This window comes from Cricetulus griseus (assembly GCF_003668045.3).
Source record: "Cricetulus griseus strain 17A/GY chromosome 1 unlocalized genomic scaffold, alternate assembly CriGri-PICRH-1.0 chr1_0, whole genome shotgun sequence".
In the NCBI taxonomy this organism is placed as follows: domain Eukaryota; kingdom Metazoa; phylum Chordata; class Mammalia; order Rodentia; family Cricetidae; genus Cricetulus; species Cricetulus griseus.
In genome coordinates, this window is record NW_023276806.1 from 16,233,380 (window position 1) to 16,377,558 (window position 144,179).

At 38.1% G+C, this 144,179-nt stretch overlaps 2 protein-coding genes across 3 annotated transcripts in view; one reads left to right on the top strand and one right to left on the bottom strand.

Annotated features, from left to right (window-relative positions):
- The first annotated feature begins 10,828 nt into the window (after positions 1–10,828).
- On the top strand, positions 10,829–120,827 carry Pkn2 (protein kinase N2). 2 transcript variants are annotated; one of them, XM_027395881.2, is made up of 22 exons: positions 10,829–11,117; positions 49,040–49,340; positions 64,443–64,597; positions 75,201–75,318; positions 76,707–76,852; positions 76,943–77,156; positions 84,895–85,080; positions 86,221–86,330; positions 95,234–95,377; positions 95,693–95,768; positions 96,435–96,609; positions 96,830–96,956; positions 97,420–97,544; positions 97,623–97,698; positions 97,775–97,866; positions 106,038–106,214; positions 112,934–112,996; positions 114,436–114,512; positions 115,387–115,529; positions 117,892–117,999; positions 118,250–118,330; positions 118,417–120,827. In XM_027395881.2, the coding sequence occupies exons 1-22, from the start codon at positions 11,070–11,072 to the stop codon at positions 118,618–118,620; spliced, it is 2,946 nt and encodes a 981-aa protein (XP_027251682.1). In that variant the 5' UTR covers positions 10,829–11,069; the 3' UTR covers positions 118,621–120,827. The 2 variants fall into 2 exon arrangements, with proteins under 2 accessions (XP_027251682.1, XP_027251683.1); XM_027395882.2 differs by lacking the exon at positions 95,234–95,377.
- A 4,421-nt stretch (positions 120,828–125,248) lies between these two features.
- Gtf2b (general transcription factor IIB) overlaps positions 125,249–144,179 on the bottom strand; it is a 21,298-nt gene continuing 2,367 nt past the window's right edge. Inside the window, exons 2-7 of the mRNA XM_027395883.2 lie at positions 140,336–140,442; positions 133,526–133,659; positions 130,313–130,459; positions 130,051–130,180; positions 126,372–126,653; positions 125,249–125,639 (exon numbers count right to left, since the gene is read on the bottom strand). Coding sequence (XP_027251684.1) covers positions 125,506–125,639; positions 126,372–126,653; positions 130,051–130,180; positions 130,313–130,459; positions 133,526–133,659; positions 140,336–140,442 — 934 coding nt within the window. The 3' untranslated portion in view covers positions 125,249–125,505. The remainder of the gene's footprint in view (positions 125,640–126,371; positions 126,654–130,050; positions 130,181–130,312; positions 130,460–133,525; positions 133,660–140,335; positions 140,443–144,179) is intronic.

Here is a 144,179-nt window from a genome sequence, read left to right on the forward strand (position 1 = left end):
TCTTGCCCTTGTTCTCTGACATGTTCATTCCTTCACTGGTGTAAGAGCTGACTTCTTCAGGATTCAGTGTTCACTGAAGGCTGGCTGAGACATATGACCTCCAGAATATATGATTACTGGACTCTTGGACTTTCTGTTGGTAGACAGCCTCATTGTTGAACTAGCTGGGCCACAGCCTGTATATATATATATATATATATATATATATATATATATATATATATGTGTGTGTGTGTGTGTGTGTGTGTGTGTGTGTGTGTGTGTGTGTGTGTAGATAGCCTCATTGTTGAACTAGCTGGGCCACAGCCTGTTAGATATGTGTGTGTGTGCGCGCGTGTGCGCGCGTGCGTACTTATGTATATAATTACATGTGAAATATATCATAATCTATTAAATATGTATATTCTAACACACACACACACAGTTCTATTCCTCTAGAGAACCCTGACTAATATACATGTGGTCTAGAAGCAGAAAGCAGTGAGTGGGTCAGAAAACGGTGAGTGGGGCTAGGCTTGCTTCTTTTAAAGAACCACCACAGGGTTGCATGAGAACTGTCTTTGTTATCAGGTTTCTCCTGCCAGTAGGCTGATCCTTGAAAGGTTTCACAGCATCTCACAGTACTGCCACTTTAGGGAGTAGGCTCCAAAGGCAGGAAGCTTTGAGGGGGCACGAGGCACACCCAAACTACAACAGGAGGAGAGGAAAGCATCCCAGTGTTCTTTGAGCCATAGTGCTTTGAAGTCTGTTACAAAAAGCCATCTACCATATACATCACTGTAGTAGCCTGATGCTGAGGAACTGACTGGGGGAGGTTAGCTTCCTGTGGCTCTCCTCTTCCTCAAACCCTCTCAGGCATTTTGCATGGTCAGTGGTTTTTGCACTTATTCCTCTGTACTGCCATTTTACAGATGCAGTTTTGCTCTAAAGCAAGCTCTAGTAAATGGCCATGTTTTTACATAAGCTGTCTCACACTCATGTTTCCTTTTTATTTTGACAAAGACAACTCAAATTTCTCATGTATTAACAGCTTTTCACAGGAAAAGCCCGTTGTTCTTGCTATGGTTGCATATGGTATGGTCCCACTTAACACTCATGTTGAAATTTGGTTCTTGCTATTTAACAGTGTTGAGAAGTGTAGTGATATCTTGCCTTGCCAGTGAACTTGTAGTAGTAGCCACACCCTTTGGGCGTGGTTTCAGGTGTGGGGACATGACCCCTTTAAGGGAGAAGCTCTGTGGGCTAGCTCTCTCTTGGGTTGCAGAGAACATCAGAAGGGCAGAAACTACATCTTCTGGAGCAAAAGGCTGCGGTGGTTATTTACTCTTATCTGTGTAAGTTGTTTCCCAATAAAACACCTATTTATCATCTAGCCTGGGTCTGGTGAACTCATTTTAACCCCGCCTTCAGAGAAGTGGTGGGTCTTTTACAAGGTGATTTGGATATTAAGAGGAGGACTGCTGGATGAGTGACACACCTATAACCCCGGCTCCACTTGGAGGTTGAAACAGGAGGCTTGAGTGTGACCCCATCACATAAATAGTGAGTATGAAGGGACTAGTGTCTCTCTCGTGGGAATGGGTTAATTCTCATGGAACTGGATTAGATAGTTCCAAAGCAGGTTGTCATTAGTGAGGGTGTGCTGGAGAGTTTATGCCAATTGAGGAGGGAACCTCAATTAAGAAAATTCCTCCAAAAATTGGGCTGTAGGCAAGCCTGTAGGGCACTCTCTTACTTAGTGATTGATGGGGAAGGGCCCGGCACATGATGGGTGGTGCCATGCCTGGACTGGTGGTCCTACGTTCTATAAGAAAGCAGTCTGAGGAAGCCAGTAAGCAGCACCCCTCCATGGCTTCTGCATCAGCTTCTGCTTCCAAGTTCTTACCTTGTTTGAGTTCTTGTCCTGACTTCCTTCAAGGATGGACTACAACGTGGACATGTAAGCAAAGAAACACCGCCCCCCCCCCCCCCGCAACTTGCTTTTTGTCATGGTCTTTAATCACAGTCATAGAAACCCTAACTAAGACAGAGGGTGTCACGTGTATGTTTTGCCTCTTCTATAAAAGAATGTTTGCAGCCAGGCATTGGTGGCGCATGCCTTAAATCCCAGCACTCGGGAGGCAGAAGCAGGTGGATCTCTGTGAGTTCGAGACCAGCCTGGTCTACAAGAGCTAGTTCCAGGACAGCCTCCAAAGCCACAGAGAAACCCTGTCTCGAAAAACCAAAAACAAAAAAAAAATGTTTGCTCTTCTGCTTTCTTCTTTGCATGAAATTCTTTATCAGGTCTAGCACGTGGACGTGGACTCCCCAGCCTCCAGAACTGTAAGACACAATCTCTATACCTCACACCGTCTCGGGCATTTCTTTATCGCAACAGAAAATGAAGTAAGCCTACTGTGGTAAGTCAGAAGGTCTGCAGGGACAGAGATCCCGTTTTCATTTTTCACACAGAGCATTGCTAATCCAGTCATCAGATGCAGTCCTACAGTTTAGCCACTCTGCTACTGTGGGGACTTGGAAAGATAGGCAAGGTCAAATCTGTTTCCATAGTAGTATTAGGTGGCCAATTATCTTTTTCACTCTGATGGCATTTTTCAGGGGTTTGTGAGAGAGGATAAGGCCATTACTTTAAAGATTAATGAGATGTAAGCCTGTATAGTCTTGGGTTTTAAAACTTCTTGCTAAAACAAAACATAGAATGAATGGCTTACAAAAATAGAAATTTCTTTCTCATAGTTCTGATGGCAAGAAGTCTGAGATCAGTGTGCTTCAGTGAGGGCGATTTTCAAGTTGCAGACTGCTGGATTCTTCTTGTGCCCTCACATTGTGTGCTGGAACACAAGGTTCTCTTGAACCTCTTCTACAAGGACACACATCTCATCCACGATAAAGGGTCTGTTATTGTGTGGATATGAAAAGTCCTTTACAGGCTGACATGTTTGCACTGTTTTGGGAAGTGGAAGCTTATGGAAATGGGTAGCCATGGGGCTGCAGGGGTCTGGCTAGTAGTTGTAGTTACCCCATTTCCAAGGAAACCTTACTTCATGCTAGGAATTTCCACCACCATGGATAATGCCACAGCTACTGAAAAACTATGAGGCCAAATAAATCCTTCCTTTCTTGTTTCTTGTCAGTTATTTGGTCACAATGTTGACAACAGTAATCTAGGCTCTATTCATATGACCTAAGTACTGTTCTAAGGTCCTACCTCCTAACATCACAACTGTTAGGATTCCAGCATAATGGGGGGGGGGGTCATTCAGTTTTTGAGACTGAGGGTTATACTAAAAACTGTTCTTTGCATATGAATTATGGGTTCTAGTTGTGAGCTTTTATGGGATTAATGAGTGTGTGAAGGAGTGCATCTCTGCATCTTAGCCTTTCCTTGGGCTCCTTTCCTTTTTTTTTTGGTCCTATTCTGATGTGTTAATCTTGTCTTATCTCACTGTTTTCATTTTATCATTCTGTAGAAGCCTGTTTATTTTTTCTGATGAGAGACAGAAAGGGGTGGATCTGGATGGGAGGGGAGACCATAACCAGGACATAGTATATGGTTAAAAAAATCCATTTTCAATAAAAGAAAAAATGTAAGAGCAAAATAAAACTTTAATTCTCTAATCGTAGTTTAAAACACATTTCCAGGACTTCAGACATCAGTGACTACATATCAAAAAGAAAGTAGCATTTTCTGATATGTCTTTCAGGAGAACTTTTATGTACTTGGAAGAAATTCCCAAATAATTTTATTTGGAATAACAATTGAAATATCAGGATCTGAGAATGATCAAACTATAGGAGGAAAAGGAGTAAGATTTACTTGTTTGTGGAAGGTAAAAAGAGGGTGGACTCAGCACTGCAGTGAAAGGCATCACCGCCTACAATGTGACCTTTTGTACGAAGGTAGTGAAGTCTTGAAATGCTGGAGATAGTGGCTTAAGGGGGGCCGGTCATGGATTGAGTCTCTGGCCCACAGCAATGCAGGTGCTCAGGAAATACAAGCAGTGTGGGTGCTGTGGAACTCTATGTGGGGAAGAAAGTGGCCAGCATTTGAAAAGAGCCCGGCAGAGCGTCCCGGAAACTGGAATGGGAGAGAGGCTCTTAACTTCAGAGGCTATACTCTGAGCATCCAACGCAACACTGTTTCATTCTCCTGTTAGTGAGTCCCTAAGATTGCTATACATTCTGAAATGTAGAAAAAAACCATAGTTTTTATTACTTGTGAAATACTATATTAAGCTATATAAACCATGTGTGCATTTCTAGTGCTTAAAGCCCAATAGAAGAGCTATATTATATATATATTGATTCTATAGAGAAGGAATTTAAATGCCTATAAAATGTGAAAACAAAGTACTGTGGCAAGACTCCATGGGGCCTAAGATGTAATTATTATTTATAATCTGCCCATCTGTTGATGCCAGGATCCTATGAGAACAAGTGTACCAGCTAGAGGAGGAGTCTTTAGAAGCAAAGGCTACCCCAGCTAAACTGTTGCTGTGCTTACCTGCTTGTATCCTAGAGCAGAATTGTGGTCACACTTTCACTTAAGGTTTTATCACCTTGACTAAATGGTTAGGGTAGTATGGGGATATGAATGCACACACATACATACACACAAAAATACATATGCACATACACATACACACAAAGATACATATGCACACATATGCATACACACAAAATGCATACATACTTATTAAAGAGATACAAAAAGCCCAAGAACAAACATAAAACATAGCAATGGGACTTCCTGGGAGACTGACAGTCACAAGAACCAAGCTGCCTGCTTCTTCTACGCTCCTGTCAACACAGACTGTCTCCTCTCTGCTTCTGCTTGCATTTCACTTTATTCTCCCATCTATTTTTTGTTGTTGTGGCTTGTTTGAAACAAGGTCTCACTATGCAGTCCTGGCTGGCCCTGAACCTGAACTCAAGAGGCCCACCTGCCTCTGCTTCTAGAGTCCCGGGATTAAAGGCATGTGCCATCATGGTAGGCCCTTCTGTCTATCAGTAAAATGGGCATTTTTTTGCACTATCATGACTCTATAAAGTACAACTTTGGCAGGGGAGGGGGGACGATGACTGAACTGACCTAATTTTCTTTCTCAAACTTATTTTGCTGCTTCCAAACTGTGGTTTTCCTCACTGTGTTCCAGCATGATTTAATCAAACGGGAAATGTAGCCAGTGTTTCCCCACTATCATTAGGACAAAGGTCCAAATCTTAAATGTGGCGTGAAACAGATAGGACCCACCTGCATTGGGTCTCCTTCATTGTGGTGTTCCTCTGTGTCTGAGGAAAACCATGCCCTGCCCCTTTGTCCCTTGCTGCTGAGCATGACAAAGGTTTGGCTGCTCTGCTAGTCTGAGTCCAGACTAAAGATGACAAGGAACAGGGCATGCAGCAGGAGACAAACTTTATAGACCCCTGAGAATCTTTCAGAATATTTTGTTCTGCAGCATAATGTAGCCTGTCCTGATACTCCCTCATCTCTTTGCTGCAGCTGGACTGGCCTTTCAGTAATAGCAAACTTGGTTCTATTGCCTATCCTTGGAGTTTATTTCTTCTTTTGCCCACATTTACCCACAAGGGAGATCCTACAGGAAGTGCTAATGATAAAGAAAAGGATCACTTGACCTTTGTGTAAAGTAAGCAGAGACACAAACTCTGGCATAGGACTGTAATCCTAGACCTCAGGGCTGAGGCAAAAGGACTGAAAATTCAAGGCTATTCAAGCTTGGCAATTTGGCAAGACTGTCTCCAGTTAAAAGTTACAAGTGGGCTGGTGCTGTATCTCAGTGGTTCAGCAATTGTCCAGTATGGGCAAAGATGTGGGGCACCACAAAAAATAATTAATTCATGAGCCTGAATTTAACTTGTCATCTTCTCTGGTTCAGAAAACATCAAGTTCTGTGAAGACAGAGACCAGATATGCTTTAGAGTCAAGAGGCAGTCCTGATACTTTCCCCTATTCTAGCATCTTCAAACTTGTGTACAGATTCCAAATGTGTATGGACCTGCATATGATCTACCAGAGGTCTGGCCAGTTTAGTGGAGGATCTAAATTCAGCTCAGACATCATGGCTTCAGAGATGTCTCCTCAGTGGGGAAGAAGATTTTCAGTGCAGGGGATGAGGCTGAACTGATGATATTCTCAAACCTGTCTGCCATAGTCACTACAGTTGACTTAACTCTTATGTGTTCTTGGCTTCAGTCTTGTCTTCAGTTACCCTCATATGGTACACAAGGGCATGGTCTCTAAAAGGAGATCCTTAAGGAAGGAAAAATGATGAGAAGATAAGTTTTTTTGTTTGCTTGTTTTTGGCTTTTCGAGACAGGGTTTCTCTGTATTACTTTGGAGCCTATCCTAGAACTCGTTCTGTAGACCAGGCTGGCCTAGAACTCAGAGAGATCCACTTGCCTCTGCCTCCCGAGTGCTAGGATTAAAGGTGTGCGCCACCACACCTGGTAACAAGATAGTTTTTTTTATTTCTTTTGTGTATTTGTGTGTACACTCAAATGTGCAGCTGCACACACAGTTGTGGGGAGCTCAGAAACTCTCCCCTCAGCTGCCATCCACCTTGGTTTTTGAAATAGGGCTTCTGACTCACCTGAATTTCAGCTGATTAGACTAGGCATGGTTGGCCAATGAGCCCCAGAGACCTGCCCGTCTTCCCCATGCTTCCCTGACCTCACCCCACCATTCCCACTAGAAGTGCATATCACTATACCTGGTTTTTTTCACCTGGGATCTTGGGGATGCAGGTTCTCATACCTATAGAGCAAACCCCCTATGGACAGAGCTTTCTCCCTGCTGGTTGGGTGCTCTCATTTTATCTTCCTGAGTTTAGGATCCTACTGTTATTAGCATTTACTCTCTGGACACTGGATGTGCAGTTCATCTGAATAGCTGTCTGCTTCAACAGGACTGAAAAAGCACAAAGTTAATTCTACCACAATTTTCCCTAAATAGTTCTCTATGGAAAGGAAAGGATATCCTAAAAGAGGAAGACAGAGATAACATGTTTTATATAGTCAATTGAAATTTTATATATTTCTGGTCATCTCTACTTCAAGATCTTTAAAATATATGTGGAAAAATTTAAGAGGTGCTATATAACGTGATTCAAACTAGGTATTTTAATGATTTTAACAGAAATTTAAACTTCTTTCCTCCTTTTTCTTTTTAAATATAAATCATACTATAATGAAGTGAACTGTACTTGGGATTCTCTAAAAACATTTCTAAGCAGGGGCTGGCACACATCTGAACATAACGCTTCTGAGTCAAAGTGATAAGCATTTCCATTAAAACTTTTCAAACTTGTATCAGTCTGTAAAGAATGATTCACTTTCTAGTAGCCCCCACCCCCCAAAAATCTGGGTGGTAGCTGTTAATTTGCTTTAAAAACTATGATTGTGCTGGGCGGTGGTGGCACTTGGGAGGCAGAGGCAGGTGGATCTCTGTGAGTTTGAGACTAGCCTGGTCTATAAGAGCTAGTTCCAGGACAGCCTCCAAAGCCACAGAGAAACCCTGTCTCAAACCCCTCCTCCCCCCAAATAAATAAAAAATTAAAAACTATGATTGTGCTGTTTTGTTGACTGCCTCCTCTTTGGGCTGTACTACTTTCCCTGAGCACAATTGATCTCAGAAATAATCTCTACAACTTTAAAAACATTGCAGGTGATCTGTAAGGTTAAGACTATTATACTTATTTGAACACTGGAAGCATGAAAGAATTGAAGTCTCTTCCTGTGATTAATATTCTGAGGGTAGTGCTCTTTGAGTTTACATGAGGACTCTATTTGAAAGCTTGGTGTAGAGTACAACCAGCCCAGGTGGCAAATGGAACACAGGTTCTAAGACTTAGCTCCTTTTCTGTGGCACTCAGTAGTAACACCATCTTTCTCCGAATTAGCAAGACTAGGATTTATAATTTTCAACTTATTGTAAGATCTGCGCTACATATGTGTCTCCTAGATCTAAAATTCCATGCTGCTGAAATATGAACATTTTCTCTTTGGATCTAAATTTATTTTTCTAAAGAATGCTCGTTGTATGTGTTTCTATTTTTCTAAGATCTTGCATGAGTTTGTTTGTTTGTTTGTTTGTTTATTTATTTATTTGAGACAGGGTCTCACTATGCAGCCTTTGCTGACCTGGATCTCATTATGAAGACCAGGCGGGCAACAAACTCAAGAATTCTGTCTACTTCTGCCTCCCACCTGCTGGGATTAAAGGGATGCACCACCACACCTGTATCTTAGTTTGGGTGAAAAGACACCATGACCAAGGCAACTCTTATGAGGAAAACATTTAATTGGGGCAGCTGGCTTACAGTTCCAGAGGTTCAGTCCAATATCATCATGGCCGGGGCATGGTGGCGTGCAGACAGATGTGGTACCGGAGCTGAGAGTGCTCCATCTTCACTCAGAGGCAACAAGAAGTCAACGGTGTATCACACTGAGGGACGCTTGAGCAAAAGAGATTTCAAAGCCTGTCCCCACACTGACACACTTTCTCCAACAAGGTCACACCTCTTAACAGTGTCACTCCCTTTAGGGGCCATTTTCTTCAAACCACCACACCTAAATTACATGAGTAAACCCAGGAGTAAGAATTCCATGAGTGATTCTTAATTTGACAGGTAACTGCCTACTGTGTGTATATTGGATATCTCCCATTTTTTCCTGAAGTAAGTACACACACACACACACACACACACACACCAGTAGGAATCCAGTGTCCCCAAATTGGACACTTTAAATGACAAGTTTTGTTATGCATATTCTATAATAACAATCATACTAATCATACACTCATTCCCCTTAACACTTTGTGCCTACCATTTAAAGTCACATTATAGTTATTTTGGACACAACGCTGCTGCTTCCCCAAGGCCCCCCAGCTCACTTGTTATGGACTCCTTCTCAATTTTACTTAAAACTCCAGGGTCTAACTCTCCCTGGCTCTTAGTTACTAGGGAAGGTAATCATACATCCTGGCTTCTCCAAGTGTTGTTAGTTCCTTGTTTCTTCTTGGATTAATAAGCCGCCATATTATTAGCAAGTGTTAAAAATGTTACAGAAACACTACAGTAAGTAAGAAGACAAAGCAATGTTTTTCAGATTCACAGATTTGCTTTTCTAGAAGCAAAGGTTATTAAAAGCTGATTCTAGCCCTAGCAAACTATTTCAAATTCTGCAGTATGATTAAGAAAGAAACTGGATGCATGGTAGTCTTGGCACACACCTTTAATCCCAGAACTTGGGAGGAAAGGCAAGTGGATCTATGGGTTCGAGGCCAGCTTGCCAGGGCTACACAAAGAAACCCTGTCTTGAAAAACCAAAAAAAAAAAAAAAAAAAGAAAAAAGAAAAAAACTGGATTTATGATTACAAATTAATATTTCATTGACGTTATAATCAATGTCTAGAGTGAAACAGTATTCCCAAGACGATATGGTAAAGTAACAGTGTTTAGCCACTAAACACATTCTAAAATTATGTAACTTAATATTTAAGAACCTGTTGCTTTTAGCATTTTCAACCCAGGCAATTCATTAAACATATACACAGTAAAACTTTTGAAGTAGACACCAGAAAGACTTTGTCAATATACTGTGAGTTGGAGTTCCCAAAGTGTGGATCTCCAATGTTGAACTGAAGAGTGAGACTTTCAGAGACAAACTAGCACAAGTTCAACACCAACCCAACAGCACAGTACTTCTCAGACTTGGAGCTTCCTACCTGAAGGCTGCAATTTAACCCCTACGTAATCTTTACGTAAATTGCCACTACCACTTTCTCCACCGCTTGTTACCAGCAATACAGACTTTTAAGCTTCAGAATCCCGAGTGAAGCACCGGCAGAGCACGTCGGTTCACTGATTTAGACAAAACAAACAAACAAAAAACTACAACCCAGGACTCGGTTGATACTTTCGATACAAAGTGTCACTTTTAGAGGTCTCGGCTTCGGCTAAGCGGACGATTTGGTTCTCATGTACACCTCCCCAAGCCCGGTGGCCTTTTGTCCCCTCCCGACCTTGATCCCGCCTGTCTCTTTTCAGAAAGAAAAGCTTTGTGAAAGCTTAGAGACGGCGAAAAGCAACAAGTGAGCTGATTCAACTTTGAGCTCAGTACTTTCCCAGCCCAACGCCCGCTTGCGGGGAGCGCTCGCTCGAGGGGAGGGCAGCTCGTGTGGGTCGCACCGGGAGGCTGTGCGGGCGCGAAGCTCGCCCCCTTCTCCGGGACGGGGCCTCTTCCAGGCCAGTTTGGCTCGCGGGGCACCGTACTGATGGCCAAGTGGCGCGGGGATGACAGGTGTGGGAGGGGGGCGAGGGGCGGCCCGGGGGGGACAGCTCGGGGCCTGGCCCGGGCTCGGGAGAAGGGCCCGGGGAAGGTAGGCCCGACCCGCGGCCGCAGACCAGAGCTAGCGTTCGCGCAGGGCCGTTAAACGCGGCCGGAGGTGGGTGTGGCCTGCTCGCTCTTCCCGCCTCCCGGCGACGCGAGCCCGGGCCTTTCGCCCCGCCCCTCCCGGCCCGCCCCTCCCGGCCCCGCCCGCGCCGGCTCGCCCCGGGGTCCCCGCCAACCCCGTCTTCCCTTCCCCCGCCCAGCCAGCCGGGGGCGGTGTCCACGGGCGTCACGTGCGCCGGCGGCCGCCAAGCGCGGCGGCTTTTGCGACGCGGTGACAGCCAAATGGTGCGACAGGAGGAGCTGCCGCCGCGGCCGCTGCGCCCCGCACCGAGAGCTGTGAGGCGGCTCCCGGCGTCGGCCTGAGGGAGCGGCGGACGGGACAGAGTCCGGCGGGCGGCGGGCGGCGGCGCGGCGGCGGCGGCGGGCGGGCGGCCAGGGGAGCGCGCCGAGGGCCCTCGCTCCCCGCGCTCTCCATGAGCCGGGCCGCCTCCTGAGCCGCCTGAGCCGCGCCTCCATGACTCCCTAGCTGCCGCTCCTCGCTCGCTCCCGCTCCCGCTCTCGCTCTCTCTGCGCTCCGCACCCCCCGCCCGGCTCCCGTCCCGCCTTCTCCCGCGGCCGCCCGGATTCAGGGGCCGAGGCCCGAGCGGAGCGCCATGGCGTCCCACCCCGACCGCGGGGACATCCTCCTCACCGAGCTGCAGGTAAGGGCGGGCCGGGGGACACCGCGGAGGGCGGCCGCGGGGTGGGCTCGGGGACGCCGCGCCCCGCGCCCCTGGCCCGCTGAGTGCGGAAACTCGCGAGGTGTCAGCCCGGAGCGGCTCCCCTCCCCCCCCCCACGCCCCGGGCCGCCTCCGCGCGCGATCGGAGGCCACCGGGCGGAGGGACCCCCCAGACCCGGCGGCGAGCGGGCGAGCGCCGCGAGCGGGCGGGGTCGAGTGCTCGCTCGGGTCCCTCCGGTGTCGCCGCCCCGCCCGCGCCCCCCCCCCAACCCGCTCCCTAACTCCTTTGAATGACTCCCAGGCTGTGGGCGGTTCCCTCCCCTTCCCCTCCGACAGCACAAAGAGCGAGCGCCCCCAGAACCGGAGCCCCTGAAGTGGTGGCCTGGCTCCGCCGGCCCTCTCGAGGTGACCGAGAGCCTTTAGCTCAGGGTGCGGGCCGCGGCGTCCTTCTCCTTACTTTCCCTCGGTGACTCAGTGGGAGAGAGAGCGAGCGAGAGAGAGAGAGATAGGTGGTCCCTCGGATGGATGGATGGATGGTTCCCCCCTGCTCAGATCCGGAAGTTCAGATGCTGATGCTCCCCCCAACCCCCACCCCCACCCCAGGACTTTCATTTTCCCTCCGGTTTGGACACCAGAGAAAGGGCTCCAGAAGTTGTTTACAAACCAGAGACCGGTTTGATTAAGTGAAAACGTTAGGCAGCACATGTCCGCAGAAGATAACAAAGTAGATCCCGTAGTGTAGTGCGGGTCGGAGCAACAGTGTTCCTTCCTGTTTCTAGCTTAAATATTTGATGATGTAGGCACGATTTATGTTTTCAGACCTCTGTGGTGTAGGAGACTGGCGTTTATACACTTTTTTATTACTCTGGAGTACGCAAGAGACGTTTACATCTGAATGAAAGTTTTGTCTCCCCTTATTTAAACTGATTTTTGGTTTTTTGAATTATACTCATATTTACGCTGCTCAAAGATTAGGGGTGAAGACTGATACAGTTGCATTTCTTCTGGAAAAGTTGGACAGTTCTTTTATGTTTTTAACAACTGAATCTACAGGGTTGATTATGATGATAAAATTACTCATTGCTCCTCCCTGTAAATTTCTTGTTGAAATGCATTTTTCTTAGATCCGAGTATAAGCCTAGTCTGTTGGCAAATCCGATGTAAGCTTAAACGCTTTGCTCTGATAGCTGGTATGTCTTAAAACAAAGTTAAGAGACCTGAGCAGGGTCCAACACTAAACTGCTGCACGTGTGCAATCCTTTGGAAATGCAAAGTGGAATTTCCTGTCATTTGAAAATGCTATTATATAACGTTTTAATTACAATTAGCTTTTAGTAATCAGCTCTTCACGGCACGCATTTGCTAAATGAATAGATTCTGTTTTTAATTTGCATGCTTCTAAAAGATGTCCTGAAGTTTTTGGAAATAGCATATATTGCCTAACTTTGAAGCATGAAAAGCACACATTCATTCTTATAGCAGAAAATGCCATTAAAACATTTTTCTATCAGTGGTGTTAGAGTTATAAAATTTATGGCATCCTTGAATTTTGGGGGGTTGACATAAATGGCACTTATTTTGCCACTATAACAGAAAACATTTTTATGTTTATTAAATTATATTTTGGATCTTTTTGTTAGTAATGTCAGTTTTGGCAGTAACAAGCAAGTTAAAGAGTGAGAAACAACTTTAAATATGACAGTTTAAGTAATGAAAACAATATAAGGAACACCTGATGCAGTTATGCTTTATAATGATAAAGTATAACTCCCCCTGAAAAAATAATAGTTCTTATCAAGTGTTACTTTAATAATAACCTTTACATTGTCAATATATGTCTGGAGCATTTTTCTTGGTTTATTGTACTTTCAGTTCTAATAAAAGTTATTGCATTTAAAGGTTATCATGTTTATTAAAATACTTAACTACATGAATCACTTAAGATACATGACCATAAAATATACTTCATTTATTCAAATACTTCATTTGGTCATGAAACAAATGTAATTGACCCAATATTTGTCAAAAGTTTACTTAGTCTTTTTCTTAAAGCTTCTGAATTGTTTGAATTTATTTAGACTGAAAACTACTTTAATATGAATTTCTTAATGTTTATCTGCCAAACACACTTCTAAGTATTTAAATATTAAGTTATATAACCAGTTTTAAAATGTGTCTTGTCTTAGCTTAGGAATACTGTTTCAGACTAGACATTGATTATAACTTCAATGAAATAGTTACTTGTAATATCATCCAGTTTCTTTTTTAATCATACTGTAGAATTTGAAATAGTTTGCTAGAGTTGGAATTGGCTTATTAATAATCTTTGCTTCTAGACAGGCAAAACTATAAATTTAAAACACATTACTACTTTGTCTTCATACTTACTGTAGTGTTTCTGTGAGTAACGTTTTTAACTCTTGCTAGTAACCATGGAGGCTTATTACACGAGGACACATTAATAGAGTGCACTAACTAACTTTGATGGCCTGAGCTTTGAAGGTGCAAGGAAGAATGTTTGTTACAGAAACAACAAAAACAGGCTGGTAAAAAATCATAATGAATATTTATTTCATTTGAAGCATAGCAGGAAACTTATATTTGTGAGGCCAAAAACCCTACATTTTATTTCTAAGGAAACTGAGATTACTACAAAGTATAAAGAATCTCCAAATGAGGCCTGGCGTTGGTGGCACACACCTTTAATCCCAGCACCGGGGATGCAGAGGCAGGAGGATCTCTGAGAGTTCGAGGCCAGCCTGGTCTCCAGAGCGAGTGCCAGGATAGGCTCCAAAGCTACCCAGAGAAACCCTGTCTCGAAAACAAACAAACAAACAAACAAACAAATCTCCAAATGGCTATTGCAGTAATTTTAGAGAATCCAGAACCAAGTATTTAGTAGAACCAAATATTCAAAATAATCTTATTGATGTTGGTGATTTATCTCCTCATCAAAGTTCCTAGTGAAGTGTTTGTTTGGGTAAAGGAAATTTGCTCAAATGAAAAGTTATGGTAGTTAGCTTTAAATTACAAATGTAAATGTCAATTGAATATCTATCAAAACTATTGAAGGATCTAAATATGACAAGCTGATTTTTACTTTCTAGAATAGCATAAATAGCATTTGTACTAGTAGAGAGTTTTATGAAAGTACAAATAGGATTTATTTTTTGCTGCTTATCAGACACTGTTCTTAGGTATCTTGTGTGCTTTCTTTGATATTCACAAAACTCTAGTAGTGTAAGATTTGTTACTTCCATTTCAGGAATTAGGAAACTATCCTCAAGAGTATTAAGTTGTCTGGCATGGTTGGTATAAAAGGATGTGAGGGGGTCCTTGGAGAATCTCATGGCTGCTGAGGGACAAACATGCCATATAGACAAAACTTATGTGGGAAGTTTTATTGGGGGAAGGGGAAGGAAGAGAGGGGTGGAGGGAGAGAGAGAGAGAGACAGAGAGAGGCAAAGACTTCCCTGCCTCTTCAGAACAGCTAGAGAGAGTGGGAGGAGGCGGAGCTTGTGTCTTAAAGGGACCTTTTGTATCTGCATGCAGAGCCAGGGTACTGGGTGCCCTGCACCCCCCAAGGGGCGGGGCCAAAGTGTGCCTGGATGCTGTCACTGGTGGCACATGTCGTTAATTTCAACACTCAGAAGGCAGAAGCCAGAGGATTGCTGTGAGTTTGAGGCCAGTCTATGCACTGAGTTCTGGCTAGCCAGGGCTAAGTAGTAAGACCCAGCCTCAAAAACAAAACCGGCAACTAACCAACAAACAAGAATGTTAAGTAAATTTCCCATGGTTATGTTGTTAACTCTAAATTTGAACTCTGATCTGTGTGTTTTTAATTACAGCACTAAATTGTCTCTGTTCTGTGGATTCATGAATGTTTTGTATTCCAGTGTTGTATGAAAATTTCTAAAACTAGGTCAGAGTTAGCTTTGTTGTAAACTTTAAGATGCCGATAGAATCAGGAAAAAGTGGTGTTCATATTTTATTTGGTAGTGTGTAATTTAACTGTGCTTTATTAATTTCAAATAGGGTGCACTATTCCACAAAGAGTAACAGTATAGACAACCTTTTCCAGGTTTTCTTCACTTAACAGTTTCTTGACTTCTCTCAACTGTTTCTGATGAGAGGCATCAAAAGCTTGTGGAAAAATCTCCCTAAGACTGTTCTGGCTAGCCAGGTGACTGTTGATAGGTTACATTTTAAGTTTGTGCGTAAGCTAGTTCTGTGCTGGCACTTTGAAGGTGCTTGGTATACTGATAAGAATGCTCCATTTGTTACCTACAGTAAGGACCATCCTGATCATTTTAAGGGATGTTCATTATAATTAGTGTCCTGTGCAATTACAGTTAACCCTTTTATCCTTGGGTTCTTCATCCATGGATTCAACCAAATGCCTCTGTCCCCCAAGTGCTTTGATCTCTGAGTTTGAGGTCAACCTGATCTACATAAAGTTCCAGGAAAGCCAAAGTTACACAGAGAGACTCAATCTCAAAAAAAAAGAAAAAAGAAAAAAAAAGTGTGAGGAGGATAGAGAGATGGCTCAGGGGTTAGGAGCACCATCTGCTCTTCCAAAGGACCCAGGTTCATTCCTCACACCTACACAGCAGCTCACAGCTGTCTGTAACTCCAGCTCCAGGGTATCCAGCATCCTTAGACACACATGTGGACAAAACATAAAGTAAAATAAATAAATTGTTCAAAAAAACTCAACTACATCTGTATTGTGCATGTACAAATATTTTTGTGTCATTCCCCCAAACAATATACCATTTGCATTGTATTGGAGAATGTGTGTAGATGATATTACAAATACAATGATTCCTTGAAATAAATAGGGGATTCATTCCATGTTACCTGGATCTCAGAATTCTTGGATGCTTAAGTCTTGTATGTGAAATGGCATGGTATCTGCATATAGCCTACACAATCTTCCCTTTTGCCTTCAATCACCTGGAGATTATTTATAATACCCAGTTCATACATGCTAAAGTGCTGCATTATAAAGATGGACTAATGCACAAGAATTATATAGTATCGATAGTAGAGTATATCCATTTAAAAGATTTGCAATGACTACTTTGCCTAATTAGTTAATGGTTTATTGCCTGGGCACATAGGCATTTTAATTTATTGGAAAGTAATTATGACAGACTTTGGAATTTATATTTGGTTATAGATTTGCCACCTAGTATGCTAATGTGTGCTAAGTAGCATATATTTTATACCTTAGTCTTTTTGTTTTCCCTTCCCTATAGTTACAAAGAGAGATGGTTATTGTGCATGTTTCAGAGCTTTCTTTGAATGAATTACATAGTTTTTTTTTTCTTTTATTAAACCCCAGACATACTGTTCTGAGTCATTGTCATAATAAGTACTAATGGACCACCACTTTCCCTCTTCCAAATATCAAGGCTTTGTTTCCCTCTGTCTCTTCATCCCGTAGTTTGCCTGCTTATCAACCCATATAGTCATCACTATGAATAATGTGGTTATTTTTTTCCTCGTGTAATTTTATAGAATGTACAATCCTAACAGATGTGTCTTCTACCTTAGTTTTTATATAATTGTGTTGAATATAATCTTTTTAACTTTGTTTTCCACCTCTTTTAGATAAATTTATCATATTATTGCATGCTGCTGTAATGTAAAGCATTGATTATAATTTCATTAAGTAGATATTTCCTATTGTTTGATATTTGAATATTTAACTGTTGTTGGTAATTTATTTGCTACTCATAGTTGTGAGTAAAGATACCATGGACAGTCTGTGTTTGTTTCCTGTGTATGTGTATGAAAGAGCTGCTTTGCAGAATTGGTTAATACCTTTAGCATTAAGTGGTGATACTGAACTTCCTATGGGATTATATGAATTTATAATGCTGCCAACAAATATGTAAGAGAATAAAGGTTTCTTTTTGTTTATAATGCTGCCAACAAATATGTAAGAGAATAAAGGTTTCTTTTTGTTATCTGTCCTTTTCAACACTATAGTGTGTTTTTAACTTTTACAAATCAAAAGGCCATAATACATTGTCTCTTGATCCTGATGTTTCCTGATTATCATGGTATAGAATATTTCTTTTTGAACATTTATCTTTATTATTTTGAATTATATATAGGTGTGTTGTTTGATATGGATATTTGCATTTGAGTGTAGGTGCCCACAGAGGTCAGAGAGAAGTGTTTGGATTCCCTGGAGCTCGAGTTAGACATGGTTGTGAGCCTCCTGACCTGGATGCTGGGAACCAAAGTTATGTCCTCCTCTGTAAGAGCAGCAACTGCTCTTTAACTACTGAGCCATCTCTCCAGCTACCCTGGAAACATCCTTTTTGTTTTTTGACCTTTTGCTTTTTCTTTAGTTGAATTCGTTTTCTTTTCTCTTGTCCATTTTTCCTTTTTTATTTTTTGTTTGCTTTGATTTGTAAGAGTTCTGTATATTCTTTATTCTAAATCTCTGTATATTGTGAATTTCTTCTTTCAGTTGCTAAATTGTTATTCAGTTTAGAGGGTTGTTTAGGAAGAACAGTTTTAAATGTTTTACCATTTTGGGAAATATTCAGAATCATGATCTACAACCTTGCAGTTATTATTTGTTACAGATTTGGCATAAAAATAATAAAAGTATAATTTATATCTATGGATTTGTAAACTTTCCAAATGAAAAGCCCCATGTAGTTGTATAAAATGTTGTATATCTCACACATGCAAAACACCTAAATGTTAATTTAGAGTAAATGTGGAAGTAAATACGAAAATTATTTTTTTAACACTTCTTTATTGATTCTGGGAGTTTCATATCATGCACCCCAATCCTGTTCACCTCCAGGTCCCTCCCTCCTCCCTTCATCCCTGCCATGCCCCCCACATAAGGCAACAAATCAAAGTGAGCAAGCAAGCAAGCAAACAAAAGCAAATATAAAAACCCCCAAACAAAACCATAGCAGGAAAATCTCTGCGTCTTCTTTCCTGCTTCTAACACCACTGTATTCGTCCTGGTGGCAAAGGAGAGTAGCATGCCATATGTATAGTGTACCTCTTCGTCCCATCAGTTTTACTGGCAAATGTCTATTGCAATGAGTCACTGAGACATCAGGTTCAAGGCCTCTGGTTTCTGGTCCATCATATCATCATTATTGGGTCCTCACCAGAACTCCTGGGATATCTTGTGGCTGCCTCGGGTCTTAGAGATCTTTCGGGTATTGTCCCACAGGACTGGTCCCTTCACCAACTTAAGTATGTCCTAGATAGGGTAGATGCTAAGCTGGGTCAATCCAAGGCCTGCCTGTGGGCCTGGATAGTAGCCAAGCTGGTTAGTCCTGGTGAGTGGGTGGAGTCAGCTCCCCTACATTCATACCCTCAGGGTCAGTTTACTCTGGCCTGTGGTGAAGAGTAGGGGCCATCTCTTCAGTGTGCAGGGGCCAACTCTCTTGCTGTAGTGTCTAGCGATAAGCAAGGCCAGCTTTCCCATGGCCAGCTTAGGGCAGGGCCAGCTCAGCATTGCCCTCTGAATTCAGTTCACATGGTTCCTAGGGTCTCCTGAGGTATCACAGGTCACAGACATCCACAGAGACCCACACAGACATGGCCCTAGTCAGCAGCTTGGGCCCAGTGGATATTCTGGCTCTTGGAGGGTAGAGGGACAGGCCACTCAGGTGGGAATGGTTGTGGCCCTAACCTTTTGCCTCTATGTGACCTTTGGTGGCAATGCAGGACCTGGACTTCAGCGCAGACCCCAGCCATGGTAGAACCATGGTCCTCAACAGTGCCTGGGTCTGGATATTACCACTGCCCCAGGTAGATGGCCCTGAGACACCAACATGGCCCTCGATCTCTGGTGTCTACCTGGCCTTCGATGGTAACTGGTGCATCGGACATCAGCACAGACCCTGGCTGCAGTAGGGCCACAGACCGTTGACATGGTCCTAGACTGCAGCTCTGGCCTGGATGTCACCATGACATTGATTAGATCTGGATGCATCCTGGCTTTCAAACACCAACCTGGACTCAGGTGGCTGATCTGACCCTGGGCATCCTCATGGCACTTGGTGGCAACACAAGCCTCATTTGTCAATCCAGACCCTTGATGCTGTAGACCATGGACCCAGACATGGCCCTCGGTGGCAGTCTGGGCCCAGATGACAACATGACCCCTGGTGGCAGCACAGTCCACCTGTATCTGTATGGCCCCTGCTGTGGCATGGCCTTCAGACTTCAACCAAGTTGCAGTCTCTGGCCTAGGTCCTGTGCCTCTGTATTTGCCTAGTGGCAACCTAGTCCACAGATTTCAACATAGACCCTGGCAGCAGCTTGGCCTGCTTGACATCCTAGCTCCGAGTGGTAATCCGGCAACTTGGATCAGGATGGCTTTGGTAGCGGTATGGCCCCTGGATACCAATGAAGCCACAGGTTGCCGCCCAGTCCCCAGGCTTCATGGGACATGGGCATCAACATATACTTTGACTGTGGTAGGACCACGGATCCAGGTCCTTGGCTGGTTGTCACCATAGTCCTAGGTGGCAGCAAAGCCCGTGCGGATTGGTATGTCCCCAGCATCATAATGGATCGTGGACCCAAACCACAGGCTAAGGAGGCGGTCCAGGCCACTGGAATCCGCACAACACTCAAGGAAAAGAGGCAGCATGGGCATCAGCATTGATCATAGCTGCTATAGAGACAGGAACCCCGATATGGCCCTTGGCAGCAGCCTGGCCTGGACAGTATCACAGCCCTAGGTGGCAAGTCTACTCCTCACCACCATCACCATGAATCCAGGTGGCAAGCAGGTCTCCAACATCTGCCAACTCCTCAGCATATTCATTTTTTCCTTTCTGCATCTTTCCATAGCACATGAACCATTCCATTTCTCTATTACTTCCAGTTCTCCACCACATATTTCCTTACTGTAATAAGGCACACATGCCCAGTGCCACAAGGTACCTGGAGGACCCCTCACTGTCTTCCTGCCAACCAGGGTCTGGAGGACTCCAGGTGTCTATTGGCTTTTTAGCCCCAGGGAACTAGCCTCCATCTGAGTGGTTGAGCATCAGGTTGAAAATTATTTATGTGAATAGTTGGTAAAACTGCTCATTTTCTCATTCCATTTCTCTTAAATTACTTAATACTGTTTGTCATCGTTAATATTTAATTCTTATCTTTACTAGACAGTATGTGTATAATTTTGAGTCAGTTATTCCCATATTTGTGTAGCTTGTCAATTTCGGAAGTTGGTCCGATTTAATATTGAGTGTGAAACAAAAATGTTATTCATTTTCACAGTTTACTAATATTTGCAAACCTAGAATCCTAAGAGCAGTTTTTCTGACTTCTGTGGTATCTTTTGGTGATGAAAAATTTTAAATTTTTAATGTATTTGTCCATGTTTTCTTGTATTATAATTGCCTTACATCCTTTTAAAGAATTTTAAAAGAAATTGCTTCTTAAACCCAATTCCTGAGTTAAAAGACATGTACCCATGTTTTCTCGTAAGACATTATTGTTTTTGAGGCAGTCTTCCCTAGGTAACCTAGAGTGGCCTTAAATTTACACTACTTTTATCTTAACTACCAAGTGCTGAGGTCACAGATTTGTGCCATCACTTCTGGCTTCTACTAAAATATATGATGCTTTACTTTATTATTTTTTATGTTTAAGTCATTTGATATCCTTTTTAAAAGAGCAGCTTTATGTTCGAAGCAGAACTGAGGAAGGCACATATTTCCTAACTACCATAACCACATGTAGCTTCCCCTGTTTCCATGCTCATCAGAATATGTTTATTGACATTGATTAACATGCATTAATGCAGCATTTTCATCCAAAGCCCAGTCTACATTAGGTTCACTATATTTGATGGATTTTCTTAACATATTTGGCTTTTTAGCCAACATGATAACATATTTACCTTTGTCTTAGGGTTTCTATTGATGTGATGAAATACCATGACCAAAAGCAACTTCAGGAAGAAAAGGTTTATTTTGCTTTTACTTCCATATCACAGTTCATATTTAAAGGAGGTTCACATCAAAAGAAGTCAGGGTAGGAATTCAAATAGGGTAGGAACCTGGAAGCAGGAGCTTACACAGAGGCCATGGAGGAATGCTTCCTCCATGCTTGCATTTTTGTGGCTTGCTCAGTATGCTTTCTTATAGCATCCAAGATCATCTGCTCAGGAGTGGCACCACCTACAATGGGCTGGGCCCTCTCTCATGGAACACTGATTAAGAAAATGCCCGAAGGCTTGCCTACTGTTAATCTATGGAGGCATTTTCTCAGCTGAGGTTCCTCCCTCATAAAATTAGCCAGCACAACCATTATTCTGTCATTCAGAGTCGTGGACTAAGAATCCTCTCTGCCTCTCTTCATTTCTCCCTCTGCTCTGTTCCCTGAGAGCAGCTGATGTTTTCAGTTTTTGTAGCTTTTCTTTTCCAGAATGGCATGTAGTTGAAGTCACGCTTTATTATGTAGCATTCACACTTTCACTTCTTTTACACAGTATTATGCACTTCTGTTTCCTCTGTATCCGTTCATGATTTGGTAAGTATTTTTTTCTGAGGGAGGGTCTCATGTATCACAGACTGGCTTTAGACTTGCTATGTAGCCTAAAATGACCTTGAACTTCTGGATCCTTTTGCCTCCATTTACCAAGCACTAGGATTGTAGGTGTGTGCTACTCCACCACAGATTATGTGGTGCTGGGGATCAAACTCGTGGGTACTAGGCATGTAGTCTACCAATGGAACTACATCTCTAGCCCAATATTGTCTTGCCTCTTTCTTGACTTGTATTCTGCTGTTTGGATGTACTGTTTTTGGTTCATTTACTTACTAAAGAACATCTTGGTTGCTTCCAAGTTATAAAATAATGAATAAACTACTAAGAATATCCTGTACAACTTTCTGTGTGGGTACAAGTTTTTAATTTCCTGGGATAAATACCAAGTAATGTAACTGTTAGATTGTGTGATAAGAGCCTATCTAGTTCTGTCACTCCCAATCCATACTCCAAATTGATTGCAGTATACACTCACCCACAAGGAATAATAGTTTCTCTGTCTTCACATACTTTGCAGCATGGAATAATGTCCTCAATTTTAGCTACTCTAAGAGGTATTGTGCCTCATTTTAATAGTTGATTTTTGATTATTGAGTAAATATCTGGGTTATCCTCTTAACATTTAAAACTTTATAATGTATATAAAACACCCTTATTATAAATTTTAGAATACCTTTTCATCAGCTGGGATCATGACTAAATTAGCTTTATTTGACTCAGTTTTTCTGGTTACAATTGAGGCTGTATCATACTATGTATATTAGAATTATGCCTGAAGTTATCCTTACTTAATTTGTAGCTGGCTTCTTCCTTGTAATATTAGTTTGTGTTTTGTCACTTTATTCCCTAAAATCTGTGTCAGTAAAGGTCATTCTTTAACTTCTCTGTTGACTCCCATAATATTCACCATTTATAGCTTAAGCTTTACATTTTCTCCAAGTCCAACCCATTCCTGCTCCTTTGTAACCAAGAAACCACTTACCTTGTCATCGTATGCCACAATGCAAACCTACTTAACCTTCTCTTTAAACTTCAGATTTTAATCCTTCTCTCCCTTCAGTCCCCATCCCTACCACATTTTAATGGGACATTGTTTTGCTTTACTGGGTTGTCTCAAGCCCTTACCAGGTTTTGACCTGGGAGGAATGACAAAGTCATTGAGTTGGTTTTGAGTATATAAGTTTTACTTCACATTTATGTCAAAGTAACACACAAGCATAAGCAAACAATCCTAAGAACCACAGACAATAGGCTCACAGCAGGGGGTTACCTCTCCTGTGGCGGCCTGAAGGTTCAGGCTAGGGGACTTCTGTTCCTCTGGATTCAAGCTGTTGAGTCTCCTGAGGGCCTGGTGTCATGGTATTGGGTTCAGAACAGGCAGCACTCAGCTTGATGGACTGGTTGTTTTAGGTTATCGGAGGAGAGCTCCAGGACATAGAGTGAGTCGTGGTACACTCTAAAGTTACCAGTTCTGAGCTGGTCCTTAAATAGGTTGCTAAATCTTGCTAATCACACTTTGCCACACTCCACACATTCTCGCTCTTATCTACAATGGCCTCATAGTGGGCCTATGCTCCCTTTCTTTTAATCTTTCTTCAGCCAGGCCTTTGCCTGCTTGGTTACAAGGCTCCTTATGTGTCTATACTTTCCTGTTCTTTTCCATTCTCTATAGTACCTATGTTTTATTCTTTGCAGTCTGAGCCCCCCCCCCCGTTTATTACCTGAAAATATGTTCATGTCTCATGTTTTTTAAGACTTTTTAATACCATGATCTTTCATGCTTCTTTATAATCACAGTTATTTAAAGAAATCCCTTAGCTACCTTTATCTTTACTTTCTACTTCTTTAAATATGACTTCTGTATCAATTATTCCATTAAAATTATTCTTTTAAAGACATCAGTGGTCTTCTGTTTCTAATCCTTAGGGACAATTGATATTATTTAAACTTCTTGAAACTTTCATGTTTATGATTTGAAGACCCCTCACAAGCACACTCGAGAGTTCATGGCTAAGTGACATGTGTGCACTACAGGAAGATATCATTTAATTCAAGGATAAGATGGAGCACCAAGTTCCCAGAGTGCTAAACAGAAAGAAAACTGAATGTCTTCCCTTCCTGCCTCCTTTTCTTCTCTTTCTTTGATTCTGTGTACTCTATGCCACAGTTTCAACTGCTTGGCTGAGAAAATCTTGTTGGCCTTATTCACCTTGATCCATTCAGCTATGTAACCTGGGGAATGGCATTATATTCAGATGACAACTATTTTCTGAGAAGTGGGTATAGGATAGGAAAAAGCACACGTGTCTAAACTCTTTCAATAACTTTGATTGTAGCATGTAATAGACCTTCCATTTTTTGGCCCTGATTTTCTAGTCCTTTCTCTCTGTCTTAAATTAGGGCATATTGAACTATTTGAAGATGTATGAGCCACATTTCATTTTTGTACTTTTGTGGTTTTTGCTTTGTTTTGTTTTGGTGGGGGAGGCCTGTTTGAGACAGGGTTTCTCTGTGGCTATTTTGGAGGCTGTCCTAGAACTAGCTCTTGTAGACCAGGCTGGTCTCGAAACTCAGAGATCCGCCTGCCTCTGCCTCCCGAGTGCTGGGACTAAAGGTGTGCGCCGCCACCACCCGGCTGTACTTTTGTGTTTTTTTATGATGCTTCTAGTTTTGAGAATACTAATGTTGTCTGTCCTCATGAATAGTATTTGGCAAATTGAACAATTCTCTAACTCTATGAAGAACGTTATATTCATGTAGAATCAAAGTTTAAATCCCCTCCCCCATTTATCTTTCTTTGACATGGTCTCATTATGTAGTCCAGGTTGTTTCAAGGTCACACTCCTACCTCAACTTCCCAAGTACTGACACTACAGTTGTGCACCACCATATTATGATGGTGTTTTATAAATAAGTAAATTCAGTTAATTAGTCATTCAGCATTTGTGGGCCATTTGCAAAATAAGACTATCTCTCAATTTTATAACTGGTATCATTGAATGTATCACTTAGTGCAGTGGTTAAATTATGTGTCACTGCCATTTTACTCAGTTTATGTCCCTCGTACCTGGCATACTACTTATGCTCAATAAATGCCCAAGTTGATAAGAAATGTAAAATTGCTTTTAATCTTCTGACCAGTCTGCCATTTCTAAATTTCTAAGATCTCTTCTGCTTATTTAAAATAACAGTAAGTTGAGCTTGTGTGCTTGCATAATTGAAATCTTACACTATGTGATGAATTTCTAGGACTGAGCATTCATCAAAGAATTTAAGGTGCTTAATTTATTTGTGCATTGCAAATACTGAGCTGTAGCACTGCTTGCAGACTCCGTGGGTCTTCTTAAATAGATTCATATCCTGCCATTGTCATTTTCCCAGAGACTTTGACATAGTTATCACTTTTAACTAAGATTGTATATAGCTACAAAGTACAAACGGTCCTGCACATTTTGTACTGAATAAAAAGATTTGTGGCAGTTATCTAAATATTGCTAAACAACATGAACTCTGAAATTGAATATACTTGAGCTTTGATGTGCAAATTATACTAAATGCCCAGTTTGCTTCTTATTTAGCATAATTGAATTTCCATTTTGTTTCTGCATAAACTCTATCTTTGTACTTTAACATCAAGAGAATGTTCATTTACCTATAGTTTTTATTCTAGTTTGAGTTTCCACTGTGTTAAAACCTCATAGAAACTTTGTATAAAATTCTGTACTTAGTGTTTGTCTTAGGTTTTCTTTCTTTTTTTTTTTTTTTTTTTTTTTTCGAGACAGGGTTTCTCTGTGTAGCTTTGGAGCCTATCCTGGCACTCGCTCTGGAGACCAGGCTGGTCTCGAACTCACAGAGATCCGCCTGCCTCTGCCTCCTGAGTGCTGGGATTAAAGGCGTGCGCCACCAACACCCAGCCACAGCAACTCCTATAAAGAAAAAAACTTTTAATTGGGGTGGCTTACATTTTTAGAGGTTTAGTCTGTTTACCATCATGGTGTGACATGGTGGCATGAAGGCAGATGTGCTGGAGCTGAAGTCCTCTATCTTGACAGGTAAGCAACAGGAAGTCATTTAAGACACTGGGCAGTATCTTGAGCATAGACCTCAAAGCCTGCCTCCACAGTGACACACTTCCTCCAACAAGGCCACACCTCCTAATAGTGCCACTCCCTTTCGGGGGCATTTTCTTTCATACTACCACAGTGTTGGTTTTCGGATTTAAGAATTGTCTTATCAGGGCTGGAGAGATGACTCAGCAATTGAGAGCACTTGCTACTGGTGCCCACATGGTGTCTCACAACCATCTGTACCTCCACTTCCATGGTATCTAGCACATTCTTGTCATCTTCGTGGTCACCAGATACACAAGTGGTGCGTATACATACTTACATTCAAGCAAAATACTATACATATAAAATAAATAAATCTAGAGGGTAAACTAAAAAATTGCCTCATAGCCAGTGGCGAAATTTAAGTATTATATATGAGGTATGCATCTTGCTTTATAAATTCATTAAAAGATGAACTCATTAAGGCTGGCAAAGTGGTAAGTATTGTTTTATTATGTTAATTATAGTACAGTGGTTATAGATAGGAACTGGTATTGGTTATAAAGGTACCCTGTAGAAAATAAAGAGAATCATGTGGGGAAACATTAATAGTAATATTCAGCATGTATAATGACATATTTATAGAATGTTTGTTAATGATTGTAGGGGATGCTGTAGCCACGCCTGCTTAGGGGCTGGCTACAGATGTGCCTGCCTGACCACTAAAAGGGGGAATTGTAGGCGATGCTGTAGCCAGCCCTTAAGCAGGTGTGGCTACAGCATTCCCTACAAATGGTCATTGTAATTTTTTTTTTTTTTTTTTTGGACAGGTCTTTCTTTTTGTGTGGCTTATGATGTTCTAGAACTCACTGTAGCCCAGGCAGGCAGGTCTTGGCTTTGTATCAGTCCTTTTGCCTCAGTCTTCTAAGTGTTTAGGTTACACAATGAACAACTACTCCCGGCTGCACTCTTAAAATGCCTCTTTGTTAGGGTTGAAGAGGTAATTAGACCCAATCTGCAGGTTTATATTTATTTAGTCAAAGTCACCTTTAAACCTGAACCTCCATCTTCTGCCCCCCTTTTATTATTAATATTATTGTCACCTTGTAGGGTTTTTGTTTTTTGTTTTTAGTCTGCCTGTAAAACCCAACATTTTTCAACGGTATATTCTAGTATTGTTAATTTTTAGAGCTTTTAAAAATAACCCAAAATTTTTAAATTTTCAAATACATTTAAAATGAGTGTGGAAAAATATCTTTTTCAGGAGAGTGAACATGACTATGAATTGGCATCTATGGTTTGGTACCTAGTCGTGATAGTATTAAATAGTAACATTAAAATTACCTATCCTTGTGCACAGTTTATATAAAACTTAAAAATCATTTGAGGAAGCTATTACAAATGAAGTTAGAAGATGTTTTCTGTATGTGAATTAAATTATGTTAAAAGAAGCCATACATGTTACACACTGTACAGACTTGCAAAGCAACTTATTTTGGCTCGTAATTCTGTTAGGTGTTGGGTTCATACAGAACAATGCCATATCCTAACAAGTGATTTCCTCGGGCTACATCACAGCTGAATTGTGGTGCTGGGGAAGCAGAAAGGGAACTTGGTAGCCTGCAGGAGGGCCAAATATTTGGAGTGGACTAGTGATTTTTTGTTGTTGTTGGTTTTTGAGACAGGGTTTCTCTGTGTAGCTTTGGAGCCTATCCTGGCACTTGCTCTGGAGACCAGGCTGGCCTCGAACTCACAGAGATCTGCCTGCCTCTGCCTCCCGAGTGATGGGATTAAAGGCATGGGCCACCACCACCCGGCTGGAGGGACTAGTTTTATAACAACCAGCTCTCATTAGTCACAGAACACAGACCTACTCTTCATGACCTTGTTTACCAACTCTTCTAGGCTGCCTTAATACTTCCCACCAGGCCTAAGTTTCCAGCACAGGAACCTTTGGGAGACAATTCAAACAATAGCAGGGACTAAAGGTCTTTCAAGTGATTTAAATAACAAGGTATTTTAAAGGCCAAGAGTCATTTTGTTTTCACTTGGTATCTAACAAGCTTTCCTAACTCATTTTTAAAATGATGCTTATTCTTGAGAATTTTATATAAGCATGCACTGAAATATCTTATCCACCCTCCATTCCCCCTCTGTCTCCCCAGGTCTCTCCCAGCATGCCAGTTCCCAACTTATAAACCATTGTTTTTCCTTTTTAGTGACATCTTAACACTCAGTGATCCTAGCATTGCAGAATTAAATACAGAATAATAAGGAAAAGGATGCTCTACTTTATTTTCATTGTTTACATTAATTTTATCCTGGCAGATGCAATGTTTTTCTGAATGGTACTATTCCTATGGCTTATCTTCAGTTTTCCCTTCTATGCGCTTTAAAACCTGATAGCCATCCTTTTATTATGCCTTTCCACTAAACTTGTCTTTGTAAGGAAGAACAGTTAACTGTATGTAATTCAATTTTTGTTTTGTTTTGTTGTTCCTGTTGCTCAATATGTGACTTGCTAAAAGCCAGCTCTAATACCAGCAACCTAAACAACAGCAGTGGCAGCAACAACCACAAAAGAAGCAGCAGTAGGAACACCTGAAATTCAGCTTTGATTGTATTTCATCTAGCCTTGGACCTTGTGATAAAAACCCACCATTGTGTCCAGCTAAAGCCTAGCACGAGGTGTGTAGCCATGTAACATATATAGCCTGATGCATCATTAGACTTCTGTAACTGTTTTCCTTTGAATACATGTGACATTTCTAGCCAGGAAAAACACTACATTTCCTTTGGTGACTTTAGATTTTTGCTACATACTCTGTCAGAAGTACTTGGTCAGATTAGAAGCCCTGGTGAGCCACTGAGTTGGTGCTGACTGTGAAGGCTTAAGACATTACTGTGCACTGCTGAAGGTTTTATAGGCACTGAATTTAAACATCATTAAATTGGTGAAATATTTCCCTTTCTTCAATAATTGGCTTATTGGAACTTGATACTTTATAAACGTGAAGTTTTTAAACTTGTGTTCTATAATAGCACTTGACTTAAAAAAAAAAAAATACTGGCCAGCTGTGGTGTGCTTTTAATCCCGGTATCATGGAGGCAGAGACAGGCAGATCTTGGTAGGTTTGAGGTCAGCTTGGTCCACATAGGGAGTTCCAGGCCAACCAGGATGTACTTCGAGACTCTTTTCTCAGAAAACAAAACAACTGGAAACCCACTGTATATATTTGTACAAAAACACACATGTACTTATTCTGTAAGTTTCTGTTTCAAACATAATTTACTTTTTATCGTTTTACTTCAGTAATACTTTTGTTAACTGGGAACCAACATAGCCTGGAGCTACTCAGGTCAAGGTCATTAATATCACTGTTTTTTTAACCTCCACATCTTAATCTTGTCTTCAAGGGAAATAACATGGAGAGCCCTAATGTCCTGACATGGCTCTTTTGCAGTTAACGTTTTATTGGTAGGAGTATACTCTAAAATAATGAATATTACATAGAAAGTGACTATTGTGCAATCATTTATTATACGTAGTAATGCTCATTTGATGTCTGCCAGCTAATGTGTGGCCATTAAAATTTAAATTAGTGAAATTTAATAAAATACTCAATAGCCACATTTGGCCAGTGGCTGTTATATTGGATAATGTCAACTTCTGATTATCATACAACTTTATCATATAAAATTCTATAGAACTGTTTTAGAAAATAATTGATCTATTTCAGTATTGTCAATGTAGATGAGACCAAAAGTCCCTTGTAAATTATATTTCTGTTTATACTTGAATGATGTAATGTATTAGTATGGCTTGACAATAAATCATTCCATTTAAAGACGATTTCCTAAACCTGGTGGTGGTGGCACACACCTTTAATTCCAGCACTCAGTAGGCAGAGGCTGGTATATCTCTGAGTTCGAGGCCAGTATGGTCTGTGCTCCAGGATAGCCTGGGTTTACACAGGGTTTCTCTACACAGAAGGAAAAAAAAAATGCTTTCCTAGACTGAATCCTTGTGGTTTTGCTTAGATTCTGACTGAGAAATGTCAGTGTTATAGTTGGTTGAGTATTATGTAAGTTCTTTTTTGTTGTTGCTCTGTAGACAAGGCTGGCTCCAAACTCAGAGATCCACCTGCCTCTGCCTGCAGGCGCTGAGATTAAAGGCTGAATATTATAAACATTTTTATGTAATACTTTCAAATGAGAAGTAAAAATTAGGTATATTTGAGATTTCGTTTATTAAGATAAAAACTCTTTGATATTTTTGAAATTCATAGAAAAGAAAGTATGAGTATGAAGTCATATTTTGTAGCCATTTTCTTGATTAAGGGAATAGGAACTACATTCTTTGAGGATTCATCTCAGGTGTAGAAAACATCAGCTAATTAGCAACAATTTGTCTAGTGCTTTTTCCACTTGTCTAAAACAAGTTTTCTTAGAAGTTTTGTATTTTGAATGTTTTCTTTGTCACGGAGATCAAAGAGAAGCATTTTTGGCCACAGCCTCATGTCATCATGACAGAACTAGAATGGGGCATATTTGTATCATGGACTCTGAAATCATGGGTTTCTTCATTGCTTTTTACTAGTACCAGTTTGTTGAATTGTATTGTAAAATTACTTTTAAAAGATGCTGTTAAATCTTTAAGTGTTTTTTTAAAAGTCTTATTTCTTGAATATATTGTTGAAACACATAAACCAAAAGAATGAAATCCTTATTTCTTAGGGACTTTTATTTCTAAGTGATTTAGTGTGTGTACGTAATAAATATTTTGTTTTACTTTTTAATAGTAAATATGAAGAAATTGATCCATTCTCAATTTTTGTCTCTGAGTTTTCCCATATTATAACATAGGAGATTGACTTCGGGTCCATATGTGGAGCATGTGAAGACCTTGAGTGGTTTTATTGTTTGTTTTTAAATAGTGTTAGAGATTGAACCCTGAGTCTTGCACACACTGGAAAACAGTCTACCAGTGAGCTACTTCACCATCTCTACTGAAAAGAGTCTTAATAAGCAAAAGCCATTCTTTTAGGATTATTCTGTCCTCAGTATCCCACATTGAAAAACTGCATCATATGATATATTATTATCACTTTAGGAAAAAACTAAAAGGGGGGCAAAAATAGGAATAGAAAATTAACCTGTTGTTTTTCTTGTATCCTTACTTTGGGGGATGGGGTCTGTCCATCTTTTCTCTCTGTCTGGCTGTCTGATGACAGCCTCTTGATGACAATGACAATAAGCCTCTCTACAGGGATTCTCTTTGGGTTCATTGCAGTAGATGAGCTAAGCAAGAATACCAGTTCACAGTCCAGTACTTTGTATCACCAGCTTTGGTTGCTTGCTTTCTTACTAGCTCTTCTTGTACAATAAAAATTAATGAGTCAATACTATGTGGAGCAGAGGAAACAGCTGATTTTTTTAATACAGTATATATAGATGTCGAGAAAAATCCCTTCAGTAATCAAGAAAAGATATATTTTAAATGGAATTTGTCCTTGCTCTGTAGATTTTTCTACTGCGGAAATACCAGAGACAGCAAATGTAGAATTCATTAAAATGTTTCTAAACCAGAATTTCATAGTTGACTATTTGAATATTAGCATTTTATCTGATTATGTTTATAGCAGCTTTTTTCCTTTCATATATAAGCAAGAGTACAATTCACTTACTTAGTAATTTAGAATACATGCTGTCTACCTTTGCACTCAGATATGAGCAAATGAAATGAAGTGTCATGAAATTAAAGTAGACCCATTATCATTTCAGTTGTCCCTAGAGAAACTTTTGCTATTAATTTCCAAAGTTATATTGTTAGAACTTGTGCATTTTCATCACTCCCTTCTTACCCAGGCATTGCTAACTAAACACCAAATGAAAAATTCTTATTCTGAACTTTTATTTATGTAGAAAGAGCAATTAGGGTATATGTTGTTATAGCAAACTACATATTTAAGTGGAGCCATAAAGCACACTACTTACGGCTCAGAAAACTGATCTAAATCAACCCTATTATTTAAATAACAAATGTGTAAATGCCCACATAGTGTAGAGCAAAAGTCGGAACTTACAGGCAATTAATCAGCTAAAGGTAAATTTGGTGCATGCCTAATGGAAATGACAAGGACTGGGGAACTGGCAAGTGCATAGAAAATCAGTGAGTTGCAGCTACTATTGAGCTGTGGGCATTTGTGTTCATGTGACTCTTTTTCAAGACTGATAAGCAAACAAAATGTGTTGGTAGAACTGCATTTACCATTATAGTGATTAGTCTTTATCAAATGACATATTTGCTAGCCACAGAGACTCAGCATCTGTAATTCCTACATTTGGGAGACTGAGGTGGAAGGATTGCTTTGAGCTTCAGGCCAAGGCAGTGTCTCAAAGGAAATAGACAAAACCAAATACTTCATAGTACTTACCATTGCCAAGTATGCTATGTTAAAAACTATGATGTATTGAAAGAAACACTGAACCTGGCCATTGACCATTAGAACTGCATTGTTTAGCAATAAAGCTTGTGATTGATAACATTCAGTATGGCAGTCACTAGGAACACATGGTTAACCACACCTGAATGAAGGGTTGGTACGTCTAAGGGACTGACTTTTTAATTTAAATTTACATAGACATGTGATTAATACTACTAACACAGACAATAACACTTCTAAGTTCATTTGCTGAGACAGTCATGAAAAGCTACCAGTTAAGATTTAAACAGCAGGTTGGAGAGATGTTTTTTGGTAAAGATTGCTTGCAGTCTTGTAGAGGATGTGAATGTGGTTCCTACCATCTCCATGAGGTGGCTCACAACTGCTTGCAGTGTAGTTCTGAGGGCCTATTGTCCCTTTTCTTGCCTCCATGGATACCTGCATACTCACACACATACACATAAGTAGAAATAAATGTAAGACATTTAAGTTATATATCTGAAGAGCAGTAGTAAGTTCAAGGGAGGGGTTAGGATAATGAGAGGCAAATATATGAAAGCTGGAAATTGTTCTACTTTTCATTCAGAAGGCTGCCCAGAGTCATGTTCTTGTAATTTTTTTTCTTTATCTGGCAGACATTAGTTAATAACTGTGGATGCCTTAATGTCTTTGTTGTTTCTAAACTTGGCCAACAGTATGAAAAGGGAGGTATTGTATTGTTTTCTTTCTTTGAGGCAAAAAAGCAACAACAAAGATGTAATGGAATATACATTTTTAAAGAAGAGCTGTGCTTTATCTCTTGCTTCTTCTTTTTGCTTGGTAGACCACTGAGTCTTACCACCTCACCTGAAGGGCTTCAGCCACTTTGATGCTCCTTTCTTGGATGGTAGCTTAAGTTGAACAGCTATGGAGGAAGGCAGTTGAAAATTCAGCACCATGACCACCTCAACTCTTACAAAGAAAACATTTAGTTGAGGGGGTGGCTTACAGTTTCAGAGATTCGGTCCATTGTCATGACAGGGAGCATGACAGCATGCAGGCTGATACGGTGCTAGTTACATCTTGACTAGAAGGCAGCAGTAAGTCCACTGGACTGTCAACAGTGAAGCTTAAGAAAAGAGACCTCAGCCGGGCTTTGGTGGCGCAAGCCTTTAATCCCAGCACTCGGGAGGCAGAGGCAGGCAGATCTCTGTGAGTTCGAGGCCAACCTGGTCTCCAGAGCGAGTGCCAGGATAGGCTCCAAAGCTACACAGAGAAACCCTGTCTGAAAAACCAAAAAAAGAAAGAAAGAAAGAAAGAAAGAAAGAAAGAAAGAAAGAAAGAAAGAAAGGAGACCTCAAAACCTGCTCCCATAGTGACATACCTCCTCCACTGAGACCACACCCTCTCCAACAAGATCACACCTGGTGGTGCCACTCCCTTTGGGGAGCCATTTTCTTTCAAACCACCACAAGTGTGTGGGGGCGGGATCTGTTAAGTAATTGCTGGCTTTGTTCTTTGAATTACATTTAATTCTGTAGCATTGTTTTTGCCATTTGAAACATTTTGTCCTTTTCTTTGGTATAAAAGCTACACTCTTTTTAAGGACCTCTATATTTTCTTTAGAAATCTTGAATAAGGCTGGGCATGGTGATACATGCCTTTATCCCAACACTCAGGAGACAGAGGCAGGCAGATCTCTGAGTTCAAGGTTAACCTGGCTTACAAAACAAGTTGCAGGAATAAGGAAGTCTGGCTAATGATCCAGTGCTACTCTGTGTAAAAATAATTTATTAAAGATAAATATATTATTCAAATGTCTATGGGAGAGCATTTATGTGATCATCTTATATAAAAATAAAACAACAGTTGCTTTCATGTATTACTATAAAAACTGAGACATGCAAAAACTTCACTACTTTCTTATTAATAGTTATTTTAGTTACCATTTACTCAACACCTTTTATGTATCATATGTCGATTTTAATTTACAATAAAAGTAAAAGGTATTTGTTATTTTCTGTTACTAAGTTTTATATGGGTTGGAGAGATGCCTCAACTGTTAAAGAACAAAAATAATTACATAAAACTCCTATCCCTACTTTGCCTTGTTATTGGTCTACTGTGCAGATTAAATAAAATGTAATTGTTCTTAATGAACACTGTAAGTATTGTTGCTGTCTTAGTTTCTTTTTATTGCTACCTTAAGACACCATTACCTTCTGGGTGGTGGTGGTGCATGCCTTTAATCCCAGCACTCTGGAGGCAGAGGCAGTCGGATCTCTGTGGTTTTAAGTTCCAAGACAGCAAGGGCTATTACACAGAGTAACCCTGTCTCAAAAAGAAACAAAAAATTAAAAAAGAGACCAAAGCAACTGATGGTTCTGAGTTTATGGGGCTTATGGTTTCAGAGGCCATCAAGGGAGCATGGCTGCCGGCAGGCATAGAGAGCTTACCTGACTCACAAGCACAAGGCAGAGAGCTAACTGGCAATTGCATGGACTTTTGAAACCACAGAGCCCACCCCCAAGTGACATACCTCCTTCAACAAGGACATACCTCCTAATCCTTCCCAAATAGTTCCACTAACTATGGGCCAAGCATTCAAATATATGAGCCTATGGGGCTATTCTCATTCAAACCACCACACTTGCCTAACCTTCCTCATCCATACAGAACAGCTGAATAATTCATTGTAAAGTCAGTAGTTAAGTTTTAATTGATGTTATACAGTTACTTTCATGTAATACTATAAAATCTAAGGCTATAAAAGTTTCATGATTTAAACCACTGCTTTCTTATTAATAGTTACTTTAATTGTGACCTTTATCATGCATATGTTGATTTGGATTGATAATGAAGGTAAGAGATATTTGTTAATTTGTTAATGATTTTTATAATGAGACAGGTGAACTAATATGTCCATACTACATAGTAAGGTATCCCAAGTACAATTTAGAAATAGTTCCATGTAAGTCTAAGGCAATGTTCTTTATTCTGTTATTTTAGATTTTAAATAATAATGTAAGTTTGTGTATTTTCTAGTAAATATTTCCCTCCTGCACAGTGTGGTTTGATTTATAACATGAAATTTACCATGTTATTCCTTGAGAGAGTTATAGAAAGCATGGGGTATTAGCATATAGGTCCATGAAATTTCACAAAAGTGTTAATTTAGCTTACAGTCGTTTTATAGGCAGCAACATGAGACTTTGAGAGATTCAGTGATTTGTCCACTGGGGTTTTTTTTTCCGTTTTTTTACATAACAATTTTTTGTTTTATATAACAATTACTTAACATAATTTAAAAGAGGTGAATATTTGACATAATTTAAAAGATGAGAATTATTTATTTGGCTAACTATATTGAAGGTTCTAGTCTAAGATCTGCAACCTCCATTACTTTGGGCCTCTTGTGAGCATGCTAGATGACAATTACAGTGAGCCTATAACAATAAACTACTAGCCTCATGTCTAGGAAACAACAGAGGAAGAGGAAGGAAAATAGGCTCTCCAGACCCCTGGAAGATATGCTCTCAGTGGCTTGAAGACCTGCTGGGCATACCTCCTGTTAGTAGCATTACCTGAGTGACAAGGCCTTTGACACTTTTGACATTCCCTTAGCCCAAACACAGCACCACTGTCAAGAACACTAGCTCTAGAATGTATGTGCTTTCAACATCTTGATTTTATGCTTTTAAAATTATTTTTTATGTGTGTTGGTCCTTTGCTCGAATATATGACTGTATGACAGTGTCAGATTCCCTGAAACTGGAGTTACATACAGCTGTGAGCTGCCTTGTAGTTTCTAGAAATTGAATCCAGGTCCTTTGGAAGAGAAGCCATTTCTCCAGCCCCAACCCCTTGATTTTATTAATACAGAGAAAATACAAGTTTACAGTAGGTGTTTGAAGAATTGAAAAAGGCTTTATTTTGTAAGTGGTTTATTGATAAATATTGTTGGTAGGCAGCAAATTGCATATGTTTGTAATGAGATATTTTGACATACTTTCATGCCTGTGAAATTATCATCAACATAACAAAAATATCCATTACCCTAAAAGATTTTTGTGTGAACAGTTGTAATCCTATGTTCGTGCCATTATTTTCTTTCCCTCAGCTTTTGGCAACTTCTTTTTGCTTCTTGTCTCTATGTGTTCTTTGTATTTTCTGAAGTTTTTCTGTGAAAAGAGTCAATATAATCTGTACTTTGCTAGGGGCCCAGGCTTCACTCAGATATTAATTTTTAAGAATATACCATGCTCTTGCATGTGTTAATAATTCAACTTCGTTGAGTAAAATTATATTGTTTGGATTGTGCCAGAATTTGTTTATTTCACCGATGATAGACATTATAATCATTGATAGATTTGGGATATTAATGCAGCTTCCTTATGTGTAAGTTTTTTGATTTATTATGATAAAATCAAAGTATCATGGCTTTCAGTATTTATCTAAAAGGATGTATGTTTATGTAATGCACTTAGTAATATAGCTCTTATTTCATAATAAATCTTCATTTTGTGTAATGATTATATAAAGTGGTTGTGGTATTTTTTCTGTCACAATTGTGACATGATGATCATTTCTTTTGTGTGTTATATATTGTCTCTCATTACACTCAGACACACACACAGACATACACGTACACAACACTGAGCTTGGCCTTGATGTCTGTACTGCTGAGCCAGCTTCCTAATATTTTCATTCTCAGTTTATTACACATCTAGATGGACTTGCAGGTTCAATGAAGATAAATACTGTCAAATTAACTTCATAATTACTGCCAAACTGCTCTGTATACTATAGCTTCTTTTTTACAGGTTTATACTTTAAAATTTTCCAATCAATTTGGTAAGGATATGCTGTTAATTTTGTCTTGTAATTATTACAGAGAATTGGTTTTTCATTCACTTATTGCCTATTCTGAATTACTTTTTATATGAGTTTCCTGGTTATATTTTCCTAACCAAAATATTATGGGAAGGCATTTTTAATCTCACTTCAATTTTCTTTATGTCACAACACTAGAAAACGACAAATGTGATTTGTATAAAAATGGTAAATGTTCTGAGCTCTGTCACTGTTGCTTTTCATTTGATGTATTTCTATTTTCTGTTGGAAGGAAACCCATTTACTAAAATTTAGTAGCATATTGGATACAATATTTATTCTGCACCTATCTGTGTGTGTGTGTGTGTGTGTGTGTGTGTGTGTGTCTGTCTGTCTGTCTGTCTGTCTGTCTGTCTGTCTGTGCTTTTGTGTGTGCTGGAGATTGAACCCAGGGTTGTGTTCCTGCTAGGTAAACAGTCTACCACTGATTTACATCCTTTGCCCTGTTTTTTGTTCCCACCCACATGTAATGTCTCCTGATATTCTGTGCAAGCACAATGGTAGCCTACATGTTATCCTCTAATTTGCTTTGTGTGGTTGAACCCGCCAAACCTGTAATTCTTGTATTATCTGAATAAGAGTAAGGAAACTAGTTGTGGGTATTAGCAGGTTCTCTATAGGTTTTTGTTGTTTAGCTCCACCTACAATGGAATGGGTCACATTAGAAACTATATTCTGTTTAATGATAAAGTATTCTATAGCTCATGTTACTTTCTTTTGAGTACTGCTTGTGGAAAAGTTGACGAGCTAGTGTGATTCTTTTTCTGTTTCTTGTTACTTCTAAGTATGCTAAAATTAGACATAGTGGGACTTGAAGGGAACCACGAGTCACCTGCTGAACTTAGACTAGTGAAGGGTAGGCAGAAAGGAAACATACAATCCAAATTGCCATGAAAGAAAAAAACATTGATTTCTGGTCTCAAAGGCTGTAATATAAGCTTTGTAACAAAATGAGAACTGATATTGGGAAAATAGATACCATTCTAAAAATGTCACTGAGAGTAAAAATGATATAGACTTATGAAAACACTTAAGTATAAATGTATGTTGAGACTTAAATTTATGATTTATTAGATGATGTATTTTTTTCTTAAATGGACATAAAAAAATTTAACCTTGGTCTTAAATTGAATAGTTATAAATTTTATAAAACATTTTCTTAGTACATTATACTTTTGTCTATCATAATGTATCAAGAATTCTTACAGAGTAAATGAAAAGTGGTTAATATAGTACTGGCCCATTGATTGACTATGAAGAGTGAAGGAGCTGTTTTTTTGTTTGTTTGTTTGTTTGTTTTTCTCGAAACAGGGTTTCTCTGTGTCATAGCCCTGTCTGTCATGGAACTTGCTTTGTAGACCAGGCTGGCCTGGAACTTACAAAGATCCACCTGCCTCTGGCTCCTAAGCGCTGGGATTAAAGGTGTGCACCAGCACCGCCCAGCATGAAGAGTGAAGGAAAGAAAATATGGAAGTATAACAACTGATTATAAAGGATTGAAATGGGTGACTGAGGATTTTGGCATCATAGAAATAGGGAGATTTGGAAAGAAGATTGAGGTGTTTATTTTGAGGCAGGCACACTGAGTTAAAATCCATAAAACAGCTTATGTGGTGAGGTGTGTGTGTGTAGGCAGCTAGAAATGAGAAACTGATTGTAGGAATTAGGGTGGTAGAATGGACTCCTGGAAGTCATTGGGGGTAGTATTGAGTCATACTATTAGTGATGTTAACCTGAGTGTATAAATATCAAATAATTGGGAACAATTTGCCTTAAGATGAGTTCATGAAAGGAGGGTTCCTAAAAGTGGGCTGAGATTCTTAAATGTTAGGGGAAAAAACGTTTTCTAGGGCCTTTGTCTTCTACACTTTGTTGCCATTTTTTGTTTTTGAAACAAGGTCTCTCTATGTAGCCTTGATCCAGCCTGGAAGTCACTATGTGACTAGGCTGACCTTCAACTCTCAGACATCCATCGGTCTCTACCTCCCAACCTGTGGGATTAAAGGCATGTGGCACCAGGCCCAGCCTTGTGCCATATTTTATCCTAACCATATTAAGGAAGAAGTTTTATGTTATTATCTAGAATTCTGTGGCATTTATACTTTTCACATTATCTTGTTCAAATTCCTAATAATTTGAAATTGATATAGCTGAATTTAGCACTGACCATGTCAGAACTATGACTAGAATTTAGGTTTTCTTATTCAGAATTCACCTTGTCTGTTCTGTGGCTGTGAAGAGACAATGACCAGGGCAGCTCTTAAGGAAAACATTAACTGGGGGCTGGCTTACAGTTTCAGAGACTTAGTCTATTATCATCATGGAGAGGGCAGGGAGACATTCATGCCACTTGAGCAGTAGCTGGGAGTTACATCCTAATCTGCAGAGAGACTAAGCCTGGCATGGGCTTTTGAAACCTCAGAGACCACCCCCAGTGACACAACAAGGTCACACCTCCTAGTCCTTCTAATCCTACCCAAGATTTCTACTCCCTGGTGACTAAACAGTCTATATATGATTCTGTGGGGGGTATTCTTACTCAAACCACCACACTCCTCCATTAAACAAGAAAACCAGATTTTCTGTATATGAGTGTTTTTTTGTGCATGTATGTATGCGGTATGTATGTGCCTGGTGCTGCAGAGAATGACAGGCATTGGATCTTGAAACTGTCGTTAGAGATGGTTATGAGCCACTTTGTGGGTGCTGGGAACCAAATCCTGAGTCCTCTGCAAAAGCAACAAGTTTTGTTAACAACTGTCTTGGCCAGCTTTCTAGCCCCCTCTGACTCTCTTCATCTACCTTTAGGAAGAATGTATTTTCAATTATGATTATGTAACTACTAACTGTTATCAAAAATCATGTTCTAAGTTATTCAGAATGTAAATATTTATAATTTTAAATGATTATTGAATCATGGTGTCTTAATAGTAGCAATGAATTTATTATAGAATAGAAAGTAATTTAAGTTAAGCATTATAAGTCAAAATCTACTTAAGACTGACTAGTTTCTGTTGACTATTTCTGGCATATTTACTATTTTTAAAGCTCATTTTTGTCTCTTTTTTATTAAATTTTTAAAATTGGTGTAAAAATTAGTGGATTAGTTGCATCAAAAACTTTACATCCTTGTGGGTTATCTCTTCTCTTTTGCATTTCTCTGACCAAAGAGCAGGGGCTTTCTTGTTTTGTTTTTTTTTTGTTTGTTTTTGTTTTTTTTCCATTTGTCTCTTTTATTTGTCTGTATCCATTTATTTTTTTCTTGTAAAAATTAAAGACTTAAATTGGTAGATGAACCCTGTGTATTTTATTATATCCAAGTCAGTATTTATGATGTTGAAGAAAAGGAACTGTCATAAACTATTTGTGTGAAGGGTTTTAAATGAATATAGTTGCTATGCTAGTCAATATGAATATTGAAAACAGAATAACGAAACTGTGTGGTGGTAGCTCATGCCTTTAATCCCAGCACTTAAGAGGCAGAGGCAGGCGGATCTTAGAAAGGGAGGGAGGGAGGGAAGGAGGGAGGGAGGGAGGGAAGGAGGGAAGGAAGAAGGAAAGAAAGAAGAAAACAGAATAACCGTATGATCCAGGTGTTCCTCTGAATACACATAACTGAAGGTCTCCATATTGACAGCAGCAGAGAACTTGGGCATTATATTTTATTGGCACTCTTCACAATTTATAGAATCAACTTAGATGTTTGTCAGTAGGTTAAAGAATAAAGAAAATGTAGAATATGTACACTGTGGAGTTTTATTCAAGCTGAAAAGAATGAAATTATATCATTTGCAAGAGAATGGATAGAAATGGAGAGTACCATGGTAAATGAAATAAGGCACACCAAGAAAGACGAATACTGTGCTTTCTCTCATATATAGAGTCCACATGAAGGAAGCACACATATATTAAATACCTAAGGCAAGAAAATAGAAGAGGGACTGTTTGCAAGGGGAAGGGAACCTGCAGGAATAGGGAAGGGTGTCAGAGTTTATAGGGGGTAAATATGAGCAGAGTATATGATAAATGTATGAAAAAATCAAAACAGAACTCATTGTGTGCAATGATTATGTGCTGCTAATAATTGTTTTGGAGTCCGAGGGTAGGCAGTGTAGGAGTTGTGTGCCAGACAAATAAGGATATCTAGGACACAGACTTTGTGCTCTGTCATTCATGATGAATTACCTTTTTCCTGTTTGTACTTCATTGTCACAGATGCAGTACATTGTCAGACCTTGGGTCTGGGTTCCAGGTGAAAGAAAAGAAGCTATGAACACCACCCCCAAGAAGGGGTTATTTCTCTTTAACAGGAATTGTCTTTGTGGCTATTTGTAGGCACAAGAAATGCTAATGAAGTGAGAATTTTATCTGTACACTGAATGCATCTGTCCAAAAGTATTGTCTTAGTAAGGATAATGTAATGGTGGGTATTATGTTGGAACCCAGTGCCCAACAGTGTGCTTCAGGGCTGTGTGCCACTGTTGCTGTGAAAACAAATTTCTTATATTTTGGTTGTGAGCCTAACCTTTAACAGCTGAGCCGTCTCCAGCCCAGAACAATTTTTAGTTCTGGGCATAACCAGTGTTAGACTTGAGACATAGTATATTAAGGTAGTGTTTATAATAATAATGAGGAAATTGAGGCTTTAGCCTAATTGGATATTAGACTTTATATTTGACCATTCTTATTTGGAACACATTACTCTTCATGTTACATCCTAACTTGGCCTTCCATTAAATAACCATGTAGCCTGCATTTGTGTGAAGGTTTTGAAGCTGGTTTTCATGTGTTCCTTCTTAAATAAATTGAACGCTTAAAAATGTCACTTTTATTTTTATGTTTTCACTACTGTGTATTGTTTCTAATAAGTTAAAAACTAAAAAATAGGAGAACCAAGATCCTATTTTGTCTGTGAGGAAACCGGAAAGAGGGAAGGCGGTGGTGTACCATTCTTGGTTGGAGAGCTCCTAAGAGGGCTATGTTTGAACTGAAGTTGGATTCCTAGTTTTGCTCCAGCTTCTGAAGTATAAAAGCATGGGTTAGAGATGAAGACCTGTGTTTGCCAGTGTCCTTGACTTAAGGAAGTTGTAATGCAAGTCATTTAGGTCAAGGGTTAGTTTAAATGTAGTAAATGAGAGCTCTGAAGGGCCTTCTTAAAGAAGGTACAGTAGGAGTCAGAAAGCCACTGTGCTGAACCCGCCAGGTTACTACTGACTCTGTGATCTTCGATGTTTTGCTTGGCTGCTGTGAACCTGATCACCTCAAACTGCAGTCAAGAGGTTAGACTAAATGATTTTTAAAATCCCTGTAGTCAAGATAGTACATGAATCATGACACCCAGTGTTTTCATGGGTGTTCTAACATTTCTTGGCAACTACCAAGTCAGACTGTTTCATGTTTTTGAAATACAGAAGTAACAGCCCTTTCACGTCTCTGGGAACTTTGCCAGTGAGGCATAAACATCCTTTCTTGTGTCCTCTTAAGTGATGTATTTGGTCACAAGCAGCAGTCTTAGTCTTCATCTTGTTCAAATCTGGTCCTCTTCTTATTTCAATATTTTCTTAGCTATATTGTAAATTTATTGAAGTATAGTAGATTGAAAAATTGTCAATGTATGCTTTAGGCTAAAATCAGGATTTTATTGTTTCATAAAGTATGTATTTGGTAAATATAGCTTTAAAAACAACACATTTTTTTTTCATTTTTGAAATACGTGGCTGGAGACTGGCAGTGGTGGTGCACACCTTTAATCCTAGCACTCAAGAGGCAGAGGCAGTCGGGTCTCTGAGTTCGAGGCCAGCTTGGTCTACAGAGTGAGTGCCAGGACAGACTCCAAAGCAATACAGAGAAATCCTGTTCCAAACAAAACAAACAAGAAATACCTGGCTGGCAATAATATGTCTACTTAGAGAAGAATGTAGATTTCCACCTCTTACAGTAGAAATGCCTTGAATCAAAAGCTTAAATAGCAAATTCATGGTATAAGATACCGTTATACTTTTTTAAATTTGACAGAATTGAAATAAAGTGAATGCTGCTTTTGGTTTCTTCTAAAAAATGTCCTTGTTAGGCAGAGTAAAAGAATAGAGAAAATTTGTTTCCAAAGGCTAGAGAGAATATGTAAAATTTTTAAAGAACAGAGTAAAAAAAATCCCTGTTAATATTTGGACTCAGAGATAATCATGATTATTTTGATATCTTTTAGTTTTATGTTAAACATAACATTTGAAATAAAAAAACATTGTATATGCTTAGTATGCTGAGATAGATGTAACTGTTGTGTTGGTTAGTTAAGTCATCAATAAGAGAAATTTGTTTTTATTCTGTAAATTTTTTTGTTATGACATTTAAGTAGCATCCTGATTATTTTTGTTTTTTGCTGATAAGGATAAATTCTTTTATAGTTGGCTGGTTATTATTTTTTTAAGATTTTATTTATTATGTATACAACATTCTGCTTCCATGTATATCTGCACACCTGAAGAGGGCACCAGATCTCATTCAAGGTGGTTGTGAGCCACCATGTGGTTGCTGGGATTTGAACTCAGGACCTCTGGAAGAGCAGTCGGTGCTCTTAACCTCTGAGCCATCTCTCCAGCCCTAGTTGTGCTGTTTTTAGCTAGCAGTAATTACTGTTTAGTTTTTGTATTTTTCTACGATTAGATTTGCTAAATAATAATAATAATAATAATAACAATAATAATAACAATAATAATAATAAAAGAAATCATTTTAACTTTGTTAATAACTTTCCATTAATGCTATTAGTCTTAGAGCTGTGTATCGTCAGCCGTATGACTTTTAAAATCTTTGTCAAGTGGACAAAAGTGATGTAGTCTTTTTGTCAAAGCAGCAATTTTCTTTAATGAAAATAATTCAGATGAATTTTTTTACTTCTGTGTTGGAAGTCTCTTAACCTATTGACTTTTTTTTTTTTTTTTTTTTTTTTTTTTTTTTTTTTTTTTGAGACAAGGTTTCTCTGTGTAGCTTTGGAGCCTATCCTGGCACTCACTCTGGAGACCAGGCTGGCCTCGAACTCACAGAGATCCGCCTGCCTCTGCCTCCCGAGTGCTGGGATTAAAGGCGTGCACCACCGATGCCCAGCCTCACTTAAATTTTTAAACTTACTTGAAAATCCTTTTATTTATTTATTTTTTTATCATTCTGCCAATTGAAACCTTTTTGTAATCATTCCGTTGTAAAGATGATCCTTAGGGCATTGATTTCACAAATGAGTTCACGTTTAAAATTTGAATGTTGCTTTACAGATAAAAGATGACAGGAAATTTAATATATGTTAAGTATTAATATATGGGGTTGATAATGAAAACCTTGTTTAAACAGATTTGGTCAATCATTTGGTAATGTTGGACTTAGTTTTAAAAAACATTTGAGCTTTTGAAAAACAATAAAACTAGAATGTGTGTAAACAGCAGATTTTAGGTTACTTGGATTAGAATGGAGTGGTTAAGCATGCAGCTTCAGTGATAAAGGTAGGGAAGATGTGTGTTTGTGTTTACTCAGTGATGGTAGATAGTCTGCAGAGTGGATAGTTTAGCTTTATGGCTACAGTTAGCTCATGGACTTGGTTTCCTCTCATTCTTATACTTTCAAAGCATATTTGTGAATTCAAAAGGGACGTTGTAATTAGAAGTTGGATCCAGCTTTGTTTTTGTTGTTTTACGGTATGGTGGAAGGGATCAGATTGAGGTCCTGGACTTCTTAGACAACTCCCTGCCGGTTTGTTTTTTCAGATAAGGACTCACTGTGCAGCTCAAGCAGGCCTTGAACTGCTTGCTAGTAGGCCAGTTAGTCTTAGTTTTCCTGTTTGCCTGCCAAGTGCTGGGATAATAGGCATATGGCACTGCACTGTGCTTCCTATAGAAAGATGTTCTCAACTAGGGGATAAAAGCATGAAGCTAGCAATTAAGGTAGGTAGTCAGTTCCCCCTCAGCAGAAAACACTTAAGGCAGAAGTTGCCACTAAGGATTTCCTACTGGTCATGAACTATTTTCCTATAGTTAATTTAGTTTATTCAGATTAAGAGTATTGTTTTATTGACTGGTAATAGTTCTGGCATTATAATTGATTTTGTTTTGGAGGGCAGCATCACAATTTAGGGAACTAAATACCTTATTTCACTTACTGTAAATGTAAGGAAATTATGGTTTTTTAAAATAAATTTTCAGCTTTTTCTAACTAAAACTCAACAATTTCAATTCTAACTAAAGTGTTTTAAAAGGGTGGTGGAGGCATGTGCTGGAGGCAGAAGTAGAGGGTCTCTATGAGGCTAGGCTGGCCACAAGAGGTCCAGGCTAGCCAGGGCTACTTAGTGAGACTGCTCTAAGAAAGGCTGCAGTGGGGCTGCAAGGTATGTTAACTTTTGGGGGGTCTGGAGTCTGGTATCTGAAATATTTGTTTATAGCCTAAGTTATTGGTTATATTGTGTACATCTCTTGTTCCTGTACTAAAGGTAATGGATTCATATTACAGAAAATGATGAGAGTAAAAATATGATTACTAAAAAGTCATATTTGTGGAAAAGAAGAGGGAGCCAACCTGTTGTCAGTCAAAGTTTATACCTGACTTTCTGATGGTGGAATCCTAGTTTGCTTCTGCACTTCCAGGAGTATTCTTTTTATCAGAAAAGAGGGAAGCATGAGTTTTTTAATGTGTGTGTGTTGTGTGTGTGTGTGTGTGTGTGTGTGTGTGTGTGTGTGTGTGTGTCTGTGTATGTATGTGTAACTGATTATTTTAAATGGCAAATCTCTGTCTTTTTAAAAATATTTATCTGCCAATTATACCCCTGCCCTCAAACTGCTCTTAGTCTTTGGAGCAATCAAATTAACAAAAGGGATAATTACTTAAACAAGATCCATGGTACCAGCACACAGGAGAGTCATAAACTCCCAAGGGAGAACATTGGCAGGAAATTCTTTCCCAGGAAGGTTACCATGAACTTTGAAACAAAAAGTTACCCAGGCCAAGAAGGAACTTGGAAGAAATAGTTGGAGACAGAGAGGTAGTATATCCCAAAGGTATAACGTGCATGGTGATGGAGCCAAGAAAAATGGTCTCTCAGAGTCATTTCCCACAGCTTGATATTGTTGGAGTTTGAAGAACAATCTGGAAAAAAAAGTTGAAGTAAGTAAGGGCCATCAAAGAATTCACACCAAATATGTTTGTATCTGTTTATTCTAACGGCCTTTGAAGCTGTTATATAAATGTTATATTTTTGGTTCAACTTGTATTGTCACTGTATACCATGACAAATATTAAGGTAGTTGGACCTCACTATTTACTGAACAGAACTATTGGGTATTTTTTTGGCCTGCAGAGATTCAGGAAAAAAGTACTGAAGGATATCATGAACCAAGAAGTGTTAAGGACTTGTGGCTGATTGCATAACATTAATCCAAGAACTTGTTAAAGTGATTTCTGTGACAGTTTCTGGTTAACTTATAAGAATTGAAATATTAATACCTAGTCGGATTAATTTAGAGTCCTTTTTGCTTCAGTCTTCTTTACACATAAGTCTGTACATAGCAATATCTTATTTTTTGGCAGTCATATGGCTGATGTTTCCAATCCCTAACCTGAGGTGAATTGGAAACTAAAATGATGAGACTCAGGTCGGAGTATAAATGTTGAAGGAACTGGAGGTGTAGCTCAGTGGTAGGGTGCTCGACTACCATGTGAAGCTTGAGTTTTATCACCAGCACTCTGTGAATGAATTCGTGTGTGAATGCACACTGAAAAATTTCAACAGTATTTTAGCCCAGGAAGAATAGCATCTTAGATACACTTAGATAAAATTGAATTTAAAGCCAATAGGCACATTTCAGGAGTTAGCTTAGGTGAGGTGCGTGGAGTACAGTATAGAAATTATATAGATATGCATGTGAGTTGTTGTTTTTGATAATGTGTTTTGTTTTGTCATACTGTCAAGGAGATCTTAGCCTTAGAATGTTAGAAACCAATGAATAGAAGTCAGCTTCTTCGTCTTTTATATAAGATGCTACCATTAACTCACCTTTCCCCCTACTTTGCTGACACATTTTTATTAAAGATTAAGAATTAGATGTAAAAGGTCATATACCAAAAATTTAAATAATATATATATATACATATATACAGTGTGTGTGTGTGATGAGTTTGCAGGGATATGGAAGACAGTCTTTTATTTCATTAGTTCTGTTTTTGTAGAGGTAGGTAAACATGCTGTACAGTGAACTATCTTCCTCTTTCCATCTCATCAACCAATCAGCTCTTCTCAAAGAGAACCAATATATGATTGCCTCTCAGAATTTAAGTGTTCAAAGCAACCCTATTAGACTAATACCCATTATTATTAGTCTAATTACACAAGTAAAAGTAGTTAAAACATGACTTTGGCTGTTTTAAATGTAGATTGGATTTGCCTAACTGATGTTTCATTTTAAGAAAAATAATTATACAGGCACCATCTTAGTTGTTTAAGACACAATTTAAAGATAATTTCTGCTAATGCTTTTCTGTTTTTGTATTGCAGACTAAATTTAGCAGATGAGATAGTAATGAAAAATATATATAGAATTCTGAATACTGTCTTCATAAGCCTAATATGTATTGTATATGATAAAATGTGGTCAGGAAGGTGTTCCTTTGTTTTGCTTGGAATGTCTTGAATTACCAAATAGCTCTGAAAGGTCACTAATACTACTATTCAGATTTCATAAATAAATTGAGTTCTTTTTTTTTTTTTTTTTTTTTTTTTTTTTTGCGCCTGGGGAGAGCTGTTCGAGACAGGATTTCTCTGTGCAGCTTTGGAGCCTATCCTGGCATTTGCCCTGTAGACCAAGCTGACCTCGAACTCACAGAGATCGGCCTTCCTCTGCCTCCCGAGTACTGGGATTAAAGTTTGTGTGCCACCAACGCTCAGCATAAATTGAGTTCTTAAAGATTAAATAACCTGTCCAGAGTTTATAATGTGGGAGTGACAATTTAACCATCTTTACACAACCCTGGGACGCCTTTGTATTGTACATGCGTCAGGTTTTATGTACTTAACTAGATTATTTAAGATTTAAAATTGCTGCATAGCTCAGACTGGCCCTTAGCCTTGCAATCCTTCTGCCTTAGCTTCCCTTTGGTATTAAAGGTATGAACCATCATGCCTAGCTCATTTTAATGTAAGTCTATTTGTCAAATGATATTACTTAGTAAGTAGCTAGAGTATTTAAACATTTATTCCATTGTGGTTTTATTTATTTATTTATTTATTTATTTATTTATTTATTTATTTATTTATGGTTTTTCGAGACGGTTTCTCTGTGTAGCTTGGAGTCTGTCCTGGAACTACCTCTTGTAGACCAGGCTAGTCTTGAACTCACAGAGATCTGCCAGCTTCTGCCTCCCAAGTGCTGGGATTAAAGGCATGTGCCACCACCGCCTGGCCCATGTTTTTTTGTTTTTTAATAAGTAAGCCCCAAAATTATACTATATAATATATAATATATAATAATATATATATATATATATATATATATATATATATATATGTTTGATACAGGGTTTCACTGTGGCTTTGGAGGCTGTCCTGGAACTAGCTCTTGTAGACCAGGCTTGCTTTTTATTTTTATTGAAGATTTATTTACTTATTATATATACAGTGTTCTGCCTTCTTGTATGCTTACAACCAGAAGAGGGCACCAGATCTCATTATGGATGGTTGTGAGCCACCACGTGGTTGCTGGGAATTGAACTCAGAACCTCTGGAAGAGCCAGTACTCTTAACCTATGAGCCATCTCTCCAGCCTGGCCCATGTGGTTTGAATACAGGGAAATAAGTAAACTGCTGCCTAATTAGGGGGAAATTTAAATGTAATTCAGTTAATAAATAATCTCTTTATAGTGCAGACACTTATCCTTAATGCTATACATGTACTTTTCTAGATTCCAGTGTTGTTTATTTGTTTGTTTGTTTGTTTGTTTGTTATAGGGAGATTCCCGGAGTATTCCATTTTCTGAGAACGTGAGTGCTGTTCAAAAATTAGACTTTTCAGATACAATGGTGCAACAGAAATTGGATGACATCAAGGATCGAATAAAGAGAGAAATAAGGAAAGAACTGAAAATCAAAGAAGGAGCTGAAAATCTGAGGAAAGTCACAACAGATAAAAAAAATTTGGCTTATGTAGACAACATTTTGAAAAAGTCAAATAAAAAATTAGAAGAATTACATCACAAGCTACAAGAATTAAATGCACACATCGTTGTTTCGGATCCAGAGGATGCTGCAGGTACTGTACTTCTGATGATTATGTGGTATATTAGCAGGGTAATGTCCTTCCAGAGAAGTGTAAGTTCTATGACAGTAGTTTTTAGCTGTTCTAAAAGTAAGAAGACTGTTTTCTCTGTGGTTAAACCTCGTTTATATACTGTGAAGGTGAGTGAGTTGATAGCTATCAACACTGAAGCTTTTACTTAGAGATAAGCAGCTGTTGCATTTGCTTATCCCCAGTCAGCAGGACAGGGCGAACAGCTATTTTCTAGTATTGTTTTGTACTGAGTCAACCACATGCTTTTAACCTTATGATCAATAACAGAAGTGTGTCAGGTTACTTTTAAAAGTGAAAAAGTCATCCCATGAGGCTGACAAGACAGCTTCCCACCAAGGGTACTTGCTCCTGAGCCTGACTGCTGGAGCCTGAAGACTTGAGGCCTTTTAGTACCCAGTACCCATAGGGTGGAAAGACACATTTTGTCATGACTTCCATTTGTCCCCTCCCAAATAAATAAACGTGAAAGAAATATACATTCTGTGGAAATAGATACATTAGAGTTCATAGCCATTAATCAAATTTATCACCTTGATGCCTTGTGTAAAGGAGAACCTGAATTAAATACCTGCACTGTCAGGCACATGGTTTAGTAATAAAAAAAAGTAGAAACAACAAAAACCCAAACTTATCTTTTACTTCTCTTTATGTATAGAAAATAGGGAATTGTATTGAATAGTTCCAACCTAAAACCATTATTTTTAAGGAATCAACAGATATTAGTTAGAAATTTTCTCAGTAGTACAAAAGTGAAGGTAGGAAAATTGCCTCTGTCCTTCAGGCCACTTCCCTAAGGCAGCATTGCTTTTTTATTGTATAGCTTTTCAAGAAAAATGTCTTATGTTCACACCATTATCCACTTACCAGTATGTATATTCTATCTGAAGCTTTATACAAAACATTTAAGACACTTGTGTAATAGTTTTGTTATTGCAAAGCTGATATTTTGAGTGAAGTAAATTAAGCAGTATAACCTTTTCTTTGCAGTAAATAAAGGAAAAGTCATTTATAAAGAGTAAACCCTAGTACATGAGATTTTAGATGAGCATGTGATTAGCTATTATGAGTTAATGGGTATAAAATTAACAGTCTTAAAAAAAATCAGAAAATACAGTATTTAGTATTCTTCATTTACTTACTACCTTCTACATCTGGGATTTAGGACTTTCATTTGTAGGGGGCTCTGCATATAGACTTCAACCATGTACAAGAACTTAATCTTTAAAATGACGTAAATAATAGGAAACCAGTATTTCCGTTTTAGAACTGAAAAAATCCCAAAGGTATGAATTAATTTCCTTAGAGAATAGTCAAGCTAGTTATATACTTTCTACTCCTCGGCTAGTAGTCTCTTACTCAAAAATTTCGTAATTATATTATAAATGGAAACATGTATTGTGAAAATTCCGTTTTTAGTAGTAGTATTTTATAAACTAAGTCTGTTTTGTTTGGCTTGCTGCCAATTACATGTCTTTCCTATTGCGTCTTTAGAAGTCTAAAATAAGAAACTGCTAGAGCTTTAAACTCTATTTAGGGAAAGCATTTTTTTCTTCATAGAATACTGAGAACTGCCTTGTGATTCAGTAAAATATGAGCATTTTGGTAACACAAAATGTAGCCCATTTGGTTTCTCTAGTCCCCTTCTAAAAATTAAATTTAATGGAATAAAAATTGCATTGTTTACATATATGTTTCAGTGTATAATTTGATGGTTTTCACTTAATGTGTCTAGGGACATGTTGGTAGATGTACTTAGACTGCTCCATCACTTTAGTGATTCCCTCTTTACCTTTCCAGGCAGTTTCCATTCCCAGTCCTCATTCCTGGAAGCCACTAATATATTGCCCATCACTTAACATTTAATATTTTAGAATATTAATAGTCTCTTTCAAGATTTATTTATTTATCTATTTATTTATGTATTTGTTTGTTTGACCTCCTTTAAGCCCTACTGTCAGATTCCTGGGTTCCCTCAAAAGCTAAGCTGGATAGCATTGTGAGACCTGGATGATTCATCCCTATCTTCTCTGTGCTGCTTTGCTCACTTTTTATGATATTGTACTGCATTTCCATCCACACTTACTCCTCACTAAATTGTGTGCCTCTTGTTGTTCTCTAGGCTTATTATAGACTCTGAGCCATAAATATTACTGATGTCTCAAACTCAGCAAATCAAAATTGTATATTCACTTTTGTAATTATTATCAAAGCATATTTTAAACATTAAATAAGGTAGAGAACAAGCCTAAAAATAAATTTTAGGATAAAACCAAAAGTGTTTTCTACTGATTATGTTGAATATTTGCTTTGCAGATAACTGGAAGCCAAATGTATAAAATGTCACTTTGTGCTTTGATTCCTTTAATACATCAGTATGTTGGAATAAAACTTAGTGCTTTTGTTAAATTTTGCATTTATTAACAAATGTATACATACACATGCTAGGGCACATATATGGAGGCCACAGGAGACAGCTTTGTGTGCCAGTCCTTGCTTTTTACCTTGCTCTGTGTAAAATCTCATATTGTTTACCCCTGTGTACAGTAAATGATTTTACCTATTTGTAAAATAAAAATTCTTATCAGGTAAATTTCTTAGCTATAAAACTCTGAAATACTGTTTATTATAAAGGCCTGAACAACTCTTGTGATAAAAACTCAACAAATTAGATGTAATTAAAATGTTCCTCAGCACACACACCATATACCCATGTATGAGAGATAGTCTCACAGTTCACATCATGCGTATTAATGGGTAGTAGTGAAAGCTTTTTCTCCAAGGTCAGGATAGCCACTCTTACCAGTTCTATTCAGTAAAGCACTAGAAATCCTAACCAAAGCAATTAAGGAAGAAAAGAAATAAAATGCATCTAGACAATAACAAAGAAAAGAATTATCTGTTTGCTCACAGGATTATTTCATATATAGAGACTTCTATTTAACTCTCCAAAACTCCCCTCAAAAACTGTTAGAACTGAAAATGAAATTTAGTAAAGTTGTATAATACAAAACAGTATTTCTATATATCAATAGTAAAATATATTAAAAAGAAGTTAAGAAAATAGTTCTTCTTAGAATAAAATTTCATATTTAGAACTTAATTTAATCAAGGAGATGAGCAAGCTGTTCAATACGGATTGTAAAACATTGCCTGTAAATCAGTGGGAAAATGTCCTATGTTCATAAGTAGAATAATTAGTATTATAGGCAAATCTGGTAGTGAAGGCCTGTAAACCCTTCTAATTCAGAAGGCTGAGGCAGGAAGATTGTAAGTTCAAGGTCTCTCTGGGCAGCAAAGTGAATTTTATGGCCAGTCCGGATAGGTTAGTTAGGCTAAGTCTTGAAATACAAAGTAAATACAAATAAACACAATGTCTTAAAATACAAAGAGAAAGGATTGAGGATATATAGCACAATGGTAAAGGCTTTGCCTAACATGTGAGTATTTAGGAGGTGTAAAATAATAGTAATATTAAAATATCCATGTGACTGAAACTAATCTATAGATTTAATCCAGTCTCTTGACAAAATCTCAATATTCTTTTATTAGCATTGTGTTGGGTCTGCATGATCATGTTCATGTGTATGTGTTTATGAGCCACATGTGTGAAGGTCAGAAGACAGGTTTCAGGAATTGGTTCTCTGCATTCGTCACAGACTGTGGGCCTCAGAGTCAGCACTTTCACCTTTTGTGTCATTTTGCCAGCCTCCAAGTCATTCTTCACAGAGGTATTAATGGGAAAAGATACCCATAAAACTTGTATAGAATTACAAAGGACTGAATGACCAGAGCCATTTAGAAAAAAAAAAAAAGAATAAAGATAAAGAAAATGTAAATATCAAATTACTGGTTTTCAAAGTATATTTTAAAGCTATCCTAATTAAAACAGCATGATATTGGCATTAAAAAAAGACATATCAGGTAATGAAATAAGCTGGCTCAGAAATAAGCTTACACATTTATGGTCAATTTTGGCAGTGCTAGGAATGAACAATAGAGAAGGCCTCGTTAATGAATAGTGTTTAGGAAGCTGAGTATCCACATGTAGAACAATAAAACTGACCCTTAACTCACCCTTCCACCAGAATAAATTAGAGATGGATTAAATGCTTCAGTGTAAGAGCTGAAATTATAAGCTGCTAGAGGCAAACTAGGAGAGAATAATAGATTGGAGAGACAAAATACAGGTTGCAGAAAATATATACAAATCATATGTTAAGGTATTTTTCAGGGAACTCAGACTACCAATAAAGAAAACATTAACTTAGTTTAAAAAAAAAAAAAGATCAAAAACTTGAATAGAGTTGTAGGTATGGTTTATGATACTGTAAGATTCTGAGGTTCTATCCAGCACCACAAGTATTGGGGGGGGGGGGTAGAAAACAACAAAACCGAAACCCCAAAGATGCCACTTCTCAGAAGACATACAAATGGAAGTGTTCAAGTGTTCAATACCTAATCATTGGAGAAATGTAATTGAAATACACAGAGAGCCATTTCTTTCCTCCTCTTAGGTAGGTTATTTATTTATTTAGAAGTTGGTGCTATTGCAAGTTAGTGGAACTGTGAAAGATAGAAAAAGTTAAGTCAGTGGTAAGAGAGTGTGCATAGCCCCCATTCGGTCTCTAGCAGTACAAACACAAAAGATTCAGTCGTCTGTCTGTCTTCTGGGTATTTGATCAAAAGAGTTAAAATCATCAAACCAAAGAGATGCTGGCCATGCCTCCATGTTCCTTGCAGTATTTTCCACACTAGCTAAGCTGTAGGAAAGATGGATTAAGAGTAGAGTCAAGTCTGGGAATGTCATTCATTTGGCAGAACTCAGAACAAGCAGCAGGCTCTTTGTTCAAGCCTCAGCTCCACCGCACCCTCATGTGTTTCTACATACATGGGGATACCATTATGCCCTTAGTTAGCTGGAAACTGTCATTGGAAACGTTGGGGAACTTAGGAGGAATTATCATAAGGACAGTAAGCTATGGATAGAGACAAGTCCTGTATATCAGATCATTTGCATGAGTAACCTAAAAACATTCAACTCAGAAATAGAGCACAAAGAGCTGGTTAGTTAGCTTAATTTGGGCATTTCTGGTGTAGAAATTAAATATCACACTGTACACAATGGTTATTCACCAATTAAAAGTAAAATACTTTAAAAAGAATAATCTCATGGAATGTTATTTCTAGCACACATAGAAATTATGAATGTATGGTTAGTTGAGACTAAATGTACCATACATGAACGATTGTTGATCTCTTTATGATGGAGCTGTATATATGTATCATAGGTTATCCATTCACCAAGGATATTGGAGTTACTGTTCTGTTTTAGGCAATCATCAGCCAAGCTTCTATAAATACTCATGAATGGAATTTTGTATGAGCAAGACTTCACTTCATTTTGATCAACGCCTAGGACTGAGATTGCAAAGATATGTGTGTCTTAAGGTTTCTATAGCTGTGAAGAGGTGGAATAACCATGGCAACTCTTATAAAGGAAAACATTTAACAGGGTGGCTCACTTACAGTTTCAGAGGTTCAGTCCATTTTCATCATGGCAGGAAGCATGCAGGTGGACATGGCACTAGAGAAGAAGCTGTGAATTCTTACATCTTGACTCAGAGGCAACGGGAAGTGGTCTGAGATACTGGGCATGGTTTGAGTATATGTGATACCTCAAAGCCTGCCTCCACAGTGACACTTGCTCCAACTAGACCACACCTACTCCAAGAAAGAATAGTGCCACTTCCTTTGGGGGCCATTTTCTTTCAAACCATCACAATGTGCTATAGTGTCTTTATACTTAAAAGAAACTGCCAAAATATTTTTCAGAGACACTGTTATGTTTCCTTCTTGCCAGCAATGCATGGGGACTCTGTAATACCACACACTCCCCAGCCCTTAGCATTTCAGGTCTAGAAACCTAGCTAGAGTTGATGTGAGTTCATTAAATAGCAAAATTGCTTTAGTTGATAGCTTCTGATAGTGTTTAGCATGAATACACAAATTATGAAGGCTCCATTATATTTTGAGTAGGTTACAGGTGATTGTAAGAGGTAAGTCTACCTGTTTAAAGTAGAAAATTTGGACTTTGGAGAAAGTATAAGCAGGTAACTAACATATGACAAGATTCTGAAGCACTTTTGTTTTTAAGTCAGTTTATGAGTACCAAATGAAAACCAAAATGTTGGTTAGTAAGCAGTACTCAGCATCTTGTAGACTTGTAGACAGATAGAAGCTTAAGGAAATGGTTAAGTGGATGAGTATTGCTTCCATGTAATATTAGTTTTACTAATTTTGATTTGGCCCAGTCTGCTCCGTCTGTCTTTCTTACTTACTGTTTTAAATGAAGTAAATAGCTTTGTCCCATAAGCAGACACTCTGGCTGTACAAGTATGCCTTGATAAATTTTGAGCATAGAGTCAGCTATAAATAAAGACCAAAGGTTATACATGATTCAGTTGACATCCAGCTAGATCATTACATAGCTTTATGGTTGCTCACCACTTGGACGACCTTCAGACCTTGTTTTTATTATTTATTAAAAAGAAAAAGAAGATAGGTAGTGTGTTCCTCTCTGTGGTATCTTATGAACAATGTGTCTTTTTTTAATAGAGTATGTGTCAAGTATAAGGCACCTAAGTTCAACTGATCAGAATGTGAAACCTCGCTGGATAAACGTAAAACTTTAAGTTTCCTAGCACAAGGAAGAAAAGACTCAGTGTCAACCACATTCCTAATCTCAAAGAGGATCAAAGTGGGCTAGAGAGATGCCTCAGAACACTTGATGTTCTTGTGGAGGGCCTGAGTTCAGTTCTCAGTGCCCACATGGCGGTTTACAGCCATTATTCCCCAGTTCTACAGAAGCCAATGTCCACTTCTGACCTACACAGGCACTGCATGCCTATGATGGATTTACATACATGCAGACAAAACACCACATATACACATGAAATAAGAATACATATTTTTAAAAGAACACTTAGGGAAACCATTGATCTAAAGATACTTTTTCCATGTTCTAAACCTCTAATTTATCTTTGAAGCGCTTATTCAGTTGTGGTTCTATCAAAAAATATTAAAAATGCCAGAATCCAGTCAGCATGATGGCTTAGAGGAGGAAAGGCTTCCCGCCTCGCCTGATGACCTGAATTCTATCCCCAGGACCCCCATAGTGGAAGCAGAGACTCTACAAGTGGTCCTCTGATACCTATACCACATTATGATACTTTTGCGTGTGTGCAACTGCGTGCGCTTTACAAATGTTACTTAAAAAGAAAAAGCACCAAAAGCAGCAGCATCCGGTGTACTGCAAGTTTGTGATGAGGATGGGTGATAACAAGTCAGTGTATGTTCTGGCCTTCCAGAGTTTCATCCCTAGAGATGTTAAACATGCTCTACTTTCTAGTAACTCAAAAGCTGTACTGATAGTTGGTAAACAGGAGACTGTCCTCTTGCCTTTTCCTTGTCATGTCTAAGGTTAGACTCTTCACTGCAGAAGTATTTCTAAATCTGTGCCTGTGTTTTCCATGTTAATGGCCTCACTCCAGTGGCCATAATTAAAACTTGGTATTTATGATGAACATCATCATCATCCTCTGTCCACCTTCACTTTCCCACTCAGATTACCAAGGCATGAGTCTGTCTTTAACAGATCTGTAATTGTCTCTTTCCTTCCTTACAATTTTTCATCATTCCAATTGGTTTATTTTTTAATTTACTTTTATTTGCATTGGTGGTTTTCGGGCATGTATGTCTGTGTGAGGGTGTCAGACTTGTAGTTACAGACAGTTGTGAGCTGCCATGTGGGGACTGGGAATTGAACACGGGTCCTCTGGAAGAGCAGTCAGTGCTCTTAACCGCTGAGCCATCTCACCAGCCCTCATCATTCCAATTTAAACATTGCTAACAAGCATTATTTTTAATCTAGTATTGAGTGGGGAGTTGGGTTTTTGTTGATTGAGTTGGCTTGGTTTGTTTGCTTGCTTCCCTGTGCTTTTGTTTTTCAAGGCTGCATCTTGTAGCCCAGGTTAGCTTCAGACTTGGTAGGAGTCAACAGTGACCTTGGACTCCTGAATGCTGCGTTTGTAAGTGCAACAGGAACTCAAGCCTCCTAATAATGTTTTGATCCTGTTGTTTCCTTATTTATTTATGTTTTCAGTGGTCTCCATTCTCTATAAAATATAGCACAAATTTGTAACACGTTAGTGATTCCCTTTATGATCTTACATCTGCATATTACTTCGGTTTCTGCCATGAATCACAACTCCCAATTTTTCCCCTTATAATTATGTTTGCTTTGTCTCTTTTGCCTCCCTATTCCTGCACACACATATTTGTGTGTAGGGGTTTGTATATCAGTGAGACTCCCTTGGGGAAAGTAGAAAGTAATTTTCTTTTGTAAGCAGTTAATTAAAGATAGATGTCTTGGTTGGGGGTGGGAGCTCATGTCTGCTTCCCCATCTCAGTGCTGGGATCCGCTCTGCTTTGGATCTGTGCTGGCCTTATGCATTTTCAATTTTATGTATTAACTATACTTATTTCATATCACACATACCATGGTAATTTTTTTAAAGAAGTATTCTTTGAGGACTCCATGTGTAAACAATATAGTATCAATGTCCACTTCCTGTTTTCCTCCCTTCTCCACTGCCTCCTCCTCCTCGTCCTCCTCCTTTCTCTTCTTCATTCTTTCTTCTCCTTCTTCAACCCAGGGACTGATTATTTCTACCTAGTGTATGTGCAAGCTGTGAAGCCTTCCCCTGGAGCATGGGCAGCTTACCTGTGGCCACACCAAAGAAGGACAAGTATCGCTACCTGAGCACCCATCAACAGTAATTGCTCAGTAAGGGGTGCTCTGTGAGTTCCTCCACTATCTGTTAGAATTTTGTGCAGGTAACTACAACCTGACAAGTGCTGTAGCCATGTCATAACCTGAAAACAGCGTTTTCACAGCACAGCTTTCTAGCCTGTTCTAATGTTCTTCTCCCTCTTTTCTGTGATGTTCCTTGAGTCTTGGGAGGGGAGATAGTTGATAAAGATGTTCCATTTCAGAGCTGCAGAGATGATGGCTCATTTAAGCGTAGTTGTACTGCTTTCCCAAAGGACCTGAGTTCGATTTCCCATGTCAGGTGAGCACCCATGTCAGGTGGCTCACAGCTGCCTGTAACTCTAGTTCCAGGGCATCTGGCATCCTCTTCTGAATTCTGTATTCACAGTCACATAATCATACACAGACAAACATATATAATTCCAAATAAGTCCTTCAAAGACGTCCCACCTACAGCTGAGCACGTATCTCAGGGAATTTTTTTTACCAGTCTAATTGTGCAGAGTCTTTTCTCATGTGTGCCTTTTTTTCCACCTGAGCTTTGTGAGTTTTTAACTATGTACTAGAACTTTATGTTAATACTTGTTCAAATTCAGATTTAATGTCAGTTTTGGTTTTGTTTTTGCTTTATTTGTATGGCCATATTGAGTAGATACATATTTAAAATTGATGTATATTGAATTGAAATGAAATAACTATCTTAGCTGTATTCTGTTTGTTAATTTAGGGGGGAGAGTTTATAATTGTAGGAGAATATCTCATTTCCATTCCTTTAACTGATTTTTTTTTTAACATTATGCTTCAGATAAATTATGCTTTCTTTCTCTTTTTTGTTTGTTTTGAGACAGGGTTTTTCTGTTTGGCCCTGGCTGTCCTGGAACTCACTATGTAGGCCAGGCTGACCTTGAACACAGAGATCTGTCTGCCTCTGCCTCTTGAGCGCTGGGATTAAAGGCATGTGTCATCACCTCCTGGCTGCTTTAGGTCTCTTGTAAGCAGCATATAGTAAGATTTGAGTGTGTGTATGTGTGTATCTATGTATGTATACATGCTTATGGTTGTCAGGAGACAGCCTCTGATATCATTGCTTTTGAGACCCAATCTCACATTGGTTTGGAACTCAACAGGTTGTTCTCCTGGTGAGTTGTCTCCTGGTTAGTTAGAAAGCCCAGAGATCTCTGCTTCCTCTGTTTTGGGATTACCGCATGAGTTACTATACCTGCCCTTTAATGAGGGTACTAGGGATCAAATTCATGTCCTTGAGCCTGTAAAGCAAGTACTTCACTGGCAGAGAGAGCTATCTCCTCAGTCCAAATTTGATTTTACTTAACTTCTTCAGTCTAATCTTTGCTGCTTGCCTGCAAAATTATTTAAATAATTGTGTTTGTAATAGAATATCCTTATACTTTTAACATTTGTTTTTCTCACCATTTGTGCCAGTTTAAAAGATAGCTGGTATAACACTATACTGAACAAAATCTATATTGATAATTAATGTTACCTGTCACCATCCCTCCCCATATGTATCTACTTAGAGCTGGTTGACTATCTTGAATCTATGTATTGCAATCTCTCATTAGTCCTGAAAACTTTTGTCTCCATATTTTCAATGCTAGGCTATTTTTTATGAGTCTGATATGCTGTTAATCCCATCTGTCATAGTAGGTAAGACCAAGTAGTAGTACCCAAGATGCCAGGAGTCTCTAAGGGAAAACTAACTAAAAGCAGATCACTGTTAGTATGTAAAATTTTAGTCAAGGGGAAAATGTGTGGGTCCAGTTAGACTGAAGGATGTTGGGGAATGTTTCCTAGAGAAAGTAATGCTTATGCCAACAGTACGGAGGGAAATGTTAACTTAACATCAAATTTGCCAGGAAAGTGATAGTGGTAGCTTAGCTTGGCTGAACAGCTTAGGTCTTTAGAGCCCAGTTGCTGATTTGAGTGTTTCTTTGGTAGGCAATTATTTAAAAATAGTTCCTCCGTGAAAGAATTATTTCTGCCCACTGTCCATCTGAGTGCATAGCACTTTATATTGGTTAGAGTTTGTAAAGACATGATTTTATTGACCTGTCCCTGTTGCTGTCGACTATAACTTAAATAAGTAAACCATATTGATGTATAATCTTTCAACCAAATTTATTGTTTGTATATCATTTTAAAGTCGTATAACAATGTTTTTAAGATTAGAAATATGCATAATTTCTTATGATAACCCCACCAATTATATTATTTATTATTTTTACAATACATGCATCAATTGGAGACTTGTCCTTAGTAATAAGAATGGGGCTGACTGTAAATGGCAGAGTGTGTGCTAAGATCAGGCGAGGTATTACACACCTGTAAACTAGCATTTAAAAGGTGGGAGCTAGCCTGGCAATGTAGCCAGTTCCAGGGCATAGGGAGACTGTCTCAATAAGCAAATTACTGTATCACCATGTTTTTCTTATAACTTAAAAGACAGCCTTAAGATTTAAAAAAAAAAAGCACAATTTTCATCCTATAATCTTTTGTTTTTGTTTTGTTTTGTTTCCTTTAACTAGCTTTGTAGACCAGGCTGTCCTCAGACTCACTGAGATCCACTTTGCTCTGCCTCCCAAGCGCTGGGATTAAAGGCGTGCACCACCACTGCCCAATATCTTCTAAATTTCCTTTAAAATGTTTTTCTTATTACGTCTCTTTATGTCATGTGTATACACCTGTAGGAGGGTACATATGTGGAGGTCAGAGGACAACTTTTAGGAGTCAGGTTCTTTTACTATCATGAGGGTCCTGGGTCTTGGAAACACAGGTAATCAGGCTTGATGCAAGTTTCCTACCTATTAAACCATCTCACCAACCCAAATTTCCTTTATTACATGAGGTGAACATTAGTAAAGACTTTTTGTTACTACAGTGTTGAAATACTAAAAAGAATTATTTTCTAACGCTGCAAGTTGCCAATAACCTACAAGGGCAAGATGCTAAAGTTACAAGTAGGAAAGCATGCAGAGATGCTTCCCCTCACTCCCTTTTTCAGTAGGGTCTTAACTCTCTAGCCCACTGTGATCCCCTGGCCATAGCCTCCTGAGTGCGGGAAGTCAGTCATGAGAGACCATAACTAGCTATTTCTCTAATTTCTAAATGAAAAAAGAAAAGAAAGAGGAGAGCAGCATCTCATTAAAACAAAGCACACCGAAAGTCGGTGCTTTCATTTGTGACCTTTGAAATTTCCTTCTCTGTAAAGATTAAATGAAGAGAACTGTCCACTGCCTAGCTGAGCCTTGATTTAGTCTATCATACCTTTGGTGTGCTTTAAGTATTGGTCCTCCTAATAGCTGCAATACAGCCAGCCATGTTAAGTATGCAGTCATAACCACACTGATAATTAACCCTTCCGTACAGACTCTAGAGCCTGCCTCACCTATTCTCTTCCTGTTCTTCTGTGTCCTTCAGTCAAATGAAGTCAGTGTATACTACTTCCATAACTTCACATACAGTTAATAGGTATTGTCAGAGTCAACCTGAAGTAATATACAAGAATTTAATATGCACCATCTCCACCAAAACATAATAAAGTTTCATAGATGTTTTCAGAGACAAGGAAATTTTTTACACCTCTGGGCAAACCATATTGTTGTTTGACAGCCCTAACTACAAGGAATTCACCTCATAATACGACCTTTTACCCATTGATTCTCTGACCCATGTGGGAACACAAAGAGGAGAGCTTCATGTCATTTAAAGGAGATGTTTAGACAGGGATCAGTTCTCCCCTCATCCCAGGCTAACCACCATCTGCAAGTTTACAAACAACACATTCCTGTTGTTGCCTCAGCAGAGGGCTTTGTACTCTCCATACACTTTAGTTTTGCTTTTGTTTGTTTGTTTTTTCTTTTATAAATGTGCTTTCATGGTAATTATGCCCCAGAGCCTGTGTGATTTGGGTTCTTATACAGCCTTTATATCATATATATACAAAGGGAAAAGGAAGAAATGTTTTCAGAAGTCTATTGTGGATTATATTATACGCTAAGCTGAGATTGTTCTCTACAGTAAATGTGGCCACTTGATAGTAATTAAAATTTACTCTGCACCACACCCTTTTCTCAAGTCTTTATACATAACTCTTTTAACCTTCACCACATCTTGTGAAGCACATAGTGTTTTCATTCCAGAAGAACATATGGCACAGCCATTCAGTAATTTTCCTGTGTTACAAGGTTTGAGCTGGATCTCAGTGTCCAGTGTAATTTAGATGTAAGCACAGTTTTTTCTTTCTTTCTTTTTTTGTCCCCGCTTTGAGACCAGGTTTCTCTGTGTAACCCTGGCTATCCTGGAACTGGCTCGGTAGACTAGGCTGTCCTTGAACTTAGAGGTCCACCTGCCTCTGCCTCTGGAGTGCTGGGATTAAAGGCATGCTCCCCCAAACTCAGCTGGATTAAGCCCTTTTATCCCCTGTACTGCATATGGTCCCCTGTGTGCTAATTTGAAAGCATAGGTACATGCTATATCAGCTTTCTATTTGGATGTGTAGTGTCATCTTGAATTTGGCGAATTCAGTTAAAGTAGTATTTCTTGAAGTGAATTCTAGCTGATAAAGACTTTGAGTCTTGAAGTATATCTGTCTCAATGGGTTAGTTTAAATAGCACACATACTCCTGGGATACATGATTATGTTGTTGTTTTCATAAATATTCATACAGATATACAGTTTAGTATAGTTGCTTCCAGGCTTATAAATGCATAATGGAATAAATGCTAATATAATATAGTACAGCAATCAGTAGGGTAGTGGTCAAAACAATTGATTAGATTCAAATCTGGCTTTGCCATTTAACATGGGGCACGTTTCTTAATCTCTTACGTCCTGGTTTTCTTTGTAATATGAATATAATGGTTCAGGGTTGCTTATGAAAATTGATGCTTGCTTATTTATATTTACTGCACTTATTGTTTGGGTGTGTGTATATATGTTGGTATGCATATTACAGCATGCATGTGGAGGTCAGAGAACAACTTGTAGGAGTTGGTTCTCTCTGTCTGTCATGTAGCTCTTAGGGATCAAACTCAGATCATTAGCCATGACAGTAAGTGCTCTCACCTGCTGAACAATCTTGTTTCCATATATGCTCATATTTTAAAAGCATTTAGATTAGTGCTTGTATCTAGTAAACTGTATATAAATGTTTTGGTTTTTGTGTTTTCTGAGGCATAGTCTTGCTGTGTAGTCCAAGCAGGCCATGAACTCAAGAAACTCCTGTTTCTCCTGGTGAGATTACAGGTGTGACAGACATACTATGTCTGGCCTACTGGTTTGTCCTAACCTATCATTTTTCAATTAGGGGAACTATTGTAGATATGAAGGAAACCAATGACCTTCAGTATGACCATTTAGAGACATAGTCAAAGTATAAGAAGTCACTTACCAACAAACATATTTATTTCTGAAGTCATTAATATTTTGTTTTCAATGTAAATATAAACTACATGGTATTTTATACAACATATAGACATAATAAATATTTTATCTCTTTATCCCTACCTATCACAATTTGATGTCAGTCAATAGCCTTGGACAGTTTCTATTGCAGTTGGACATTCTTACAGTATAAAACAAAATGTGAACATTTTTATGCTTAAAACATTAGCACTTAAAGTCAGCACCACCTTTTAAATTGCCAGGGTAAAATTTGTATAATATTTGGATATTTTATTCTGTTATCAATAATGTGACAAGTGGGGAATATTATTATTGACTAGAGTAGTTAAATTGCTATGATTTAATTTAAAAGTAGTAATATTGAAAAAAGCCTTGGATTAGCATAATTCTGCTTTCAAATTCACTTTTTCAAATCACAGTGGCCTCAACCTTCTATGAATAGCGATTGTATTGTGCCAGGCACCAAATGGTCATGTCTATAAGGCATAAGCTAAATTAGCAAGTAGTTCTGCAACTCAGGTAGTTCCTTTGCTTGAATTACTTAATTCTTTATTATCTATATATAAACATAAGGAAATTCCATTTAAATGACTTGAAACTCATTTCAAATATGTCATCCTTTGATTATATTAACCCACAGATTATATTTTCAATGTTAACTTTTATTAATGTATATCAATTGTACAATATACTGGGTTTTACTGTGCTATTTTAACACATGCAGATAATGTTCTTTGGTCAGATTTACCCTGATACCCAATTTTAAGCAGTGGTTGATCCTAGTAACATTAACATAATATTTTGTACACAGATTGTCCAAGGACTCCAGATACTCCAAATAGTGACTCTCGTAGTTCTACTAGCAACAATAGATTGATGGCCTTACAGAAACAATTGGATATAGAACTTAAAGTAAAGCAAGGTGCAGAGAACATGATACAGATGTACTCAAATGGCTCTTCAAAGGTAAGCAAATCCCTAGTAATTGTAGATTCCATATTTATGAGTTTGCCTACTCCCTAAAATTCATTTGTTGACCCAGTGTCAGAAATAGGAGTACTTTGACTGTCACTGGCAGACCTGCATAGAGCAGTGGCCTGGCTTCTTCATCACTGTGCGCTCCCTCTGAGGTCAACAGGTGACTGTCACCTTCTAAAACTCTCACATTGCAAATAAGCATCGTTTTCTTTTTTTTTTTTTTCTTTTTTTTTAATGCAAAGTTGGATTTTAATTTTTTTAAGTAAAATTAGAAGTAATTCTCCTATTTGCTGCATACAATCAATGGAACATATAACATGAAAACACTGTTTTATAAAACAGTGTTTTATAACAGTGTTTTATACACACACGCAAAAATATATTACATATATAACACTCACACATATAAATACATGTAAGTTAAATGGAATTATGCCACATAGGGTGATAATGGTTCTCCTAAGAGCCACAGACCAATAAGCATCATTTTCATTCCATTTAATGCCACAGTGTTCATATATTTTTGGTTTGGGTTGATAATTTCAGAGTTTAAGCAGTATATGGTAGTTTTGATACAATTGTAGCCTCAATTGGAAAATACAGACAAAAAAATAGAAATGTTTTTAAAAGCAACAGTATAAAAATTGTTTATTCTCTCAAAACCTATTGAGTAATGAACATGAAGGAGTTCTGTAAACCCAAAATTACATCAGAACAAAAAGTCTGTTCCCCAGCAGATGAATTTTCTGGCCACCAGCAGGCTTTTGGAAAGGGCAAGTGAAAAGCCGACATCCTAGCATCACTGATTACATGACTTACTGCTGTACATTTTTGAGATTCTAATGTTGTTACTACCATTTGAAAGACAGTGTTGAGGGAGCAGTTAGTAATGAGAACATATGCTTATAGAATACTGTGACAGGAAAAAAAATATTGGGGACCTCTTAAACCATGCTATACTAATGGTTCTTCCCAATATAAAGTTAGGTTTTATGATTCTGAAACCTGGAATGCATTTATTATAAATTCTACCTATCTAATCCCAGTTATTTTAAAGATTCTTATCTCTGAATATCAGTGTTTCTTCATATTCTAAAACTTAACCCTGTTTGTTATTCTTCTGTGTGTTGTGTGTGTTTGGGCCCACAGCATGTGTAGAGGTCAGAAGACAACTGTGGGAGTTAGTTCTCACCTTTCACCGTGGGAAGCCTAGGGTTTAGTCTTAGGGCAGCAGGTTTGGCAGCAGGTATCCTTACCCTTCTAACCTTCTCACTTGGCCTTGTGCGTGCGTGCGTGCGTGCGTGCGTGCGTGCGTGTGACTTTGGTATTTATTTTTTATTCCAGCTTGGAAAGAATGTGAAACGAGAGGGGAGAGGATCATTTCTTAATGTCTTGCATCCCACTCTTCCACTGAACAAAGAATATATGTACAATAAGTAAGATGTTAAGGTTACTTGTGAAAACTAGCTAGATTATATAACATTAAAAAAATTTAGTTGAGTATGTTTTTCTTTAATAGAATATTACTTCACTAACCTTTAACATTTACTATTGGGAGACAAAATTACAATTTCCTGTTTTTATTTTCCTATCAGTGCTCTCTCTTCAAGTCCCTTTCTCATATTCATGTCTTTTCTGTTTTATTTTGTGACCCAGTGAGTTTGACTAGAGCCATTTGTGCAACCATTGGATGAAACTATCCATTGGAGGGAGTTTGTTACACTCAATAGGGAGTATACAACCAAAGGCAGGAACTGTTCTTCCAAAATCTGTCAGTAGGCAATAGCTCATCAGGGAGAGGGCCCTATGAACACGATTTATGCCTCTCTGTTGACAGGCCTACATTTGTGCTACACCAAAGCTGCTATGGGTTTATGTTTGCAGTGGCTTTGCCTTGCCTCGAGTGGCAGTTCATGTCTGTTTGTTGTCTGGGTATTATGTTCTTTCCACTCCCTGTTCCATGGTGTTCCCTGATGGTATAGAGGTCTTGGTTAGGAATGAGCACTCAACTGTCACTTGTTCTTGGCATCTTGAGAAACTACAAATCTCTGCATTCACCAAGTCTTCTCTGATTAATGCTTTTTTGAGACAGTGTCTCACTGTCTATTCCTCGATGGCCTCAAAACCACAATCCTCCTGCCTTGGCCTCCCAAGTACTAGGATTACAGACACTTGCTAAAATGCCCAGCTTTATTGGCCTTTAGTGGTTTTATTATTGGCCTTTAGTATAGGAAATTTTTTATTTTTATAAAAGGTTGTTATAAAATGTTCTACTACATGATTTTAAAATTAAATTAAGCCAGTTAGTGCTGTCTATCATAAGAGTTTTTAAATCCCAAGTAGATGGATTAATTTGACGGCTTTAAGATCCCTTTAAAGCTAAAGAAAAAGTGTGGATAAAAGGGCCATAGGTTCCATTGTATTCTTCTAGTGCTCTTGGAGGCCTGAAAGACTAAGAACCAACAGATATAAATTGAGCAATCTTATGAACATACTAAAATTAAAGAAGTAAATGGATAATTTACAAAAGCCACAGGTCCAAACTAAACAGACCTGTAAGCATGGCACTAAAACAGATATTTACATTCTAGTGGCATTTGAATTTTAATTAGGAAATCTCTTAATTAATGATACCTAATTAGAAGACCAAAGCCTATCAGTAGCTGCTGTAGTCTCCAACGATGTCTCAACATCTTTCTTCTGTCTAGACATAATCTTAACTGGTAACTTCTCAAAAGATGAAAGAATGTGTTTTTGAGATTAGAGATAAAATTGAATTTAAATTACATAGAGTATTGAAAGGATCTTATTTAGTACTTATGGTAAGTACTGGGATGTAAGCTCTTAGACCTGTCTTTAAAAGGCAATATCATGTATAAATAATTGCAAATAATAGAAGTGGTTTGAGCAAATGACTCTGGAAACCTGGAGAAGAGTCACTGAAATGCTGCAATAAATCATTTATGTCTTTAACTGTGGAATTTGAAAGACAATTTGATACTTAAGAACTAAATTCATTAGGGCTTGGTGGCTCCTAACTATAATCCCAACACTTAGGATGCTGAGGCAGTAGGATCATAAGTATAAGGCCATCGTGGACTATGTAATGAAACTGTCCCCACAAACAAAAGATAACTCCTTTCTAGGGATGGTGGTATGAGTTGCTTGGTTAAGACACTTCTGTCATTCATTGTAGGACTATAACACAAATTTGTAGCATTAATTTTAGCCTAAGGTGAGAGTGAGGAGAGTTTACTTTTTGCACGTATGATACGTACTTATGTACAAATTGATATGCGAGTGGGTGTGCCTGAGTGGGGAGGCCAGGGTTTAAATAGTTTGTTCTTATGGGAGTACAGGTTAAATGACTTACTGTGTCTTAGAGCAGCAGTAAAAATAAAGGAGATAGAATCAAGCTGTGGGTATCTGGCTGAGGAAGAACACAGTCCAAGATGACCCTTAGATGGTATGTAGGCAGACTGAATCGAGTGTGGTATTCACATTGATAAGAAATTCATATGAGGTAATAAGAGTTGGGGCAGGGGTGATTAGTTTCAGTTTGGTAGTCAACTCCTCTTCAGCTGTCTAATTACTGGTTTTCGTATGTTAAAAACCATTATTCCTATATGTAGTGTAGTCAGAATTGCTCTTTCAAATATTAGGCCAGATATCTCAACCTCCTGCTCAGCCCCCAAAACTTTCCATCATAGTTTAGACAAAATCCCAAGTCCTTTTTCTGACTTGGTAAATACACAAAATTGATCCCCGGGTGTCTTCTAAGAACACCTTTATCACCTTGTCCTGTACTTTCGCTGACCTTTTTTTACCCTGTGAATATAGCTAGCACACTCTACTCAACTCAGGGCCTTTGTCCTAAGTACTCTCTTTCCCTAAATATAAGTTGTTAGATGCAACCGTGTCACAGCTAGCTCTTTGCTACTGTCCCAGGTGAAGCAGCAACAGCTCTTCCCTTGACTGCATTGCCACTAACCTGGATTGATGTGGAGTCTTCTCCCCATTCACAGTGCTGTTCTTTTAAAGCCCCGTCTGACCACACTGTCTTTGAACTCATTATGCAGTTAGGCTGGCTTCAAACTTGTGATCCTTCTGCCTCTTGCTTTCTAAGTGCTGAGATTCTTACAGGTTTGTGCAGCCATGCCTGCCACATGTTTAGTTCTGTCATCCTGTGTGTAACACTAGAATGCAAATTTTATGTAGGCCAAGAACACTGCTGTGCTTTCAACTGTGCTGTTTAGAAGAGTTCCTACCTAGTGCCCTGACATACTTTGTTACAAAGTGCCCCTGACATTAATTATTACAAGACTGAATGCAGTTGCCACTCATTTGTTTCAACTACCTTCCGTTGGCCCTTGCTGCACACTGTTCTGGTTTCATATATGTATACTGTAGTTCTTTTTACTATGTCTATTATTATTAATGCAGAGACCAGGGGAAAGGATTACAACTATCTTACCTTATTGTCTAAGGAGTAGTATTTCTTAGCATTTCCTTATTGTGCAATGGTGGCTCCATGTAACATCACTGACTTTCAGGGTGATCTCTGAAGGTTTTGATAAGGCTTGTTAAAGAGACACGTCCTGTGCTTATGTTCAGAGAGTACAATAAAGCTATTTATTAAGATCTAGGATTCTTTCCAATGTTTTCCTCCTTTCCTTCTGTTTCCAAGCCTTGTCATACATTTTCCTAACTGGAAACTACCCCTTTATCTATTTTTGCCTCTTAATATCTATCAAACTAAAAGCTTCAGGGTTTAGGATTCTGACAGGTCTAATCTTGTATTTTAACTGAGTCTGGTAATGTTAAACATATAGGAAGTAAGCTACAAATATGATAGATGATAGAAAGGTTAAGATAATAATGGGCTCATTTATTTGATAGCTGTGTATTTGTGAGATGTATGCTAACCCAGCATGGCTTTACAAAACAATACAATTTTAATTTTATTTTTGTCTGTCTGTCTGTCTGTCTGTCTGTCTATCTATATATCTATTTTGAGACAGGGTCTCACTATGTAGCTCTGCCTGGCTAGAATTTGTTAGGTAGTCCAAGAGGTTGGCCTTGAATTCACAGATATCTGTTTGACTTACTTCTTGTGTGTTGGGATTAAAGGCATGCACGACCATGACTGGTCAACTGTTTTCTGTTAGGTAAAGAACAATGCATACTTGCAGGGATTTTGCATTGTCTCACTGTACTTGTTTTGTCGTATTTTGTTGTTGTCTCTTAGAGGCCTGCTCTTTTCTGAGAGGGAGTGGGTCTGGGGGAGATGGGAGGTGGGAGTGAGCTGGGAGCAGGAAGAAAGGGGGAACTATGGTCAGGATGCATGTAATACTGTATGAGAAAAGAATATTTCCAATAATAAAAAAGTTATATAAGTTGAAAATATGTAATTACTTTTGCTTATAATTATAAAATATCCATCCCAAATATAATAATCAAGTATTACAAAGTGCTTATTATTAGTATTCACTTTAATTATTCTATTAGGTGGAACCATAAGAAATTATTATTTTTTTACTTCAAAATTAGTAAATAATTGGCCTAAAACTGGTATGTAGTATATACTGCTAAAGATGGTAGATGGTGTCCAAAGTCAATTTTAAAAGGCTTATCACACTGTGACATTTAAGTAGCTCTTCTAAAAACAGTCGGTGTGGGAAAGTCCATTTGGTCTTAAAATGAAGTATACATGTTTTCCTTGCATATTGTATTAAGATAGTTAAAAGAACTTCTGAACTAAGGACACAGTTTGGTCGCTACAGTGCTTGCCTGTCATGCACACTATCTTCTTTGAGTCCCGAGCAGCACATAAACCAGGCAAGTAGAAGACAAGATTAGAAATTCAAGGCTACCCTCAATTACATATTGAGTTTAATGCCTGTCTTGGAACATAAGAAGCTTTCTCATGGGGTAGTGGGGGAGAAGGGAGGGAGGAAGAGAAAACAAATTGTTATCATGGTGAAAAAATAATAAAGGAAATGGCTTTACTGAAAAACATAGTACTGTGTAGTTTCCTTACTAGTTATGTTTTTACATTCAAAGATGAGATACTGTACCATTCTTTTGTTGCTCTAAAAGATTTTTAACCACAATTATGAACCAGCAGTATAATTGTCTAACACAGAAGTTCTGTATTCAGAGAGCTGTCATTTCCTAAAAGTTTCTTAAGCCAACAGCTCCCAGAAGGTAGTCATTTGATTCATGTCTGATTAAAATACGACTTTCAGAGCACTCTTTTCTCTTAACTTTGATTTGGCCTCCAGTATATATTTCAGGTCTTTGATTTGTCTGAGGTTCTTAATACCCGAAAAGCAGAAGAAAAGGAAATTGCTTTCCTTCTAAATTTAGAAAGTTAAGAATTGTATTTATAAAATATATATGCTATGCCAAAGACAAACACCAAATTCAAGCAGGTTCCTCACTGGCAAAGTAATTAGCAAATGTATATGGGGTGTGTGTATCTTCCTTATAGTATGCCTTGATTTCAAAGGAACTTAGTAAATTGTTTGAGCCCAACTCCTTGACTTGCATGAAATCAAAATATTTTATTAAAGAGTTACAACCAAGTAGAAACTCATAAAATTACTGACTTGTGAGCACAAAAATGCAAAATAATTATAATAAAAAGCACAGTTATGCTACTCATTTCCCCTATGATATGCTAATTTTGTTAAACATATCAAATAATATATTAAGAACTCATTTTTCTTCTCTTTGTAAAGCATCACCATACATACCTATTTTCATCTTTCTACAGTGTTCCATTCTACATGGTTGACTGACTGAAATAGTACTGTTAAGTGATGCTTGTCTCTTGAATTCTGGTCCTAAATTTTGTGGAGAGTAGAGTTTATGTATTCTGTTTTATTCCCAAGTTAATACTAATTGCCTTAATGATATGTGAAGATTAACCTACCATGTAAATAAGTACTTACCAACTTGATTAGTCAGTAAAGTTTTGTGGATATCTGTTTTTTAAAATGTAAAATTTTTATATTGTTTTTCAAGACAGGGTTTTTCTGTGTAGTCCTGACTGTCTAGAACTTACTCTGTAGACCAGGCGGACTTCAAACTCGGACTCAAGAGATCCATCTGCCTCTGCCTCCTAGAGTCCTGATATTAAAAGTGAGTGCCACCAACACCCAGCTAAAATACAACTCTTATAGTAGGAAATACCATTAACTTCTGATGGTTTTTTAAAATTCCTTTGTTAGGTTTCTGTGATCACTGTATGGAACAAATTGTATTGTTACTTTTTTATTGCTGTGATTCCATGACCAAGGCAACTTATAAAAGAGTTTAATTGGGTTTATGGGTTCAGAGGGTTAGTGTTTATAATGGTGGAATAAAAGCATGGAGCCAGAAAATCCCGTAGCTCACACCTCAAACCAGAAGCAAGAACCAGAGAGCAAACTGGTACAAGTCTTTTGAAACCACAATGCCTGACCCCACTGACATACTTCCTTCAGCAAGGCCGTACCTCCTAATCCTCCTCAACAGCCACTAACTAAGGGTCAAGTACTTAAATGCCTGAGACTTATGAGGGATATCTCACTCAAAACACCATACAAATTAGAGATTTAAAACAGTGTTCAGTGTGTTTGTGTGTGTGTGTGTGTGTGTGTGTGTGTGTGTGCCAGTTTAATAGTTATTTTGTCAGAACCAGACCTCAGTAAACTGCAGAACAGGTGTTGGCAGATGTGTGTTTCCTCTTAGAGAGTGCAGGGGAGATTCCTGTTGTGAGCCTTTCTGTATTCTAGAAGCTGTATAGCAGGGCTCACCATCAGTTTGTTCATTGTTTATCTCATCCCATCGAATCACTCTAGCCTGTTCTCCTTCGAAGCAGTTCTACATTTAAGGGCTGTTCTGATCATGTTGAGTTTACCTTCATTATCCAGAGTATTCTCCGTGTTTTAAGGTCAGGTCATTAACAATCTTAAACCATCTGCTACAAAGGTCCCTTTGTTGAGTAAGGTAACTAGAAGATTCTCACATTAGAACATGGACATCTTTGGTTGGGACATTATTTGTTTATTGTCCTATAATTTCATGTCATTTACAGTCAGTGGTTCTAGAATTAAACAGAATCACAACAATATTACTTGTTCAGAATCTTGTTTGAAGTCTTAAAGAAATGACAAAGGATAACTCCTCCCCAATTTTATTTTTTTTATTTTATTATTATTTTGGTTTTTCAAGACAGGGTTTCCCTGTGTAGCTTTGGAGCCTGTCCTGGAACTAGTTCTTGTAGACCAGGCTAGTCTTGAACTCAAAGAGATCCACCTGCCTCTGCCTCCCACGTGCTAGGATTAAAGGCGTGGGACACCAATGCCCAGCCCTCCCCAATTTTAAAAAGAACTCATTAATGACCATCAAGATTTTCTAGACTTTTCTTGTTGTCACCAATGTTAACCAGTCTTGTTTCTTGGGCTTTTTGCCTAATTTAAGGAAACACAAATATTTTCTAGGATTAAATTTGCCCATTATGTGACACTCTCTGAACTTGTAACTAAAATTTAAAGACATAACTTTTTAATTATGTGGTTATGTATGTGGGTACATGCATGTGAGTGCAGGTGTCCACTGAAGCCAGAGGAAGGCAGTGTGGATGCCCTGGAACTGGAGTTAGAGGGTTGCAGTGGATGTCCACCATGGGTGCTGGGCATTGAGCTCTGGTCTGTCTGCAAAGGCAGTGTGCTCTTAACTGCTGAGCTGGCTCTCTACCTCACTAACTGAAATGTAGTAAGACAGGAAAACATTTTCAGCTTGTCATTATTGAAGTAAGCATCAGATACTGAGCTGCAGATTTTAAGAGTTACTGATTGTGCTAAAGGAGCATCCATCCTATTTTTGTGTAAACAAAGATGGAAGAAAACTACAGTTTTGAATTGTTTAAAATATTACTAGGATTCAACGATTGTCCATTAACCGATGAATAGATAAATTGTATGATATACATATAACATGGAATAAAATACTGTGCTACATTTAAAAGGCAGATTCTGGAGCAGGCAAATGACTCAGCAACTGAACATGCTCGCTCTGCAAACCTGATTTGCAGTCTCAGGATCCTATGACAAAAGGAGAAACAGCTCCCAGAAGTTGTCCTCAAGCCACCACATGTATGCCTATATTCACACACACACACACACACACACACACACGCACGCACGCACGCACGCACGCACGCACGCACGCAGCAACAATAATAAATTTTAATTTTTCCCCGAGTGTACACGCTTTTAATCCCAGAACTTAGGAAGCAGAGGCAGGTGGAACTCTTTTGAGTTCCAGGACAGTCTGTTCTACAGAACAAGTTCAGGACAGCCAAATCTACACAGAGAAACCATGTCTTGAAAAACATAAATAAATAAATTTTAATTTTAAAAACTGACATTCTTATGTTTGTAATAAACCCAGAGGTCATCATGCCAAGTGAAATTTGCCAGACCCAGAAAGAAAAATGCTCTGTGTTCTTATTTGTATGTGGACCCTTGAAAATAAAATTGAATAAATATTAATGCTAGAACCCATGTTCTAGGACAACATGAGAGGGGAAATGGGGAGAAATAGGTCTTGCAGGCTACAAGGTTTTAGGGTGGATGGATAAGTCTAGAGTTCTAAAGTATAGCTGGAAAATTGTAGTTAATATTATATGCTGAGAGACTGGAGGTTTAGCTCAGTGCTGGATAAGGCTCAGCATCATGGAGTTAACAATACTCTGTATTGTAGATTTTAGGTGCCTTTATCACACATATACACTAAAAGGGTAACCAGTAGATCATGGCTGTATTAAAACATGTTGTGCTTCTCTGATACCTAGCTGCAAGTGTAGCTGAGTGAGTGATAGAGCACACACCTATTATAAAATCCTGGGGTTCAGTCCCCAGCAATGTATCAGTCAGTCACTTCTTTTCTTTAACTGTCTGAACCAATAATGCTGTTTTTTTTTTTTTTAAGATTTTATTTATTTATTATGTATACAAGATTCTGCTTCCATGTACACCAGAAGAGGGCACCAGATCTCATAACGGATGGTTGTAAGCCACCATGTGGTTGCTGGGAATTGAACTCAGGACCTCTGGAAGAGCAGTCAGTGCTCTTAACCTCTGAGCGATCTCTCCAGTCCCCAATGATGCTTTTCTGATAACCTTTATAAAGTTTTGATGAGTGTGTGTGTGTGTGTGTGTGTGTGTGTGTGTGTGTGTGTGTGTGTGTGTGTATGTTTTGATGATAGTGTGTGTCTGTCTGTCTCTGTGTTTCTTTAAGATTCTCTGTGTCTCTTTAAAATTATTAGAAGCCAGAAATTGTGGCACATATCTTTAGTTCTACCACTGTAGAAGCAGAGGCAGAGGTGGGTCTCTGTTCTGGGCCAGCCTTGTTTACATAGGGAGTTCAAGCGCTCCAAGGCTACACAGAATGACTTTGTCTCAAAAGACTCAATTTTATTATTAGAATGTGCACAGTTCTTTTCACCCTTTTAGTTGCTAAGTTATCTGTTGATCTTTCTCAAAAGATAAGAAAGATTTATCCTTTTCTCTACTTACCTTTTCTAATTCCTTTTTGATAGGATCGGAAACTCCATGGTACAGCTCAGCAACTGCTCCAGGATAGTAAGACAAAAATAGAAGTCATCCGAATGCAGATTCTTCAGGCCGTCCAGACCAATGAGCTGGCTTTTGATAATGGTGATGGAGTACACTGAACTTTTTGTTGTCTTTTACAAGTGTGGGGTGCTTACTAAATTCATTCAGAAAGAAGCAGTTGGGGTTGGAGAATTAGCTCCCCAGCTAAGAGCACTTGTTGCTCTTGCAGAAGACTTGGGTTTGATTCCCAGAACCCACATAGCAGCTCACAACCATCTATCTCTTAACTCTAGTCTTGGAATTCAATACCCTCTTTGACCTCTGTGGACTAGTGCTCATACATATATGCAAGCAAAGTGTGCATACACATAAAATAGGAAAATCTTATAAAAAATAAAACACAAAACTTAAAAAAAGGAAAAGAAAGACGCAGTTATTCAGAGTTAAGGGAGGAAGGAAAGTTTTGGTCTGGGGATTTTTGTTTGTTTACCTTGAGTTTTTTTTAACTACTTTTTTTTTTTTTTGTAAAGATTTTATTTATTTATTATGTATACAACATTCTGCTTCCATGTATATCTGCACACCAGAAGAGGGCACCAGATCTCATAACTGATGGTTGTGAGCCACCATGGGGTTGCTGGGATTGAACTGAGGACCTCTGGAAGAACAGTCGGTGCTCTTAACCTCTGAGCCATCTCTTCAGCCCCTACCTTGAATTTTACATAGGATTGCTTTCAGATATTTGCACTTAGTTTTTTCACATGTAGGACATAATTCTCATTTCAATAAGAAATTGGATTATTTTATCTAATGCTTTAAGAAGCATGTTGCTATTTAAAAGTATTCCTTTGTTTAGCATTATTCTTATTTAGTTTTTTATTCCAGTGGGACTTGAGCTAATTGTTAAAAATAGAGCCAGAAACTACAATTGTCTTTCAGTATCTGCAGATTGCTTTCAAGTTCCCAGTGGATCCCAAAATCTATGGATGCTCAAGTTCTAAGTGGAACATGTCATAGAATCTGAAAAGAGTATTTGTGCTTCCTCTCACATATGTTATCTTTGGATTGCTCATCATACCCAGTTGAATGTAACCATATTATAAATAGTTCTATTGTTTAAGAAGTATTTACAAGAACAAAAGGTCTTTACATTGTCAGTACAGATTGTGTTTCTCTCTCAAACACTTTTGTTTGGAGGTGGTTGAACTCCTAATATGGAACTCGTTGGTGTGAAAAACCTCTGTGTTTTCATCTCATCAAATTCTACATACCAGTGTCTTCAGTCCTAAATCCTTTTCAGATGTGTGATTTGCACGTATAATGGCTAAAACAACATTTAGTATGTCAGCCTTCTTTTATTACTACAGTGTTTATTTACTTAGGAACTAACTCAATGTCAGTAATTCATATTTTCATAGTTTTTAATGACTAGATGTTAGAAAGTGAAATAATTCAATTAATAAATTTTTGTTTCTTTTTTTTTCTCCTAGCAAAACCAGTGATTAGTCCTCTTGAGCTTCGGATGGAAGAATTAAGGCATCATTTTAGGATAGAGTTTGCAGTAGCAGAAGGTGCAAAGAATGTCATGAAATTACTTGGCTCAGGAAAAGTCACAGACAGAAAAGCACTTTCAGAAGTAATTTTAAAAAACAATTTTTAGCTCTTTAATATGCTATTTGAAGAATAATATGGCTTAGATGACAACAATATCTCTTTTCCTTGAAAGGCTCAAGCAAGATTTAATGAATCAAGTCAGAAGTTGGACCTTTTAAAATATTCATTGGAGCAAAGGCTAAATGAACTCCCCAAGAATCATCCCAAAAGCAGTGTTGTCATTGAGGAGCTTTCACTTGTTGCATCACCAACCCTAAGTCCTCGGCAGAGCATGATATCCACGCAGAACCAGTATAGCACACTGTCCAAACCAGCAGCACTAACCGGTACGTAGCATGGAGCACTCTTTTTCTGTGTGTTTTGTTCACATCAGATTATGGATTAATAGTTGGGTCAAGGACATGTGTACAAATCTTTCCTTGAATCATAGTTTAGGTTCCTACAGTAAAATTTGTTATTTTGCTGGGGCTGATGACACAGCCTGTAAACCTAGCTAGTTGGAATGCTGAAGCAGGAGGCTCACAAATTGAAGACTTGCCTGGAGAGCTTAGTAAAACACTGACTCAAAAAAAAAAAACCAACCAAACAAAAAAACATTAAGTCGTGAGAATGTAACTCAGTGTAAGAGTGCTTGCCTAGCATGCACAAGAATTCATTCCCCAGCCTTGAAAGAAAGTTTATTCTAAACATTTATAAAAGTCTAAAATTCAGAGACTTGTAATGTACAGTCTTCACCTCTGTCAAGTTCTAGAACACTTCATCGTGCCTGAAGAAAACCAGTACTCATTCAGTGCCCACCCTTCTTCCTAGGCCCCTGCACCACTAATTGGCTTCTTGTCTCAATACATTTGTCTCCTAGATAGTTCATGTAAGTGGGATTATACACCCTGTGGCCTTCTAAATCTGGTTTATTTCACATGGCAAACTTACTCATGTTAGAGTTTTATACCACATTTTTGTTTTTCATTTGTTATGATATTTGTGTTCTTTTTACCATTTGGATATTGTGAATGTTACCTACATGAACATTTGTGTACATGTCTTTGTTTGAACACGTGTTTTCAGTCTAAGAGGACACATCTAGGAGTGCACTTGCTAGGTCATATGATTCCTTTGTATTTAAAATTTGAACAGCCATCAAACTTCATACAGTTTAATATTCCCCTGAACAAATGCATAAGGGTTCTCTGCATCTCACCAGCGCTTGTTATTTCCTTTGTTGCTGTTGGTTTTCAAATTATAGCTATCCTAGTAGGGCCATTATTGAAGGTGGGGTCGAGGTCCCTGGCTGTTTTTGTGGAGCTGTCTATTTCTTCTTTCAGTTGTGTGTGTGTATTTGTTTTACTTTTTGTTTTTGTCTCTGTTAGATGCATCTAAGTATATAATTGTTATATATTCCTCATGAATTGACTTCTATCAATATACAGTCTTCTTTTTTGTCTTTTATAACAAATTTGATGTAAAGTCCATTTTGTCTGATAATAGGTTAGACATGTACTCTCCCTTGTGGTTACTATGTGTAGCAAATACCCTTTTTTATCATTTCACTTACAATGACATGTATATTTGGATCTAATATGAGAGTTTTGGTAAGATGGAATTGGATTATCTTTTATACTTCCTGCCCTTTTAAATACATAGTTTCATCCATTTATAATTACAGTAACTGCTGGTAATATGTAATAAATTCTAATGCTAACTACTGGAAATTAGGTTAAATAATATAGGGTTATTCTATATGCTTGCCTTCACTTCAGACTTGTAATTATAAGCTTGGAGGTCCCAGGTCATCTGTACTGACAGGAGACTACAAATCCTCGGAGCCTCAGGCTCCATTCCCTGAGACAGTTTACTGAAGAACTCATGAATGGCTATATTTAACTTTACAGTTTTATTATAAAGGATATGCATTAGACTCAGACAAATACATGTTTTTCTCTTATATGGAGAACCTAGATTTAAGAGTGTGTTTTATAAGAGCTAAAACTAGAAAAAGGATCGTGAGAAGGGATGAAGAGTGTAGAAAAAGAGGAATGAAAGATGTAATAAAGTGGGGGGGGTGAACTGAAGGGAGCCAGTCCAGGGGGCCTTGGGAGTGGGGGGGGGTGAAAGAGAATAGAGTACAATGACACACGTGTATGAAAATGCCGTAATGAAGCTCATGGCTTTGTATGCTAACCTTAAAAATCAATTTAACAAGTGAGGGGGAGGTAGAGATAGTAGATTGAGCTAAAAGCAAAGTGCAAGCACTAGGAGGGTTTTCCTGGTTAGGATTTGTCCCCCTGCCTAACATATCAGTGCTTTTCACCAACTGGACAGTTCACTTGAGCTTTAGGTGTCCTGAACTTTTATTGGGACTTTATTATGTGGGTGTGTTTGAATGAATCATTGCCATGGGAGTAAAATCAACTACAGCCAGTTCCCTGCTCAGGAAGTCAGGACATCATTCTTTATCGTATGACTCAAAGCCCCAACCCCCTAATGGTGGGATTAGTCTTTCAAGAAATGTCATCCCCATCATGAAACTGTTTAGGGACCTACAGCGAGAAACCTTGTTAGCATAAACTCCAGCATGGTTTGAGACACCACTGTGAGTAACAGATTTCAATACTAGAGATAGTTCAGAAGTTTTAGGACAGTGGTTCTCAACCATGCTAATGCTGGGACTCTTTAATACAGTTCCTCATGTTGTGGTGACCCCCAAATATAAAATTATTTTATTGCTACTTCATAACTTAAGTTTGTTACTGTTATGAATTGTACTATAAATATGTGTGTTTTCCGGAGGTCTTAGGCAAACCCATGAAAGGGTCATTTGAAAAGGGTCATTTGCTAAACCCAAGGGTCATGACTCACAGGTTGAGAACTCTTTAGCATAAACTAAGGGTAAGATTCTTTTTAATATGACAAAAGCCATCTACTAGAGAATGAGGCCAGCCTGCGCAAATATGAGACCCTTGTCTTAGAACATAGTGATAGCCTGGGAGATGACTCATCAAACAAAGAAAGACATTTGCCAACAAGCCTGCCTCCCATAAGTGTCCTCTGATCACATGCATGCTATGGTATGCATACTCACATGTGCGCACACATACATACACAATCAATGTGATTTTAAAATTTTTAAACAAAAGACTGCTGTTTGTTCTACAAATGGTTCTTTCTAGAGCCTTATGATATGACCTCCTTGTAGATTTTTCTAGTTTCATATTCTCTCATTATTCTTTTATTATTTAATTAATTTTAATTAATAATTTGTTCTTTAGAAAGGTTATAAATATGAAATAGAAGAGTCTTCACAAGCCAAATTTCTTTGTATTCATCATCTCCTCTACTTTCAACATCTTAAACCAGATAGGCATGGGTGTGTTTTAGTTTGAGGTTGGTTTTCTGTTTTATTATTGGTTTTTGTTTGTTTGTTTCCTCTCCTTCTCATTTGTGTTTTAAGGGTTTAGTGTTTTGAAGCAGTCTCACGCTGTATCCCAAGCTGGCCTTGAACTCTTGGTAATTCTCCTGAGTACTAGAATTGCAGGCATGAATCACCGATTTTTATAATTGGTGACTCTGCACTGACACATTGTTATGATCTGAAGTCCGTAGCTTATATTAGCTCACTCTTCATGTGCACATTACCCAGATGACAGCCAGTCTATGGCCATGGGTATTTGCCATTTTAGTTCCCTTTTGTGTTCTGCCAATCCCTGTCCCATCCCCAGTCTACAAGCCTGGCAGCCCTTTGCCTTTATAAATTTTAGTTTTTTATAAATTTGTTCCTTTCTCTTCTCCCAAGTTCTGGGATTATAGGCATTTGCCAACACACCCAACTCAAGGATTCCTCTTTTTTCTAGGATTTTATAGCTTGAGTTATAAACTGTATAGCCTTTTCAGGGATTCATTTGTGTGTGTGTGTGTGTGTGTGTGTGTGTGTGTGTGTGTGTGTGTGTGTGCGCGCGCGCACGCGCACACACGCGCTCGCACTCCCATGTATGCATGATGCCAACATTTCTTTAATACTCTACAAGAAGTGTTGTATACAGGTATATCTTCCCCTTCCTTCTGCTGTTACAAAATTATCCTTGTACATGATTTGCTCATTAACAGGTTATTGTGTTTTTATGTATTTGTCTTTTAAATCACAAGAGAAATTTTAAAAGTAATTACAAACCATAAGTCATGGTATTTGCTTTAATATTTACTAGTGTCATTTGTGTTGTTGGTGTTCATTATATTTCTTTGGTTTCAAATCTTCAGTTACTTTCTAGTGTCCTTTCCCTGAAATTTAAGCCATTTTCATTAACGTTTCTTCTGAGTAGGTAATGTAGTTAGGGACTGCCTTGGATTTTGTTTTTATAGGGGGATCTAACTAACCTTTCATTTTATAGTTTTGATATTTTCTTGCAGGATTTTTGTGAGTGTGTATGCTAATGCATTCATGTATGTGAGTGTGGATGCACACTGCTAGATCTCTGTCCTTTTGACATGTGATGTCTGTGTTGTAAAGCTGAGATGTCTTTTGTTACTATGTGAAAAGTTAGTAGAACAGGAAGTTAAGATTGGAGTTTTCAAACCTACCCCAGAGTTTGCGAAGTTTGTGCAGTGCTCAGCAAATGCCTCCTACTAGGAAATAATCTTGCTTATTTAATGAAATAAGGACTCTCAAGTTGTGTGAATTGCTTTTTCAAATAGCTATTAATTTGTTAGGATGTTAATAATACAGAACTATTTAACAAACTGTTTTCTGTAAAGCTTGGAGCACTCTAAAGAAACTCTGCATACCCATGGTACTTGTGGACTTGTCTACCTATCTAGCTTATCTGGCTCCATAGATATCTTTCATAATTCAAGTACATTGTGAGCCATCTTCCCCTATCTTTTTTAAATGTCTTTGCCATGTTGTCTATCTTACAATATTATGCGTAGTTTTTCAAACTCCAAACAAGAATGTAGAGCTTTGATGAGTGAAGAGATCATCATCAACCTACCGTTTTAGTTATCCCACCAACAGCTGGTAACTACTGTGTGGTAATTAGGTACCTACTGTACTTACTGCCTTAAGTTTGATGATCTTTTAGGTTAGTGCTTATTCTCAAGAATTTCTCAAATATTCATTGGATAAAGTAGCATTTCAAGTATTTGGGAATTGATATAATTGACAGAAAAATAATACAGCCACACTTTTGAGATTGAGTTGATATACCTACAATTTTATTTTTCATTCTCTGTTCTAGTCTGGTTTTGCTGGCTAGTTTTATGTCAACTTAGCAATAGTTAGAGATGTATATAAAAAGAGGTACTCTTCCCTGAGAAACTGGCTCCCTAAGATCAGGCTGTAGGTAAGCCTTTAGGGCATTTTCTTAATTGGTGATTGGTGGGTAAGGGCACAGCCCGTGGTGGGTGGTGCCATCCCTGGGCATATGGACCTGGCTGAACAAGCATCAAGCTTCCATGGCCTCTGCATTAGTTCCTGCCTCCAGGTTTCTGCCCTGACTTCCCTCAATGATAGATTGTGCTGTGGAACTGTGAGCTGAAATACAAACTCTTTCATTCCAATGTAGCTTTCATCACACCAGTAGTAGCCCTAACAAAGATAATTTTTTTTCAGAATTTGTTTATAATGTATTACTCAGTTGTACCAAGGTTGTAACTGTAGCATAGTAGTGCATGTTGGCAGTCCCAACCCTGGGAAGCCAAGAGAGGAGGATGAAGGGTTCTAGATCAGGAGGGGCTTCATAGAAGGACTCGTCTCCAAACAGCAATAATAGTTATAACCCAATTGTACAGGTTACAATACTAAGTCAGTAAAACAGCTCATGAATACCTTTAGCTCTTAGACTCACATGTTTTAAATATGGCTTAGGAAGGTGAAGAATGTAGTTTTGCCCTGTTTCTGATATAGTTACAAGCAATTGTAATTATGGCATGTCAAAAAAGAATGAAATGCCTAGATGTTTAATAAAGATCTTAACTCCCTCTGGGACTTTTTTTGTTCTAAATGAAAGCAGGTGGTGAGCATTGTCATGTCCTGATACATTGAAATTACTGAAATATTTAATAAGCCACTAGGATTTGAAGTAGTAACCAGATGTTTTCAGTTTCCCCAGGATAACTTTTACAGCTGAGTTATTTACACTGGAAATGAGGAGAGTTTGCCATTGTTTAACAAAACACAAGCACAAGTTGTTTCTTTTGAACAACAACAAAAAGATAGCCACTCTGCTTAAACTGTCTTGTTGCTCCACAGCCTAACAAACTTGAAAAAAGGTAACTGTTCTCCTTGCCACCTTAGCAAGTTTGCTACTGCATTTTTATTCAGAAGGATTCATCCATCTTAAGTATAATGTGTGATGACTTTTTAAAGTAAATACATATCACTTTTTCGGCAGTATTTTAAGAGTGTTTCAGGTATATTGAAAGTAGTTCTGCTCTGTTTACAGTGAGAAACCTACTCTTATCCTAATCTCTGTTCTTCTGTATCTGGTGTTATTTTCTCCTTGCTTTCTGCCCTGCTTCCTGTTTACCAAAAAGAAATTAAAATATGATACACTTTATGATTCTCTAATTGGGTATTCACTGAGCTTCTTTACCTTCTAATTTTCATATAATTTTGAGAGCCTTTAGCCACTTTTTAAAAACATATTTCTGATACCCATTCTGTCTGCTTTTTATTGGGAACTTCATTTAAACTTCTGTGGTTCTGTCTAAGTTAAATTCATGGTTCACATAAGTGTTATTCTTTTCCCTGGTGTATTAATCCTTTCTGACGCTGTTGTCTTTAACTCAGGCAACCTTTTCTCTTGCAGTGCTTAATCAGCCACTAGTTCTGTCCACTACATAGTTTCAAATTTTAGACATTGTCTTTTCCTTCTCTAGAAATTTAATACTTTGAAGCTTTTGCATTTCTTCCATGTCTCTATTCAACCTTTGAACAGATGGAATATAGATGTAATTGTTTTAATGTCCTTGTGTACTAACTGTAATATTGAAGTCTAAGTCACTACATGTTAATTTTTAATGAACTAATACAAAATAAACTTACCTGGTAATCTGTGATTAGATAGCAGGCATTGCAAATTTTGAGTTGTTGATTAAGCATCCTTAAGCTTTGTTCTAGTATGCAGATACCCAGGAATAATTTAATCTTGTATGCATGGTTTTTAGGGTCTGCTATGTACAAAAGAATGTCATTTGGGAGTAGTCACCTTTTACTGTTGCAACAAAATTCTTTCTATAGTATGCGGCAAATTGAATTTTTTCTATTGTTGGTAGGGACACTTGTTCCTACCTTTGTATACAGAATATTGTTCTTTCTAGTCTTGTCCCATGGTTTCCTTCCCTGCCTCTACTTTTTCATTCTCAAGCAGGGACTGATTAGTACCTGGGTGGATGTGTTATAAGGGAAACCTGAAAATCTAAGGAGTCTCTAGATGCCTTTGTCTCTTCATGCTCTGGGTTCCCCCTGAGTGTAGAATGTTCTGAAACCTCTTGGGGTAGTCTGACAAGCAGACTTAGGGCTTGTTTCTACTCCTTCAGGGATCACTGTGCTTCATTGCCTGTGGCCTGGCATCTTAACACTTTCAAAGATTTTTGTCTGATTGTTTTAATTGTTTGAATTGGGAGGGTTTGTTTTAATTCTTATTTGAAAAATGTAAGATTTTCAGTACCTTTTTAGTAACTAAAAACTTTAGATATTAATCATTTAAAAATTTAACTGGGCAGTTCTACTAGAAAACAATCTTCCCAAAATATTTGTACTGTCTAAAATTTGAACATGGAGACAACATTCTTAGATGTACTTTTTATATGTGTTTTGGTGTTGTCGTCTTATATGTCTGTGTACCACACCCAAGCTGTTCACTTAGAGGTCAGAACAGGTTATCAGATACTGCAGTTGCTATGATTAAGAGTTTTCAGTTGTTTCTTTGAGTGTATGAAGAAGGGTGGTAGATTCCTCACAGATCCTCTGTAGAAGAGCTTTTGTTAGTTTAACAAATCTTCCTCTTTCTGCACAGATAACTAACATGGCTTTGTATATTACATTATATTCTTATATTTATTTATTAACAGGTACTTTGGAAGTCCGTCTTATGGGGTGCCAAGATATCCTAGAGAATGTCCCTGGACGGTCAAAAGCAACGTCAGTTGCACTGCCCGGATGGAGTCCAAGCGAAAACAGATCATCTTTTATGAGCAGAACTAGTAAAAGCAAAAGTGGAAGTAGCCGCAATCTCCTGAAAACCGATGACTTGTCCAGTTCAGTAATCATGCTTTTTAAGATCATGCATGCCACAGATTAAAGGGGCTTGTCAATGGAGGCAGACACAAATGGGAAGTGTCCAGATAGGACCACAAGTTTTATTTGCCATAATTTTAAAAAAATATAAATTTATATAGGAAATAGAAAAACAACACATTTTGCTCTATTAAAAATGAATGAGATTATGTGACAATTAACAAAGTCATTTGAAAGAATGTAACATCTTTCAAATTGAACATCACTCTTTATACCAAAATGAAGGGCTACAGACACTGAGTCTTTTCTTCCTAGTAGACTCCATCTTGGTTCTTTTAATGGTTGGTGACCATTACAAACTGAACTTTTGGTAAATAGCTATTGGATGAGATGTGTGCTGGGATAAATAGTGACCGAGTGATCAGCTTTGGGAGGGGATGTATTCATGGTTGCAAAAGCAAAAATAAGAGATTTGGGAACACATTGAGGATCTCCTAGTATATAACAAACTGTTCCTAAGCATATAGTGAGAGGGAAGGCAGATGACAGTGCATTCTGGGAGAATACAGAAGTAGCTTTCTTGTGTTTAGAGGGAACTGGAAGAGGTGTGCAAATAAAGAACTATCTAAACAATCAAATGGCTAATATGTATACAGGTATAGGGGTAGTTGAATTACATTTGTACATATGCAAAATACCATTTACTGTTTGTGCTTTTAAGAGAAACAGAAAATGTTGGAGGAATTATTAGGAATATATATATATATATACACACACATACATACATACACACACATACACAAAATAGAGCTAATTAAACTTCAGACAGTTCAATATTGATTATAAAAAAAGCATTTTCAAAGAGTCTTTAGACTTTTGGTGCTATGAAACAGTGATAACTGTCTTTGAACTGTTTAAAGTTTGGGTTTTTTTTTTGGTTTTTTTGTTTTGTTTTGTTTTGTTTTGTTTTGTTTTTCGAGACAGGGTTTCTTTGTGTAGCTTTGGAGCCTATCCTGGCATTCGCTCTGGAGACCAGGCTGGCCTCGAATTCACAGAGATCCGCCTGCCTCTGCCTCCCGAGTGCTGGGATTAAAGGCGTGCGCCACCAACGCCCGGCTTTGTTTAAAGTTTTTAACCAAACTTACAAATTCTAATTACAGATGATGTCTGTGCTGTTTTGAAGCTAGATAATACTGTGGTTGGTCAAACTAGCTGGAAGCCTATTTCCAATCAGTCGTGGGACCAGAAGTTTACACTGGAACTAGACAGGGTAAGATAAGAATTTTTTTACTTGAAAATAGTATAACGTTTATTTATTGGAAGTCTTTAAGAAGTTTTGTTTACATTGTTTTGTGTTTTGAGATAGGGTCTTACTATATGCCCAGTCTGGCCTCTGACAGAGGTCCTCCTGCCTCTGTGATTAAAGGCATACACCACCACACAGGTTCACAAAGTTTGTAAAAGTAGAAGAGCTTACATGTTTCTGGCATTACTCATCGGAGGGATGTATATCCATTCGTCTTAAGATATAGGTATATATCTGAGTGCTTCAATAGCTTCAATTTTCAATAATTTGAAAATGTATAGTTTTTGTCAACTAGAAAAGTCTGTGGTGTGAAATCCAGTACCAGAATATATATATGTGCATACAGAGTATGTTTGTTAGCGCTGGGGTAGCCCTAGTTGGCTCAATTACCAGTATTCCTTCTCAATCTGTGCTTGTATTGCAGCACTCTGCCACTGCATGCACAGCTATATGTGTTCAATAGCATGCAATCTTGTTACTGCAGTGATTCTTCCATAGCAAGATTTGCAAAAGTGACTTTGAAATTATCCTCTGTTTTCCCAGGTGTCAGTGTGTCAATATGCCTTTCATAAATGATCTGTTTCTGTTTAACAACAGAAGTCAACACTACATTCAGATCTTCAAGATAACTTTTAGATTTAAATCCATCCATTAGTCTAGGAGAAAAATAGTCAATCTTTATTGTGTTTTGATCTAAAATTAAAGTCATAGATTTTACTATGTAATGATCAACAAACAATATCTATGCTTTTTTAAAGTTACATATATCAGTGAGTGAAAGAAAGCATTTGTATGTTGCCTGAGGAGATTACTGTAGGCTATAGAAGTGCTCCCACTTACACTTCTAGCATCTTCCTATAAAATGTTTCTGTAATTTATCTGATTTTATCTTCAAAGTAAGCATCCTGATTCAGACATATTGTTGCTTTTACTGCCTGAAAAATTATATCTGTCAGATAACTTTTCAGGTATTTAACCTTTCTGTATTACACTTCAGTGATATGTGGCGACTAAATCCATACATTTTTTAGAGACGTGGTGAGAACTCAGTGTTCACTACTTACTGAAGTAATCTAACTTATCTCTGTATGTATGCACCAGACTGATGTTCAGCAGATGTTACTTTCACCTCAGTTCAGAGTCATTCATTTATTGTATGCTCCTATTTAATCAAGTATTTATTGATTACTGTTGCATCCCAGAACTTCCAGGTGCAGATTAACAGTGAACAACATAAACAAGTCTCTCAGGTTCTCTTAAGAAATGTATACTTCACCAGCTTTTCAGTATATATCTCATTAGTTCCAGGCTTCACTATTACACAGAACTATTTGTATAGTCTACTACCCTGTTTCTGAAGACTTATCTTTATTCTATGGTTTCATCTCAAAAGACAATGACTATGCTATTCATACTTTGTGGTAGTGTGCTTGGAAAATTCATACAAGAAGATTTGACCTTGGGATGTATGTGAAGAATAAATGTGAGGGAGAAGAGTTGGAAGGCATGTAGATTGGTGGATATCTGTTACTGAAATATAACCATAAGGTAGGAAGAGATGAGCTAAATTATGGTAGTAGGAATAGAAAGAAGATTTATGTAAAAAATAAGAGGCAAACTAATAAAACTTAATAACGAAGTGGATCTGAATCCAGAGCAAGAAAATAGAACAGAAAATGATGTCACAAGGGTTTGAAAATAATTATACTGGAGAAGGTATGTTCTAGGGTAGGTTCTAAGTTCTTCTAGCTAGAGATCACAAGGGAATCCCATCCATCTGTAAGACCTGTCTTTGTGTATCTACTCAGCAGCTTATCTGTGTCAGGCATTTTATAGGACATAGGTTTCCAGAGATACATAGTTACAATGTAACTCACAGGCTTGCTAGTCATGATTTTACATTTTTGCCAAGTATCTTATTGCTGGCTGGGATTGGTCAAAACAGTCAAAGATAACTAGCAAACAGTTTAAAATCTGCACAGAAGTGAGGGAACAGAGATGCGTATAACAGGTCAGAAGTGAGGGACATAGAGCTGTGTATAACAGGTCAGAAGTGAGGGACTACTATAGACAGTGGAAATTATACTTAACCTGGGACCTGGTGTGGGAACACATAGACAGATTATTAAGATCCAAAGAGTATTCCAAAAAAAGAAACAAATAACTTGCCAGCAAAAAAAAAAAGAGAGAGAGAGAGAGAGATAGAGGTGTAATGGGAAGTAAAATAGCAGAGGCAGAGAGGTGCCACACTGTCAGTTATAGTTATAGGCTATAGGATAGAAGCGAGGGGAAAGTCTTTTTGTTGTTGCTGTTGTCTTTGTTTTGTCTTGGGTTTTTTTATTGCTGGGGGGGGGTTGTAGTGGGGGTGTTTTTTGTTTTGTTTTTAGATCATTTTGGTCTTCTTGCCTCTGATTCCCAAGTGTTCAACTGTGCCTGTAGGTTTTTAATAGGTGCTCGATCTGTGGTTTACTACAGTAAATGATCTGATAAAAAGAAATGCTGTCTGTTATAGCAGCTACTACTAGTCGGTCCACAGTGGAAAAACACAAAACAATCTCTCATAAGCAGTATCCCAGAAGTAGAAAGGGGGCAGTGAGAGGGCAGTATTGAATGCATGATTGTACCTAGAGCATTAATTATACTTAAGCTTACCCAATAAAGAATTGCCAGAGTGGTGATATGGTGAAATGTGCCGTTACATGTGGGCAAGCAAGGGAAATGAGTATTTTTATTACTAGAAACTTTTAGCAAAGATTTGACTGTCTTTGAAGTTAGAGGAGGAGTGAGTAGGGAGAGTTTGACTAGGAGTATCAGTGGGGTTCCAGTTTGTGTCTTAACTCACTGGAGAGCATCTGTAAGGATCTTTCCTGGGCAGGTCCTGGTTTACAGAGATAATTCTAGTCAAGTAATAGTGTTTGCCAGATGCTTAGAGAAGAGATTGACTATGCTGCATGACTTTGAAGGACAGAGAACAAGCCAATCTTTGAGTCTATTTGCTGTCTTTTAATTGTCTGATAGTGTGGTGAGGTGTATAAGTTTACTGCTGCCCGTTTGTCTTGCTGTCCCTAAGATGGGTGTCAGGATGGACTACATTAATGTTGGTGGAAAGACTGCCTCAGTGTGTGTGTGTGTGTGTGTGTGTGTGTGTGTTATTATTATTATTATCCTGGCACTGTTTAGTCATTCAGTGATACACTCGTAAACTTTTTAACATTTGTGTAGGATGTGTGTGTGTGCATGTGCGCACTCACACATATCAGTGCTTGCTGACATAGGTCCATGCTAAGAGGCCAGAGTAGAACATCCTGTGTCATCTATTTCTCTGTCTTATTCCATTGAGATAAAATTACTATAAGAGAAATGAAAAAGAATTAGAAGTGTGTCTTCCATTAAAGATCCTAAGATTAAAAATAAATTGTTTGTGGCAAAATAAAAAACTATAGTTTGGGATCATAATCTAATCAACATGAGCCTTTATCCAAAATTTGAAAATAGATGAGAATATAATGATGTTAAGCAAAAATAGGTAATGGGATTAAGATAAAGAATATAAAGTTAATGTTTAAATGTTTAACGAACTGAATAATGAATGATGAACCAAAATTAGTAGTCAGTTTTAAAAGAACAAAATGAAATCGAAGATGTATAGATTTCATTTTGATATAATTGGCAGGACGCAGGAAATAAATTGTTATTGGCCATTATTTGATGGGTTATTTGTTCATGCCCATGGGAAGAACTAATAGAACTTATAAAAGTGACCAATGTTATGTTTGAAATTGAGGACAAATGGCTCTGTGATAGAGCTAAAGAAGTTATATGGAGTATAAAACAAGAGGTTTTTTTTTTTTTTTAACTTAAGAAAAATAGGCCAAGACAAATGAAGGATAGAAGAAGGCCACACACTAAGTAGAATTCAGAATGAAGGAATAGAGGGTGGGCATGTATGTGAGTTTTCCAGAGTCGGTTATAATTGTGAAATGCAGATTATAGAATCCAAGTTTCTAGAAGAATGAGTAAGATACATCTAAAAAGTAAAGAGAGGGGGCTGAAGTTATTCAGAGCACCTTTATGACAAATGGGTGTTTAGTCTAACTTTGATGAATGGAGGCAGTTGGACTGCCATTAGGGGAAGACCAGTAGGAAAGTCTACTGGTTTTGTTTGTGAAATATATTCAGGTTTAGAAATAGGAGCAATGAGTGTATAGAGACAGAACGATGTGTAAGTTTGGAATGAAAGGAAGGCTGTGGAAGAGTGTGTGAACTGCCATAGGAAAGGGTTATGCATAACTTATAATCTTGTAAGACTTAATAGTTCATTTAGTTCAAGTTCTTTGCCTGCCTCTTTCCCTACAAGGGAGCAGGCAGTGCCTCTGTGGCAGGCTGACTTTTCATGCATAAATCATGACCTTCAATTGTTCTTTGTCCCTGTGTCTTGCCCTTTGTTCCCTCTTGTCACTTTTTCTTTTTTCCAGCTGTAGAATCTCCTCATTGGACTCCCAGAGAGAACCAGGTATTACTGTTTCCTCCAGGCTTCTACCTTCCCTGTTCTACATAACAGTGAAGTTCTTGAATTACTGAAGGGTGTCCTAGAATAAGAAATACTGGTAGATGAGGCAGCAGGAGCATGGGAAAGTTAGTGTGCACTCCCTGTCTCCTTCACTTCTTGGCCTTGCTTTTCACAGCAGTGTTCATCTATGGTGACCACTCCTTCTGGGTGGTCCTCTTGTCAAGATCCATGCTCACTGGATTCTGATAATTACTGACTCTCTATTCCTTTATCCTAAGAGTGGTCATGACATGTGCTCTGGCTAAGTACTCATGTTCTCATTCTTTGTTCTTTAGCTTTAATAACATCTTAATAAAGTTTTATTTAACTCTCTTTAAATTTTTTTAGTATGCCATTTGCTTGCTTGCTTGCTGCAAAAACACACTGAAGACCAGTAAATACATAATCGTTACATGTGTCCTTGTAAAAATCTCACCATTCCTTATCTTATGAATCCAAAACTGAACTTTTTTTTTTTTTTAACTTTAGGACAAAGAGTTTGCTTTTTTGCCTTTTCTTTTCATCATTGAAATTTCATTCTCCTTTACTTTAGCAAAGCTCTTCGAACTTTCACAGTTCATTATTTGAGTAAGTTTCTCATAGTGTCTCTATAGGCCAAAACGTAAAAATAAATAAATATCCCATGGTTGCCTTTCTTAGGAAGTAAGTGCCAAATGAAATGTACCTGTAATCCCAGTGCTTAGAAGGTCGAGGCAGGAGAATTCAAGGGCAGCCTGGGATATGCATAGTAAGAGCCTATCTTAAAAACAAAACAATAAGTAATTATTAATTTGTATTTGTATTTATGCCCTAGAAAGTCAATATTGGGGGAACAATGTTAAATGCTTTAATTTAGTTCTTATTTAATTACAAGTAATAAATAGTATGTCTAAGTATTGTCCAAAATATAGTTTTCCAAAGTTTGGAATCAAACAGACCCTCATTTCTTCTTGTATATGTTTTTTTGTTTTGTTTTCATTTTCTTTTTGTTTTGTTGAAAAGGAAGCTTAGTAAAGATTTCATGCCACAAGAATGACATAGCAGTGTTGATAGTGAAAGTGTACACAAACCTCACCTGGTGGTTGTCATGCTGCAGCACAGACGTCCCTGTGTCCCTCTGAAAGGTTAGTTAGGGTATCCTCAGCACCCTGGGCCCTCAGCATTCGTTTGCAAATGCATCCTTCCTCATGCCTCTCTGCGCTAGATGTGCGTCTTTTTTTGTTTTAATTGCAATGCAGTATTGTATTTGTTACACTTCTACCTTAGCTACCTGTCAATGTGACCAGTGCCTCGTGTCTTTTCTATTTATATTCTAGCCCTAGAGTGATAAGCCACACAGATTCTTCATTAACACCCTACAGTTTTCTTTTATTCTATATTTAAATTCACAATAAAACAAAATGAAGTAGGAGCTGTTTAGTTAGCCAGTATTGCCAGTTAATGCTTAACTCAGGTTGTATTGCCCAGCCTTTTTGAATTGTACTGTATCCAGATTGTATTTCTCTTGTCCTTTGAAATGACTTGTAAGCCCTTGCACTTTAAAACTCACCTGTAGTTTGCATTCTATACACAGTGGTGGTGTCTCTTTAATGTGAAAGGCATAGTTGATCTGTATGGTGCTTTGTGCCTCAGATTCTATATCTGTAGCCAACTTTCCAAAATTACACTGGGTGTTAGAGGTTAAAGAAAACTGACATAAAACTGGTATAAGTTATAGAGCACTAGTAGTATCTTTAGGTCATAGATAACCACTTAGTTTGGGAAGTGTTCACAGGGAACACTGCAAAGGGACAAAAAGTAAAGGTTCTTGTCCCTGAAACTTTGTAGAACTCCAAGAAAGTTATCTTAGCTCTGTGAATTCACACTCCGTACTAAATCTCAGATCCCTGATTAATTTCAGTTTGGCACACAGACTAGAGACAGGGGGAGAAATCAATTAAGAAGTTAGTTTCATAGACTCACTAGAATGGCTAGCAAAATGAAGTGACTGGGGCAGCTCTCCACATAGTCCCACTGCTTCAGCAGTGTGAAGAACAAACAGCAGTAATTCCTTCACTAACATTTGTGCCCCCGCAGTGTGCTTGCTCTGTAAGCTTTTGCCTCATATATCATCTTGATCCTTAGTCTTCCTGCTCAAAACAATGGAGGAAGATAGGAGCCAGTAAACCTCCATTCTCCTGATTTAAAAAGAAAAAAATAAATTTAAATTAGCAATCCTCAGTTTATTCTTCCTGTATTTGTAAAACTAATTCTAAAATATTTAACCCTTGTGTATGCATGTGATTTGCGTGTATGTGTATACTCACCTATGCATGTGCTTACATGGTCACCAATGTATACACACGGAGTCACCAGGAATCTTGTTCTATTACTCTCTACCTCATTCCCTTGAGACAGGGTTTGTTACTAAACATGGAGCGCATCATTTTTTAGCTAGGTTGGCTGGCTGGTGAGCCCCATCAATCCTCTTGTTACCCCTTCCCAACCTCAGCACTGGGGTTATTAGTTACCACAGCCACGCTTGACAGCTCAGGACTTTGTGCCTGTACAGCAAGGGCTCTTACCCATTGAGCCATCTCTCCAGCTCCTAAAATTCTTAAACTTCTAATAGAATATAAATAGCATTAATTCTCTCTCTCTCTTTCTCTCTCTCTCTCTCTCTCTCTCTCTCTCTCTCTCTCTCTCTCTCTCTCTCCTCCCTCCCTCCCTCCCTCCCTCCCTCCTTCTCTCTCTCTCACTTTTTAGTCCAAGGTATTTTTGCCATATTAATTTTGAGTCAGAAATGAGATGAGATCCTGGGATCACATATGAAAAATTCTATTTTCTGATCCTTTCTCTTGCTAGTAATGAGTCTGTATTAACCAGACCCTGTCACTATGACAAAACACATGAGAAAAATCATCTCAAAGGAGGAAAAGGTTTTCTTTAGCCTACAGTTTCATAGTTTGGGGTTCATAGTCATTTGTTCCAGTTGTTTTTAGACTCAGGGTAAAGCAGACATGGTGATAGCATACAAAGGAGGAAGGCTACTCACCTCCTGACAGCCAGAAAGCAAGGAAGGAAAAAGGACAGAATACAAATATATCCTTCAGCTACTCACTCCTAATGTGTTCCTTTACCACTCAAGCCCCCCTCCTAAAGCAGGGCCCTGGGGGTGACTGACACTTCAGACCATAAGGTAACAGAGTACTTCTGACATGTTCTGTTTTGACTCATGTTTATTTCATATTGCATTTTTATACGTTTTCATTTTCATCAACTAGTTATATAATTTAAAGTAAAAAATCTATTATGCATGTATACTAAGAGCTTACATAATAAGATGCAGTTTCACAAATTGAAAATTCTTACATAAAAGAAGTAATTTATTGTAGAACCTAAAGGGAAATACATTTGTATCTTATTGTGGGTAATCTGCATAATTCCTAAAAACAAAACTGGCACTTTCCAATTAAAATGTGCATAAATTATATTTCAAAAATCAGTTCATGACTTGATCCCAAAATACAAACTATTGTCTAAGGTATATTTAGTAGTAAGTTGTCAAAACCTTAAGTATGTTTTTATATGTAAACATTATTTTTAACGACCACAGTGTACTCTCTTATGTGGATGTGAAATCATATATACTTTACTTGTTCTTATGGTCTGGATATTCAAGTCATTACTAATTTTTTATATGTCTTTTTTAGATGATAGCAAATGAACATTTTTCTATAGGAAGCATGGGTTACTGTGCGATTAAGGAACCCCACCTTCCTAACACTTGACACAGAGTGAGTGCTGTGGTCACCAGCCTTACTGCCTTGTGGTAATCTTTTGAAAAGTCAATGACCTGATGTTCTTATAGTGTCCGGCACACATGAGTGCAGAAGGGAAGCCATTCCAGACCTTCTCTGGCCCTGTAGTGGGTGAAAGAAATGGGTGTTGACATGAGTTTCTGAGGGAGTCACTGGAGCATTCTAGCAGCAGGACAGCAGTCAACAGTATTTGGAGAAGAGAAACCTGAACTTAGACTGCAGTTCTAAGGGGGTGTGAAGTTTCTCTGGTTATTGATTGTTCTCAGTGTGTGTTCTGGCCTTGAACTTTAGGAATGCATTAGCAGAGATTATCTGAATATAAGTTTAAGTTAAAATTTGTAAGTTTGATAAAAGTGATATATAATTGAAAAAATTACAGTTTTATTTAAAGTGTGATTTGGGTGTGTACTTTGTTTACTGTATTTGTATTTCATATATTTTGTGATATTTTATTCAAGTGTGTGTCCAATGATGTCTTTTCTGTTTGTTTGTTTTGTTTTTTTTTTTGATTATCTTAGTCACGTGAACTGGAAATTTCAGTTTATTGGCGTGATTGGCGATCTCTGTGTGCTGTAAAATTTCTGAGGTTAGAAGATTTTTTAGACAACCAGCGGCATGGCATGTGTCTCTATTTGGAACCACAGGGTACTTTGTTTGCAGAGGTAATAAATGTATTTTATTTAATGCGCATAACTGTAGTAGAAATTGTGTGTGTCAGCAGCATGCTGTGGAAGGGGCAAGAGTGTTATGTCAAAAGATGAATGCCTTCAACTCTGCCACTCTGCTGCACATTAGGGGTGTGACCTTGAGAACAATCCTTTGTCCTCTCTAGGTCTGTGTTCTCGTCTGCAAAATGAAGGGGTTGGAGTAAGTTATAGATAATATACCCCTTAAGTTCTCAAACTTAGGAGTCTAGTAGATTGCACAAAACATAATCCTTACAGTTTTCATGTCAACTAGGGTTTTCTTCACTACAGGTTACCTTTTTTAATCCAGTTATTGAAAGAAGACCAAAACTCCAAAGACAAAAGAAAATTTTTTCAAAACAGCAAGGTAATTACTAAGAATATAATGCAGCCTTTTATAGAAAATCTAGCTGTCATTCTAAAAGGAATGGCATTTTCTTTTTAGTGTCCATTTCTAACATTTTTAAGTAGTTTTTAAATATAACCTTAATAATAGAATCCATTACTCCATTTCTTTGTTTTGTTTTATTTGGTTTTGAGACCATCTAGTAGCCTGTGTGACCTCGAATTATGCTGTCTGATCTAAACATGGTCTCACTGCCTTTGTCTCTCAAGTGCTTGGATTATAGGCATGCACCACCATGCCTGGCTTCATCACTGAGTTTCAGTAATAATAACACACGATTGTCCTCATTTCCCACCCACTCGCTGCTTTCTGAGCTTATTTGAAGCAAACTCAGATATCACTGAGTCCTGTTGTTCATTACCATAGATGCCTTAAACTAATGACACCAAACTTCTAGAGTTACAAAAAAAATCCAAACTTTATCTGCTTTTTAAAATTATTTGAGATATTTATGCTAACTTTTAATAAAAAAACAAAAGCTGAGAACTAGAGAACTAGTTTTTAAATTACAAAATTTATTTGTTCATAAATTATAAACTGATGAATATGGGTTTTTTTTAAATTATGGCTTTTGGTAATATATAAAGGAATTACATATCTTGCTTTCGTTATTCACTTTATCTACAGGCAAAACATTTCTCAGAGCTCCTCAAATGAATATTAATATTGCCACGTGGGGAAGGCTAGTGAGACGAGCTATTCCCACAGTAAATCATTCTGGCACATTCAGCCCTCAGACTCCTGTGCCTGCTACAGTACCCGTGGTTGATGCACGCATCTCTGAACTAGCACCTCCAGCCAGGTATATGTCTTAGAAGGCTTAAGTATGTCTTACACGGCCATTACCGTGACACCATAACATGATTACAGCAGCTGCTATATGAAGTCCCAGTCTTTTCCAAGTAGAATTGTGAAAATACTGCACTACTTGTTTAAAAGAAGTTAGTTTGCTTTTATTTTGCAGCTACTTAAAAATAAAGACTTTGATTGCTGTTTTGGTAAATTGCTTTGTCTTCTGAAAGTGATTCTACAGTAACCAAATTGGACTTTGATCTTGAACCTGAACCTCCTCCAGCCCCACCACGTGCGTCTTCCCTTGGAGAGATAGATGAGTCTTCCGAAGTGAGAGTTTTGGATATACCTGGACAGGCAAGTATTCTAACCCTTCCTTCTGCAATGCCTTCTTAACAGTATCAGCATCGTAGTGACAAAAGTGTACATTTCAATTAAAATTGCCAATATGAACTCTGAGTTTAGTGTTTTGTTTTGGTTGTTGTTATTGTTGTTTTGAGTGGGGGGTTGTTTGGTTTTTTATGAGTAAATTTTCTCAAGGAGATGAAGTTGATGGGAGTTGGCCACTTTCTTCATGTTGGAACACTGTTACTAGCCTCTGTATTCTCACAGGCCAAAGGGGATGCAATAAGCTGCATAAATTGGAAGATAATATGTTGTTTTTTTCATGGTTTTGTTTTTTCTATAAGAACAACTAACCAAGTCTGAAACTTCTTCTCTAATGCTTTTGGAATTGTTTCTTAAACTTTATGATTATGAAATAATGTTTGTTTGTTTTGCTGGAGATTCCTCTAGCTTATGAGCACTTGATATTTTACAGAGTTCAAAAACTGTTTTTGATATTGAGAATGACAGAAGTAACATGCGTCCAAAATCCAAATCTGAATATGAGCTTGACATTCCTGACTCAGGTCAAAGTTGTTGGAGTGTCCGAGAGGAACAAAGGTAAGGCACAAGCAGGTGCATTGCCTTGCTGATGTAGTTCTTCTGTAGTTGCCTCACTTTTAATTATTACTATTTTAGATCTCAACCAAGGTTTCAGTTCAATCTGCAAGACTTCAGGTGCTGTGCTGTGCTGGGAAGAGGACATTTTGGAAAGGTAATCCATGAAAATTTAGGAGTACATACAAGATTGGTAAGTCAAATGAAAATTAATTATTTTAATCTTATTTCAGGTGCTGTTGGCTGAATATAAGCACACAAATGAAATGTTTGCTATAAAAGCCTTAAAGAAGGGAGACATTGTGGCTCGAGACGAAGTAGACAGGTCAGTTTTGTAAAATGAAAGTTTTTTTTTTTTTTTTTTTTGAGGTGAGAGATAGAGTGAACAACAATAAATGTGAGATCCTAGAAATATTTGGTGAAGTTAAATTTATCTTTATGGCAAAAGGCAAACATTAGTTAAATACTGTTTTTCTTTCCAGTAACATCTTGGCCTTATGCTGGGTTAGTGGATAGCAAGTAAAGGCAGTGGAGTATTTAAACTAATTCCATTACATTTTTATAAGTTGAGTTGTTAATAAAGTTAATAAAGCATGGAACTGTTATTCATTTTTGGTTTAATAAAACTAGTTGCATTTTAGCCTATGAAGCAGATAATATGTCATTTCCTGATAATCAACAAGTAACTCGATGGTTAATACCATTACTTTCTGAAATAGACCTTAATGAATTTTCCCTTCTCTGTGTTCTTAAAAAATTATACTTACTCTCTATTTAAACACATATGCAGTGGCATATAACATATGTGTTGAGATCATTTATATGTATGAGTATTTTGTCTGCATGTATGTCTGTGTACCATGTGCATGCAATACCTATTGAGGCCAGTAGTAGAGCGTGTTGGATCCCTTAGGACTTGAATTAGACCATTGTGAGCTGTCATGTGGGTAACAAGAATCGAACCTGAGTCCTTCAGAAAAAAAACAGTGCTCTTAACCACTGAGCCATTTCTTCAGTCCCCCTTTGTGGTTTTTTTGTTTGTTTGATTTGGGAGGGAGTCGTTTGTTTATGTTTGTGCTTATTATTATTATATATACAGAGTTCTCTGTCTTCGTGTATGAGTGCAGGCCAGAAGAGGGAACCGGATCTCAATACAGATGGTTGTGAGCCACCGTGTGGTTGCTGGGAATTGAACTCAGGACCCCTGGAAAAGCAATCAGAGCTCTTAACCTCTGAGCCATCTCTCCAGCAATCTCCCCCTTGTGTTTTTTAAATTATATTTGTTACTATAGTGCCTTACATTCCAAAGAGTTTAATAATGTATAAATGCTATGGATACATCTTTATATGGTTATTAAAATGCAAGAACTTTAGGAATAAAATATTAAAATTCATAATGTATTTTAATATAATTCATACACATGCATATATGTGGAATTATTGTATAAAAATGACATGTTTGACTTTGTTGACTCCTCATGGGACCCTCACCTGTGAAGAAGAGTGGACTGGGAGGAGGTGGGGGGCAGGAGGAGGGGTTGGAGGGAGAACTGGTTGGAATGTAAAATGAAATTTAAAAGAATAAATAAATTATCTTGTTGACTGTGTCCTTTGCCTTACAGGAGCTTCTCAGTTTCAGGAGGTTCCATTTATTAGTTGTTGATCTCAGTGTCTGTGCTACTGGTGTTACGTTCAGGAAGTGGTCTCCTGTGCCAATTCCTTCAAGGGTACCTCCCATTTTCTCTTCTAAGAACTTCAGTGTGGCTGGATTTATGTTGAGGTCTTTGATCCATTTGGACTTAAGTTTTGTGCATGGTGATACACATGGATCTGTCTGCAGGCTTCTACACACCTGCATCCAGTTATGCCAGCACCATTTGTTGAAGATGCTTTCTTTTTTCCATTGTATAACTTTAGCTTCTTTGTCAAAAATCATGTGTTCATAGGTGTGTGGGTTAATATCAGGGTTTTCAATTTGATACCCTTGGCCTACCTGTCTATTTTTGTGCCAATACCAAGCTGTTTTCAGGACTATGGTTCTATAATAGAGCTTGAAGTCAGGGATAGTGATGCCTCTGGAAGTTCCTTTATTGTACAGAGTTGTTTTGGCTATCCTGGGTCTTTCATTTTTCCATATAAAGTTGAGTATTGTTCTTTCAAGGTCTGTGAAGAACTGTGTTGGGATTTTGATGGGGATTGCATTGAATCTAGATTGCTTTTGGCAAGATTGCCAGTTTTACTATGTTGATCCTACCTATCCCAGAACATGGGAGATCTTTCCATTTTCTGGTATCTTCTTTAATTTCTTTCTTTAAAAACTCAAAGTTCTTTCACTTGGTTGGTTAGCGTTATCCCAAGATGTTTTATGTTGCTTGGGACTGTTGTATAGGGTAATGTTTCTCTGATTTCTTTCTCTGCCCATTCATCGTCTGTGTATAGTAGGGCTATTGATTTTTTTTTTTTTTTTTTTTTTTTTTTTTTTTTTTAGTTAATCTTGTATCCTGCCACTTTTCTGAAGGTGTTTATCAGCTGTAGGAGTTCCCTGGTAGAATTTCTTGGGTTACTTATTTAAACTATCATATCATTTGCAAATAGTGAAAGTTTGACTTCTTCTTTTCCAATTTGTATCCCCTTGCTCTCCTTTTGTTGTCTTATTGCTCTAGCAAGAACTTCAAGTACAATATTGAAGAGATATGGAGAGAGTGGACATCCTTGTCTTCCTGATTTTAGAGGAATAGCTTTGAGTTTCTCTCCATTTAGTTTAATGTTGGCTGTTGGTTTGGTGTATATTGTTTTTATTATGTTTAGGTATGTTCCTCCAAAAAAATTAGAATTTGGACCATTGTTTAAAAATTGACATATAAAATAAATTGAAACTTGCCAATTTGATTTTTACCTCTTTTTTCCTCCTACTTTTTCTCATTCTTATCAAATCCTATAAAACAGACATGTCTTTGATAGCCAAATTACAAAAAAAAAAAAAATGTAATTTTCTGGAACTTATAAAACCATCAACCATTTTAAATGCTTATACTGCATTTATGTTACAAAAACAGATGAGTGAATCTAATCTTTTTATCCTTTGATTTGTACTTGAAATACCAGAAGTTTCAAATGTTTTTTATTCCCTTAAATAGTTGGTTTTATTCCAGGTTTATAATGTTGGTGATGTTGAACTCAAACCAAGCATGGTTTCACTGGCTGTAATCCCAGCACTCAGGTGTCATAGGCAGATGGACCTCTGGGAGTGTAAGGCCACCCTCCTCTGTGAGAGGTTTAGGCTACACAGAGCTACATAGTGAGGCCTTGTCTTAAATTAGTTTCCTAAAATAATACGAAACTTGTTATAGACTGAGCATCTATAATCTAAAAATCTTAAATATGAAGTGCACAAATTTTCAACTTTTTGACAGAGATGTGATGCCAAACTCTATCATTCAGTGTTTACAAATGGTTCATACATTATTATCTAAAGTATTATTGTAAAATTACTTGTAGATTTTGGATATAAGGTATATGAAACATAAATGAATTTTGTGTTTAGACCTGGGGCCCATTGCTGTGCTATATCTCATTGCCTGGGATGAGAAACAATTCTGGCCTTGAGCACTTCAGATACTATCTCTAACCTTTACTACTCTGTTATGCTAATGGCTTATGTAGCTTTTTGCTATATAGTTATTACGTTGAACCAGATCTTTGTAAAAAAAAAAATGCTTTCCAATTAACTCAGTCAGAGTTAATTAGTTCAGAGGCTAGAGCCAAAGCCAGATTTTAAGCCATTCCCTCTGGTGAAATGGAACCTATCCTTGTGTAAAAATTGACAAGTGACCCAAATACTTTGAGTGTTAAGCTTTTCTAGTTTGGGGTAATGTAGGTAGAGTTTCTCTGTGTCTCATCAGTCACTTCCCAAATAACCACGCGAAGGTTTACTGTTAATTATAAATGCTCAACTGATGGCTCAGACTCATCACTAGCTAGCACTTAGAACTTAAATTAACCCACTTCTTTCTGTTCACCTACCTGCTGCCCCAAGGCTCAGGACTTTTACCTCTCCTGCAAGTCCTGCTGCTTCTCCATCTGGACTCCTCTCTTTTTCCCTTTCTGTCCTGCCCAGCTATAGGAGACTTAGCTCTTTACTAACCAGTGAGAGTAATACATATTTACAGTATACAAAGATTGTTCACAACAGGGTAACATGGAAACAGATCTCAAATATGAACACCAAAAAAAGGAATGTTTCAGGAATAATAAATAAAGCCCATTCTTGAAGAAATTTGGGGAAGGTAACTAAAATAATAATAATTTAAAAATGTCACATCTAGATCTTGTGAAAAAGAATCAGTTCAAAAAACAGAAAAATATATTTTTAAATGACATATATTACTTTTAATATGACCGGACCATAACTCAAACTAGTTATAATTAAGGAGGATCCTTCATGTTTATGTTGCATTTTGCCCCCTTAGTAATTCTGTCAAGTTCTTTTTTATTCCATGTAACTCTTTTTTAATTTTTGCTGTTGTTATTTTGGGAGCGATAGAGTCTCTATGTGGCCCAGGCTGGCCTGCAGCTTACAGTTGGTCCTGCTTTCCATGTGCTGAGATTACAGGCGTGTTCACTCATGCCCCACCCCTGCCCTTCATCACAGATCTCCAAATTTGTTCTGTAGTCTGGGCTATATTGTTTATATATTATTTTACTTAGAAATATGCCACTTGGGGGCTGGAGAGATGGCTCAGCGGTTAAGAGCACTAACTCCTCTTCCAGAGGTCCTGAGTTCGATTCCCGGCAACCACATGGTGGCTCACAACCACCTTGAATGAGATCCAGTGCCTTCTGCTGGCATGCAGGCAGAAGACAGTATACATAATAAATAAATAAAATCTTAAAAAAAAAAAGAAAGAAATATGCCACTTTACTAGGTTACAATAAATTTCAAGTAAGTTTCTTTAAATTAATGTGAAGTATAGTTGAAAACTCAGTCTTATCACTCAGTTTTCCTGCCTCTATTGTGAACATTCAGTTCATCTCTCCTTCCATGTGCATTGTGGTGACCTCTCACTCTGGTTTCTTATCGATTCTCATTCATTGTAACGGCATAGAACCAGAAGGTGTTTCAGGTTTGGTGTGTGTTTGTGTATGATAGAGAGATAAAGATAGAATAAAGCCAAAGCTTTTCATGTTAATATGGTATTCAGCTCTAAAACCTGAGTTTTATTAATGGTTTAGTTTTCTACTGGCTAAGATGCTCATTTATTTCTTTTTATATTTTAATAGCTGATACGAACATTATTTGTTCTTATTTCTTAATAACTGCTGGACTCTGAACAGAACTCGTCACCTAGGGGAACAAGACATAAAATCATTATTAATAAGGAAGGCTAAATAAATTTAAAAATAAATGGTACAGACAATAGCAATGTATTAGAAAGATATCATTATATTCTAATAGATTTAGGTCTTTTTTTTTTTTTAAGGAGAAATTGAATTTATATTGTGGTAGCAAGATGGCTTAGTGGTACTTAGCACACCTGACAACTGACAACCTGATTTTATCTTTGGACATGGTGGAAGAAGACAACTAGCTCTCACAAGTTGCCCTCTGACCACTACATGTATGCAGTGGCCCAAGTAGCAACACACATACTCAGCTCACAAAATAAATATATAAATGTATTTACAAATATTAAAGTTTGAATTGTTGTGAAAAGTTTTAAGGGGAATGTGTAATTTAGACAACAGGCTAAAGATTATCATATTATGTAGTTTTCTAGGATGCTGTAAAATGCTTCAGACTAAAGTCATTGTTAATTTGAATTGTTAAAGAGCCTTCTTCCTCTCTCTAATTCTTATCTTTAATATTGTCAGGATGTTTTTTTCTACCTGTCTTAGTTAGGGTTTCTGTTGCTGTGAAGAGACACCATGACCACAGCAACTCTTATAAAGGAAAACATTTAATTGGGTCATTTATAGTTCAGAGGTTCAGTCTAGTCCATTATCATTGTGATGAGACATGGAGGAATGCAGGCAGACATGGTGCTGGAGAGGAAGCTTAGAGTTTTACATCTTGATATGCAGGCAGTAGGAAGTAGTCTGAGATACTGGGGATGGCTTGAGCATATGTGAGACCTCAAAGCCTGCCTCCACAGCAACACACTTCCTCCCCAAGGCCATACCCACTCCCACAAAGCCATACTTGCTAATCGTACCACTTCTTTTTGGGGCCATTTTCATTCAAGCTGTCACACTACGTCTCACATGGTCAGTTCATATCTAACCTGACATCCATCGAATAGAGAATTTATTAGGTCCATCATAAATTCACCCATAATAGATTAGTGAGTCACTCATAAATATACCTCATGGTTTTAATTTGCCTAAGCCCAGTATATCTTAGATCAGCTTTGTCTTATCAAATCTGAGTATTTCACCTGCATTAACTCAAAAAAATGCAGTTTGGTTTAATAAAGAATCCATCCTGCCTAAAACATTTTAAAAACATCTTTCAATAACCAAAGGTATTGCCAGGCAATGGTGGTGCACAGCTTTAATCCCAGCACTCAGGAGGCAGAGACAGGTTGATCTCTGTGATTTCAAGGCCAGCCTGGTCTCCAAGCTTCAGAGCTACACAGAGAAACCCTGTGTCGGGAAACAAAAAACAAAAAGAGGGTATTAAGTTTTTCCTATGTGTTTTTTTATGCCTGTGCCTCATGAAAACATAAAAGTAAAGCTTAGGAGTATTGGTGTGGCTTTCTAAGTATGTAAGCATTTAAAACGATATCTGGCCCTGATGATGCCTTCACGTACTCTTGCACTGTGAAGGCTGAGACAAGTGATCATGAATTTGAGGCCAGTGTAAGTTACATAATGAGACTGTCAAAATAATCAAACAGATCATGTCAGATCAGTATCTAGGAGTTTATTTCAAATGTGAGTCTGAAGGATCTCAAATGTTATCAGAAACTGCTTTTATTTTCAGTATTTAGATATAAATTGGTGTTTTTGCTCTTATTCTAGTAGAAACTAAAACACAGCATACTTCTTTGTGACAAATATGATTCTTAAAGGCTGCCAGGCTTATTTAAATTTTCAAGTCATTCATAATGTAATTTGGATACTCATATTTGTAAGGGGTGGTTTAGGGTTGTTTGTTTGGATGGTTGGTTAGTTGGTAAGTGGGTAGATAGGGAGGTTGGTTTTTTTGAGACAAGTGTCTCTACATAGTCCTGACTGTCCTGGATCAATTCTCTATGAAGACCAAGCTGTCCTCATGGCTCACAGAGATCTGGCTGCCTCTGAGTCCCGAGTGCTGTGACTAATGACATGTACCACCATGCCTGCAACTTTTTCATTTTTAAAAAGATCCAAAAGGATATTACCTCTCTCTAACATCAGTGGTTTACCTTGACATTTGCAGTGCCACAGTGTTGCTTGGAACAACAAAAATCCTTTAGCATAATGATGATCATAATCCTGTGTGGTGTGCCCATGGAGGTCAAAGAACAAGTTCGTGGTGTTATCTTCCCTTCCAGCATTATGTACTAGACATTGAACTCAAATAGCTAATTACCCACTCACACGGCTCACTGACCTGACCTTCCTAATTTAAAAATAAAGACATTAGGAGCTGAAGAGATGACTTAGCAGTTAAGAGCAATGGCAGCTCTTCGAGAGGAAGAGGCACCCACGTAGCCTCTCACAACTTTCTGTGTCTCCAGTTCCAGGGGATCTGACACCTTCATACCAATGCATATCAAATAAATTTAAGGAAAAGGAAAGAAATAAAAGCATTAAACAAAGCTTGAAAAATAATTTTTATTCTAATAATAACATTAATACTTGACATCAATTGTCAAGAATTAAAACTTGATATCAATAATACTTTACACAATTTTCTTTCACTTTGAGTTTTACTTTACTAAGTATTTTTGAGAGAAAGAAGAATTATTTTGATTTGGCTGTTGAGGGAACATAATGTTCCACATTCAGGGAGTTTGCCACATTCCTTTCAAGAACTTGTCCTACTCTTATATGGACTGCTACAGACATTTGCATGATATCACAGAAGTTCATGTTGTTTTCAAAGAATTCCCTTTTGAAACGTATTGAATTGTTTTTGCTTTCTAGTCAGTCTTCTAGATTAAATTTTTATCAGCCTATCTGTATCTCTCAGCTTCTTATTTTATATGATAAAAATTTGAATACTCAAGCTAATAAATTATATATGCTCTCCTTGGAATTACCATGGTCACAAACTACTTATTGGGTCTCTATGTAAATTAACTATAACTACTAGCTCTATTTATTCCAGGCTGATATTATCATGTAAACAATATAATCTATATGTTCTGCTACTCATTAATATATTTTCAGTTACCATTATATATCAGGTTGAACATTTCTCATAATACTGCAAAATATATTTTTATGATTTTTAAATTCATAAAAGTTTGAAATTTTGTTTTAAGTCTTGATAATTTTTTCTCTTAACAGCCTGATGTGTGAAAAAAGAATTTTTGAGACTGTGAATAGCGTCAGGCACCCCTTTCTGGTGAACCTTTTTGCGTGTTTCCAAACAAAAGAGCATGTGTGCTTTGTGATGGAGTATGCGGCAGGTGGGGACCTGATGATGCACATTCACACCGACGTCTTCTCTGAACCTAGAGCTGTGTGAGTATAGTATGCCTCTAGACATCCGCCTCACTCTCCATGACTCAGGGCTTTCTGGACTCAAAGGAGCTGTGACCTTTACATCCTGGGTTCTTCCCCAATAAACATAGACCCTGGAAGAAATAGTAGAGTTTCTTATTTTTTGCTGAATTCTTTTTGTGTTTTTGTACTCTGTTGTCTGGTGAGAATTTCATGAATTACCATTATTTCATTCTTGGTAATTTAGAGTCAACTTAGGTTATATTTAGATTATTTTTATTTTAGCTATTAGCTTTCCCCCTGAAGAATGGCATTCTAGAATCTTAATTTTAAAAGCAAATTATACTCAAAGGTATTGAAGTGTTGGTATTTCATATTTTTTAAAATATTTGTATTTGTGTTTTAAAGGGTAAGATTGTGTTTATCATATTTCTCAAAGAATGTTAAAAATGGTATAGGTTGATTATCTATTGTACAAAATGCTTGAAGCTAGAAGTGTTTTAGGTTTTTGTTTCTTCAGATATTGAAATCACAAAATTCTTCAAGTTCTCCCCCCACCACCCAAGATAAGGTCTTCCCATGTTATCCAAGCAAAACTTAAATTTGGTATGTATTCTATGCTGGCCTCAAAAGTCATAACCATCTTCTGTCATCTTCCCAAGCTTTAGGGTTGTAGGTGTGTACCAATACACCGAACTCTAAAACTGAATATTGTGTTAGACCCTTTCATATTTCAGATTTGAGGATTAGGGGTGTTCAACCTGTATTCTTTTTGCCTCCAAGAAAAGAGATGGAAAAGAAACTTCAAGTTAAACCATTTTTGTAGCTCAATTTGATTGTATATTAAGTTTAGCTTATTCAACTACATGAAAATCAAGAGTAGTAAGCATTTTAGATTACAGGCCATATACAGTTTATTGATTGTTCTAATTTTGCAACTTTTATATAGTGGAAGCCTAGGAAAGTACTCCTAGTAGCTGTATCCTATATACAAGACTCATCAAGCTTTCATCGTTAGCCCAGTCTCTTCCCTAGTGGTCCAGATTTTAATAGTACCCAGAACAGGACCAGCTTTTCCATTTGTAAGGTTCATAAAAATCCCACTTAGCATCTCAGAATGCTAAGTTTTCCTGCTTTTTTTTTTCTTTTTTTTTTTTTTTTCTTGTTTCCCAGGCCTGTTACTCTTCCAGTCTTCCTCATCTTATTAAATAGCAATATTATCTTCTGTGTTATTCAGGCTAGACTGCAGAATGTCATTCTTCGTCCTCTTTTTTCCTCACCTATAACATCCATACAATTAACAAATCCAATAGTACTTTTATAGATTTTACTTTTGCATCATCTTAACTCTATTTTCTGGTAATTTCTCTTTCACACCTTTGATTTTCTGTGTAACTGTTAGAGGTATGTGTATACAGTGATAGTGTCACAGTTTTCAGTTTTCACATAGGAAAACAGGAGTTAATTCTGATGCATAGTAACATATTTTAAAACCAGGCTGAGTAGTAGAAAGACGATTATAGTTAGTTTTCCAGGTATTTTTATTTTGTTTGTGAGTGTTTGCATGTATGTCTGTGCACTACATGCCTGCAGTGCCCATAGAAGACAGAAGGTGGAGTAGGATCCCTGTAGGTGTTTTAAAATTTTTAAGGTTATGGTGCAAAGTTAGACCCTCCCTCCTTCAGGAGAGATGGTCCCAGGAGGATACTGAATTTAGGTCAGCCCAAACTACATGGGTAGTACCTTGATTAAAACAAAACAAAAATATAAAAATATATTAAGCAGATATTTACTGTGCATGGGAATTATTTTTGTTTTGATTTTTGAAGATGTATAAAAATTGTTAAACATACTCCCCTTATTAACAGAGGAGTGGGTCCTGTATCTATTCTGTTGAATGTGATACCTGGAAGAGAGCCTGGTACATAAGGCATTGTGAATCTGTACTACCTGAGACTGTGTAATCAAAACAGTTTAGTGTTCATAGCTGTGCTGTTTTCCAGTTATGTGGCTCTAAACAAAGGATTTCCTCTGAGCTTCATTTTCTGCTTCTGTAAAATAGAGACTTGAAGGGAAGCAACTAACAAAATACTTGACTATGCCAAACTTAGTGTTTTCTATTTGTTTTGTAAATTGAGTATAATCAGTGTAATTTGCTTAAAAACCAGAAAAGAAGGATCCTTTTTAATTGTTGCAATATTGTTTTACTACTACAATGTTTGCTTTTTAAAAATGCTTGACAAGGGCTGGAGAGATGGCTCAGAGGTTAAGAGCACAGACTGCTCTTCCAGAGGTCCTGAGTTCAATTCCCAGCAACCACATAGTGGCTCACATCCATCCAATATGAGTTCTGGTCCCTCTTCTGGTGTGCAGATCTATATGGAAGCAGAATGTTGTATACATAATAAATAAATAAAATCTAAAAAAAATAAAAGCTTGACACAACTATCTTAATTAGCATATAGAGTTTAACAAACTGCACACAAATGCTTTAACCTGTTACATAAGATTTAATATACAATTAAATATATACTTGTAAGTAGTTGCATTTTTAAATTCTTCTAAATTACAGTCCCATTTTCATAAAAATGAGTAAACTTTAAAGCTAAGTGTAATAGATATATAGAGTATTAATGCATTCACCTTGCTTAAAAGAATATAATTATATTATCTTTGTGGATGGCAGACTTGAGTTGGAGTGATTGCTGAGTAGAATGTTATACTTTGGTAAAAAGAGTAGTTAATAATGCATATTCTATAAAATATGTTTTTGTATCATCAAGAGCCTATTTTTCCTAGATTTGAATTCGTAAATTCATTCATTTATTTATTCTCACCCTTACTCAGCAAACTTACTGTGAGTCCAGGGCCATGTGTCCATGTAGGGCTCTGTTTCTTGCCCTACAAACAATCCTAAGTCCATATGTCTAAAGTCAAACATTTTCTCAACAATATTTTATTTTTTTAATTGTTACCTATTCATTTCTATTCTTTACTATTCCCTCATCTTGGATAGCTATTATTTCTTTGCTAGCAGTTTACTGGAAGTTCTCATATCTTTATTCTGTTCTATTGTAAAAGCATTTTTTGTTTTCTCTCTTCACTACATACTTCTGTTCCAATACTTACAATGTCCTAATATAAATATTCTCCCTCATTAAAATGACCTGATCTGCCATCATCATAAGATTATCTGTTGTATGACATTCATGATCCTATTCAGGTCTTTTCAGCTTGATAATCTGCTATGCTCTCCATAGACTTCTATCCTGTGCTTTGTCTACAACTGTAACAAGTATTTTTCTGTCCTGCCTGCCAGCTCCCAAATAATGACACTGAGACTTACTAATTGTGAAATCTCGGCCTATAGCTTATGCTTGTGGCTAACTAGCTCTTATAATTTAAATTAACCCATTTATTTTAATCTGTGTTCTATCGTGAGTTGTTACCTCTTTTCCATCTTGTACCTCCTGTTTCCTCTCCATGTCTCCCAGCATCTCTTGCTCGCCTAGACTTTCTCCCTGGAAATCTTGCCTATACCTTCTGCCTAGTGATTGGCCATTCAGCTTTTTATTACACTAATCACAGCAAATACACTTCACACTGTGTACAAATATCCCACAATATTTCCCCCTTTTTGTCTAAATAAAATGGAAATATTTTAACTCTAACACAGTAAAGTTATATACTATAAGAACAATTATATAAGAATTGTATTCACAATGTCCAGTCAGTGGGTTTATATTTGGCATATTTGGAGAAAATACTCTATTATCTTTTATCTTGATGAATTTTAAAGTTTTATACCGAAACCATTTTCTATCATAACTTGTATTAACATCCTAAAGCTATCTAAACAGAAGTTTGCTCTAAACTTGTGTTTAGAACACAAGTTTAGAGCAAACAACTTCCATAACCATAGAAATGATGGAGACAGCTCTCTGTACAGTCTCCCAAGGTTCCTCTGCAACATTGGGGCATCCATCTTTGGCCTATAGGCCTAGAATACTTGACAGTATTACTTTTCTGTGAAGCAGGAATTTTGAAGTACTGTCCTACCATGTCTTGGCAAAGTTCAGCAGTCGCTTTATTTTGTGTCCTGCTCATCCAGTTTGCCTAAATGGTTAGCTTTGCCATGTTGAACGCAAGCTCCTTATGGAGTTCTTTGATGCCCATCATTCTTTTTTGAAGTAAATTGGTGCTGCCAGGAACAGATGGATCTCACTGTCATGAAAAGCCTTATGTCATTAGAACATTTTAAATGCTGTTTTCTGTAGGTCTTTGAAGACCATCTATTGATCTTAGCATGACTATAAGTTTTGTTATAGATAAGTAACTACTAGCCTATATATTTTTTTATATTAAATAGCTTTCAAGGATTAGAACATTGCATTATATTTTTAAATGAGCTGCATAGGTATAATACCTTAAATAAGCGTAGAAACACATATAAAATAACAAAAATAACCTTAAATTTGTATTGATACAAAAATTCATAGCAATGTAAAATAGTTGAGATGAGTGATTGTTCAAAAGCAGACTCAACAATCACCCTATTATCCCATCATTTCTATATTATATTACACCCCTTTCCCTTCAGAAAACAAAAACCCACTGAATGGTCAAAGCCACCCACCCCATCTCTTGGGAATCTGAATGCCATGCTTTGTAAATTGTTTTCTATTGTCTGGGGGTGACCGCATCTTTAGGGTGCCCTGAGATTATTGAGATAATGGTTATGTTCTGGAAGAGCTAGTTGTGTTATTTTTGTTTAGTTTTTATGTGATGGAAAAGTGTAGAGCTTAAAAAGTGTCTGTATTCGCGTAAGTCTGGAATGTGCAGCGTTTCATTTTATGGTTGAGCAGGTAAAAGGCACCTGCCAACTTTTTAAGTCCATTTAGACTGTCACTAAACTGTAATATAAATCTCTCTCCATGCCCTATGAAAGGGTGGCATGTAGTAACAAGTCATGAGGACTCTGTAGCCAACAAGATTTAATCATGTCTCATCCGGTCTCAGTGCTGTTTCCATGGAGAGGGATCAGCTTATACATCACCTGTCTTATGGTCTGTTTTCTCTTTTTCCCTCATGTCTGTAGATAAGTCCTCAGGAGGACTCCCATAATCAAATCTTATCTATATTAATTTGAAGAAAATCATAAGTCTTTATTTCTATGGAAACAAAGGCATAACCTTCCAATGCAACGTATTTTTCAACTTTTATTCTGAAATGAAGACATTTTTAAAATATATAGGTTGGTTTAATTTAGTAGTTTTCATAATCCAATGTCTCTCAGCAGCTGGTTTTTGTTTTTGTTTTTGTTTTTGTTTTTAAAGCAAAAGCACCATACAGGATTCAGATACCTGTGTATTTCCTGTCCTTTTTTAATATTACTTTGAATTTTTTTTAAAGATTTATTTATTTATTACGTATACAACATTCTCCTCCATGTATATCTGCACACCAGAAGAGGGCACCAGATCTCATAAGGGATGGTTGAGAGCCACCATGTGGTTGCTGGGAATTGAACTCAGGACCTCTGGAAGAGCAGTCGGTGCTCTTAACCTCTGAGCCATCTGTCCAGCCCTACTTTGAATTTTTTAAGACTTTATTTTTACACTATTTTTTTCTATGACTGTCTATACCTATTTATTTTCTGTATCCATTTAAATGGTTTCTTGGTCAGGACCACTGTACTGCTCACCTGTACTGTAGCCTTCTGATCTCGTGAGCAAAGCCTTAAACTGTTAAGCAGAGGCTAGGCCCTGTTTCCTGGCTCCATTTAGCACGTGGGCTGGCAGATGACTCTGCCCACTTCAGGTCTGTGAGAGTGAAGCCTGATGCCTGCAGCTGGGCCTGGAGCCAGTCTATCTGCCCCAGCTCAGGTAGGCACTTCTACCTCTTAAAAGAGCTGCACCTGTGTATGCTTCAAGCACTGAGCCTACTTGAAATTTTCTTTTAAACTTTCTCAGGCCCTATGTAGATTTATATGCTGCTCACTGGCACCAAAGGTAATGAGTCTTTTCTGTCCTGCCACCCAGCTCCCAGATATTGACAGAGACTTCTTATTATGAAAGCTCAACCTATAGCTTAGGCTTGTTCCTAACTAACTCTTATAACTTAAATTAACCCATTTATATTTTTCTACATCCTATCATGAGGTGTTACCTTTCTTCCATCTTGTATCTCCTGCTGCCTCTTCGTGTCTCCCTGCATCACCTGGGTTCATTTCCCCTTCTCTCTCACTGGAAATTCCACCTATACCTTCTGCTAAGCTATTGGCTCTTCAGCTTTTATTACACCAATCACAGCAAATACATCTTTACACAGTGTACAAATATCCCACAACACACAACCAATTCCTTACTAGTTGTCAGACAGACAGCTTCCATGTCTCTATTCTCTTTCCCCTTTAAGGGAATGGCCTGTATTTGCTGACAGAACTGCTTTGCCACTCTTGACACTCCAACCTTATGGTACATTGTAATTCCTCCTACAGAACCAAACTGAAAGTCCTCTCAGTGACTGATCCTCAGTGACAACCAGTCCAAATGAATGCTGTTCATTGCTATACCCATACTCTCAATTTTTAAATTCATCTCTAATAGCACAGTGCATTGTATGTGGTAGAAATAAATAAATGTTTGAGAACTTCACTAACTATAAAGTTATGCATTCAACTATAAAAGGGTTCAAGAATAGTGAAGCTTATTAAACATTTGATTTAATTTTTCCAACAGATTTTATGCAGCATGTGTAGTTCTTGGGTTACAATATTTACATGAGCACAAAATTGTTTATAGGTAAGTACATTTGTTCCTACTAGTTTACTTCCAAGTGAATTGGAATTCAGAATCATTAACGAGGCTATTTTGTATTTAACCAGCTTTTTTGTTTTCTCCTACATGTCATAAGTGAGTCCTACCCCAGCTTGGAACCATAGGCTACCTGCATGAGAGTTATGTGATGGACTTCTTGATTCTTGGCCCTCTGCTCATTTCCTAACTAGTAAATATGTGAGCTGGCCTGTGGTGACACAGTTGACCAGTAGCGTTCATCTCGTGATTACATGTAATCATTTACTACAGAAAACTTCTATATTGACCAATTGACCCAGGAGAGAGAAAAACAGCTTATGCAAGAATGTAAACTTCCATGCTGTTTCTTCATTTGATGTTGTGGCTAACATGGACTGAGCATAATGGTAGAGAGGTTATGATGTGTGACACCCTGGGTTTGATCTCCAGCCCAAAAATAAATAAATAATATAAATAAATAAGAAAGTGCTGGCATCACCTGAACTAACATGTATTGCTGGCATAGCCCATTCATAGTCTGGCATTGGCTCCTTCTCAAACTGCAGAACAGCTTGTGGTCAGCATTGGTCCTGGCCACACTGAGTAGTGCTACTCTTACTTCACACTACTACATTACATGGTACTAGAGAGCAAGCTCATTATGGGGCAGCCAGTCAGAATAAGGAATCTATAAACAGTGGTTCATTCAAACTTCTAGCAATGTTTTTAAGGTAAAGATTTCCTCATGGTTCTGTTTACTTAATAAAGTATTTTATTTTTAAGATTTATTTATTTATTATGTATACAGTGTTCTGCTGGCATTCATGCCTACACACCAGAAGAGGGCACCAGATCTCATTATATACGATTGTAAGCCACCGTGTGATTGCTGGGAATTGAACTCAGAACCTCTAGAAAAGGAGCCAGTGCTCTTAAACTCTGAGCCATCTCTACAGTCCCTTAAGAAAGTATTTTAAACTATCTTAATCTGTAATTGACTAGCGTTCTCATTATTTTAAATTATACTCTTAAAAGTTAAATCATATACTTTATACTGTTAGCTTAAATTCTTTCATAGTGCATATAAACAAACTTCAAATTGTGACTCAATTACTCTAAATAAAAATTTAAACTTGAATAAAAGGTATTTAAACTGATTCTGTATTTTAAAATAAATGTTTATAAAGAGATCAAATTTTTATTTTGTAAATGCATTCTCATATATATATATGCACATCATATATTATATATATATATGCACATCAAGAAAAAAATTACTTAGAAACAGTATTACTTACACAAAAAGAAGAAAAATGAAAGCATCCTATGCTATAACTTAGAAGAAAAAGTTCCCAGAAGACAACATTGGGCTCCTCTTGAAAATAAAAATTGTGTTTTGTACTATGTGGCTTACTGATTTATTTTCATGTTTCCACCTTGAACAGAGATTTGAAGCTGGATAATTTGTTGCTAGATACAGAAGGCTTTGTGAAAATTGCTGACTTTGGTCTTTGCAAAGAAGGTAATTGAACTTTTCAAATTCATGTTCTAATAGATTATTGTACCTTTGTACTTTTGGTAGTTTTCAAAAAAAAACCGTTTTTTTAGTTTTTATTTATTCCATTAAAGCATTTGGATTGTTCATATAACCCAGTAACCACATCAAGACTTTGTTCAGTGGATACAAATAGTTGGTGTTTCCAGGAACTGTAGTGTGAGACTCTGCTTCTCTGTGTGGTTTATGTTCTGCCATCGACTCTACCATAGTTTAAGGTGGTACTTAGCATGTCAATAGGGACTGTGCCAAGTGAAATACATGCACCTAGTGACCTTGCCAGCTTCTTAGAACCACTAATGTTTTCAATTGGAAAAGTCATGTATATAAATATCTCAAGATTTTCTATATATTTAGGACTAAATAAAGCAGTAAGCTGAGGCAATTCAAATGAAAGGTCACATGAGGAAATAGTGTGTCTTTGAAGAACATGCTTTAAATTCATTGAGTCCATATTCTCATCTATAAAGTGAATATAATTCACTCTTAAAGAAATAATTAGAGGTGAATATGAGATACAGTAAGCAATATTTTAAATAAGATATTCTTCTCTTTATATTTTACATTATAACTAATATGTGCTTCCACCTCTGTACACTAGCAGTTTTATTACTTAACTTTGTTTCCATAGTATATAAATACAGTTCTTGGATATCTTAGTATTAGTGGATGTTTATTGAATCAGTAGTGTGATGGGTGAAACAGATTTGTAAAGTCTTGGTGTGTTTGAGTTAGATACCATGTACAGCACAGCACTGTCAATTTTCTTTCTAAGCACACTTTCTAATTTTCATGTCAATTTTTTTCTTTGCTAATAAATGCATGAATTTATCATCTCCAGGAATGGGGTATGGAGATAGGACAAGCACATTTTGTGGTACTCCTGAATTTCTTGCCCCAGAAGTATTGACAGAAACATCATACACAAGGGCTGTAGATTGGTGGGGCCTTGGCGTACTTATATATGAAATGCTGGTTGGAGAGGTAAGCAGCAGGAAATGGGTAGATGAAGAGCGGGAGGATGATTGGAAGGATAAAGCACATCATTTTTATAAAGACACCTACAGATGTCTCCTGTAGGAGGAGTTCAGTTCTATGCTAATGATCAGCTGGGTTTCTACAATATCTTTACTAGCCTAGTTTAGATAGTTATACAGTGGATGGACTGTATTATGAATATCTTCAGACGGCATTTTTGTTTATGTGTTATATTTTTGTTTATGTTTTGTGATTTTAAAGTAACTGGTGTCTCATTGGGAATATGTGTCAGGTGTATTGGTACACACCTGTTATCCTAGCATGTGGGAGCAGAGGCAGGGAGATCGTGAATCTGAGACCAATATGGGCTACATGGCAAAAACATCTTGTTCTTGAATTAAAATACAAAAAGGGAAAAAAATCTGCCAACTATAAAGAAAAGCCAACTATACGTTTATTGGAAATAAATGTGACCGTCAAAATTAACCGCAGTGTTGGAGAGATGGCTCAGCAGTTAAGAGTGCATATTAATATTAATGTTGCAGCAGACCTCAGTTTAATTCCCAGCACCCTATTGTGAGACCTCACAACCCATGTAGTTTCCCATTGCATTCATCCAGGTTATGAATCATTTAGTGGCTGGATGAATGAATGCATGCCTTCCTATCTGCTAGATGGTTCTGAAGTTTTAGTCTGTGTTGTTTCCTGACACTTAACCATAATGAACAAACCTGTCCAGTGTATGACAGTCCTTTCAGTGTGTCAAATTGGAGTAGATTCTATGGGAAAAAGAGGGAAGACATGGTTCATTAGAAGAGCTATGAGCTTTATAAAGAGTACCTCTTTTTATTTTTCATCAACATTTAATAAACTCCAAACTGGTATTATTGCTGTTTTCAGATGCGTGAGTAGACACAAAGTGGTTAATAACATGTTCTACAGCGCTTGTGAGGTAGGGTTGCGATCCTTCCTTCTTGTCATTTTCAGACTTTATGCTTTAGGATCAGATATCAGATCCATCTGACCTCATTCATTTTCCTGAAACATGTGGTCCAGATTGAATCTTCCACCTCTGTTTGGAAACGCAGTTTTAGGTATTTGGAATGGAATAAAATTGTTTTAGCCTCAGTATATACAATGGTCTTTCTAAGGTAATGAATATTGTTGCTGGAGGCTGTGGCACACTTAAACTTTGTCCCCACTCTAGTTTTGAAAAGAATGTTTCTGTTGCCATATTTTTAAATGTAACACTGAAGTAAGACTAAGATCTAATTCTGATTCAAACTTATTTACTTTCTGCCAGGAATAGTGGTGCATGCCTTTAATTCCAGCACTCAGGAAGTAGAGTAGGCAGATCTTTGAATTTGAGGCCAGCCTGGTCTACATAGTGAGTTCCAGGACAGCCAGATCTACACAATGAGACCCTGTTTCAACCCTCACCCCCAGCCCCCAAAAAATACTGCTAGAAATGACATGCAGAAATTAGTTTATGTGTCGTGCAGCATTCATAGGCTGTTGATTTTGCCGCCTTCTGTTCAGACAAGAGAGGAAGTTCCTGCTTCCTAGTTTTGAAAAGGGTTTCTAAGTGGTTGAGTTTTAAACACACCCAGAAGGCATTGCTTTTCCATTACAGTTGCCTTTCAATTCCATTTATCTTTAGTGCCTCCACAGGAAGGTAATTAGGAAAGGAATTAAACTTAAAACCTATTGGTCTGTATTCTAATTTTATAGCATTATTGAGGCTTCAATGATAATGTTTTTCTTTTTTTTTTTTTTTTTACTGTTGAAAGTGTGGTTTGGCTAAACTATTCATTTGGGTTGGTTTGTTTGCTTGCTTGCTTGCTTTGGCTTTTTTGTTTCTTGTTTTCTTTTTGTCTCATTGGAACATCCTGTCCAGTTTTTGTGAGGAGGTTTGGAAGTAAGGTCTCACTTTGCAGCCCATGGTGACCTGGAATCACCTGTGGTCCTCATACTTCTATCTCCCAACTGCTTGAATGATAGGTATAAGCCAGCATGCCCAGCTCACAATCAGAACCCCATACAGTGTTTGTTTTTTTGTTGTTGTTGTCGTTTTTTGATTTTTTGACAGATGGTCTCATGTAGCCCAGACACAGCACAAGCTTCTTACATTCACTGTGTAGTGGGGGCTAGTCTTGAACTTCTTCCTGGTTTTGGGTGGTGCTGGAAATGGAACCCAGGGCTGGCTTCATGCATGTTAGGCAGACACTCTAACGAAGCTATATCTCCAGGTCCTGTTTTTGTTTCATTTCATTTTCATTGCCTTAATTTTGGTTATACTCTTGAATATATGGGTTTTTTTTTTTTACTATCTTGGGACTTTTATCTTACTAGAATATATTTCTTCTAGTCTCCCTTCCCTGGTGATGATGAAGAAGAGGTTTTTGACAGTATTGTAAATGACGAAGTAAGGTATCCAAGGTTCTTATCTACAGAAGCCATTTCCATAATGAGAAGGGTAAGAAATTAGGATTAACAATTCTTCTTGAAAACAACAGCAACAAAGAATTTAAGCTTAAATTTGTATGTAGAAGAAAATTTCCCAGTTGAAATTTAGAAGTTTGTAATTCATAGATGTTGCATGCTTTAGACAAATCTAAACAAACAACAACAACAAAAAAACCCTAAGTCTCAAGTTGAGAGAGTCACTGTCAATGAAACACATTTTATTGATTGCTTTCATCCTAACTTCCTTGCTTTGGTGCTAGCTGTTGAGAAGAAACCCTGAGCGGCGACTGGGAGCTGGTGAGAAAGACGCAGAAGATGTCAAGAAGCACCCATTTTTCCGGGTAAGTGCAGAAGTGCGGAGTTTCTATGAAACTTGAGTGATTGAAACAGGAAACTGAACCGGTTGTTTTATATTTTTGTGACCCAGCTAACTGACTGGAGTGCTCTGATGGACAAAAAAGTGAAACCACCATTTGTACCAACCATCAGAGGACGGGAAGATGTTAGTAATTTTGATGATGAATTTACCTCAGAAGCACCTATTCTGACTCCACCTCGAGAACCAAGGATACTTTCAGAAGAGGAGCAGGAAATGTTCCGAGATTTTGACTACATTGCTGATTGGTGTTAAGTTACTGGACACTGTGAAACCAAGCAAACTGACTGACAAGAAGACCTCTTGAAAACAGCGCCCTTCATTTGCCTTCTGTGCCACTAGGAGCTTCCGAGGTTTTTAAAGAACGTGAAGATGTGGCTAAAGTACTGTTAAATACCTTCTCAATGTTTTTAACATAAATCTCAACACTGGAAGCTGTTTCATGGAGTTTAGGCTGAGTGAACATTGGCCGTGGAAATCCATTGCAAATAAATACTTTTACATCAATACTCTATTTTTAAAAAAGAAGAACCACTCTTTAATAGTCCCCATCTGTGCCCTAGGCCTGCCTTAAGTGGAAGGAAGATTAATCACTTAACTGTGTTTTACAAAAAAAAAAAAAAAAAATAGGGCTTCAGAAGCTATTACTGTTCACATAAAGTGTGATTCTGTTTAAGGCAATTTAATTTTTAAGAAATAAGTATAATATGAAAAATGTGGCAGTTTGTGCACCTTTGGTGGCTTGATTTAAAGAAAAAGACGAGAATGTATTAATGTCTAGTTTTATAAGTTTTCTATATTTGTCAGAACACTCTTTATGGCCTTAACTTCCCCAACCTTGCAGCAGAGCCCCACAGCTACCCAGCAGAGCTACCTGCCAAACAAGCTTTTCCTTAGGGAACAGTGCTGCAAACAGTAGCAACAGTGAGGACTGTGATGAGCCGGAACCAAGATACCGAAGTCAGGGAGCCTGGCTGACCCTTCATTGATATGCATTCTATACTTTTATCAACCCAGTCATCTTGTTCCTGTGTCTGCTGTAGAAGGGAACTTTTTGTTAAACCATAGAGATTATCATGGTATACATGCTGTGAACATGTATATGTACAAGTTGTAATGTATTCTGTGTTGTAGGCATATTATTTAATTTCACCACTTCATCACTTTTGTACAGTGGCCAAGCAGACACCTCAGACTCCAGCATTTACATTAAGTGCATTTGTATATTTTAGGCCACTGGATCCAGATTTTATATTGGCAGTTATTGAGGGCAAAAGCAATATATTGTAACAGAATGTATAAATATTTTTGATAAAACAGTCTATATTTTATAAAAAGTTATTATAACACTAAAACTGTACCTCAAAAGTCTCACAAATAATTTGATCAAATACTCTACAATCTTCAGAGGATCCGTTTGTGGCTTTTTATCTTTCTTACGATATGCCTTTTTACAAATCATGACTTCACTTGGCTGGAATTTTTTAGGTTTTTGTTTGTTTTTACTTTTTTCCTCCTAGCTTATCACTTCATTTTCCTCAATTTAGTATCATTGATGATCCTGTGCTTAGCATGTTAGGGCCATTATACCTCAGGAATAACAAGTTGGTAACTAACCACACTTGAATTAACCACGCAGTCACAGTCAGCTCATCTCTTAAAACTGTCCAAATTTGAGTCTAATAAGAACCCTAAAAGCACAATGATACATGAAGAGTTGAGCTTAAAACAGCCTTGCTGAGATACATTGGCATGTTTTTATTGTACCATGAGAACAATTAAAATTGTTCAGAGATATTTTATATTACCTTTCAAATTCATTATAATTTTTCTCCCAAGATCCTTTGGAAGAAAATTTTATAAAAAGAGGCACAATATGTTGTTTTAGGTTGCTTTAAAATGCCAATTAATTGCCTTGGGAAAGAACAATAGGAAAAAAATAGCCTAATTGTCTAGCTTTAATTTGAACAGTGTTAACACAATATTAAAATAAAACACTAACTACTTTTGAGGTACAGTCTGCATACCTTTGTTGGTTCTGAAATATGCATAGAAAGCAACGTTTCAAATGGGCTTTTTGCATTAAAAACTGACATAGCGTTATATACACAGTGTACAGAAATTTTTTAATTGAAGTCAATCACTAAAAAATTTAGTTGTCAAGGCATAGTCACATAATTATGCTGAGAAAAGCACTAATTTTTCTGTAGTTTATAAAATATATATATATATATATATATATTAGGCAGATTTTGGATTTTAAGAGTGTAAATAGACTTTGCTTTTACTGTATATGTATGTGACTGCTCAAGCACTTTGTAAGGAAACCAGATCCTTTAGAATGGTACCCTATGCATCCAAATGAATTGTGCCTTTACATCATTCTAAGAAAAAAGGTGTTTTGCAGTCATAAATTACCACAAATGCACAAATTAAAGTTTAAAATAGATTGAAATTTGTAACTTTGGTTTTAAGTATTCATTCCTTCTAGAATTTTCCTTGTGTTAGAATAATATTGCTCTACTATGTTCAAGATCTGGAGAAAATGATTTTTAGTTAGCTTTCTGGTAAGTATTTTTTATGCTGGGGAAGGCATATTGTCCACTTCACTTGGAATAATGGGGAATATTTATACTGTAGTTTTGCATTCAGTTTGTTGCACCCATGCATAAAATGTCTACTCTCACTAGACACTGAGGCTAGGAGAGTTGCCTGGAGGAGAGAAGCAATGAACGAACTTTTCCAGACTGAAGAAGCACACATGCTAATGTTAAAATGGAAGCTGTGGCAGCGCTTGTGCTTTAGCATTAGAGGATAGCATTTTAAGTTAGGATCTGATGTTTCAGAAAATTGGCAAATTAATAAAGCAGATTGCCAGCCATTTTGTAATAATAACGCTAAAAATGTATATTTTAGAAATGTACAGTGATACATACTATCACTGGGACATAATGAACATTGTTATTCTCTGCTAGCCTGATCAAAACTGACTTCCAGACTCAAATCTGACGAAAATTGTATAAGTATTCCCAATCTCCCAGAGCAGCTGAGTGAGTGGTGAGGAAAAAACCCATAGTGAAAGAAAAGTTTACATATATTCATGTGCAAGAGTAAAGTACCTAGATAACTTGGAAATCTGCCTCATGTCACTCACTCTACTAGGATCCTGACTAATAAGTTTATCCAAACATTCCAAGAAGAGATTTTAACCTCACAGGCTTTTTTAATAATGAAAAATATTCTACTTTGTACTATGAAATCGATATAATCTAGATACATTAGGTGATGGTTCTGTGTTACTAGCAAATGTACTTAGTCAAATATGACTAAGTCAGAGTCAGTGGCATTTGAAATCGATACTGCAGTATTGGCAAATTGGGCTCATTCTAGGATTACAAGTGTGCTTTATTTCTAACAAGTCTATAGGGCTACTTGCTGCATTGATAGATAAAAGAAAAAAAGTGATAGATTAAAGGTGATCTCATTCCTGCTTTTTAAGGAAAGGAAGTGATAGATGGAGTCTATTAAAAACAAATGTAACCAATGACATCATCATCTATGGTCTAAGGGAACACTAAATTGGGATTAAAGCTAAGGCATGTCATTATTACCTCTTTACATTGTACTGTACTGTTGGTCCAAGATTCAAAAAAGGGAATGAAATAGCCATTATTTGTGGATGGATGTGATTGTCTACTCGGAATATACCAAGGGAAAGGTATGAGAATTGTTCTGTGGTAGGAAAGTTGTTTTGTGGTTGCTGTGACACTGTTATCTCTGACATGATCCCTTACATATGCACCTAAAACTATTTCCCAGCAATAGGAGACGATCTTGTTCCTTGCCCCATCTCTTACATCTTACAACTGAGATGTTTGTAATTTCCTAGGTGATAGTGTATTTTGAGATGATTCTTGCTAGGGGGAACCAAGCATATGATTAGAAGGTAGAACTTCCAACAGTAATATCCAGTATCCCCCTACTCCCTGATATGGGGAGATGTGCTGACATATATTGATACCAATGGCCAGTAATGTGTAGGCATCACTTAGATCACATAAGAAAGCTGCCATAAAAACATAAAGGGGGTGGAGTAACTTATTTCTATCATCCCACCACTTGGAAGGCTGAGGTAGTAGGGTTTCAGATTTCAGGCTCCATGGAGAGCCCCTATATAGAAATGCAAATCATACACCACACAGCTTATAGAGCAGTTAGAACTTCCTGGTAGCTGACGGTGTGAAGCTTCCTGGAAGATGGAGTGCCCAAGGAGGGTCTCTGAGTTCTGCCCTTAGCATATGCCTTGACCATCAGGCTGTTCAACTGTGTCCTTTTATTATAAGTAACACACTGGTTGACATGTCCCCTTGGGCTCTGCTGTAACACATTAATGAAATTAAAGTGAGAGCTTCAATTTTCAGTCAGCGACATCATGGGTAGCAGACTGCTGTCTGCGATTTGCATCTGAGCCTGTGGAATCAGACACTACATCCAGGTAGGTAGTACTGGAGATCATTCCTGAGTAAGGTCTGTTTAGGTATTGCTCGTTATATAGGGAAACACTCCCTCACACATACCCTGCAGACATGTACACACACGATTGGTGTGTGAGGGAATGACTTTTTTCCTCTCAAACTCATACTTTCATTTTTCTGTCAAAACTAGTCCCAACCTCAGACGGTGAAAGGGTAGTGAGGGAAGTGTGTGAAAGACACTGGGGTGTCTCTGACCTGGAGATGAACTGATAATGCTCTTACTGTGATGCCATGGAATTCTGATATCCTGAGGCATATGTATGTATGGGTATCTGGGGGTGAGGAAAGCATACTGATGTCATGAAGGGGTAGGGGAATTGTTAGTAGCTAAACAATTGGTTGATGAGACTAAAATCCAGCATCGGGAAAAGGGCCACTGACAATTGGAAATATTAGCATGGGGCATAGAAGCCTTTTGCCTGGATTAAGACCAGATGGGTACTGGGCTGACCCTTTCAGCTGTTCATCTTGATAATTAAAGTAAATCTCACACCTGTGGTTAAAAAAAAAAATGAGCTCAGGACCCCAAAACAGCCATAGGTAGAGTACATTTACTGCTGTGAACACAAAGGCTTACTGTCAAGAGGCATCGGATTGCAGGCACTTTTAGCTTGGAAGAATAGCTAATAGCAATTTCTCATTATTCTTTGTCACTAGGCTGATTTAAAAGTTACTTTATTTGCATGCGTGTGATATGCACACACATTTGTGCTCCCATGTGTGCAGGAATGCATGGACATGCATGTAGAGGCTCAAGGTTGACCTCAGGTAGCTCTAACCCACTCCCGACAACGCAGAGCTCATCTGTTTCTACTACTCTGCTTAGCCAACTTGCTCTTGGGAGTTCCAGGTGGGCTCTCACACTCACCCAGCTTTCAAATGTGTTCTGTAGCATAAAACTCAGTCTGTGTGACAAGGGTTTTACTCCTTTTCTCCAATCCCCCAAAAAGAATTGACTTTTTTTTTTTTTTTTTTTTCCAAGACAGGGTTTCTCTATGTAGCTAGCCCTGTCCCACTACACCAGGCTGGCCTCCAACTCAAGAGATCCACCTGCTTTTACCTCCAGAGTGCTAGGATTAAAGGTGTGCACCACCGCCTGTCGAGAACTACACTCAAAAGCTTTTTTGTAAGAAGCTCTATGTACATTTTGCTTCTAGATATTTTCTTTAATAGAATTCAACTTGAACAATACCTCAGTCCTGAGACAAACTTCTGTGGTCTGGCTTCATGGGAAGAAGCTTCTATCAAGAGACCCCAGTCCCACCTCAGCTACTAAGTGAATGCGGATAGATCTTTTCATTTCTAGAGGCTTCTCTAACATAAGAAGTGGGGGAGGACCAATGTGACCGGACAAGACAGTGGAGAGGTTCCTCCATCTTGTATTTTTGCTGAGCAAAATAACTCAACTAGCATTTGCGTTCCTTGATGGAGAATCCCATGGCAAATTATCAGATTATTCTAGGCATCCAAGGTTTAGATGACCTTGCTAATTTAATTTCTGTTAAAACTGCCTGTGTGTGCAGAACCCTCTCCAGTTAAGCTCTGCTCTTAGCTTCTGCCAAACTGCTTGCTTATTCTAATCCACCTCCTCCCACCTGCAGCTGCTGATCGAGATGCCAGGCCTGGTTTCTGCCTTCAGAACCCCATGCTCTGGTCACCTGGGCCCCTGAATACCTGAGTGTAGTTTCAGCCTGATGGAATAAAGACTTTCAGCTGGTTATAAATGTTTGAGCGGAGGATTCCCTGGAAGACCAGTACTGAAAGAGTCTATGAAACTGACAACCTAGCACTTGAATTCAGTAATAACAGACTATCAACAAAGGTAGCTCCCAGTGGATGTTTTAAGGCATTCTATGCTAACATGCACAGAATGGATTTGCTTTACCTGCATGAAAAGTGGCCTATGCTAAGCTCACTAATTATCAACTGGCAAAACAGCTTAAGGAAACAAAAGTGACCTAAGTCTAGACAACTTACTGGGGTTCTATTTTCGGAACTTTCCTGAGGACTGACCTATACTAATTGCCAAAGCCACACTTGTAAGGGCTAGTTTTGGTGGCAGATTGCAGTCATCTCTGAACTGAGACAAGCTGTTCCTGCCTCAACACCTAATGCTTTTCAAGGCCCAGCCCCTCACTTCTCACACACAGCCTCTGATGTGTGCCTGTGGTTTGCATATTCATGTTACAAAATAGATGTTAACAATGGTTCTCAAGCCTTTGCTATTTCTGCGACTTTATTAAATTGAAGAACCTAAATACAAAAATGATCGGAAACAGGCTCTCTCTATCACCTATAATAATGTACATGATTTATAATTATAAATTTCATATTACTATAACAAAAACTTTAGTTTTGAAAAATGTTTTATTTGAGAATTACATATTTAGTATCTTCCAAAATACTGTTTCCTAATCACTAAAAAAGAAAGCAGATTCAGTAAGAAATTTAAATCATTAAATATGTTGCACTAATATATACATACAGAATGCTAAATAATATTTAGTCTGGAATGCGTACCATCTTATTAAAGGCTCAACCAGCACAATGTAAGCTATGTATAAAGTTCCATGTACATGAGAGTGTGACACTTAGTTGCCTCAGCTTAGAGCTGGGGTAATTTGTCCACTGGGGTGTCAAACTTGAAGTCCGAAGGGAAGAGATCTGGAGCCCGAGGGTAGATCAGTCTGTAGGACTGTCTGATTGTAACATCAGCAACACCAGCAATATCTCCAATTTCTAAAGGACAAAAAAAGAAGACAAAAAACAAAATCTGCTCAAACTCTTACTACCAAAGAGGAAAGCAAAACAAAACAACCCCTCAATTTCACTTTTTATAACTGATAATAGAAATACATTCTACCATGTATAAGCAGGATTCAAAGTAAATACAGGCCTCTTTAAAGGTGTCTTAGTAATACTAAGGGGCATAATATATGCAAAGCAACCCAGGGCATGGTATCCAGTAACAGGCATTGTATTCCTTTTGCCAGGTATTGTTGCAGGGCTGAGACAATCTACCTATCATGTGCAAAGCTGGGTTTATCCCCAGCATAACATAAACTATATGAGACCTTGCCTCAGTGAACAAAAATGGGGAAGGGCCTTAAGGTGCCACCCCTTACTGAGGTCCCACTGACAATTAATAGTGGCTGGGGGAAGAGGTACTATTTTCTTCAGTGAGTTGCCCATGCTCCAGTAAATGTAATCTATATCCTAAAAGATACAGATTAAAATTAAATAATTCAAGTAGGAAAAGTAGACTTGTATATAGGAAAGCCTATGCCTCTAAAATAATCACTTAAAACCAATATACTGTATTTTCTTCAGGTGCTTTCGGGGAACAGGGCTACATCTCATCCCACTCCCTTCTGTGTTGATGCTTCTTAGGGGGTTCTCAACAGTTAGCATTCTTCACCATCGACTCCCAGCCTTGCATCTCTCTGGCACACTTCCTAATAAAGATCCTACCTTTCTGTGTCCGCTTCTCAGCCGATGCCTGAGAAGCCATGTAAATAGCTGCTGCTGCCACAGAGATGGGGCTCCGGCCAGGAACCAAGTCTAGCTCCACAGCCTTTCGGGCTATGTGCGTAGCTGCCATCTGTACTTGCTTGGGGAGGCAAAGGTTGGAGCAGAACCTGGACATAAAATCCCCAGTTGTGATCAGATCCACACTGGTTTCCAAAGCTTTCAAAATCAATTTAAAACAGCGGCCAATTTCTTTCTTAGAAATCCGAGATACAGCACATATTTCTAAAAGACAAAAATTGAAAAAAATCAAGCCTGTGTTTATTTTCTAATTTATCATTTTTTTATTAGAAAAAGAAAATATTCCAGCTGTAGAAAATTCAGTCATGGCTTAAAGATGAGACCCTAACCCTTTCAAGCAGTGTTTCCCATGGAGCTTAGTATTTAAAATTTCTTGGTTTGGGAGAGCAGGAAGAGAGGAGGGAGGGGGAACTGGAATTGGGATGTAAAAAATGAATTAATAAAAAAAAAGTTAAAAAAATTTCTTGGTTTATATTTTCACCATACTTTAAATGCCAAGTGCATATGCACTCTTTCCATGCTATCTCTAAATAGCTAAAATGTTAGTCACTGCTTGAGTTGTTACAGTAAAAATGATGTGTGACAAGTCTTTGCTCTTCACTTTGACACAGGAAAACTTGAAAGATACTCATTGGATATATAGTAAATGTAGTGTCCTGCCTGGACCTCGGCAGGGAAAGTCAGTGTGCAACATTGAAGTAGGCTGTCCTGTGCTCCTGAATAAACAAGCTTGACAAAACCTAGCAGTGATCACAAAGTCCTTGATTTGCACAAAACTACAATTATTAGAACTCAAAAGGGTGGGAGGAGAAAGAACAAAGAAAGAAAGAGAAATTACTCTGAGACCTTCCAAGACTTGGTTCCTCATATATCAGACCTAGTTAGCAGTAGTTTTCATCACCAGCTACAGATGTAACTCCAATGTAAAGCCTCTGCAGCAGTCAGACCTTCAAGCCCACAAAGCAGAGTCAGGTGGACAGTGGGCTTACAGGGATTAAAATTATGCCACCCGCAAAAGCAGCTTGCAAAAGAAGACTATCCTGTGGAATTTCGGTTAAAAAACAAAGAAGCACTGGCAAATGTCATTGTCTTAGTCAGGCTTTCTATTGCTGTGAAGAGACAGCATAACCATGCCAATTCTTTTTGTTGTTTTTTGTTTGTTTTTCGAGACAGGGTTTCCCTGTGGCTTTTGGAGGCTGTCCTGGAACTAGCTCTTGTCAACCAGGCTGGTCTCAAACTCATAGAGATCCACCTGCCTCTGCCTCCCCAGTGATGGGATTAAAGGCGTGTGCCGCCACCGCCACCACCACCAGGCCCATGCCAACTCTTACAAAGAAAACATTTAATTGGGGTGGTGGCTTGCAGTTTCAGAAGGTTAGTCCATTATCATCACAGTGCAACATAGTGGCATGTAGGCAATCATGGTGATGACTGTATCTTGATCAGAAGGCAATAGGAAATGCACACTGGGTGTGACTTGAGCATACATGAGACCTCAAACCCTGCCTCCACGGTGACACACTTCCTCCAACAAGGCCACACCTCCTTAATAGTGCTGTTCCCTCTGGGGTCATTTACTTTCAAAACACTCCCTGGCCCCCAAAGGCTTCTAGCCATATCATAATGTAAAAATGCACTCAATCCAACTCAAAAGTCCCCATAGTCTCAACAATATTAAAAGTTTGAAGTGTCTTCTGAGAGTCATACAATCTTTTAACTGTAATTCCCTGTAAAATTTAAATCAAAAAGCAGATCACATACTTCCAACACAGATGGTGCAGCACATACATTACCATTCCAAAATGTAAAGAAAGGAAGATAGTGAGATAATACTGCACCAAAGCAAGACTGAAAACTAGCTGGGGAAACTCCAAACTCTACATCTCCGTATCTGATGGCCACTCTCCAAATCTCCAATTCTGTTCAGCTTTGTTGACCGCAACACACTTCTCTTTGTTCTCTTGAACTGGTTCCACTCCCTGTTAGCAGCCTTCCTGGCAGATATCCCACAGCCCTGGTATGCCCATCATCTTGTGTTCTCCCAGGCAATCCAGGCTGCAGCTTCACAGCTTCATGCAATGGCCTCTCCAGGCTTCCATTCAGGGACACCCCTTACACATGCTTGGCCTCTGTGGCTTTCTTTAGTTGTAGAGGCAAATTCACCCCTTTTTTTAATCCTTAACTAAAGCCAGAACCACATGGCCAAGTGGTAAAGGCTGCCAAGTTATACTGCTTGTTTCGGCTAGACCATGGTCCCCTCTTTCATTAACATCTTCACCAGCTTTCTGGTTTTGATGGTTTCCCTCATTGCCTAAGCCTGGAACTAGCACAGTAGACCAGGCTGGTTTCAAACTCAAGAGATCCATCAACCTCTGCCTTTTGAGTGCTGGTATTAAAGGTGTACACCACAACTGGCTCTAAGCTTTTCTTTAATTCTTTTCCACAAGTTGAAAAATTAACTGGGTGGGATCTTGTCCTAAGGTCATCACTCCCATTTTTCCATTTCTTAATCTGTTTATCTTATTAAACATAGGACTTAGCTCTATCCCACTTTCTGGTGCTCCTTTTCTCCTCAAATAGTTTTCCTTGCTCAGCTTGCTCCTTTTCATTACATATGAACCATACAACTAAGCGGTTTTTGAGATTTCCTCTGCCAGAGGAATTAATCTAAAACTCTTTACTTTGGCGTCAGGCAGACTCTTCCGACAAGGGCAAAAAGCAGCCACATTCTTCACCAAAATATCACGACAGTAATCTCTAGGCCACATACTAACATTCTTCTTCTCTGAAGCCTCTTAAACCAGGCCACCACAGTTCAAATCAACTCAGCACCACTGTCTTCCATTATCCTACTAGGATGGCCCATTAACAGCACTTAAAGAATTCAACTGCTTTTCTTTTTTTTTTTTTTTAAAAGATTTTATTTATTATGTATACAACATTCTGCTTCCATGTATATCTGCACACCAGAAGAGGGCACCAGATCTATAACAGATGGTTGTGAGCCACGATGTGGTTGCTGGGAATTGAACTCAGGACCTCTGGAAGAGCAGTCTGTGCTCTTAACCTCTGAGCCATCTCTCCAGCCCTCAACTGCTTTTCTAATCTACAATCCCAAAGTCTATGTTGCTTCAAACAAAAGCATGGTCAGGCCTTTCACAGCAATATCCCACTCCCTGGTACCAACTTCTCTTAAGGTTTCTATTGCTGTGAAGAGACACCATGACCACGCAACTCTTATTAAAAAGACAAAAACAAAACAAAACCATTTAATTGGGGTGGCAGCTTACAATTTCAGAACTTTAATCCATTATCATCATGGTACAACATGGAGGCATGGTACATCAGTAGAGAACAGGAAGTGAATTGAGATACTGGGTGTATCTTGAGCACATATAAGACCTCAAATCCTGCCTCCAGAATGACACTTCCTCCAACAAACCCACACCTCCTAACATTGCCACTTCCTTTGAGGACCATTTCCTTTCAAAACACCACAGTCCTGAACATGGATTACTGCATGCTATGCTAAAGACAAGCACTATCTGTTAAATGTCAAAGCTGCCTGACTGCACTCCAGCTGGTACAATTTAAGCCTTACCTTTAAATGTCCTGGGAACGCCTTCTTGCCTACAGGCAATATACAGACATGCCGAAGCTATCGCATCATTAGCTCTTCCCTTCAGGCTCTTCTGCTCATACACTTGCTTGAATAAATTATTTGTTCGATCCTTCAAAGCACAGAAACTATGTTTAATTAAATCTAGACCATTTAATTACTTATAATATCAAAATTTTATGTGTTCATTGAATTATGCAAAGTAAATGTCAGAATGGCTGAAAGCAGATGGACGAGAACTTACAACTATATTTCGAGGGAGGTTGATTCTGTCAGCCATGGTCGTGATTTCCTTGAAGGCATTCATCATTGCTCTATCAGAACTACTCATTGTTCTCCGATTCTGATACTTAGAATTGCCAAACTCATCAAAACTTGCAGCTCCTGTACCCTATAAGACAAAGAATTAACCTTGCTAAACATTTTTGGAAAAATTCGTAGAAATTGTAACTTACACAATCTGACGACTACTTATGTCCAGTGGAGCCTGTACCTCAAACAGAAACTTCCAGGTGAAGAAGCTTCAAAGAAGTGTATTTCACAGACACTTAAGTAAATCTAAACAATTGTTGTAACACAGAAAATGGAAATCGAAAGCCCAACTGAATTTATAGATGGCACAAAATATAAATGCCATCTATAAAACAGAATGCAAAAGCATATTAAATACAGATAGAAGAGCAAGTGAAAACTAGTCAGATACATGAATGACACCTATTACAGAATCCAATAGTTAATATGAAATACAGATAGAAGAGCAAGTGAAAACTAGTCAAATACATGAAAAACGCCTATTACAGAATCCAATAGTTAATATGAAATGTCATAGTGACAGGTCTACGAAAAATCACATGATCTCCAAATGTAGCATATAAAGCTAAGTGAACAAAACTCAAAATGCAGTTTTGATAAAGACTCACATTCAACATGAGCACTTCTGTGAGTATAAAAACCATCCTCCAGGCCTAAAGCAAACATTAGGGTTAGTGGGAAAAGGTTTCAACTTCACTGAGTAAAGATCACAGCCAGGTGGCTTTGATGCTTAACAAAAATGTTTGTTAATTGATGGTAAAGGTCAAACTCATGACAGGAGTGCATACTAAAGCCACCATGCTGTAACATGACCTTGCAAAAGCCAGAAAAGAAAGTGTAATTGAAGCACTGTGAAGGAGACCACCAGCTATTTGTAGGCACTATGAGTCCAAAATGCCCAACAAAGCCATCACAACATGCTATTGCTATAAACTGCAAGAGAGTTCATTAAAGCAAAAGCATTGATGAGATCTGAAGTCTCATGTAGGGGAACTTGTAGCCATCCCTGCTTAGGGGCTGGCTACAGGTCTGCCTGACCACGCCTGCTAGGGTGTGGTCAGGGTGATGTAGAGAGAGAGGTTCAGGGCTACATTTCACTTTCGTTTCCCCCTTTCGGCTTTCGTACACACTGCTGCCACGCCGACTGGCTACGTCGCTCTGTAAGTAAGGCTTTTCTCTATTAAATACCCTTATATTTCTACTTGGCTCCGTATTGGTAATTTCCCACTTTAGCCTCATATTTACAATTCCTCTACCCCAGTGACTATAGGAATAGAACTATGTGTATGTGAATTCCTGCATTTAGTTTCTCAAAAGAAGCTTGAGATAGAGAGGCTGATGCATGCCTTTAATCCCAGCACTCAGGAGGTAGAGACAAGGCAGATCTCTGAGTTCAAGACTGACCTGGTCTACAGAGTGAATTCCAGGAAAGCCAGAGATACACAGAGAAACCCTGTCTTGACAAACAACAACAAAAATAGACTTAAGACTGATCTTTCGCCGGGCGTTGGTGGCACATGCCTTTAATCCCAGCACTCGGGAGGCAGAGGCAGGCAGATGTCTGTGAGTTCGAGGCCAGCCTGGTCTACAGAACAAGTGCCAGGATAGGCTCCAATACTACATAGAGAAACCCTGTCTCGAAAAACCAAAAAAAAAAAAAAAAAAAACCTGATACTTTCCTGTCTACTCAACCTGTTTTGTTTAACCTACCTTTAATAGAACAATAACCAACCTTACTTGCCATGGATTTCCCATGTAGTTAACTTGTATAGCCTAAAATAATGCATTGCATAATGATGTTAAATTATGACTCTTCCACCAGGCAATGGTGACATACCACCTTTAATCCCAGCAGTCAGGAGTCAGAGGCAGATGGATCTCTATGAGTTCCAAATCACCCTGCACTACAAATCGAGTCATAGGACAGCCAGGGCGATACAGAGAAACCCTGCCTCAAGCAAAGAAACAAAAAGAAAAAAAAAAAAAAAATTACAACTCTTCCATGCTCCTGACCCAGATTACAATGTGTTTGTTTTATGTGTGTTATGACAATAACTTGCTGAAAACAGCAGATACAGGTTGAAAGCAGTGGTGTAAAATTAATATCTGTGTTAAAATAACAGCAGACAGATGTACTTGATTAGAGGGCATCAGATCCCCTGGAATTGAAGTTACGATGGTTGTAAACCACCATGTGGGTACTAGGAACCAAATCCAGGTCCTCCACAAGAGCACCAAATGCTCTTAACTTCTGAGCCATCTCTCTAGCCCCAATAACTTTTAAGTGATATGTTATAATGATCTTTTAAAAAGTCATTATACAGAATATGCTGGCAGGTGTCTCTAAATCCTAGCACTTGGGAGGCAGCAGCAGGTAGATCTGTTAGTTCAAAGCTAGCCAAGTCTACATAGCCAGTTACAGGCCAATCAGGGCTATACAGTGATACTGTGCCACAAACAGATTGTGCAGTAGTAAAGTTTTAAAGTAGCTAACACTTCCTTGATTCACCTTTCCGGGCCAGTCATCAGCACTGACCAGCAGTATAGCCTAGGGGAGAGTTTCCATCCTGGCCTGCTCCCTGCAGGTGGTGTGGAGAGCTCAAGGATGCAGTTCTGTGAGTTGGTACCTAAGGTGGGATGTGACCTTTGGTAGACTTGTTACTTGGGTCTATCACTGGTTCTGAATCTGGGGCAAACAGATGGTGATGCATCGCCCCCGAAAAAAAGCTTACACAACAACTATAAAGAATATGATTTTGTTTTTGTAATCGTATGTGTAAGGATGTGTGCCTATGCACCAGTTCATGACTGTTACCAGTGGAGACCAGGAGGGTCCCTGGAACTGGAGTTATAGTTTGTGAGCCATACTGGATGCTGGGAATTAAACCCAAGTCTTCCAGAATGTAAGTCAATGCTCTTAAAACCAGCCCAAGATTATATTGATTCCATGTTCTTCCTTCCATGATGGAAAAGAAAAGAAAAGAAAAACATCCAAATTGGTAGACTTCCATGGTAGTAATACTGGTAAATCTTATTCCCAAGCCAAGAGTCATTTTTGGGTTGGTGACTGACACTTGGAAAAATCCTAACTTTCCAGAGCTTTATCTCATCTCCCTTGGCATTTCTTGATAAGTGGATTAGTTACCTTGCCAATCATGGTAGACAAATCTCCATCACTCAAAAGAGGATTCTGAGAATCTCCAACTCGAGATGGGTCTTTTGTAGCTTTATCATTGCTGAAAGTTCTCCATTCAGATCCCACATCGATAACCCGGTCCCCTAAGAAGGTAAGCACACAGTTACTCACTTAACCAGCAACAGGACTGACCTCCCCATGAGCGTCTCAACATGGGCTCCACAGCATTTGGGCTTCAGCTTAGATAGCATGTCTGACACGTCTGCTCTGAAGCATTTACCAATTATGCTAGTTCGGTAATGAACCATGTAAATAGTATGCTACCATTATTTATATCCGAACGCTTAGAAGAAAGTATTGGTTAAAAATAACAAGAAGAAAAAGCTGGTGTGGTAGTTATGTGGCTATAATCCTAGCATTTGGGAGGCTGAGGCATAACAGAAATCAGGGCTATATTGACAACATATAGATAGCAAGACCTTGCCTCAAAGATAAAAGCAAAATAATAAAAGTATGCTTATGTGATACAAAGAAAAACAATGAAGCCAGATGTGGAGAAGCAAGCCTCTTATCTCAGCACAGACGGAGAGGAGAAAGAGGGAGGGAAGGAGGGAGGAGAGGGGGAAGAGAGAGGGAGAGAGGGAGAGAGAGAGAGAGAGAGAGAGAGAGGGACGGAGAGAGAGAGAGAGAGGGAGGGAGAGGGAGAGAGAGAGGGAGAGAGAGAGAGACTCAGATTAAAATTTTAAAAGGCAGACAGGCATACTTTTCAATTAAAGAGGCTGTGGGGCTAGGTATGTGATATCAAAACACCTGACCTGAATAGGTATGACTGGCCACTGCTTTAGTGGAATAAGCTCAATATCTGGAAATATCTTCAAAGCACACAGAGATAGCACTGAATACTGAAACACAAACTGAGCAGTGTGCCCACTGTACATGTTATCATTTAATCCCCAGAACTATAAGCTCAGGTACCACTTTCACTGTTACTTCACAAATGGTGTTAACTGGCCAAAGATCACACAGCTACAAGTGAGTGTCTATCAGCTTCCAAACTTCCACTAAGCTCTTTCAATGAACTGAGCCACAGGGCAGTAAAGGCCACTGTGTTCATCTTTGCTAGCATCTACAGTGAGTTTCAGTACAGACAGTCAAGGAATACAATGATTACAAATATGAGACCAAGCTGCTGCTTAGCTTTGGAAAAATTATTTAATTAAAAACATTTAGATAGAGGTCTGAGGATGGAATTCAGTAGTTAAGAGCACATGCCATTTTCCCAGAGGACCAGAATTTGGTTCTTAGCACCCACCTCAGGTGGCTTACATCCACCTGCAACCAGCACCAGAGGATCCATGCTCTATCTCCATGGGAACTGTTCTCTCATGCACACATCCACACATAGACAAAGACAAGTAAAAATAATTTATAATTTAAATGAAATTTTCATTTTTAATTACATTTACTTATTTTGTGTGTTGGGGATACATGCATAATAAATTGTGTAGAGATCAGAGGACAATTCTCTTCTTGGGCCATGAGGGATGCATATGTTAGGCCCGGTGGGAAGCACTCTTACTGTTGAGCCATCTTGATGGCCCCAATTATTTCATTTCTATGCCTTATTTCCTCAGCTTTAGACTTTTCCAGTAACTTGACATTTTAAAGACTATAAAGGTTAAATGAGTTAATGTACATGTATAATGCATGTAAAGTTCTTTCAAAGCAGCTATAAGTCCTCAATGCCTATTTACTGCTATGAACAGTGGGAATGATAAGAGAAACATTCATCTGACCCTTGGACTTTAAAAGACCCCAGGGCTCTGCAGCGGCTACTTAGTGACAAGGGAAAATGGAGTGAAATGATCATTTCAATGCAGATCATACCAAATATTTTATAGAATACATTAATTAGAATGCACATATACAAAAGAAAAATTATAATCTAAAACTAGTGATGTACATTAAGAAAGTAGGTAAATATATAACAGAATGATTTGCGCTTCTGATAAATTCACTTTTCTTTGAACTTCCAGAGAACCTGAGAGTAGCCAGAGGATTGCCTAGACAATCATATCTGGGTGAAGGAAGACAGGGAGTGTCCTCATCTGCCATCTCCCTGCACTGAGAACAAGCAAAGGCCCAGTAAGTTTGAACACGCCAGCCTGAATGTGGCTCATAGGAAGGACAAGGTTAAGTGAAAGTGATACTATGTGGTTCCCATGCGCCTGTGCTTTCAGATACAATGAATGAGGCCACCTTTCAAGTCTGCAAGATAAAAACAAAAATATGCACAAACAGAAATCACTATGGTCTTCAAATCAGAGTTACCAAATTTGAAAAGTTAAAAAGATCAAATGCCATGTAGTTGTATATACACAAAGCACATACAATTGTTTTCAAGCCCTCAGGGCCTTGATCATGCTAGTCAAGTGTTCTCTGAACCACACTATCAGCCCTAACTCTTCTTTATTTTGAGGCAGGGTCTCAGGAAATTGTGCAGGCCAGCCTGGGACTCATTCTAGCCCAGGCAGGTGTCTAACTTCAATCCTGTCTTGCCCTCCCTAGTAGTTGCAATTACGGTCCTATGACGTTAGGCCCAGCTGTTATGGTTTCAAGGGACAAAGTGAATAGATCAAGAAACTAGTGTAGGTGGAGAGGCGAGCAGGCGTGCCCAATGCTGAATTCTACCTGCGTATTTGGACACAACGCAACAGCAAGCTGAAATGCTTCCTTTCATAACATCTTCCTTTGGGCATCAAAGTACCTTTTACAGATTGCTTTATACTGCTTTTAAAAAGACAAAATGAACTTCATTAATAATAATTATAAGGTAGACTAGTATATAGTATAAACAGAAAACCCAGCAATGGGCAATAGAGTAAATTTTTCCAAATATGTGGCATGATCTAAATGTCTCACTCAAGAATCTGGTTTATACTAAGAACCATTCCCTTTTAAACATGACTGCTCAAAACAGGATTTATAAGAATCAAACATCCAAGGCAACTCAAAGAGCACAGCATGAAAGTATAACCAGTCCAAAAACCACCCACATGAGTAATGACAAGAGGACTATTCAGAGAAATTCTGAATAGCTAAAGGATTCCCACTTAAATTCCAAATTTAAGGCAGTATTCTAAACTCCAAATGAGGCAGTATTGTAAACGTTTCCCCGGAAGAAAACTGCAACTCAGAATCACTTCAAGCATAGAGTGACTAAGGTATCACTAATGTTTCAATACTACAATCCCTAACAAAGAGGAAGCTTGTGTGTAATCAACCTTGGATAGCAAGAAGCCTACCAGTGAGCAAGCGCACACACACACCCTCACCCCAGAAACAGAAACATGCCAATTTTTCCCCTCTTAAACTACACATTGATTTTTTAAATGTAAACCAGATGGGAGTTCTTCGTGAAAGCTGTGGTAGTAGCACTGACACAGATAGAAACATCACTTCGACCAGCTCCATCTCTGGGGCAAGACCTTTATTCAAGGTCCACACAAAAAGGAAGTCCCACCCAGCACATGTCCCTGCACTGAAGTATATAAGCCACAACAAAGAAGCATCTAAAGAGCATTTCATCAAACTACTTTTTCTTTTTTTTCTTTTCTTTTGGTTTTTCTTTCTCTGTGACTTTGGAGACCATCCTAGAACTAACTCCTGTAGATCAAGCTGATCTTGAACTCACAGAGATCTGCCTGCCTCTGCCTCTGCCTCCCGAGTGCTGGAAATAAAGGTGTGTACCACCACTGCCCAGCAGAGATACAAATTCCATTTATTTTTTGAGAAACAAAAGAGAATAAATGTCAAAATCATTCTCACTAGTTCAAAGCAGTCATCACTTTAGCACCTACCTTTTGACTTGTCAATGACTGAATTTTGGAAGAAAAGGTCAAAATGCTTCATTTCTTTTTCAAATATATTTTCCTTATGCTGCTTTTTTAAAGACGAATTTAAATGTAAGTGGTGAGCATGTAAGTGGTGAAGCAATTCAAAGTGAGATCCTAACTGATAAGACAGACGTGACACTAACTCCCTTTTCTCAGCAGGGTTGATATTTAATGTTTAGTAAACAGGACAGTCATTCTCTCTACCATTCAGCTATGCTACCTAGCCCCAATTTTAGCTTCTAATGCTACAACTGCCACTACAAGCAATGTACTACGTCAAATTTATGAACAAACTGATGCCCCAAATGTTGAACTGCAATCTACTGTTGAAATTCTACAGTGACACTATCGCATTATTAGAATCTAGCTGGGGTCAGGGACTTCCTATACAATCCTTTGACTGAACTGTTTCACAGAAGGAAGGAAGGAAGCTATGCCTCATTGGCCTGCTTAGTCACAACACATCTTAAGAAACACCAAGGGGTCAAGTGTGGTGATGTACTCATCTAATCCCAATAAGGAGACTGGGGCAGCACATCTCCGAGTGGCAGACCAGGCAGGGCTACAAGGAAGATGGCTCAGTGGATAACAGGGCTTGAAGCATAAGCATTAGAACCCAAGTTCAGATTATGAGCACCCATTTAAAAACTTCAGCATAGACATACATTTGTAAACCAGGTGCAGGGGGTATGGGTGGAGACAAAGGACTCTGGGGCTTACTTGTCAGCAAGCCTCGATGAATAGCAGCAAGTCTGGACTGTCTTAATCGACTAAGGTAGAAAATGATAGAGGACATCCTCTGACCTCTGCCAGTTGACAAGCACATGTATACACGTGCACACTACAACACCCACAAGTCAGCGATAAGATAGCAAATGCCAAACCATAGCACTTCATTCAACGTATTCTACAGTTCAAGTTGAGTCAAACAGATCGCTGTTATACGCTGAACAGTTACGTGACTGGTTCCCATGCCAAATGGATTTCCGCAATCTATCTGAGTGGGTCTAAGACTTTACTGACCAATCCCAGTGCACTCTGGTCTAGACATAGCCTCTGGCTTCCTTCAAAAAATACTTGCATTCCTCAAAGTCTCCTTTTAAATCAAGTATCATGTAGAAAACATAACTACTTTACAGTAGGCTCCATATCTAGTTTATTCTGCTTTTATTAAGAAATTCTGGTGTGATTACATAGCCATGCTAATTTTTTCTGACCACTGTCATCCTGAGTGTATTCTGAAGAGTACTTACTGTGGTCATTCCACAGTGCAGCATCTCTGCATAACTAACAATGGCACTGCTACTAATCAACAAGCTAATTACTGCACTCCACCTTAAGAGGGTGACAGGTTTGTTTTGACATGAGTACAAGATAGTAATAAAATAAACACTATAAAATGTTGCAATTTGGCAACTTGCATGCCACTTACAGTTCCACTGAGTTCCAACTCCACAACTAAAGTTAACAGTACATCTGAGTGATGGAGCCAAGTGATAAGAGCAAGCCTATGGTTTCCACTGCCATTACTAAGTGGTTAAGGAGATATGAAACAAGTGTGTGTGGGCATGTTCCAATAAAACTTTATGCATTACAAAACTTACATATGGCAGTATTTTCTTGTGTCCAAAATAGTATTATTTTAATTGTTCTCAACCACTTAAAAGTATACAAGCCACTTTTAGCACGAAAGCCATGTTAAGAGCATGTGTTAGCAGGTGCTGACACGAGAAGCAATGCATCTCGATTCCTATTATTAACTCTATATGCTTTAAAATTCCCACTGTATGCTAATCAGTGGGAAAAAGTCTGAGCTACTCAAAGTAGGAATAACAAACAATACTTTCCCAGTGTAGGTCTGAAGTAAGCAGCCTTCTTGGGTGAATGATGTTAAATAAGACAATTCCACAGCACATGCTACCAGCATTTGTCACAATCCCCAAGCCAACAGCAATTCCATTCTGAAGTGACTCAAACTGCTCAAAGGCTGGGAATGCAGGTCAGTGATAGAGCGCTTCCTGATGTGTAAGGCCCTGTGCTACATTGGCAGTACATCAGGACAAAACAAAGTAACCAACCACTCAGTACTCCTTCCCTTCTCTCTTACTGCTGGGACTTCTCTCTTCTGTATATCTAGATTAGTGAGCAAATAGGCACAAAATTGAAATCGTATTTATTTTTCTTTTTTGTAGTTGTGTGGATTGAACAAAGGGGCTCTCCCAGTGCTAGGCGAGCAAGTTACCACAAGCCATATTCTCAGCCCTAAAAGTAAAATTTTAAGATGTGGCATATTGGAACATATATCTTGAGGTCATATGTAAGTATTAACAAATCTTTTTGTTTTACTACAAGACATTGGATGAAGCTCAATATTATCACATTGAAATCTACTATATTTCTTTTAGAAAGCACACAAGTGGCACAAAAGTTGGAAATTTATTAGTTATTTGAGTATCAATCCATCTCCTTTCACACGTATCTTCCATTAACTATTTAAAACTAAGGATGCAAGTACTGTTGGCCTTTTCATGTTTTGTTGTTGTTGTTGTTGTTTTGTATTTCAAGGCAGGGTTTCTCTGCGTAGCCCTGGCTGTCCTGGAACTCACTCTGTAGACCAGGTTGTCCTGGAATGCAGAGATCCGCCTGCCTCTGCCTCCAGAGTGCTGCTATTAAAGGAGTGAGCCACCACTGCCCAGGGAGTCTTGCTCTTTCTTTTTGTAAGTTTCCACCAACATTCCAACATGCAGTGATTACTTGCATGCAATGGCTCTTCTGAATTTTTCTCTTCTTTTTACTTTACTGTATCTGTGACTTGCTTGTGTGGGGTTGAGCTGTCAAAAGGTATTCATTAAAACTTTGGAAACAGCACAAAAGCAAAGCACTGTGGATTGTGATTTAAATTAAAACCTTAATAGCTACTTACCTACAACTAGGCCACATTCAGGACAGATCATATCACCCGCTCTGTAGTCCTCTACTAAAATTGCATCTGGATGATTTGGACATGTGACTCTTGGGAGAGCATCCAAACTACAAGAAAGAAAAAAAAAAAAAAAAAAAAAAACATTTTCCAACTAATATGAAACAAGTCTGAGTTTTATTGTTTTCTAGTAATAGGCAAGCTAAGACTTTTGAGACCCTTGATTAGTATAACAACTTATAATCAAAATAGCCAGCAGCACTTATATATAATTATCTGGTTTGTGCGCTTTGCTACTTATTTCTCTTGTTAGAAAATAACCGTGTTGCTGGGCGGTGGTGGTGCAGGCCTTTAATCCCAGCACTTGGGAGGCAGAGGCAGGCGGATCTCTGTGTGTTCGAGGCCAGCCTGGTCTACAAGAGCTAGTTCCAGGACAGCCTCCAAAGCCACAGAGAAACCCTGTCTCCAAAAACAAAAACAAAACACAAAAAACTAAAACCCTGGATAACCATACATAGAAGGAAACTAGATTCCTATCTCTAATACTACACAAGCATCAAAATGGATCAGACCTTCACGTAAGATCTGAACTTTGGAGCTCAGAGGTTGAATGCGGCTTACTGCTCTTTCAGAAGACCTTTGTTCAGTTCCCAGCACCCACAAGGTGGTTCACAACCACCCGTAACTACAGTTCTAGTGAGTCTCATACCTTCTCCTGGCCTCTGAGGTCACCAGGCACATACTCAGACACAAAAACAAAAAACAAAAAAGATCTGACACTTTGAAAGTGCTAGGGCAAACAGGTAAACACACTTCAAGATGTAGGTATAGCAAGTACTTTCTTAAAAGTATCCCAGTAGCACAGGATATAATCCCAAGAACTGAAAGGAGTGACTGACTGCATGAAAAAGATCAGACCACATCTACAATGCAAAAGAAACAATCAGCAGAATCAACACAGTGTACAGAATGGGAGGAAAACTGCCAGGGACAGGAAACAGAGAATTAATATCAAGAATCTAAATGGCACACCAAATATTGAGTGCCAAAAATGTAATCAACAAGTGGACTAATGAAAGACCATTCTTTAAAAAGGGAAACACAAGTGGCCAATAAATATTTGGAAATGTATTCAGTATCTTTAACCATTGGGGAAATGAAATTAAAACTGCTGTTTTATTTATTTATTTTTTTTAATCTCATTCCAGCCAGAATGGCAATTGCCTAGAAAACAAATGACAGCAAATAATCTGGGAATGTGGAAAAGAAGATTTATCACACACTGCTGATGGGAAGAGAAACTGTTATTGCTGCCATGGAAGTCAGCATGGGGTTTTCTCAAAAGACAAACCATAGGGCTGGTGAGATAGCACAGTGGGCAAAAGTGCTTTTACCAGGCCTGATGACTTGAGCTCCGCCAGTGGGACCCATGTGGTGGAGGGAGAAAACCAGCTTGCATAGGCTGTCCTCTGCTGTGGTTAGGAGAAAGCAGAATCCCACAGGCTGTCCTGACTCACACCTTGGCACATGCTCCTCCCCCCCACTAAATAAACAAATACACTAACATAATTTTTAAAGTCAGAACTATATAATAGACTAGACAACTCCTAGGCAGATACCTGAAAGTTCTAAGTAAACATAGCACACAGATACTCGAGCACCCATGTTCATCTGTAATAATGTTACCAAGTGCAATCAGCTTCAGGGTAAAGAAAATGTGGTACCAACCAACACACAGCCTTAAAGAATGAAGTCATGCCGGGTGTTGGTGGCACACGCCTTTAATCCCAGCACTTGGGAGGCAGAGGCAGGTGGATCTCTGTGAGTTCCAGGCCAGCCTGGTCTCCAGAGGAGTGCCAGGATAGGCTTCAAAGCTACACAGAGAAACCCTGTCTCGAAAAACCAAAAAAAAAAAAAAAAAAAAAAAAAAAAGAAGTCGCAGGAAATGAGTGCAACAGGAAAGCATTAGACTGAGTGAATAAACCAGAATCAGAAAAACAGGGACAGCATGATTCTCTCATGTGTGTATACACATATGCATACAAGTTACATACGTATGCAGTGCCTGAAAGAAAAAAGAGAACTATAAGCAGGGAGGAAGTGAGTTAGGAAGGGAGAAAGGAGGAAGAGAGGGGCACAAGGGGGCACCATCCGGGAGAAGTGAAGCAGCCAGAAGGTGGAAGTTAGGGTTAACTAAGAATAATGGCACTAATAGAAGACACGCCATAAGGCAATTCCATTACATTGCAATTTAACATAAAAACTAATATAGCTACAAAACTAGCATATGTGCTTAAGATTTATGATATTAGTAACATTAAGATTGTCCTTTTATTCTTTTTAAAGGAGAGGTGTTGTTCTATAGTCAGTCCTATTGGCCTCAAACTCACTATACAGCCCAGACTGGCACCAAACTAGGAGCAATCCTTAGCCTCGGCCTCGGCCTCCTGAACTGAGATCACAGGGATGTGCCACAAAGCCCAGCTCATGACCATAACAATTCCCTTATTTATTTTACCTTGAACAATAAAACAATTTGAGAAAGATGATTAACCATAAATGACTTGATGAAACAAGTCTTTAAAGCAACAAAGATTCTTTGTAAAAACCTAAGTATTATTTCTGGAAGGTGTGAGTCCTTCTAAAATTCACTTGACATGTATACAGCAAATGATTATGTTACAGTTATCATAAGCACACACTTAAAGCAAAATTAACCGCTCTTACAATATATAAATAGGCATTGTGGTTTAGGATCAAGTTTCTCATGTTAGCTGGTATAATTCAGAATGTTTTAACTACTAACATTGCTTTTTGTTCATTTACTTTTTTTTTAAAGATTTATTATGTATACAGTGTTCTGTCTGCCTGTGTCCCTGAAGACCAGAAGAGGGCGCCAGATCTCATTTTGGATGGTTGTGAGCCATCTTGTGGTTGCTGGGAATTGAACTCAGGACCTTTGGAAGAGCAGCCAGTGCTCTTAACCTCGGAGCCATCTCTCCAGCCCCTGTTCATTTACTTTTAAAGATATAGATATATCTATATGTATATATCTATATGTATATATGTATATATAGATATATTTATATATGTATAGATAGATAGATAGAGATATATGTATATATATTGTTTTAAGCATGGATGCATGTGCACTGCACAAATGTCTAGTGCCCAGAGGTCAGAAAAAGTATCAGATCTCCTGGAAGTGCAGTCAACATTTGGATGCCAGGTCCTCTGCAACAGCAGCAAGTGCTCTTAATACTGAGCCAGCTCTCCAGCTCCTTATTCACCAACTTTGAAGTTACATGAAAAACTGATTTAAAAAAAAAAAATCACATAATAACCACCAAATTTACTTAATTAATTAAAACATATCTTGCTTGGACTTTTTAATTGGGAAAATGGGAGAGGGCATCAATTGCTTTATATTTGTAGTTATTCTGGAAATTTTTAGAAAAAAGTAAGTTATGAAGAATAAAAGTAGTTATGAAAAAACTGAAAAACTGGCAGGGCGTTGGTGGCACACACCTTTAATCCCAGCACTCGGGAAGCAGATCTCTGTGAGTTCTAGGCCAGCCTGGTCTACAGATCGAGATCCAGGACAACCTCCAAAACAATACAGAGAAACCCTGTGGGGGGGGGGGGCGATTGGGGCTGGAGAGATGGCTCAGAGGTTAAGAGCACTGACTGCTCTTCCAGAGGTCCTGAGTTCAATTCCCAGCAACCACATGGTGGCTCACAACCACCTTGGATGAGATCTGATGCCCTCTGCTGGCATGCAGGCAGAAGACTGTATACATAATAAATGAATAAAATCTTAAAAAAAAAAAAAAATACTGAAAAACTG

What these genes read in the sequence shown, in the direction of transcription:
- Pkn2 (XM_027395881.2), top strand. Translation starts at nt 11,070, where the DNA reads ATGGCGTCCCACCCCGACCGCGGGGACATCCTCCTCACCGAGCTGCAG. An exon ending in GAAGAGGACATTTTGGAAAG is followed by an intron (nt 97,699 to 97,774) that starts GTAATCCATGAA and finishes ATCTTATTTCAG; the next exon opens with GTGCTGTTGGCTGAATATAA. An exon ending in ATGAAATGCTGGTTGGAGAG is followed by an intron (nt 115,530 to 117,891) that starts GTAAGCAGCAGG and finishes TATTTCTTCTAG; the next exon opens with TCTCCCTTCCCTGGTGATGA.